Here is a 121,896-nt window from a genome sequence, read left to right as displayed (position 1 = left end):
TATGTACTCCTGAGTCCTGCTCTCAGACTCTAACTGCTCCCCACTGTCAGTGTCTCCCCCACAAGTCAGATAATACAGTCACACTATCTATCACTTCAGCAAGTAACTACTAGTACTCCTCCTAATGCTCCCCAAAATTACTACTGTGTCTCTCTCTACCGTCTCACTCTCTTCTCTATAAACGGAGAGGACGCCAGCCACGTCCTCTCCCTATGAATCTCAATGCACGTGTGAAAATGGCGGCGACGCGCGGCTCCTTATATAGAATCCGAGTCTCGCGATAGAATCCGAGCCTCGCGAGAATCCGACAGCGGGATGATGACGTTCGGGCGCGCTCGGGTTAACCGAGCAAGGCGGGAAGATCCGAGTCGCTCGGCCCCGTGTAAAAAAAACTGAAGTTCGGGCGGGTTCGGATTCCGAGGAACCGAACCCGCTCATCCCTAGTGCACAGTCCTATCATGTCCGGTGCACAGTCCTCACGTGTCCGGTATACAGTCCTCAAGAGCCTGGTGCACAGTCCTCACGTGTCCGGTGCACAGTCCTCAAGTGCCCGTGCACAGTCCTCACGTGTCCAGTGCACAGTCCTCGTGTGCCCGGTGCACATTCCTCACGTGTCCGGTGCACAGTCCTATCATGTCCGGTGCACAGTCCTCACGTGTCCGGTATACAGTCCTCAAGAGCCTGGTGCACAGTCCTCACGTGTCCGGTGCACAGTCCTCAAGTGCCCGGTGCACAGTCCTCACATGTCCGATGCACAGTCCTCACGTGTTCGGTGCACAGTCCTCACGTGCCCGGTGCACAGTCCTCACGTGTCTGGTGCACAATCCTCACATGTCCGGTGCACAGTCCTCACGTGCCCGGTGCACAGTCCTCACGTGCCCGGTGCACAGTCCTCACATGCCCGGTGCACAGTCCTAACGTGTCCGGTGCACAGTCCTCACGTGCCATGTACACAGTGCTCACAGACCCGATGAACAGTCCTCATGTGCCTGGTGCACAGTCCTCACGTGTCTGGTGCACAATCCTCACATGTCCAATGCACAGTCCTCACGTGCCCGGTGCACAGTCCTCACGTGCCCGGTGCACAGTCCTCACATGCCCGGTGCACAGTCCTAACGTGTCCGGTGCACAGTCCTCACGTGCCATGTACACAGTGCTCACAGACCCGATGAACAGTCCTCACGTGCCTGGTGCACAATCCTCACATGTCCGGTGCACAGTCCTCACGTGCTCGGTGCACAGTCCTAACGTGTCCGGTGCACAGTCCTCACGTGCCATGTACACAGTGCTCACAGACCCGATGGACAGTCCTCATGTGCCTGGTGCACAGTCCTCACGTGTCCGGTGCACAGTCCTCACGTGTCCAATGCACAGTCCTCACGTGCCCGGTGCACAGACCTCACGTGCCCGGTGCACAGTCCTCACATGCCCGGTGCACAGACCTAACGTGTCCGGTGATCAGTCCTCACGTGCCATGTACACAGTGCTCACAGACCCGATGAACAGTCCTCATGTGCCTGGTGCACAGTCCTCACGTGTCCGGTGCACAGTCCTCACGTGTCCGGTGCACAGTCCTCACGTGTCTAATGCACAGTCCTCACGTGCCCGGTGCACAGTCCTCACTTGCCTGGTGCACAGTCCTCACGTGTCCGGTCCACAGTCCTCACGTGTCCGGTGCACAGTCCTCACGTGTCCGGTGCACAGTCCTCACGTGCCTGGTGCACAGTCCTCATGTGCCCGATGCACAGTCCTAACATGTCCGGTGCACAGTCCTCACGTGCCTGGTGCACAGTCCTCACAGACACGATGAACAGTCCTCATGTGCCTGGTGCACAGTCCTCACGTGCCCGATGCACAGTCCTAACGTGTCCGGTGCACAGTCCTCACGTGCCCGGTGCACAGTCCTCACATGTCCGGTGCACAGTCCTCACGTGCCCGGTGCACAGTACTCAAGTGCCCGGTATACAGTCCTCAAGAGCCTGGTGCACAGTCCTCACGTGCCCGGTGCACAGTCCTCACGTGTCCGGTCCACAGTCCTCACGTGTCCGGTGCACAGTCCTCACGTGTCCGGTGCACAGTCCTCACGTGCCTGGTGCACAGTCCTCACGTGCCCGATGCACAGTCCTAACGTGTCCGGTGCACAGTCCTCACGTGCCTGGTGCACAGTCCTCACAGACACGATGAACAGTCCTCATGTGCCTGGTGCACAGTCCTCACGTGCCCGATGCACAGTCCTAACGTGTCCGGTGCACAGTCCTCACGTGCCCGGTGCACAGTCCTCACGTGTCCGGTGCACAGTCCTCACGTGTCCGGTGCACAGTCCTCACGTGCCCGGTGCACAGTACTCAAGTGCCCGGTATACAGTCCTCAAGAGCCTGGTGCACAGTTCTCACGTGTCCAGTGCACAGTCCTCGTGTGCCCGGTGCACATTCCTCACGTGTCCGGTGCACAGTCCTATCATGTCCGGTGCACAGTCCTCACGTGTCCGGTATACAGTCCTCAAGAGCCTGGTGCACAGTCCTCACGTGTCCGGTGCACAGTCCTCAAGTGCCCGGTGCACAGTCCTCAAGTGCCCGGTGCACAGTCCTCACATGTCCGATGCACAGTCCTCACGTGTTCGGTGCACAGTCCTCACGTGCCCGGTGCACAGTCCTCACGTGTCTGGTGCACAATCCTCACATGTCCGGTGCACAGTCCTCACGTGCTCGGTGCACAGTCCTAACGTGTCCGGAGCACAGTCCTCACATGCCATGTACACAGTGCTCACAGACCCGATGGACAGTCCTCATGTGCCTGGTGCACAGTCCTCACGTGTCCGGTGCACAGTCCTCACGTGTCCGGTGCACAGTCCTCACGTGTCCAATGCACAGTCCTCACGTGCCCGGTGCACAGTCCTCACGTGCCCGATGAACAGTCCTCATGTGCCTGGTGCACAGTCCTCACGTGTCTGGTGCACAATCCTCACATGTCCAATGCACAGTCCTCACGTGCCCGGTGCACAGTCCTCACGTGCCCGGTGCACAGTCCTCACATGCCCGGTGTACAGTCCTAACGTGTCCGGTGCACAGTCCTCACGTGCCATGTACACAGTGCTCACAGACCCGATGAACAGTCCTCACGTGTCCGGTGCACAGTCCTCACGTGCTCGGTGCACAGTCCTAACGTGTCCGGTGCACAGTCCTCACGTGCCATGTACACAGTGCTCACAGACCCGATGGACAGTCCTCATGTGCCTGGTGCACAGTCCTCACGTGTCCGGTGCACAGTCCTCACGTGTCCGGTGCACAGTCCTCACGTGTCCAATGCACAGTCCTCACGTGCCCGGTGCACAGTCCTCACGTGCCCGGTGCACAGTCCTCACATACCCGGTGCACAGTCCTAACGTGTCCGGTGCACAGTCCTCACGTGCCATGTACACAGTGCTCACAGACCCGATGAACAGTCCTCATGTGCCTGGTGTACAGTCCTCACGTGTCCGGTGCACAGTCCTCACGTGTCCGGTGCACAGTCCTCACGTGTCTAATGCACAGTCCTCACGTGCCCGGTGCACAGTCCTCACTTGCCTGGTGCACAGTCCTCACGTGTCCGGTGCACAGTCCTTACGTGTCCGGTGCACAGTCCTCACATGTTCGGTGCCCAGTCCTCACGTGTCCGGTGCATTGTCCTCAAGTGTCCGGTGCACAGTCCTCACGTGCCTGGTGCACAGTCCTCACGTGTCCGGTCCATAGTCCTCACGTGTCCGGTGCACAGTCCTCACGTGTCCGGTGCACAGTCCTCACGTGCCCGGTGCACAGTCCTCACGTGTCCGGTGCACAGTCCACACGTGTCCGGTGCACAGTCCTCACGTGCCTGGTGCACAGTCCTCACGTGCCCGGTGCACAGTCCTAACGTGTCCGGTGCACCGTCCTCACGTGTCCGGTGAACAGTCCTATCGTGTCCGGTGCACAGTCCTCACGTGTCCGTTATACAGTCCTCAAGAGCCTGGTGCACAGTCCTCACGTGTCCGGTGCACAGTCCTCATGTGCCCGGTGTACAGTCCTCACATGTCCGTTGCACAGTCCTCATGTGTCCGGTGCACTGTTCTCACGTGTCCGGTGCACAGTCCTCACGTGTTCGGTGCACAGTCCTCACGTGCCCGGTGCACAGTCCTCACGTGTCCGGTGCACTGTCCTCACGTGCCCGGTGCACAGTCTTCACGTGCCCGATGCACAGTCTTCACGTGTCCGATGCACAGTCCTCACGTGCCCGGTGCACAGTCCTCACGTGCCCGGTGCACAGTCCTCACGTGTCCGGTCCACAGTCCTCACGTGTCCGGTGCACAGTCCTCACGTGTCCGGTGCACAGTCCTCACGTGCCTGGTGCACAGTCCTCACGTGCCCGATGCACAGTCCTAACGTGTCCGGTGCACAGTCCTCACGTGCCTGGTGCACAGTCCTCACAGACATGATGAACAGTCCTCATGTGCCTGGTGCACAGTCCTCACGTGCCCGATGCACAGTCCTAACGTGTCCGGTGCACAGTCCTCACGTGCCCGGTGCACAGTCCTCACGTGTCCGGTGCACAGTCCTCATGTGTCCGGTGCACAGTCCTCACGTGTCCGGTGCACAGTCCTCACGTGCCCGGTGCACAGTACATAAGTGCCCGGTATACAGTCCTCAAGAGCCTGGTGCACAGTTCTCACGTGTCCGGTGCACAGTCCTCACATGCCCTGTGCACAGTCCTCACGTGTCCAGTGCACAGTCCTCGTGTGCCCGGTGCACATTCCTCACGTGTCCGGTGCACAGTCCTATCATGTCCGGTGCACAGTCCTCACGTGTCCGGTATACAGTCCTCAAGAGCCTGGTGCACAGTCCTCACGTGCCTGGTGCACAGTCCTCACAGACATGATGAACAATCCTCATGTGCCTGGTGCACAGTCCTAACGTGCCCGATGCACAGTCCTAACGTGTCCGGTGCACAGTCCTCACGTGCCCGGTGCACAGTCCTCACGTGTCCGGTGCACAGTCCTCACGTGTCCTGTGCACAGTCCTCACGTGCCCGGTGCACAGTACTCAAGTGCCCGGTATACAGTCCTCAAGAGCCTGGTGCACAGTTCTCACGTGTCCGGTGCACAGTCCTCACATGCCGTGTGCACAGTCCTCACGTGTCCAGTGCACAGTCCTCGTGTGCCCGGTGCACATTCCTCACGTGTCCGGTGCACAGTCCTATCATGTCCGGTGCACAGTCCTCACGTGTCCGGTATACAGTCCTCAAGAGCCTGGTGCACAGTCCTCACGTGTCCGGTGCACAGTCCTCAAGTGCCCGGTGCACAGTCCTCACATGTCCGATGCACAGTCCTCACGTGTTCGGTGCACAGTCCTCACGTGCCCAGTCCTCACGTGTCTGGTGCACAATCCTCACATGTCCGGTGCACAATCCTCACGTGCTCGGTGCACAGTCCTCACGTGTCCGATGCACAGTCCTCACATGCCATGTACACAGTGCTCACAGACCCGATGGACAGTCCTCATGTGCCTGGTGCACAGTCCTCACGTGTCCGGTGCACAGTCCTCACGTGTCCGGTGCACAGTCCTCACGTGTCTAATGCACAGTCCTCACGTGCCCGGTGCACAGTCCTCACTTGCCTGGTGCACAGTCCTCACGTGTCCGGTGCACAGTCCTTACGTGTCCGGTGCACAGTCCTCACATGTTCGGTGCCCAGTCCTCACGTGTCCGGTGCATTGTCCTCAAGTGTCCGGTGCACAGTCCTCACGTGCCTGGTGCACAGTCCTCACGTGTCCGGTCCATAGTCCTCACGTGTCCGGTGCACAGTCCTAACGTGTCCGGTGCACAGTCCTCACGTGCCCGGTGCACAGTCCTCACGTGTCCGGTGCACAGTCCTCACGTGTCCGGTGCACAGTCCTCACGTGCCCGGTGCACAGTACTCAAGTGCCCGGTATACAGTCCTCAAGAGCCTGGTGCACAGTTCTCACGTGTCCGGTGCACAGTCCTCACATGCCCTGTGCACAGTCCTCACGTGTCCAGTGCACAGTCCTCGTGTGCCCGGTGCACATTCCTCACGTGTCCGGTGCACAGTCCTATCATGTCCGGTGCACAGTCCTCACGTGTCCGGTATACAGTCCTCAAGAGCCTGGTGCACAGTCCTCACGTGTCCGGTGCACAGTCCTCAAGTGCCCGGTGCACAGTCCTCACATGTCCGATGCACAGTCCTCACGTGTTCGGTGCACAGTCCTCACGTGCCCAGTCCTCACGTGTCTGGTGCACAATCCTCACATGTCCGGTGCACAATCCTCACGTGCTCGGTGCACAGTCCTCACGTGTCCGATGCACAGTCCTCACATGCCATGTACACAGTGCTCACAGACCCGATGGACAGTCCTCATGTGCCTGGTGCACAGTCCTCACGTGTCCGGTGCACAGTCCTCACGTGTCCGGTGCACAGTCCTCACGTGTCCAATGCACAGTCCTCACGTGCCCGGTGCACAGTCCTCACGTGCCCGGTGCACAGTCCTCACATGCCCGGTGCACAGTCCTAACGTGTCCGGTGCACAGTCCTCACGTGCCATGTACACAGTGCTCACAGACCCGATGAACAGTCCTCATGTGCCTGGTGCACAGTCCTCACGTGTCCGGTGCACAGTCCTCACGTGTCCAATGCACAGTCCTCACGTGTCCAATGCACAGTCCTCACGTGCCCGGTGCACAGTCCTCACTTGCCTGGTGCACAGTCCTCACGTGACCGGTGCACAGTCCTTACGTGTCCGGTGCACAGTCCTCACATGTGCGGTGCCCAGTCCTCATGTGCCCGGTGCACAGTCCTCACGTGTCCGCTGCAGTCTTCCTGTGCTCCGGGTGATTCTGAAACCCCCAAGGACTATCAGAACATGAATTTGAAATTACCGTCTTGTCAGTGAGCTGCACGCGTGTCTGATATGTGTGCGAGTTGCATGATCGGCCAGTGTGTTCTTGCATTAGAGCACATATGTTATAAATAGATTTTATTATAATATTCAGGGCTGTGTGTGTTCTGCTACATGGTATATGGGAACAGATGGCGGCACCTTCTCCGTATGGCAAATTCTCCAGGTACCACGCCTCACACGAAACGCAGCATATTGCGTGACTGCATTATATACAAGTCAGTGACCGGAAAACACAATGAAACAGTGAGAGGGCACCATCTGTACAATGGGGGTCATTCCGAGTTGTTCGCTCGCAAGCTGCTTTTAGCAGCTTTGCACACGCTAAGCCGCCGCCTACTGGGAGTGAATCTTAGCTTCTTAAAATTGCGAACGAAAGATTCGCAATGTTGCGATAAGACATCTCTGTGCAGTTTCTGAGTAACTCGAGGCTTACTCGGCATCTGCGATCAGTTCAGTGCTTGTCGTTCCTGGTTTGACGTCACAAACACACCCAGCGTTCGCCCAGACACTCCTCCGTTTCTCCAGCCACTCCCGCGTTTTTCCCGGAAACGGTAGCGTTTTTTCACACACACCCATAAAACGGCCTGTTTCCGCCCAGAAACACCCACTTCCTGTCAATCACAGTACGATCACCAGAACGAAGAAAAAGCCGTGAGTAAAATTCCTAACTGCATAGCAAATTGACTTGGCGCAGTCGCAGTGCGAACATTGCGCATGCGCACTAAGCGGAAAATCGCTGCGATGCGAAGAAATTTACCGAGCGAACAACTCGGAATGACCCCCAATAGGTGATCGCTGTGACCTATCTTATGGCGCATATGGAACGTACGGACGCTGCATTTCTCTATGTGTATTCAGTGTTCCTTGCGCACGCTTACGTGACAAATGCCCTGATCTGCCAAACACTTGTCATACACTGATAGAGCACAGCCCTCTTACAGTCCCAACGTCTGGCAGGCATAAGAAGTCATGTATATTACAGGGCTCGGTCATATCTTCAAACAGAGGGATTCCTTTTGAAATGTCACCTTAGAAATAATCTATGTTAAGACCTGATTCAGAGGCGGACCCAGCGTCACTGTCTGCGCTTGCACCTAAGTCACACCGAGCCCACACCTGAAATAAATGGTCTATTTACACTAAATAAACCTGTCCGATTTGCTGCAACTCGGAGGACAGTGTCTTGCGTTATGTTGGGGTGGGTCACACACCCTGGAGACTTCTGTCATTTGCTTGCAGTCTCCTATGTAACAGCTCTGTATAGGCTACAAAGGGGTGTGGAATCCTACAGAGAAGTGTGTTGATCACTGCTAAACCCAAGGACAGTTCTCACGTCTAATCCTCCTGGGTCTCTGCGCTGCATGTGACGCTGAGGGGCAGAGATGGAGGCCGTAACACATCCCATGTGTCTTTGGGGGTCATTCCGAGTTGATCGCTAGCTAAATATTTTCGATGTTCTGCGATTAAGGAAAAATCTGTCACTTCTGCGCATGCGTATGCGGCGCACGCGCGACGTACTTTCACAACGGCGATGTAGTTTTGCACAGTGTCTAGCGAAGCATTTCAGTCGCACTGCTGGTCGCAGAGTGATTGACAGGAAGTGGGCGTTTCTGGGTGTCAACTGACCGTTTTCAGGGAGTGTTCGAAAAAACGCAGGCATGCCAGGAAAAACGTAGGCGTGGCTGGCCGAACGCAGGGCGTATTCGTGACGTCAAAACAGGAACTGAACAGTCTGAAGTGATCGCAAGCGCTGAGTAGGTCTGGAGCTACTCTGAGACTGCACAATTTTTTTTTGTAGCCGTTCTGCGATCCTTTCGTTCGCACTTCTGCTAAGCTAAAATACACTCCCAGGGGGCGGCGGCTTAGTGTTTGCACGGCTGCTAAAAACAGCCGGCGAGCGATCAACTTGGAATGACCCCCCTTGTACGCAGCAGCTGTGCTAAAATATGTACTGATCCGCTGCTGTGTCCGCAGACTAAGCACCACGTCCCTCTGCGTGAACATCGCTCATCTGAGTAACCTTCAGGATGTTCGGGATGGCCCCGCCGTTCGCACTTTCGGAGCCAGTAAATCTGCGCCACTGGCCGCTGTATGCCTCAACAACTGTTCCGCCATTTTTGAGTACGCTACCTGTCACCGCCACATGCTGCGAGCTCGGGGGCACTGTATGCAATCCCGCAGGATGAGATCTGCGCAGGGCGGCATTTACGCGTGCACAGATTTTACACCATCAGAGGTGTACGTAAACCATTTAGCTGATTGGCTGGTAGTTTATCTCTCCCCACATTATCACTCTCCAAGGCTTAGTACATATCTCCCTATATTCCCTATACACTGGACACATACACTCTATGGTTATTTTCTTGTCAGAGGCCAATTAACCTGCCTGTATGTATTTGTAGGGTGAGAGGAAACCGAAGCAAAACATCCCAAGCCACGCCCCCCATTTGGATGACGCCATCCCTGTTTCCCCGCCTCCACCACACAACGCTCCGTCTCCACTTTACATGGGCACAGGGTGCTAGTCACCAGTGACCCACGGCCCCCAGGAGGGAGGTACAGACTGGACACTGACAATAGCCATGTGCTGGGGGCACGTACACTTGTGTAGGGGGCATCAGTGTCTGCTGTTGCTATTTTACACATGGGCCCTCATTCCGAGTTGTTCGCTCGCAAGGCGAATTTAGCAGAGTTACACACGCTAAGCCGCCGCCTACTGGGAGTGAATCTTAGCTTCTTAAAATTGCGAACGATGTATTCGCAATATTGCGATAACAAACTTCTTAGCAGTTTCAGAGTAGCTTCAGACTTACTCGGCATCTGCGATCAGTTCAGTGCTTGTCGTTCCTGGTTTGACGTCACAAACACACCCAGCGTTCGCCCAACCACTCCCCCGTTTCTCCGGCCACTCCTGCGTTTTTTCCGGAAACGGTAGCGTTTTCAGCCACACGCCCATAAAACGCCATGTTTCCGCCCAGTAACACCCATTTCCTGTCAATCACATTACGATCGCCGGAGCGTTGAAAAAGCCGTGAGTAAAAATACTATCTTCATAGCAAAGATACTTGGCGCAGTCGCAGTGCGAATATTGCGCATGCGCACTAAGCGGAATTTCACTGCGATGCGATGAAAAATACCGAGCGAACGACTCGGAATGAGGGCCATGGTTTTGGGTTTTGTTCCTTTGCTGTTTGGTAACTACTTTAGAGCAATGATATTGTACAAACGATTCTCAGGAGATGTCTGTGTTGGATTGTTTTCTATTGATAGTACTTGCGAGTTAGTCTGATTTGTTTTTGCTAATACATTACTAATGTGTAAATGACTGCAGTGTGGCCCTCATTCCGAGTCGTTCGCTCGGTATTTTTCATCGCATCGCAGTGAAATTCCGCTTAGTGCGCATGCGCAATATTCGCACTGCGACTGCGCCAAGTATCTTTGCTATGAAGATAGTATTTTTACTCACGGCTTTTTCATCGCTCCGGCGATCGTAATGTGATTGACAGGAAATGGGTGTTACTGGGCGGAAACAGGCCGTTTATGGGAGTGTGGCTGAAAACGCTACCGTTTCCGGAAAAAACGCAGGAGTGGCCGGAGAAACGGGGGAGTGGTTGGGCGATCGCTGGGTGTGTTTGTGACGTCAAACCAGGAACGACAAGCACTGAACTGATCGCACAGGCAGAGTAAGTCTGGAGCTACTCTAAAACTGCTAAGTAGTTTGTGAGCGCAATATTGCGAATACATCGGTCGCAATTTTAAGATGCTAAGATACACTCCCAGTAGGCGGCGGCTTAGCGTGTGTAACTCTGCTAAATTCGCCTTGCGACCGATCAACTCGGAATGAGGGCCTGTGTTTGTGCCGCTGCTCTGCTGCTTAGTTTGGCCAGCCAGGCTTTGGCCTATGGCCCTCATTCCGAGTTGTTCGCTCGCTAGCTGCTTTTAGCAGCATTGCACACGCTAGACCGCCGCCCTCTGGGAGTGTATCTTCGCTTAGCAGAATTGCGAACGAAAGATTAGCAGAATTGCGAATAGAAATTTCTTAGCAGTTTCTGAGTAGCTCAAGACTTACTCCTACACTGCGATCAGTTCAGTCAGTTTCGTTCCTGGTTTGACGTCACAAACACACCCAGCGTCCGGTCAGCCACTCCCCCGTTTCTCCAGACACTCCCACGTTTTTCCCTGACACGCCTGCGTTTTTTTAGCACACTCCCGGAAAACGTTCAGTTACCACCCAGAAACGCCCCTTTCCTGTCAATCATTCACCGATCAGCAGTGCGACTGAAAAGCGTTGCACGAACACCAGCAAAACTGCTGTTTTTAGTTAAATAACTTAGCGCATGCACGCTGCGTACCATGCGCATGTGCATGTGACAGGACGGTCCCATACGAAAGCACTCGCCGCTTTCGCGTCCCGTTGGCTGCGCACAGAATGGAAGGTCAAGTCACACGAGGCCTGACCACATAGGGGATTCCCGCTTACCGTCAGTAACCGCCTGTTACTGACTCCACCCACTGCGCTGTGGGCGGGTTTATGCTGCCACCACCAAACTCCTAACCTGCCGTGGCGTTTGGAACCACGGTTCTGCTCTGTATGTGCCGACGGACTGCCTTACCATACCTGTGTGGTGCCGACGAATCCCCACTAGCCACTTGCTAGGCCTCTACCGGTAGCTGGCGGAAGGCGGAACTTGGAGACGTTAGGTGCTTCCCTGGACAGCCGGAGGACGGGGCTATGGTTGGCATAACCCTGTAGGTCACAAGATGAAGCAATCTTCTTGAGGCAATGATGTTTATTTGCTCAAATATAGTTCTAAAGAGAACTCTTCCCTATTGCTAGGGGCAACAGCATACAGCAAGATGTTCCAGCAGAATAAGATGGTACAACTACCAATCTGGAGGCACGCAGGTCTCCTTTTTATGTCAATTTTCAACACAGTATCACAGGGGGGTAAGCCCTCCCTGTCTTCTCCAACCAATCAGGTTATTTTACAAAATACCAATAAATCACATTTTACAAGGATATAAGTGCAATAAAACAATATCCTCCTTCCTGTCACCCAGACAACGTTTGGTATCAGATTAACATTCACTATTGATAAATTTATCACATAGCTTCAAAATACAAATGTTTCTGTCCCATTCACATCTCCAGGCAAGCCCAGATCCCCCGTGATTAGCACCTCTCTCTAAGGAACTTACACATCAAAAGGTTTTGTCATTCACACCTCTCTGCTAGGACAGGGCCATTAGCATGCCACTTCCTACTGACAGGAGATGATTATTCAGACATCTATAGTAAGTGCATTTTTCCCCCTTAAGATACAGCTGACCATATCTTGAATATAAAATAGATACAGTTAAACATGCATTCCTGCAATTGTGCATAGAGCACTACATATGACATGTTAAAACACATCATTAAACAAACTTTTAAACAGTCCGCGCCCAGCGCCGTAAGTACGTTTAACAGTGACGCCAAGCGCCTATTGTCCGCAACATGGCGTCGGGCACTAGGGGTTAACCCCTTCAGTGCCACGGCGGCCATTTTCCACGTGGCTGAGGCCTCTCCGGCCACAGTGCATTTAGCAGTAAATCGCAGCATAGGGAAAATAGGCAATGAGCGAACAACTCGGAATGACCACCAATGTCTCCCCAAGGCTTTAGTACATCTGCCTTATTTTATTTCGGTTTGTTCCTGATAATAAATCTCAATATGTAAAAATATATATTATTAATAATGGAAATCGGAGGATATACTCAATTACATTGTACTTTGTAAGTGAGCTGCATTGTACGTGAAGGTTTAGTTGCCCTGTTAGAGTACTGGTTTGGAAATATCTTGAAAATTCAGCATTTTTAGAAATAATTACGTACATTTTTTTCCAGGGGAGCTTTTTACATAACAGCACATTGTGTTCTCCGACCGATTTCCCTGTCACTTTCACTGTACGGCTTATTTCTGCCACAATGTTCAACACTTCATAAACTTCAAAGACTTCAGAGTCCTGTGCGCTTTCCCTCTCCATTATCGTCCAGGGGAAGCAGTTCCACTAATGGGAACATTTCCTCCCTGTCCGCAGACGTACTGTATCATTTACATATGTATGGCTGTAATAAAACGGAGCGCCAAACTGTTCATACATCTAAATAGAGATTGTCCAGAGAATCTAATTAAGAACAAGCAGATCTTCCACAGTAACAATATACAGAGTAATTAAGTGATTGCTATTGATTGTACAAATGTGCGCAGAGCTGTTATCATCACTAAGCGATTAATTAATCTAATAAGAGGTGATATGAAAATCACCGGCCTGGGGAGCGCAGTCATGTGGTGTCGGCCGGTGACGAGTAAAACATCATCCAATTAACCGCCAAGCGATCGCTTCCGATGCCGTCAGGACCTTGCAGTCATTGGAAAATGCTTTTATATTTTATGCATTTATGCCGGTATTCCGCTGTATTTATCTGCAGAGTTATGGGCCCTACAAACTGGGCGATAATACTCAAAGATATGAACGATCTTGTTCATTAATGAATGAGATACTGTTCATATCTTTCAGTGTGGAGGCAGCAACGATGAACGATGCGCGGCCCCGCGCTCGTTCATCGCTGGTGCCCCGTCGCTTGTGCAGGCAGGCCAATATGGCCGAGCCAATATGGCCGATCTCGTTCATATTTGCATGCACTGCTATGGAGCCGGGTGACGGGGGAAGTGAAGAAACTTCCCTCCCCCCATCACTGCCCCCACGCCGCCGGGTCGCCCGTCTGCCGTATCGGTGGTCGGCCAGCTCGGCGGCGGGTCGCGCAGTGTGTAGGGCCCACTATACTCATCTTACAAGCAGATGGTCGCTATCTGTTCCGTACGCTTGGTCTGAAGCCCGTCATCATCATTATTATCCAGGCTTGCTTGCACCAGCCCTATAGTTGGCGCAAGAGATTTATCTGACATCACGCTTCCACACGCCCTCGCCTATATGAGAACGCTCCATTACAGCTCAGTTATCCCCCAGCAGCCGCAAACACAGGTGTGAGAGAAAAGCGTATGACGTAGAATTGCCTGCAGTTGCGTATACTTGGCTTGGTCCCCGAGGGTACCGTATCCGTATATACTAAGGATCCCCTGAATATATGTACAGTTGACTGCAGCAGATATTAGAGATCAGCAGCGAATCCCGTGACACTTCTCTCCTGCCCGCTACCTCTGGCCACTGTGCAGCAGCGCAGCGGCCTATCAGGCAGGGATTGCTGGCAGCTGCCACCCCGGTCCCTCCACAGCCCAGCACCGCCAGCTACACAGCGGTCAGCAGTAGTGGGCATGGGAGAAGTGATAGCCAGAGTTACCTTACGTTAACTGAAATATCCAGGCCCGCCGCTGGCCGCTCAGCAAAGGGACGCAGTGCAGGGATTAGCCAGGCTGGAGAGGCGCTCTCCCTGCTCTGCATCCCCGTGCTGAGCTGCTGTCCCTGCCGACTGCTGCGCCTGTCACACTCTATGGGCTATTTCACACGCTGCGGTTTTGCCCAGAAGGCACTGACGGATGCCAAAAAGCCAGACAAAGTTTGTCCGGCTTTTTGGCATCCGTCAGTGCCTTACACACACAACGGTTTTCTGCCGTGTTTAATGCTGTGCGCATGCGCCGCAGCAGCACGGCACATAAAACCCGTTGTGTGTGAAAGCGCACATTCAAACACTCTGCTCACTGCCCTTAAGGACGGCACGGCCCCGGCACAGCAGCCGGATTTTCCGGGGATATTTACGGCTGCAACCAGGCAGTCGGGCCGGGGCCGTGCTGTGTGAAAGGACCCCACACCTTACATTATTCATTAGAATACCGGCTTTTTCCTGTCCGGTGGAAACCGCAGCGTGTAAAATAGCCCTATGACCGGCAGCGGCGCCAGCGGCATGAAGCCTCCTCTCACCTCCCCGCCCCTGTGACAGTGCAGTGGTCGTGCAGGACCCAAAAGGGGGAGGGGCTACACTGGAATAAGGGGCAGAGCTACACGGAAGCAGGCTGCAGCCCCCTGCTACACAGGAGGATGAGCTGCCACAGACTTTTTTAGGTAAGTGTGTGTGTGTGTGTGTGTGTGTGTGTGTGTGTATGTGTGTATGTGTGACTGTGCGGCATAATGTGTGTAAGCGTCACTGATACAGGGGGTATTATGTGCGCTGTCCCTTTGTAAAGTATGGGAGGGCGCAAATTTATAATTTGCAGGGGGGCGCCGATTTCGAACACCCTAGCACCGACCCTGCATGTATCCCTTCCTCATGGCCGTAACTGGGTGGGGGCTAAGGGGTCACATGCCCCGGGCGCCAGGACCTCTACCCGTCTCCGTCAGTCAGCTGCTTCTCCAAGCGTCCGCCAATATTAGTGTGTATTTATACTTATATACACTTTTTTTCTTTCCTTTTTTTTAGATGGTTTGTTATCCTTGTAATAAGTTATTTGCTCTGTATCACTACCAGGTGAGATTCTCCGTGACGCCGCGGCCGGCGTCCCGTATTGACGTCATTTCACTGAACGGGTGCGGTGGACGCTGGGTACCACGGACGGTCTGGCGGGTATAAAGGTATGTTTTTTGCTCACATTGTATTGTCCTGATGAAAATGTTATAATATAACAATGAAACGTTGACTATTAGACACAGTCTTGTCTCCTTCTTTGGTGCTCTGAGTGCCGCCGACAGTTTATATATATATATATATATATATATATATATGGGGACCCTGTGTGTTTCTCATGAAAGGCACCGGCTATCATGCTGTTTTGTATTTAGGTGTCAGGTCCGGGTGTTTTTGTGAATCCGTTAACCCGGGACCAACCACAGGTGTAGGTGCTGGGGTATGAAGAAAGCAGGGAGGACGAAGAAAGTTCCATTCCATATATTTATTGAAATTAACAATTCCAGTAAAGAGTTAAATGACAAGTTGTTAATCATCATATCATACTGAAGTATTGCAGGAATGGCAGAAATAATATGCAGGATAAATCTCAAAGACAAATAAAAGAAATGTTCATGGTACTGTATATAAAACAAGCTGATGAATAAATGTTGAATTGTCCAAATATAAACAAGCTTTGATGCTGAACTGCAGAATGTGATTAACTGGATAATGCAGACATGAAGAAATAACTGTAAAGATTTGCAATGGAGTTTTGAGAGTTAACTGAGAGACTGTGAAGAATTATCCTTGTTATGACAACATAGCAAATATAAAGTACTGAATAGGGTTACTTGCGGGTTCCGGAGATCACTGTGAAACTGTAGTAGATGACAAGGTGATGAATGGGTTAAATGCAGAGTTGAACAAACGAACAGCTGAGGGAAATGGAATCCTCCAAACTTTGTATGGTAGACAGACAAGGTAACCTCATGCAAGACTCTGGGAATTCAACTGTTTCCAGTAGGTGTGCAATTAACTGACAGCACAGCAGAGAGCCGGTGGATCTTTCAGCAGTGAAGGCTGCAGACGGACCTCTGGGAACGGAGGCGATATCTGGACCACGGGAATCACACAGGAATGCACGGAGAGAGCTCAGAGCTAGAGCACAGCGTTGATACAACAAAGCACTGGCCCAGAACCCGCAGAGGTGAGAAACTGGTTCGTGACAGTACCCCCTCTTCTAAGGGTGGTCTCCGAACACCTTTGAACCTTATCAGGATTTTTGGAGAAGTATTTCTGTACCAGTCTTGGAGCATGAACATCTTCAGAGAAAACCCAGGATCTCTCCTCCGGACCGTAACCCTTCCAGTCGACCAGAAACTGTAAACGTCCATATCGGGAACATGAGTCCACAATCTCTTTAACCTCAAATTCCTCATTCTGCAAAGAGTGAACTTTAGGAGATTTGGACTGGGTAGTACGGAACTTATTGAGAATCAAAGGCTTCAGTAAAGATGTATGAAAGGCGTTAGGAATTCTCAAAGACGGTGGCAACTTGACTTTGTATGACACATGGTTGAGTACTTTTACAATGGGAAATGGACCAATAAACTTGGGAGCAAATTTCTTAGAAGGAACTTTGAACCTGAGATTGCGCGTAGAAATCCAAACTTGGTCTCCCACCTTGTAATTCGGTACAGCTTTACGTTTTCTATCTGCAAAAGATTTATAACGAGCGGAAGTTTTGACCAACGACTTACGCACACAACTCCAGATTCTGGATAGACGTTGAAGCTCTTGATCTGCTGCTGGAACCTCTAGGGCTGGCAATGGATGGAACTCCGGCACACGAGGATGAAAGCCGAAGTTAACATAAAAGGGCGTAGATTCTGAAGACAAATGGAAGAGATTATTATGAGCAAATTCTGCCAATGGAAGGTAGTCAACCCAGTCATCCTGTGAGGACGATATATATAGCCGGAGAAATGTTTCAAGGTCTTGGTTTACTCTCTCAGTTTGTCCATCTGTCTGAGGATGATATGCAGAAGAAAAGTTCAACTTGACATTTAAAGACGAACAAAGCGACCTCCAAAACTTGGCCACAAACTGTGTTCCCCGATCAGAGATGATCTCTCGAGGAAGGCCATGCAACTTGAAGATTTCAGAGATGAACAATCTGGCTAATAAAGGGGCTGATGGTAACCCAGTTAATGGAATGAAATGTGCCATTTTCGAAAATCGATCCACTATCACCCAAATGGTATTTCGCCCTTTTGATGGAGGTAGATCGGTCACGAAATCCATTGAGATATGAGTCCATGGTTGTTTGGGTATGGATAATGGATGTAATAAACCTGGTGGAGAACTTCTTGGACTCTTATGTTGGGCACATTTAGGACATGCTGCTATAAAGTCTTGGACATCGGCTTTGAGACGTGGCCACCAATAAGACTGTTGAATAAATTTGAGAGTCTTTAGAACCCCAGGGTGACCCATGAAGGGGGAGGAGTGAGCCCAGGTAAGCAGCTGTTTTCGAAGATTTGTGGCGACAAAGGTCTTGCCAGGCGGAGGAACTGGAGAGGTTCGAGTCATTAAAAAGGACGTATGATTCACAATGGCTTGATTCGTGGTAGCATCATTTGATTCAGAAGAAGCAAAGGACCGAGAAAGGGCATCTGCCTTTTTGTTCTGAGATCCTGGACGATAGGTGAGCTTGAAATTAAATCGTGTGAAGAATAGCGCCCATCGAGCTTGTCGTGGATTTAAGCACTGAGCTGACTGCAGATATAGAAGATTCTTATGATCAGTATAAACTGTAATGCGATGTTGTGCTCCTTCTAGAAGGTATCTCCACTCCTCAAATGCCAACTTGATGGCAAGTAATTCTTGCTCACCGATTGCATAATTACGCTCGGCCGGGAGGAACTTACGGGAGAAATATCCGCAGGGATGGACTTTTTTATCTTCAAAGACTTGGGATAACACAGCTCCTACTGCTTCTGTAGATGCATCCACCTCTAGTAGAAAGGGACGATTCAAATCAGGCTGTCGAAGAATGGGGGCTGACACAAAGGCTTGCTTTAAATCAGAGAAGGCTTTGATTGCTTCAGAAGACCAGTTCGTAGGATTTGCTCCCTTGCGAGTTAGGGCTGTGATGGGAGCAGCTAACGTAGAATAATTCTTAATGAATCTCCTATAGAAATTAGCAAAGCCAAGAAATCGCTGAATCCCCTTGAGAGTTGTAGGAGTGGACCAATCTCGGATAGCTTGCGTCTCTGGGATGGATAGCGGATAAATTTGTCCCCTAGGAGGGGTTTTGCCCGGAACCAGGACGACTGGGCAGTCCCATTCGCGATGAGGAGGTAGAGAGTCTGCTGCTTGTTTACTGGAAACATCCGCAAAGGATTGATACACCGGAGGTAGATCGAGAAGGCTAATTGACCGGAGAGGTACAATTGAAGCTACACAGTCCTTGGTACAAGATTTACCCCACGAAAGGACTTCCATGGTTTGCCAATTAAGTTGAGGATTATGTTTCTGCAGCCAAGGTAAACCAAGTATCACATCTTGAGAGGCTTTGGGAATCACGTAGAAGGAGAGGTATTCGGAATGGAGCACACCAACTTTCATCTTGAGACATACGGTTCGATGAGTAATTATACCATCTGGAATTCGACTTCCATCCACTGCTGTAACAGCAACTGCTGCTTCCAGAGACATGGTTTGAACTTTAGACCGTATGACAAAGGCTGAGGAGATGAAGTTCTCGGCTGCCCCGGAATCTAGGAGAGCTGAAACTTTCACTGTAGAACTTGGAACTTCTAATTTAATGGACAAGGTTGGCTCTTTCCCAGAACGTGATTCTAAAGTAACTCCTAGCTTAACCTCTCTTGAATAAGCTAGGAGGCGAGAGTTTCCCGGTCGGAGTTTGCAGAATTTAACTAAATGTTCGGAGGACCCACAGTACATGCAGAGGTTACCCTGTCGACGACGAAGTCGTTCCTCCTCTGTGAGGCGAGAGCGCCCAATCAGCATAGGTTCTTCTGTCGTTACCGGAGACTGTGATGAAGAATCTTGTTGAGGCCAAGGATGATAACGTGGACTGGATCGCTCTGCCCTGGATTTCTCTAAACTTCGCTCCCTGTAACGTAGGTCAAGTTTGTTACAGAGAGAAATCAATTCATCCAGTTTAGTTGGCACATCCCGGATAGTTAAATCATCCTTGATTCTCTCTGAAAGTCCATTCCAAAATGCGGCGATCAGGGCCTCCTCATTCCAGTTTAACTCTGAAGACAACGTGCGAAACTGAATAATATATTGACTGACAGGACGTAAACTTTGACGTAGACGGAGAATCTCCAAAGATGCTGAGGTGGTCCTGCCTGGTTCGTCAAAGATTCTCCGGAAGGATGATACGAACTCCTTGTAATTAGAGAGGATAGGATCACCTCTTTCCCATAATGGTGATGCCCACTCCAGAGCCTGACCGGAGAGGAGGGCAATAATATATGCAACCTTAGAACGAGCTGATGGGAAACTAGCGGATAACAGTTCGAACTGGATCTCGCATTGATTCAGGAATCCTCTGCAAAGTTTTGGAGTTCCGTCAAACTTACTCGGAGAGGGTAACTGCAAGCGGGACGTAGGCAGCGTCACAGGAGAAGCTGTAGTGGTTACTGGGACAACCGGAGTTGGAATCTGGACTTGAGACGTTTTAATAGCCGTATGAAGAGTCTCTAAACGGTCTGCCAAAGTTTGCATAAACTGCACTATTTGTGTCTGTATAGACTCCTGGTTTTCCAGACGGGAAAGGATATCTGACGTAGCACCGCCTCCTGTGAATTGGTCACTTGACGGATCCATGTGGCCAGTGCTTACTGTCAGGTCCGGGTGTTTTTGTGAATCCGTTAACCCGGGACCAACCACAGGTGTAGGTGCTGGGGTATGAAGAAAGCATGGAGAACGAAGAAAGTTCCATTCCATATATTTATTGAAAAATTAACAATTCCAGTAAAGAGTTAAATGACAAGTTGTTAATCATCATATCATACTGAAGTATTGCAGGAATGGCAGAAATAATATGCAGGATAAATCTCAAAGACAAATAAAAGAAATGTTCATGGTACTGTATATAAAACAAGCTGATGAATAAATGTTGAATTGTCCAAATATAAACAAGCTTTGATGCTGAACTGCAGAATGTGATTAACTGGATAATGCAGACATGAAGAAATAACTGTAAAGATTTGCAATGGAGTTTTGAGAGTTAACTGAGAGACTGTGAAGAATTATCCTTGTTATGGTAACATAGAAAATATAAAGTACTGAATAGGGTTACTTGCGGGTTCCGGAGATCACTGTGAAACTGTAGTAGATGACAAGGTGATGAATGGGTTAAATGCAGAGTTGAACAAACGAACAGCTGAGGGAAATGGAATCCTCCAAACTTTGTATGGTAGACAGACAAGGTAACCTCATGCAAGACTCTGGGAATTCAACTGTTTCCAGTAGGTGAGCAATTAACTGACAGCACAGCGGAGAGCCGGTGGATCTTTCAGCAGTGAAGGCTGCAGACGGACCTCTGGGAACGGAGGCGATATCTGGACCACGGGAATCACACAGGAATGCACGGAGAGAGCTCAGAGCTAGAGCAGAGCGTTGATACAACAAAGCACTGGCCCAGAACCCGCAGAGGTGAGAAACCGGTTCGTGACATTAGGAGAGTAGTGCCGCTGACTGCAGGTGTGTGTGTGTGTGTGTGTGTGTGTGTGTGTATATATATATATATATATATATATATATGTAGAGAGAGAGAGAGAGAGAGGATATATATACTGTATATATAGATCATCGATAGACAAAACAATTCAGATAGTCCCATTAAACTCACCTCAAACCACAGTAGTACCGAGATTTGCTACTTGGATGTATGTATACAGCTGAGAGAGGGACAGTTGGGGACCACCCTTTACAAAAAACCCACGGACAGGAACACCTTACTCCGGGCTGAAAGTTCACATCCTAAAGCCATGATACGCAGTTTGCCTTACTCCCAGTTACTTAGGGTATGTAGGAACAACACCAATGCAGATACACGGATGAGGCAACTAGACAAGATGATTTTGAAATTCTCTGAGAGAGGATATTCCCTTGTGGAACTTAGGAAAGCACGAGAGAGAGCTCTGTGCAATTTTCAGAAGCAATCTAAACGTCAGTCCAAAGTCCTACCCAAGGATACTATACCTTGGGTGACTGAATATAATTCGAACAGTCCTGCCCTAGTGAAGCAAGTCAAAGGGTTATGGCAGATGGTCACTTCAGACCCTGACTTGAAGTGTTTCCATAACAGTAAACTCATGCCGAGTTACTCCAAGGGTAGGAATTTGAAAGACTTGGTAGTCAAAACTGACATCACAAAATTTGATGCCAAGAATGCATCCAGGCATTTTTTAAGCAAAAGGAATGGCTGCTTTAAATGCCTTGGATGTACCACCTGCTCCTTTTTCTTAGTGGGGGAGACTTTTCCACACCCTCACACAGGCCAACGGCTAAAAATTAGATGGCCACTCACTTGTACATCTCGGTACGTAGTCTACGTGATAGTATGCCCATGCGGGCTCTACTACGTGGGCAAAACCGAATGCCAATTAAAAATCAGACTAACTCAACACAGGTCGGCCATTCGGGCGGCCCTCATCTCAGGGACTAGCGAACAGCCAGTGGCACGACATTTCGCCACACATCAACATAGCTTGGCCAGTTTAAGATACAGGGCCATCGACCATGTACCGGCATCTACACGGGGGGGTGACAGGGGGAAGAAATTACTCCAACTGGAATCCAGGTGGATTTTTCGCCTTGACTGTTTGACCCCCAGGGGGCTAAATGAGTCCCTTGGCCTCATTAGCTTTTTATAAAAAGATCATAAAAAGACAGAAAAGCATATAATAAACACCACACTGGCGAATAAAGTGCCTTGGCAGCGTCCATAACTATCAGCTTAGTCTAGGGGTTTAGGGATTAGGAACCATGAGTTTAGCACCACTAATATTATAATCATCGGTCCTTGTGAGGTCATCACTACAATTTATCCACATTGCAGATTAGTACTTAAAGAGATAGGTGACTGTTTATTGATTAAGCAGTCCCCCGGTTGAATTGCCTTCTAAAATTAGATCTTGGGGGTCTTTATGCACTTTAAAATACAAAATGCATCCTATTTACACTTGAAAGGGCTCAAACGCCATGGTTATTATATTGACGCAGCCTCCAGGGTAAGGGATAACACACTGGTTTTTTAATTCTCAAAAAAAACTTTGACTGTATGTTATTATTGCACATGTGTTTTTATTAGTTTTAGTAGGCACACTCCAGCTCTTGTGGAGCGCGATACTGATTTGTGTGCCGGCATGTCATTTTATGGAGTCACTAAAGATATACCTTTTCTGTGTTTTGTTACAGGGCTCCCAGCGCGTTGCCAGGGGAACCAGTCAGCGTGATTACGTCACTTCCGGCCGGGCTGTGAGCCGCGACCGGAAGTGCGGGATGTGCGACGCCTGGGCACTCCGTGGTCCACGCAGCTGGGAGTCGTGATTATGGGGTAAGTGGGCTTTTATGTATGGTATATATACAATTGATTTTGCACTTGCACTTTGTCTGAGGAAGGGGATGCGTCCCCGAAACGTCACCTGTCATTTTCAATAAATACTTCACGGAGTGAAGCTCGTTTCACATCTTTTCAAGTCTGTGAGTGCCACCTGTTTTTCTTCGCTACATGTGGGTGGACTAGCATGTCCACAAGGAAGGGCACCTCAGCCGGCTAATAGGAGGAGTGCCGGGGCAGATTCTGGATATATATATATATATATATTTTATTATTATTACTTTTTTTGTGTGTGTGCGGTGGTGGTGGTGGTGGTGGTGGGGGAAGGTGTGTGTGTGTGTGTGGGGGGGGGGGGCGCTAAATTACTGCCTTGCCCCGGGTGCCGAAAATCCTAGTTTCGTCCCTGCCTTCCTCCTCCAGATGCGTGCACCTTTGGACTTGCGTCAGACTCAAAAAAAGGCGCTTTGTGTTTTAAAGACCATTGTAGGATTTTAAAGGCACTAAAATTCAACAAATGCATAAACATGAACTTGCACATTCAAAAAAGCATTGTCTATCTGCACTATTCTCTGGCGGAGTTCAGGACCTTCCAGCTGGTGCACCCATCCCTAGCGCTGTCTACGGAAACATTCGCTAGTACTGGGCGCGGCGGTTTGAGCAAAACCATTTTTTAAAATCCACTTTATAATGTGATATTTGTCAGGTTCCAGGGACTCGATTTGCAGACAATTTATGCCTCATCCTTGCATCAAAAATGCTAAATGCAACAGGCCATAAACACTTTGAGTTTTCAGTTTTATATTTTTTGCGATTAGTGTATCTCGTAAATTGGGGCGAACGTGTGAAAATTAGATTAAGGAGAACTCACAGCTGCCTTTTTTCATGCCTGGAACAATAATTATGATCCGCTGCTACAATTTCCAGCTCTGATCGCCCAACGCTCCTGGGAAATGATTGGGGTCTTAACACCCCCCCCCCCCCCCCTTTCCCTGTTCCCCGCCTAACGCTTGCTGATGGAGTATTGGAGATGCTGGTGCAGACCTGTATTATTACAGTACGATTGTGTTTGTGATAGGATTGACCTGTGGCAGAGAAGAGGCAAGGTGGCAGATCCCTGGGGAGTTATGGGAATCTTCTGTGTTGATAAAAGGGAAATTATATTTTGAGTGACGAGTGCTGCGGATAATTATCATACCTCCAGCGTCAGCCGGGAACATGGCTCCCCTTACACTGATGTGGGATTGGTGAGGAATGCAAACACAGGCCGCAATTGGGACATGGAAAATACATAGAGGTCCTATAACGTACTTTGGCCCTCATTCCGAGTTGTTCGCTTGTTATTTTTCATCGCATCGCAGCGATGTTCGCACTGCGGCTGCGCCAAGTAAATTTGCTAAGAAGTTAGGTATTTTACTCACGGCATTACGAGGTTTTTTCTTCGTTCTGGTGATCGTAATGTGATTGACAGGAAGTGGGTGTTTCTGGGCGGAAACTGGCCATTTTATGGGAGTGTGTGAAAAAACGCTGCCGTTTCTGGGAAAAACGCGGGAGTGGCTGGAGAAACGGTGGAGTGTCTGGGCGAACGCTGGGTGTGTTTGTGACGTCAAACCAGGAACGACAAGCACTGAACTGATCGCAGTGTAGGAGTAAGTCTCAAGCTACTCAGAAACTGCTAAGGAAAATCATTTCGCAATATTGCGAATACATCGTTCGCAATTCAGCTAAGCTAAGATTCACTCCCAGAGGGCGGCGGCTTAGCGTGTGCATTGCTGCGAAAAGCGGCTAGCGGGCGAACAACTCGGAATGAGGGCCTTTAGACAGAGATCTCCAGATAGCGATCCTCTGTCACCTATTGTTTTTATCGATAGAACAAATATGCTGAGCGGAACAATTTGCAAATTGCAGCTTCCCCTGTCCCATCTTATCCGCATGGTGTCTCTAAGGGGTGCATGTGCTAAGCAGTGATAAAAGTGGAGAAGTGAGCCAGTGGAGAAATTTACCATGGCAACCAATCAGCTGCTCTGTACAATTGTAGAGTATGCAAATTAGAAATGTTACGTCAATGCTGATTGGTTGCCATGGGCAACTTCTCCACTGGCTCACTTCTCCACTTTTATCACTGCTTAGTACATGTCCCCCTTAATGTCTTAATGTCTTTGTAACCCTAAACAGACCTCTTGTCAATGAACCACACTGAGATCCATTTAGGAAGGTGGTAGTTCTACTGGCACGCCATAGAGACGACATATGTTGTACCTATCCGGCCCACATTCCACAGGACAGACGGCCAGGGAAGCCCCTGACTCTCCCAAAGGTATTGGACAGGAAAAATCGGCATTCACCTGGCTATAGATAAAGAAAGGTTACATATATGTATAAAAATGACAGCTTCCAACATTTATCACCTACGGGGGAGACACTTCTAGTAATAACTAGTGCAGAGTATATCTTCCCACCTGTCTCGCTGTGGTAATGTGGGGATATTGTCTATTTCTTCATGTGCTGCACAGATGTGAGGCCCATTACCACAGATACCTTCATGTTAGGGCTTAATGAAGCATACCTTGCCGTCACCAGCCAAATGCACAGAACTCTCTGATTGCATTAAAACAAACACAGAAAGGCATGTGGCTGAGGAGGGGGCTGGTAGGCCATGTTGCTGAGGAGGGGGCTGGTAGGCCATGTTGCTGAGGAGGGGGCTGGTAGGCCATGTTGCTGAGGAGGGGGCTGGTAGGCTATGTTGCTGAGGAGGAGGGCGGTATGCCATGTTGCTGAGGAGGGGGGCTGGTAGGCTATGTTGCTGAGGAGGACCAGTAGGCCATGTTATTGAGGAGAGGGTCAGTAGGCCATGTTGCTGAGGAGGAGGCCGGTAGTCCATTTTGTTGAGGAGGGGGCCGAGGGATTGGCTGGCCAGATCTGCCACACTTGCCGCCAGATTTGATGCTGATCCTATGCCATCAGTTACCCAGTTTCATGTGGCTGGGTTCCCCAATTCACCCGCCCCTCCCTGCTGGAAATGCACCAGATTGCTTCATGTAGCTGGTTCACCCATCACCCACCCCTCCCTGCTGGAAATGCACCAGATTGCGTCATGTGGCTGGTTCCCCCATCACCCACCCTCCCTGCTGGAAATGCACCAGATTGCTTCATGTAGCTGGTTCACCCATCACCCACCCCTCCCTGCTGGAAATGCACCAGATTGCGTCATGTGGCTGGTTCCCCCATCACCCACCCTCCCTGCTGGAAATGCACCAGATTGCTTCATGTAGCTGGTTCACCCATCACCCACCCCTCCCTGCTGGAAATGCACCAGATTGCGTCATGTGGCTGGTTCCCGTTCACCCACCCTCCCTGCTGGAAATGCACCAGATTGCTTCATGTAGCTGGTTCACCCATCACCCACCCCTCCCTGCTGGAAATGCACCAGATTGCGTCAAGTGGCTGGGTTCCCGTTCACCCACCCTCCCTGCTGGAAATGCACCAGATTGCTTCATGTGCCTGGGTTCCCCCATCACCCACCCTCCCTGCTGGAAATGTACCAGATTGCGTCATGTGGCTGGGTCCCCGTTCACCCACCCCTCCCTGCTGGAAATGCTCCAGATTGCGTCATGTGGCTGGGTCCCCGTTCACCCACCCCTCCTTGCTGGAAATGCACCAGATTGCTCCATGTGGCTGGGTCCCCCATCACCCGCCCTCCCTGCTGGAAATGCTCCAGATTGCATCATGTGGCTGGTTCCCCCCATCACCCACCCCTCCTTGCTGGAAATACACCAGATTGCTTCATGTAGCTGGTCCGCCCATCACCTGCCCCTCCCTGCAGGAAATACACCAGATTGCTTCATGTGGATGGTCCCCCCCAATACCCGCCCTCCCTGCTGGAAATGCACCAGATTGCTTCATGTGGCTGGTTCCCCCCATCACCCACCCCTCCCTGCTGGAAATGCTCCAGATTGCGTCATGTGGCTGGTTCCCCCATCACCCGCCCTCCCTCCTGGAAATGCTCCAGATTGCGTCATGTGGCTGGTTCCCCCATCACCCGCCCTCCCTGCTGGAAATGTACCAGATTGCTTCATATGGCTGGTTCCCCCATCACCCGCCCTCCCTACTGGTAATGTACCAGATTGCTTCATGTGGCTGGTTCCCCGTTCACCCGCCCTCCCTGCTGGAAATGCACCAGATTGTGTCATGTGGCTGGTTCCCTCATCACCCGCCCCTCCCTGCTGGAAATGCACCAGATTGCGTCTTGTGGCTGGTTCCCCCATCACCCGCCCTCCCTGCTGGAAATGCACCAGATTGCGTCATGTGGCTGGTTCCCTCATCACCCGCCCTCCCTGCTGGAAATGCACCAGATTGCTTCATGTGGCTGGTTCCCTCATCACCCACCCTCCTTGCTGCAAATGCACCAGATTGCTTCATGTGGCTGGTCCCCCATCACCCGCCCTCCCTGCTGGAAATGCACCAGATTGCTCCATGTGGCTGGGTCCCCCTATCACCCGCCCTCCCTGCTGGAAAAGCACCAGATTGCGTCATGTGGCTGGTTCCCCCATCACCCGCCCTCCCTGCTGGAAAAGCACCAGATTGTGTCATGTGGCTGGTTCCCCCATCACCCGCCCTCCCTACTGGTAATGTACCAGATTGCTTCATGTGGCTGGTTCCCCGTTCACCCGCCCTCCCTGCTGGAAATGCACCAGATTGTGTCATGTGGCTGGTTCCCTCATCACCCGCCCCTCCCTGCTGGAAATGCACCAGATTGCGTCTTGTGGCTGGTTCCCCCATCACCCGCCCTCCCTGCTGGAAATGCACCAGATTGCGTCATGTGGCTGGTTCCCTCATCACCCGCCCTCCCTGCTGGAAATGCACCAGATTGCTTCATGTGGCTGGTTCCCTCATCACCCACCCTCCTTGCTGCAAATGCACCAGATTGCTTCATGTGGCTGGTCCCCCATCACCCGCCCTCCCTGCTGGAAATGCACCAGATTGCGTCATGTGGCTGGTTCCCTCAACACCCGCCCTCCCTGCTGGAAATGCACCAGATTGCGTCTTGTGGCTGGTTCCCCCATCACCCGCCCTCCCTGCTGGAAATGCACCAGATTGCGTCATGTGGCTGGTTCCCTCAACACCCGCCCTCCCTGCTGGAAATGCTCCAGATTGCTTCATGTGGCTGGTTCCCCCCATCACCCGCCCTCCCTGCTGGAAATGTACCAGATTGCGTCATGTGGCTGGTTCCCCATCACCCGCCCTCCATGCTAGAAATGCTCCAGATTGCTTCATGTGGCTGGTTCCCCCAACACCCGCCCTCCCTGCTGGAAATGCACCAGATTGCTTCATGTGGCTGGTTCCCTCATCACCCACCTCTCCCTGCTGGAAATGCTCCAGATTGCGTCATGTGGCTTGGTCCCCGTTCACCCGCCCTCCCTGCTGGAAATGCACCAGATTGCTCCATGTGGCTGGGTCCCCCTATCACCCGCCCTCCCTGCTGGAAAAGCACCAGATTGCGTCATGTGGCTGGTTCCCCCCATCACCCGCCCTCCCTGCTGGAAAAGCACCAGATTACGTCATGTGGCTGGGTCCCCCATCACCATACCCTCTGATAAAGCTAAATATTTATCGTATATACAACCCTTTATGAGGTCTAAGAACACTGTACGCTGTTTACTTAAGAAGTACCGTAAGGGTACGCAAGTTGCGTAACGATCGCTCAGCCGTAGGCGAGACGCTCAAGCGTCACGTTCGCTCACGGCCCAGAGATCACAGACAAGCACTCTGTTGGCTATGACTAACGTAATGATTCGCTATGGCGTAGCGGACGCTCGAGACCACGAGGAGATCACCAGCGGCGCAGACGCTCACAACGCTATACCTTTATGTCTAAACCTATTATTAATGAAATACACAGAATACCTTAATGTGAATACAGGGTGTAAGTGCAACCTTGTGTAACCTGACTAACTACAAAGCTGCTTGAGCGTCACCGACGCTCAAGTGAACACTTAAAACTATGAGAAAATACACAGATACTGGTTTAGGGTCCAAAGCCTATTATCTGTATTATAACTATTATACTTGCAAAAAGAATCACAGTACAAATGATACACTACAATATAACAGAGACTTCCTAACCAAATAACTATACAGGAAATACAATACAATACTATGCTGATCTAATACAATACAATACTAGTCAATGGGAGATACGAGAGAAGGAGAAGAGAGAGTGAGAGAGAGAGATATATATATGAGAGAAATGGCTCACAGAAAGACAATGATTACGGAGAGAAACTTACGCACAAGGGTAAACGATCGCATGCGCCTGGACATCCAGCACCCGATTTTCAGCAATGAGAACCGTTGAAGAGTGAGAGCTGGATGTGGTCGGCCTGCCTATTTATGCCCCACACACAATGCAATCTTACAGTCCCTACAATCCCATTGTCCATTGGACGTCGGAATTCGGCCCTGCATCATAACAAAAGGTCATAGGTTGATTCATACAGGTGGGCTGTGACGATTTCAAACAGCTCAGGTGGGTGGGGAACTAGGTTTCCCGCCGCATACCTGAGTATGAGTAAATAGTAGAAATGGACATAAACTTCTTATGTCCATAACTATTCGCACGAGCGATTAATACGCTCCAAACCAACACCGGAATATTGCTATTTAAATACTCTTCCGATGGGTACCAAACACTACTGCATGACTCCTGTTAGACCCTTCCTACGATACAAAGAGGGATTCCTCAGCTCAGGGACATTCTATATTAACCAAACTTTCAGAATCTATCAAAGGGACCATGATCTACAAACTACATTAATTGTGAAAATATGTAATGAATGAGTCGCACGCTACGACTACATAAACTCTACCGTAAATACGCATACCGTGCGCCCGCGGGTGCACGCTATTGCGGGTATGCGCCTTCACGGGAGAGCGTACGCATGCGCAGCGCGGACCAGTGTGCGGTGCAAATATGGCAGTGTGTATGGGGATATTTTTCTGACTTTGACAGTCCACCCTTTGGCAGTCAATAATAACTGCCACCTCCTGAAAACATTTCAAAAGGAGAAAAATATATGTCAGGGGTTAATTCATTTCCATGGTTGGGTGAGGGAGGAGAGAGGAGTAGGTGTGAAGAGGGTATGACCTAGTGTGATAGCAGAAGCATGTGTGTATGAGTCCATGTTTGGGGGGGTCATGTATCATCGTGCCGTACGTGTTGTAAATCAAGCTTCGAGGTATTGCGAAGTATACATTTGAATTCCTTCTTATCCTGTGGTACAGGTCTGTGGATGGGCTGTCAAACTTTACCGAGCTCTTTTCGGATTTTGAACAAAATGGGGAGCACATTTTAGTTGATGATACATGAATGGGGGGATATGTGATTGCTGATATCTGTGCCTGCATTCCCTTTACTATATGTGTTATTACCTGAGGGTTGTAGAGATGAAGATAAAGAACACTTATGGGGAATGCAATGATATTCTATGTCAGGTAAATGTACATCTGTCGTTGAAGTTTTGTTCGGCATCTGTTGAGAGTCGTCTTCTTTGCGCTGTATTGCTCCTTGGGCATGAGCAAATAGCTTTGTCAGTGCCATCAGATTTACAAAAAAAATGTTGGGCTAGCGTGAGTTTAAAAATACTAGGGAAACTGGGGATCCATGGCAAAGTTCATCAAATGTCCATTTCTCAAGTGGTCAAAACTTCATCTTTGGTGCTTGTCTGTTGTCTGTATAGCGTCTCGTCAACTTCCTCGTCCAAGGGGGTCTTTGTATCTTGGAGAAAAGCAGAAAAACAGGTGAAAGAAACGGACCGTATAATCGCATTTTTCATCACATCCTGGTTTCTATCATTGGGTCATAAATCAAATCCAGGTTAATTACAGTTTCCTCACTCCTCAAGCTCATCACTTTTGTACTTTGTTTGCACCTCATTAAAGCCTGCCCGCATCTAAATATCAATCCAATAGATATAACAACACCTAAGATACATAGGAGGAACTTTCCAACATCCATTATGACTCCTTGAGCCCAGTCTCCTAAACCGGAGAACCAATTTCGCGGGTTCAACCATGACACCCAACCAGTCAGCTCATTACCTACAGCAGCAAGGGTGAGATTGTGTTTTCGACGAAATTCCCACTTCAATTGGAGAATATCGTCCATCTTTTGGTCTATGACCTCTACCGGATCCTCGGTGCTATTGGTGATATACGTGCAACACTTTATGCCGTACTGTGTTGCCAATGTAACACAATATCCGCCTGTTACTGCTGTAAGATAATTAAGAACCATCCTATGCTGAACTAGTTCTGTTTTATAAGCTTGAAGTTCTCTTCCAGTGTATCTGAATGTGTCATCATACATTTCAGTGATATTATCTAACAAATTGGCGAGTGCGGAAATGTATCTATAATTCATCACTCCTCGAGCGGTGCGAGTGAAATCTAACGCTACCAGAACCTGAATCCCGGTGGATTCATGGATAAGATCAGAGGCCGGGTGCTCTAACCTTTCTGACAGTTGTCTTTTAACTCGGTGCTCGTAATGAGTGTGAGTATAAGGAGCTTGGGCACCACGGTGTATGTCCTTCATTTTGTCATGTGTAACAGTCATCACTTCAGGCAATACTTTTCCAATATAACACAATCCTTCAGAGTTTGGGGCAAGCCACTTGTACGCCTTTCTCCCGCATATGAAATATGCATCATCGGGGAGAACATATGGGACAGAGAAGGACATTACCATATTACACACCTTCCAGGTGAATTCTCCTGACCCTAATTCTTCCATCTGCTTAATGCACGTATCGGTTTGTACGATATGTGCACAGTATCCTGGTGATACTTCTCCAACTCTAGTAATCCTATTTCCTAAGGTATATCGATACCGGAAAGATTTTCCTCTACTGGCTATGTGGCGTACAAGCTCTGTATCTGTAGGCATTCTATCTGCTCTGTGTGAAAAGGTCATGGTAAGGTTGCTCCATGACACTTCCCAATTTCCCGGCTTACGGGGATTGGAGATATTAAAACATAAGAGGGACCTATCCACATGGTATTGGTGGAGCTTCAAACTAGGAGGGCTGGAGATGTTAAACCTCCGGTCCACCGGTCTCCCACCACTTAGCTCAAGTACCTCCCCTAACGTTAAAGGAAATGGCACTAGCCCTGATTTGCTATGACCCTGAGGTACTTGAGAGCATACCCAACAATCTGTTTGGTTTAATACGTTACCCACTAAGGAGTGATAGTCACTCAATGGATGCCGGTCCATATGGATATTAAAACTGGATTGGCATTTCTTTATGCACCCATCCTCAATCAAATTGTCACAGAGCCTACAGATACAGTTTTCTTCAGCTAACAATCCATCACAATTTCTTCTATCGGATCGTTTTCTGATACTCGCCTTTGCTTGTTGGCTTGGTTGATCTTGGAAAACTGCGCCTCCATCATCATAATCGGAACCCATTCCAGAACCTCTCTCGACCTCTATGGTACTCTCGCCGGAACAGACTGCTCTGGTCAACATCATGGTTAACATCAAAATCCGGATCACAGTCTCTTGGGGCAAGTCCATCTTTGAGGAGGAAATAGAGAAGAATGAGAAGGGGGAAAAATAAATTTTTAAGGGAGAGGGGGATGGGAAGTGGAGAAAACAATAAAAGGGAGAAGGGGGTCAACAACTGCTTTCGGTCTTCAAGGCTCAGGTGCCGCCTCAGTCCTCCTGGAACAGACACTCCAGTGATACAACCTCTACCGTCTGTTCCTTATCACGGGACTTCTCTGGATCAGCAACCTTTTTGCAGTGGGATGAATGGACCCAAGTCTCTCTCTCAGCAACCTTCAATGCTGTGGTGCTAGTCAATAAGACCTGGTATGGTCCTTCCCATCTATCAATAAGACAACCTGAGCGTAGAAAATTTCGTATCATTACATAATCCCCAGGTTCAATGTCATGACAATTACTATCTGGTAAATCAGGAATCACCAACTTCAGATTATCATTTTGATTCCTCAACTGTTTACTCATGTTAATCAAGTACTTTACAGTTACTTCATTGTTACATTTCAAATCATCCTGAGGGTTAATCATGACATGCGGTTGTCGACCAAACAAGATTTCAAAAGGGGACAGATTAAGAGGGGACCTGGGAGTGGTTCTGATACTGTACAATACAATGGGTAAAGCTTCTGGCCATGTCAATCCTGTCTCTGCCATCACTTTACTCAATTTATTTTTAATAGTGCTGTTCACTCTTTCGACCTTCGCACTCGCCTGTGGACGGTACGGAGTGTGTAGCTTGCTATCAATACCCATTAATTTACACATTCCTTGAAAGACATCACCGGTAAAATGGGTACCCCTATCACTTTCAATGATTCTAGGGATACCATATCTACATACAAATTCCTGCACAATTTTCTTAGCTGTAAACATAGCGGTATTTGTAGCTGCTGGAAATGCTTCGACCCAATTCGAGAAAACATCTATACAAACAAGTACATATTTCAAATTTCGACATGGGGGTAATTGAATGAAGTCAATTTGTATTACCTGGAAAGGGCCGCCGGCAGGTGGGATATGGGATGGTTCTGTAGGTATTGCTTTTCCAATATTCTTTCTCAGACAGGTAAGGCATGACATTGCTCTTTTACCCGCATGAGAGGAGAATCCTGGGGCGCACCAGTATGCTCTTACCAATTTGCACATCCCCTCCTTGCCTAGATGAGTCAGCCCGTGAGCTGCTTCAGCCAGACATGGAAGGTATGCCCTGGGGGCCACTGGTTTACCATGTCCATCCGTCCAGAGCCCTGAGGACTCCTGGCCATATCCCTTTGCCTTCCAGACTGCCCTTTCCTGTGTGGAACACAAATTCTGCATCTCACACAACTTCTGTGTGTTGATGGTATTAAATACCATCAGTTGTGTGGTGTCTGTCTGTATGGGGGTAGCAGCTGCTAACTTAGCAGCTTCGTCTGCTCGGCTGTTACCAAGTGATACCGGGTCTTGGCTATATGTATGTGCTTTACATTTGATAACAGCCACTCTGTCGGGTTCCTGTATCGCTGTTAGAAGCCTTTTTATGTGAGTTGCATGCGCTACCGGTGTACCAGCGGCCGTCATGAAGTTTCTGAGACGCCATAGGGCTCCGAAATCATGGACTACCCCGAATGCGTATCTAGAATCGGTGTAGATATTGGCTGACTTACCCTTAGCCAATTCACATGCTCTGGTTAGGGCGACCAGTTCAGCAACCTGGGCTGAGTGAGGTGGGCCTAGCGGTTCCGCTTCTATGGTGTCTTGGTCATCTACGACTGCGTATCCAGTACACAAGTCTCCCGAGTCTGACTGTCTGTGACAACTACCGTCCGTGTAGAACGTGAGTTCTGCATCTTCCAGTGGGTTGTCACTGATGTCAGGCCTTGCGGTAAAATTTTGGGTCAAATATTCCATACAATCATGTGTATCTTCCTTTGTATTGAATCCTCCTTCCCCAGCACTCTCACCTTCCACCCTTTGTGCCTGACCAGGCACACCTGGGAGATATGTTGCAGGATTTAATGCACTGCATCTCCTTATGGTGATGTTTACGGGGGCCATTAGTGCCAATTCCCATCTTGTAAACCTCGCTGATGAGACGTGTCTGGTTTGGGCAGAATTCAATAAGGCTGATACTGCATGTGGCGTATGGATTGTGAGGTTGTGGCCTAGCACGACGTCTTCGCTTTTTGTCACTAGCAATGCTATCGCAGCAACGCTTCGCAAGCATGTGGGGAGGGATCGCGCTACCGTGTCTAGCTGAGCGCTGTAGTATGCAACTGGCCTGCTGGCATCACCGTGTTTTTGGGTTAGTACACCTGCTGCGCAACCAGCACTTTCTGTTCCGTATAGTTCAAAGGGTTTCCCATAGTCTGGCATACCTAGTGCTGGCGCCTGCGTTAGGCACTGTTTGAGTCTCTCAAATGCTGTTTCGGATTCATCTGTATGCGAGATCCTATCAGGTTTGTTTGAGGAGACCATTTCCTGCAAAGGTAACGCCAATATGGAATACCCTGGGATCCAATTACGGCAATACCCACACATTCCTAAAAACGTCCTGATCTGTTGCTGGGTTTGTGGCAGTGTCATGTCTCTAATTGCTTGGATTCTATCAGCGGTCAGGTGTCTCAGTCCTTGTGTTAGACAGTGTCCCAAATATTTTACCTTAGTTTGGCATAATTGCAACTTGTCTTTGGACACCTTGTGTCCGGTGTCTGAAAGATGAAACAGGAGCTGTTTCGTATCCTTCAGAGATGCTTCCAGTGAATCTGAACACAGTAATAAATCGTCCACATACTGTATCAATACTGATCCACTGTCTGGTTGGAAAGACTGTAAACAATCATGCAAAGCCTGAGAAAATATACTTGGACTATCTATGAAACCTTGGGGCAACCGAGTCCATGTGTATTGGACTCCTCTGTATGTGAATGCAAACAAATATTGGCTGTCAGGGTGCAGAGGTACCGAAAAGAAAGCGGAGCAGAGGTCAATAACAGTGAAAAATTTGGCAGTGGGAGGGATTTGCATTAGGATGACAGCTGGATTTGGCACTACGGGGAACTGACTCTCAACTATTTTGTTAATCCCCCTTAGATCCTGCACTAGCCTGTAACCCCTCCCCCCACTCTTCTTAACAGGGAAGATGGGACTATTGGCAGTGCTGGACGTTCTTACTAGAATGCCCTGTTGTAGCAAGCGCTCTATTACTGGGTAAACTCCTAACTCCACCTCTGGCTTCAGAGGATATTGTGGGATTTTTGGAGCTATCCTACCATCTTTTACTTGTACCACTACTGGAGCTACGTTTGCCATTAATCCAGTGTCCTGTCCGTCTTTTGTCCAAAGTGACTCTGGTATCTGAGATGTCATCTCTTCTATTTGGGATGGATTCCTATTTGTCATAATGGTATGTGACATTAATTTTGATGGGGAGTCTAACATGTCTCGCACTTCCTGAGCGTGTTTCTCAGGTATGTCCAAGAATACACCTTCAGGAGTACAATAAATGACGCACCCCATTTTACACAGTAAGTCTCTTCCCAGGAGATTGGTTGGTGCCGATGCAGCCAGCAAAAAGGAATGCTTGGTATGCAAAGGCCCTATTGTAATCTCGGCTGGTTTGCTAACAGGGTAGTGCTGGACTACTCCTGTTACTCCCATGGCTGGAATTGTCCTACCAGTGGTTCTCATGCCCACTGTCGAATTTATCACTGACTTGGCCGCCCCTGTGTCTACAAGAAAGTTTAAAGTTTTACCAGCTACATTGATTGCGACCTCGGGTTCACTTTCAAGGTTGGCAATTAATTTTACTGGCTGCAGATTACAGGTATGGCCACACCCCTATTGGGTATGGTGACCTCCCTGAATCCCGCTGGCAGCAACTACTTGTGAGGGAGATAGTTGGGAACTACCAGAGGCATGCCAGTCTCTGTTTGGGGGATATCTTTTTGTTTCCCCTGTATGTGGCTCATAACTCCGTTTCTGCGGACCTTGCTCCCAATGTCGTGTGTCGTGTCGTTGTCTAGGGGTTTGGTATGAGTTTCGTGGATTCTTTACTCTACAATCTCGTGCCATGTGTCCCTGTTTGTGACAAGAATAACAAGTAACCATACTTGACTTACCCACAGGATTTGGTGATATAAACAAAGGCTGCCTTGTGGTCAGAGCCTGTATACTTACTGACATTAATTTGTCACCTTGTTGTTCCCTGTGTCTAGTGATGTTTCTGTCGTGATCAATAGCAACCTCTCTCAAAGTAGCCACAGACAGACCTCGCCAACAAGGTTGCGTGGTCTGTACCCTAGTCTTCAATGACTCTTTTAAACCATCCATCAGTACCGATACTGCTACTTCCCGATGGTTTGTGTCTGTTTTAATGTCCTCTATACCTGTGTATTTTGCCATTTCTAATAATGCTCTGTGAAAATACTCTGCAGCTGTCTCTGACTCCTTCTGTTTAATGGAGAATATCTTATTCCATTTAGCTACTGCTGGGAAATACTCTTTTAGCTGCAAGTTTATTCTTTTCACATTATCTTGGTTGTACACATCTGTAAGAGGTACATCATGATCTAGTCCGCAATCAGCTAAAAATTGAGTTGCGTCGACATTTGAGGGTAAACACGCTCTCAGCAATATCTGCCAGTCTTTGTTGTTGGGCTCTACAGTGTTACCTAAGTCTCTGATGTATTTTTGACTGGCAACTAAGTCTTTTCTAGGGTCAGGAAATTCAGACACTATGGTCCTTAATTCCATTCGGGAAAATGGAGTGTACATGGCGATGTTCCTAATGGGAGTGGCTCCTGATGCGTCTGTTTTCCCCATTTGGCACTGCTATTACTCTAACAGGTGTAATTCTAACAACCTCATTCTGTGTAGATTCTACAGGCTGTGGTGAAATAGTTTCAGCATAATGCATGGTGCCGTACTTACCAGTTGATACGACCTCACCTATCCCTCCGCTAGGGACCTTTACTAATCTCGTGGGTGGAGCTGTGCCTACTGTGGTCTCTGCTATGGTGGCTGCTAGAGAGAGCGCTGAAATCGTTGCCGATTCGTCCTCTTGATCACACTCCTGAGGAAAGTTCAAAACAGGGTACAACTTGCACGGGTTAATACTTGCATGGGTTAATGAGTTAACATTATCATTAACATTTACACAGTTACTAAGTGATTTTGTGTTACACCTTAGTGCGTCTTTCTCCGTAATCAACTTCTCTCCTGATATATATGGTGGCGGCGGGGCCGTGGCAATTAGTTTTCTGTTAGAGCCAGATCCCGCCGCCTGAGCCAAACCTCTCTGTATCTCACCTTCCTGTTGCCACAACTGTAAATAATCATAATGCTGAATTCGTCTCTTTGTTGATTTTATGAGACATATCCTCCTCCTTAAATTTTGTAACACTTCTGAGCTGAAGCTCCCTATTCTTGGGAATTTCTCCCCGTCATGCACAGTCATTCTCTCCCATTCATCACATAAAGTTTCTGTGTGACTTCCATATTTCTCACACATGATATACCTGGCCGACCCAATTGGCCGGACCACTGAATCAACCCGAACCGAGGTTGATCGCCCCCTACCTGAACAAGTGGCCCCCATAGTTCAAAAGTGTTGCTTTATTTAGCCAACCCTTTACGAAAAAACCAAATGCCAACAATAGGCTGACGGTGGCGGTTTACCGAGTACCCCACTCACTCGCCCACGCCGGCCTATACGACCTGATCACACCGATATGGTGCTGGCGTACTCGACCTAGGGCCCCTGCGACCTGAACCTCTATTTACTGGAACCTGTGAGGGTTATCCGAAGAACACTTACTCTTTCCAGTAACTATTGGTTGCTGGATAGTTCCTGAGTGAGCAGCGAACTTCCCTTAAAATAAAAAAATTACACAAATCACGTTAGAGTGTACAGATAGCGTTTGTGACCCCTTTACTCTAATGGTATTAGGTCAGATTACTAACTACTGCACACACTTACGTGCGGTCCAGTCGTTCAGTACACAAACAACTAAGCTTATGTACGGAAAGACCAATGGAATCGAAACTTACGACTGCGAATTCCTTCAGCCAGAGCTTATGGCCTATATGGGTGTTGCACCAACCCTTTTCGGTGTTGTGCCTGTGAACTGTATAGCGGACTTCCTTGTCGGCTGTACCTGGACCTCCTGGTCTGTTATGACCTCCTGGTCTTGTTACAGTATGACCTCCTGGTCTGCTATACTCTAATGCTCAAAATTGTATTTAACCAGAGATGCCTCCCTAGCCACCGTGCACGTCACTTACACGCATGTACCTCACGAGTACTCGACTTTTCTTGTGGTTCAACCTTTAAAATTGTAAAAACACTCACTCATCATATGTACACTTTTGTTTCTATTTCTATTTCTGCGCAGAAAATTTTCTTCAGCCCAGCTGTGTTACCAATTAGGAGCAGGATCTGTTAATTTAAATTTTTGGATTTCCAAAAATAGACTTGCGTTATTTACCGCCTGTTGCGCTATTTACCGCTGTGCGTTACTTATCACGTTGCGTTAAAAATCAACTTATCGTGACTTGAGCTACGTGGGCGTAACCGGACGCTACGTTGCGTAATGAACGCTGCGTGCGTCGGCCTTTGGATTGCGTACGCTAGTCTTTGTTAGAGACACGTGTACGCAAAACAAAGATCCACCGTAACACAATATACTTTTATCAATGCAAACGATCCCTGATCATCTACCGCGTACCCCACTGGCTTTGCCTTATCTCCCAGGCAAACCTGTGTGTTTGTCTACACTTTTAACTATTACCTCTATTCTTAAACTATGAAATAACAGCAAGTCTCTTTTAGCACTTTTCTATCAACTATAAAAACTGGCAGACAGGATGGTGATATACGACAAATGAAATACACAGATGGAAAAGAAGTGCAGATATATATATGTATGCGTGCGTATATACGCAAGACAGAAGAAAAATAAACAGTTTTAAAAAAAAAACACAAGCGTTTTGTTCTTACCTCCGGTTCCCGGATTCCTTCAGCACTCGTTATCTAAGCAAAGCAGACGCTTATCCCGTCAGCACTACGAGACAACCTCCCGCCCTTTGCTGAGGGATAATGTCTGCTGATCTACCTAGTGCAGATATGTGAAGGACAGGACGAGCCGCCAATTGATAAAGCTAAATATTTATCGTATATACAACCCTTTATGAGGTCTAAGAACACTGTACGCTGTTTACTTAAGAAGTACCGTAAGGGTACGCAAGTTGCGTAACGATCGCTCAGCCGTAGGCGAGACGCTCAAGCGTCACGTTCGCTCACGGCCCAGAGATCACAGACAAGCACTCTGTTGGCTATGACTAACGTAATGATTCGCTATGGCGTAGCGGACGCTCGAGACCACGAGGAGATCACCAGCGGCGCAGACGCTCACAACGCTATACCTTTATGTCTAAACCTATTATTAATGAAATACACAGAATACCTTAATGTGAATACAGGGTGTAAGTGCAACCTTGTGTAACCTGACTAACTACAAAGCTGCTTGAGCGTCACCGACGCTCAAGTGAACACTTAAAACTATGAGAAAATACACAGATACTGGTTTAGGGTCCAAAGCCTATTATCTGTATTATAACTATTATACTTGCAAAAAGAATCACAGTACAAATGATACACTACAATATAACAGAGACTTCCTAACCAAATAACTATACAGGAAATACAATACAATACTATGCTGATCTAATACAATACAATACTAGTCAATGGGAGATACGAGAGAAGGAGAAGAGAGAGTGAGAGAGAGAGATATATATATGAGAGAAATGGCTCACAGAAAGACAATGATTACGGAGAGAAACTTACGCACAAGGGTAAACGATCGCATGCGCCTGGACATCCAGCACCCGATTTTCAGCAATGAGAACCGTTGAAGAGTGAGAGCTGGATGTGGTCGGCCTGCCTATTTATGCCCCACACACAATGCAATCTTACAGTCCCTACAATCCCATTGTCCATTGGACGTCGGAATTCGGCCCTGCATCATAACAAAAGGTCATAGGTTGATTCATACAGGTGGGCTGTGACGATTTCAAACAGCTCAGGTGGGTGGGGAACTAGGTTTCCCGCCGCATACCTGAGTATGAGTAAATAGTAGAAATGGACATAAACTTCTTATGTCCATAACTATTCGCACGAGCGATTAATACGCTCCAAACCAACACCGGAATATTGCTATTTAAATACTCTTCCGATGGGTACCAAACACTACTGCATGACTCCTGTTAGACCCTTCCTACGATACAAAGAGGGATTCCTCAGCTCAGGGACATTCTATATTAACCAAACTTTCAGAATCTATCAAAGGGACCATGATCTACAAACTACATTAATTGTGAAAATATGTAACGAATGAGTCGCACGCTACGACTACATAAACTCTACCGTAAATACGCATACCGTGCGCCCGCGGGTGCACGCTATTGCGGGTATGCGCCTTCACGGGAGAGCGTACGCATGCGCAGCGCGGACCAGTGTGCGGTGCAAATATGGCAGTGTGTATGGGGATATTTTTCTGACTTTGACACCTCCCTGCTGGAAATGCACCAGATTGTTTCATGCGGCTGGTTCCCTCATCACCACACCATCCCTGCTGGAAATGCACCAGATTGCTTCATGTGGCTGGTTCCCCCATCACCCGCCCTCCCTGCTGGAAATGTACCAGATAGCGTCATGTGGCTGGTTCCCTCAACACCCATCACTCCCTGCTGGAAATGCTCCAGATTGCTTCATGTGGCTGGTTCCCCCATCACCCGCCCTCCCTGCTGGAAATGCTCCAGATTGCATCATGTGGCTGGTTCTCCCATCACCCACCCCTCCCTGCTGGAAATGCTCCAGATTGCGTCATGTGGCTGGGTCCCCGTTCACCCGCCCTCCCTGTTGGAAATGCTCCAGATTGCATCATGTGGCTGGTTCCCCCCATCACCCACCCCTCCTTGCTGGAAATACACCAGATTGCTTCATGTAGATGGTCCGCCCATCACCTGCCCTTCCCTGCTGGATATACACAAGATTGCTTCATGTGGATGGTTCCCCCCAACACCCGCCCTCCCTGCTGGAAATGCACCAGATTGCTTCATGTGGCTGGTTCCCCCCATCACCCACCCCTCCCTGCTGGAAATGCTCCAGATTGCGTCATGTGGCTGGTTCCCCCATCACCCTCCCTCCCTCCTGGAAATGCTCCAGATTGCGTCATGTGGCTGGTTCCCCCATCACCCGCCCCTTCCTGCTGGAAATGTACCAGATTGCTTCATGTGGCTGGTTCCCCGTTCACCCGCCCTCCCTGCTGGAAATGCACCAGATTGTGTCATGTGGCTGGTTCCCTCATCACCCGCCCCTCCCTGCTGGAAATGCACCAGATTGCGTCTTGTGGCTGGTTCCCCCATCACCCGTCCTCCCTGCTGGAAATGCACCAGATTGCGTCATGTGGCTGGTTCCCCCATCACCCGCCCTCCCTACTGGTAATGTACCAGATTGCTTCATGTGGCTGGTTCCCTCATCACCCACCCTCCTTGCTGGAAATGCACCAGATTGCTTCATGTGGCTGGTCTCCCATCACCCACCCTCCCTGCTGGAAATGCTCCAGATTGCTTCATGTGGCTGGTTCCCCCCATCACCCGCCCTCCCTGCTGGAAATGCTCCAGATTGCATCATGTGGCTGGTTCTCCCATCACCCACCCCTCCCTGCTGGAAATGCTCCAGATTGCGTCATGTGGCTGGGTCCCCGTTCACCCGCCCTCCCTGCTGGAAATGCACCAGATTGCTCCATGTGGCAGGGTCCCCCATCACCCGCCCTCCCTGCTGGAAATGCTCCAGATTTGCATCATGTGGCTGGTTCTCCCATCACCCACCCCTCCCTGCTGGAAATACACCAGATTGCTTCATGTGGATGGTTCCCCCCAACACCCGCCCTCCCTGCTGGAAATGCACCAGATTGCTTCATGTGGCTGGTTCCCCCCATCACCCACCCCTCCCTGCTGGAAATGCTCCAGATTGCGTCATGTGTCTGGTTCCCCCATCACCCGCCCTCCCTCCTGGAAATGCTCCAGATTGTGTCATGTGTCTGGTTCCCCCATCACCCGCCCTCCCTGCTGGAAATGTACCAGATTGCTTCATGTGGCTGGTTCCCCCATCACCCGCCCTCCCTACTGGTAATGTACCAGATTGCTTCATGTGGCTGGTTCCCCGTTCTCCCGCCCTCCCTGCTGGAAATGCACCAGATTGTGTCATGTGGCTGGTTCCCTCATCACCCGCCCCTCCCTGCTGGAAATGCACCAGATTGCGTCTTGTGGCTGGTTCCCCCATCACCCGCCCTCCCTGCTGGAAATGCACCAGATTGCGTCATGTGGCTGGTTCCCTCATCACCCGCCCTCCCTGCTGGAAATGCACCAGATTGCTTCATGTGGCTGGTTCCCTCATCACCCACCCTCCTTGCTGGAAATGCACCAGATTGCTTCATGTGGCTGGTCCCCCATCACCCACCCTCCCTGCTGGAAATGCTCCAGATTGCTTCATGTGGCTGGTTCCCCCCATCACCCGCCCTCCCTGCTGGAAATGTACCAGATTGCGTCATGTGGCTGGTTCCCTCATCACCCACTCCTACCTGCTGGAAATGCACCAGATTGCTTCATGTGGCTGGGTCCCCCCATCACCCACCCCTACCTGCTGGAAATGCACCAGATTGCGTCATGTGGCTGGGACCCTGTTCACCCACCCTCCCTGCTGGAAATGCACCAGATTGCTTCATGTGGCTGGTTCCCCCATCACCCACCCCTCCCTGCTGGAAATGCACCAGATTGCGTCATGTGGCTGGGTCCCCGTTCACCCGCCCTACCCAACACCCGCCCTCCCTGCTGGAAATTCACCAGATTGCGTCATGTGGCTGGTTCCCTCATCACCCACCACTCCCTGCTGGAAATGCTCCAGATTGCTTCATGTGGCTGGTTCCCCCATCACCCGCCCTCCCTGCTGGAAATGCTCCAGATTGCATCATGTGGCTGTTTCTCCCATCACCCACCCCTCCCTGCTGGAAATGCTCCAGATTGCATCATGTGGCTGGTTCTCCCATCACCCACCCCTCCCTGCTGGAAATGCTCCAGATTGCTTCATGTGGCTGGTTCCCCCAACACCCACCCTCCCTGCTGGAAATGCACCAGATTGCTTCATGTGGCTGGTTCCCTCATCACCCACCTCTCCCTGCTGGAAATGCTCCAGATTGCGTCATGTGGCTTGGTCCCCGTTCACCCGCCCTCCCTGCTGGAAATGCACCAGAGTGCTCCATGTGGCTGGGTCCCCCTATCACCCGCCCTCCCTCCTGGAAAAGCACCAGATTGCGTCACGTGGCTGGTTCCCCCCATCACCCGCCTTCCCTGCTGGAAAAGCACCAGATTACGTAATGTGGCTGGGTCCCCCATCACCATACCCTCCCTGCTGGAAATGCACCAGATTGTTTCATGCGGCTGGTTCCCTCATCACCATACCCTCCCTGCTAGAAATGCACCAGATTGCTTCATGTGGCTGGTTCCCCCATCACCCGCCCTCCCTGCTGGAAATGCTCCAGATTGCATCATGTGGCTGGTTCCCCCATCACCCACTGCTCTCTGCTGGAAATGCACCAGATTGTGTCATGTGGCTGGGTCCCCCATCACCCGCCCTCCCTGCTGGAAATGTACCAGATTGCTTCATATGGCTGGTTCCCCCATCACCCACCCCTCCCTACTGGAAATCACCAGATTGCGTCATGTGGCTGGGTCCCCCCATCACCCACCCCTACCTGCTGGAAATGCACCAGATTGCGTCATGTGGCTGGGACCCTGTTCACCCACCCTCCCTGCTGGAAATGCACCAGATTGCTTCATGTGGCTGGTTCCCCCATCACCCACCCCTCCCTGCTGGAAATGCACCAGATTGCGTCATGTGGCTGGGTCCCCGTTCACCCGCCCTACCCAACACCCGCCCTCCCTGCTGGAAATTCACCAGATTGCGTCATGTGGCTGGTTCCCTCATCACCCACCACTCCCTGCTGGAAATGCTCCAGATTGCTTCATGTGGCTGGTTCCCCCATCACCCGCCCTCCCTGCTGGAAATGCTCCAGATTGCATCATGTGGCTGTTTGTCCCATCACCCACCCCTCCCTGCTGGAAATGCTCCAGATTGCATCATGTGGCTGGTTCTCCCATCACCCACCCCTCCCTGCTGGAAATGCTCCAGATTGCTTCATGTGGCTGGTTCCCCCAACACCCGCCCTCCCTGCTGGAAATGCACCAGATTGCTTCATGTGGCTGGTTCCCTCATCACCCACCTCTCCCTGCTGGAAATGCTCCAGATTGCGTCATGTGGCTTGGTCCCCGTTCACCCGCCCTCCCTGCTGGAAATGCACCAGAGTGCTCCATGTGGCTGGGTCCCCCTATCACCCGCCCTCCCTCCTGGAAAAGCACCAGATTGCGTCATGTGGCTGGTTCCCCCCATCACCCGCCCTCCCTGCTGGAAAAGCACCAGATTACGTCATGTGGCTGGGTCCCCCATCACCATACCCTCCCTGCTGGAAATGCACCAGATTGTTTCATGCGGCTGGTTCCCTCATCACCATACCCTCCCTGCTGGAAATGCACCAGATTGCTTCATGTGGCTGGTTTCCCCATCACCCGCCCTCCCTGCTGGAAATGCTCCAGATTGCATCATGTGGCTGGTTCCCCCATCACCCACTGCTCCCTGCTGGAAATGCACCAGATTGTGTCATGTGGCTGGGTCCCCCATCACCCGCCCTCCCTGCTGGAAATGTACCAGATTGCTTCATATGGCTGGTTCCCCCATCACCCACCCCTACCTGCTGGAAATGCACCAGATTGCGTCATGTGGCTGGGACCCTGTTCACCCACCCTCCCTGCTGGAAATGCACCAGATTGCTTCATGTGGCTGGTTCCCCCATCACCCACCCCTCCCTGCTGGAAATGCACCAGATTGCGTCATGTGGCTGGGTCCCGTTCACCCGCCCTACCCAACACCCGCCCTCCCTGCTGGAAATTCACCAGATTGCGTCATGTGGCTGGTTCCCTCATCACCCACCACTCCCTGCTGGAAATGCTCCAGATTGCTTCATGTGGCTGGTTCCCCCATCACCCGCCCTCCCTGCTGGAAATGCTCCAGATTGCATCATGTGGCTGTTTCTCCCATCACCCACCCCTCCCTGCTGGAAATGCTCCAGATTGCATCATGTGGCTGGTTCTCCCATCACCCACCCCTCCCTGCTGGAAATGCTCCAGATTGCTTCATGTGGCTGGTTCCCCCAACACCCGCCCTCCCTGCTGGAAATGCACCAGATTGCTTCATGTGGCTGGTTCCCTCATCACCCACCTCTCCCTGCTAGAAATGCTCCAGATTGAGTCATGTGGCTTGGTCCCCGTTCACCCGCCCTCCCTGCTGGAAATGCAACAGATTGCTCCATGTGGCTGGGTCCCCCTATCACCCGCCCTCCCTCCTGGAAAAGCACCAGATTGCGTCATGTGGCTGGTTCCCCCCATCACCCGCCCTCCCTGCTGGAAAAGCACCAGATTACGTCATGTGGCTGGGTCCCCCATCACCATACCCTCCCTGCTGGAAATGCACCAGATTGTTTCATGCGGCTGGTTCCCTCATCACCATACCATCCCTGCTGGAAATGCACCAGATTGCTTCATGTGGCTGGTTCCCCCATCACCCGCCCTCCGTGCTGGAAATGCTCCAGATTGCATCATGTGGCTGGTTCCCCCATCACCCACTGCTCCCTGCTGGAAATGCACCAGATTGTGTCATGTGGCTGGGTCCCCCATCACCCGCCCTCCCTGCTGGCAATGTACCAGATTGCTTCATATGGCTGGTTCCCCCATCACCCACCCCTCCCTACTGGAAATGCACCAGATTGCGTCATGTGGCTGGGACCCTGTTCACCCACCCTCCCTGCTGGAAATGCACCAGATTGCTTCATGTGGCTGGTTCCCCCATCACCCACCCCTCCCTGCTGGAAATGCACCAGATTGCGTCATGTGGCTGGGTCCCCGTTCACCCGCCCTACCCAACACCCGCCCTCCCTGCTGGAAATTCACCAGATTGCGTCATGTGGCTGGTTCCCTCATCACCCACCACTCCCTGCTGGAAATGCTCCAGATTGCTTCATGTGGCTGGTCCCCCATCACCCACCCCTCCCTGCTGGAAATGCTCCAGATTGCATCATGTGGCTGGTTCTCCCATCACCCACCCCTCCCTGCTGGAAATGCTCCAGATTGCTTCATGTGGCTGGTTTCCCCAACACCCGCCCTCCCTGCTGGAAATGCACCAGATTGCATCATGTGGCTGTTTCTCCCATCACCCACCCCTCCCTGCTGGAAATGCTCCAGATTGCATCATGTGGCTGGTTCTCCCATCACCCACCCCTCCCTGCTGGAAATGCTCCAGATTGCTTCATGTGGCTGGTTTCCCCAACACCCGCCCTCCCTGCTGGAAATGCACCAGATTGCTTCATGTGGCTGGTTCTCCCATCACCCACCCCTCCCTGCTGGAAATGCTCCAGATTGCTTCATGTGGCTGGTTTCCCCAACACCCGCCCTCCCTGCTGGAAATGCTCCAGATTGCTTCATGTGGCTGTTTCTCCCATCACCCACCCCTCCCTGCTGGAAATGCTCCAGATTGCATCATGTGGCTGGTTCTCCCATCACCCACCCCTCCCTGCTGGAAATGCTCCAGATTGCATCATGTGGCTGGTTTCCCCAACACCCGCCCTCCCTGCTGGAAATGCTCCAGATTGCTTCATGTGGCTGGTTCCCCCAACACCCGCCCTCCCTGCTGGAAATGCACCAGATTGCTTCATGTGGCTGGTTCCCTCATCACCCACCTCTCCCTGCTGGAAATGCTCCAGATTGCGTCATGTGGCTTGGTCCCCATTCACCCGCCCTCCCTGCTGGAAATGCACCAGAGTGCTCCATGTGGCTGGGTCCCCCTATCACCCGCCCTCCCTCCTGGAAAAGCACCAGATTGCGTCATGTGGCTGGTTCCCCCCATCACCCGCCCTCCCTGCTGGAAAAGCACCAGATTACGTCATGTGGCTGGGTCCCCCATCACCATACCCTCCCTGCTGGAAATGCACCAGATTGTTTCATGCGGCTGGTTCCCTCATCACCATACCCTCCCTGCTGGAAATGCACCAGATTGCTTCATGTGGCTGGTTTCCCCATCACCCGCCCTCCCTGCTGGAAATGCTCCAGATTGCATCATGTGGCTGGTTCCCCCATCACCCACTGCTCCCTGCTGGAAATGCACCAGATTGTGTCATGTGGCTGGGTCCCCCATCACCCGCCCTCCCTGCTGGAAATGTACCAGATTGCTTCATATGGCTGGTTCCCCCATCACCCACCCCTACCTGCTGGAAATGCACCAGATTGCGTCATGTGGCTGGGACCCTGTTCACCCACCCTCCCTGCTGGAAATGCACCAGATTGCTTCATGTGGCTGGTTCCCCCATCACCCACCCCTCCCTGCTGGAAATGCACCAGATTGCGTCATGTGGCTGGGTCCCGTTCACCCGCCCTACCCAACACCCGCCCTCCCTGCTGGAAATTCACCAGATTGCTTCATGTGGCTGGTTCCCTCATCACCCACCACTCCCTGCTGGAAATGCTCCAGATTGCTTCATGTGGCTGGTTCCCCCATCACCCGCCCTCCCTGCTGGAAATGCTCCAGATTGCATCATGTGGCTGTTTCTCCCATCACCCACCCCTCCCTGCTGGAAATGCTCCAGATTGCATCATGTGGCTGGTTCTCCCATCACCCACCCCTCCCTGCTGGAAATGCTCCAGATTGCTTCATGTGGCTGGTTCCCCCAACACCCACCCTCCCTGCTGGAAATGCACCAGATTGCTTCATGTGGCTGGTTCCCTCATCACCCACCTCTCCCTGCTAGAAATGCTCCAGATTGAGTCATGTGGCTTGGTCCCCGTTCACCCGCCCTCCCTGCTGGAAATGCAACAGATTGCTCCATGTGGCTGGGTCCCCCTATCACCCACCCTCCCTCCTGGAAAAGCACCAGATTGCGTCATGTGGCTGGTTCCCCCCATCACCCGCCCTCCCTGCTGGAAAAGCACCAGATTACGTCATGTGGCTGGGTCCCCCATCACCATACCCTCCCTGCTGGAAATGCACCAGATTGTTTCATGCGGCTGGTTCCCTCATCACCATACCATCCCTGCTGGAAATGCACCAGATTGCTTCATGTGGCTGGTTCCCCCATCACCCGCCCTCCGTGCTGGAAATGCTCCAGATTGCATCATGTGGCTGGTTCCCCCATCACCCACTGCTCCCTGCTGGAAATGCACCAGATTGTGTCATGTGGCTGGGTCCCCCATCACCTGCCCTCCCTGCTGGCAATGTACCAGATTGCTTCATATGGCTGGTTCCCCCATCACCCACCCCTCCCTACTGGAAATGCACCAGATTGCGTCATGTGGCTGGGACCCTGTTCACCCACCCTCCCTGCTGGAAATGCTCCAGATTGCATCATGTGGCTGGTTCTCCCATCACCCACCCCTCCCTGCTGGAAATGCTCCAGATTGCTTCATGTGGCTGGTTTCCCCAACACCCGCCCTCCCTGCTGGAAATGCACCAGATTGCTTCATGTGGCTGGTTCTCCCATCACCCACCCCTCCCTGCTGGAAATGCTCCAGATTGCTTCATGTGGCTGGTTTCCCCAACACCCGCCCTCCCTGCTGGAAATGCTCCAGATTGCTTCATGTGGCTGTTTCTCCCATCACCCACCCCTCCCTGCTGGAAATGCTCCAGATTGCATCATGTGGCTGGTTCTCCCATCACCCACCCCTCCCTGCTGGAAATGCTCCAGATTGCTTCATGTGGCTGGTTTCCCCAACACCCGCCCTCCCTGCTGGAAATGCTCCAGATTGCTTCATGTGGCTGGTTCCCCCAACACCCGCCCTCCCTGCTGGAAATGCACCAGATTGCTTCATGTGGCTGGTTCCCTCATCACCCACCTCTCCCTGCTGGAAATGCTCCAGATTGCGTCATGTGGCTTGGTCCCCATTCACCCGCCCTCCCTGCTGGAAATGCACCAGAGTGCTCCATGTGGCTGGGTCCCCCTATCACCCGCCCTCCCTCCTGGAAAAGCACCAGATTGCGTCATGTGGCTGGTTCCCCCCATCACCCGCCCTCCCTGCTGGAAAAGCACCAGATTACGTCATGTGGCTGGGTCCCCCATCACCATACCCTCCCTGCTGGAAATGCACCAGATTGTTTCATGCGGCTGGTTCCCTCATCACCATACCCTCCCTGCTGGAAATGCACCAGATTGCTTCATGTGGCTGGTTTCCCCATCACCCGCCCTCCCTGCTGGAAATGCTCCAGATTGCATCATGTGGCTGGTTCCCCCATCACCCACTGCTCCCTGCTGGAAATGCACCAGATTGTGTCATGTGGCTGGGTCCCCCATCACCCGCCCTCCCTGCTGGAAATGTACCAGATTGCTTCATATGGCTGGTTCCCCCATCACCCACCCCTACCTGCTGGAAATGCACCAGATTGCGTCATGTGGCTGGGACCCTGTTCACCCACCCTCCCTGCTGGAAATGCACCAGATTGCTTCATGTGGCTGGTTCCCCCATCACCCACCCCTCCCTGCTGGAAATGCACCAGATTGCGTCATGTGGCTGGGTCCCGTTCACCCGCCCTACCCAACACCCGCCCTCCCTGCTGGAAATTCACCAGATTGCGTCATGTGGCTGGTTCCCTCATCACCCACCACTCCCTGCTGGAAATGCTCCAGATTGCTTCATGTGGCTGGTTCCCCCATCACCCGCCCTCCCTGCTGGAAATGCTCCAGATTGCATCATGTGGCTGTTTCTCCCATCACCCACCCCTCCCTGCTGGAAATGCTCCAGATTGCATCATGTGGCTGGTTCTCCCATCACCCACCCCTCCCTGCTGGAAATGCTCCAGATTGCTTCATGTGGCTGGTTCCCCCAACACCCGCCCTCCCTGCTGGAAATGCACCAGATTGCTTCATGTGGCTGGTTCCCTCATCACCCACCTCTCCCTGCTAGAAATGCTCCAGATTGAGTCATGTGGCTTGGTCCCCGTTCACCCGCCCTCCCTGCTGGAAATGCAACAGATTGCTCCATGTGGCTGGGTCCCCCTATCACCCGCCCTCCCTCCTGGAAAAGCACCAGATTGCGTCATGTGGCTGGTTCCCCCCATCACCCGCCCTCCCTGCTGGAAAAGCACCAGATTACGTCATGTGGCTGGGTCCCCCATCACCATACCCTCCCTGCTGGAAATGCACCAGATTGTTTCATGCGGCTGGTTCCCTCATCACCATACCATCCCTGCTGGAAATGCACCAGATTGCTTCATGTGGCTGGTTCCCCCATCACCCGCCCTCCGTGCTGGAAATGCTCCAGATTGCATCATGTGGCTGGTTCCCCCATCACCCACTGCTCCCTGCTGGAAATGCACCAGATTGTGTCATGTGGCTGGGTCCCCCATCACCTGCCCTCCCTGCTGGCAATGTACCAGATTGCTTCATATGGCTGGTTCCCCCATCACCCACCCCTCCCTACTGGAAATGCACCAGATTGCGTCATGTGGCTGGGACCCTGTTCACCCACCCTCCCTGCTGGAAATGCACCAGATTGCTTCATGTGGCTGGTTCCCCCATCACCCACCCCTCCCTGCTGGAAATGCACCAGATTGCGTCATGTGGCTGGGTCCCCGTTCACCCGCCCTACCCAACACCCGCCCTCCCTGCTGGAAATTCACCAGATTGCGTCATGTGGCTGGTTCCCTCATCACCCACCACTCCCTGCTGGAAATGCTCCAGATTGCTTCATGTGGCTGGTCCCCCATCACCCACCCCTCCCTGCTGGAAATGCTCCAGATTGCATCATGTGGCTGGTTCTCCCATCACCCACCCCTCCCTGCTGGAAATGCTCCAGATTGCTTCATGTGGCTGGTTTCCCCAACACCCGCCCTCCCTGCTGGAAATGCACCAGATTGCATCATGTGGCTGTTTCTCCCATCACCCACCCCTCCCTGCTGGAAATGCTCCAGATTGCATCATGTGGCTGGTTCTCCCATCACCCACCCCTCCCTGCTGGAAATGCTCCAGATTGCTTCATGTGGCTGGTTTCCCCAACACCCGCCCTCCCTGCTGGAAATGCACCAGATTGCTTCATGTGGCTGGTTCTCCCATCACCCACCCCTCCCTGCTGGAAATGCTCCAGATTGCTTCATGTGGCTGGTTTCCCCAACACCCGCCCTCCCTGCTGGAAATGCTCCAGATTGCTTCATGTGGCTGTTTCTCCCATCACCCACCCCTCCCTGCTGGAAATGCTCCAGATTGCATCATGTGGCTGGTTCTCCCATCACCCACCCCTCCCTGCTGGAAATGCTCCAGATTGCTTCATGTTGCTGGTTTCCCCAACACCCGCCCTCCCTGCTGGAAATGCTCCAGATTGCTTCATGTGGCTGGTTCCCCCAACACCCGCCCTCCCTGCTGGAAATGCACCAGATTGCTTCATGTGGCTGGTTCCCTCATCACCCACCTCTCCCTGCTGGAAATGCTCCAGATTGCGTCATGTGGCTTGGTCCCCGTTCACCCGCCCTCCCTGCTGGAAATGCACCAGATTGCTCCATGTGGCTGGGTCCCCCTATCACCCGCCCTCCCTGCTGGAAAAGCACCAGATAGCGTCATGTGGCTGGTTCCCCCCATCACCCGCCCTCCCTGCTGGAAAAGCACCAGATTACGTCATGTGGCTGGTTCCCTCATCACCATACCCTCCCTGCTGGAAATGCACCAGATTGCTTCATGTGGCTGGTTCCCCCATCACCTGCCCTCCCTGCTGGAAATGCTCCAGATTGCATCATGTGGCTGGTTCCCCCATCACCCACTGCTCCCTGCTGGAAATGCACCAGATTATGTCATGTGGCTGGGTCCCCCATCACCCGCCCTCCCTGCTGGAAATGTACCAGATTGCTTCATATGGCTGGTTCCCGCATCACCCACCCCTCCCTACTGGAAATGCACCAGATTCCTTCATGTGGCTGGGTCCCCCCATCACCCACCCCTCCCTGCTGGAAATGCACCAGATTGCGTCATGTGGCTGGGACCCTGTTCACCCACCCTCCTTGCCGGAAATGCACCAGATTGCTTCATGTGGCTGGTTCCCCCATCACCCACCCCTCCCTGCTGGAAATGCACCAGATTGCGTCATGTGGCTGGGTCCCCCATCACCCGCCCTCCCTGCTGGAAATGCACCAGATTGCGTCATGTGGCTGGGTCCCCGTTCACCCGCCCTCCCCAACACCCGCCCTCCCTGCTGGAAATTCACCAGATTGCGTCATGTGGCTGGTTCCCTCATCACCCACCACTGCCTGCTGGAAATGCTCCAGATTGCTTCATGTGGCTGGTTCCCCCATCACCCGCCCTCCCTGCTGGAAATGCTCCAGATTGCATCATGTGGCTGTTTCTCCCATCACCCACCCCTCCCTGCAGGGGCGGATTTAGCGGCGGGCGATCAGGGCGAACGCCCCCCCTAGATTTACCGGCAGCGGGATGGAGGCCGGGTCCCGCGGTATTGGGAAGGGGTTGTAGAGCGGTGCAGCGCGGCGGCGGAGGAGGAGAGAGAGGAGCGTCCTGACGTGCATACAGTGGCCTCTGTTGTGAGCACGCCCCCTCCTCCCTGTACGCACGTCAGGACGCTCTCTCTGTCTCCGTTCCTTGGCGCGCTGCACAGCTCTCCAACCGTTCCGAATACCGCGGCGGGACCCGGCCAGGTCTGTACGGAGGAGGTGTGTGCTATGCTAAAAGGTGGATTTAGGATCATTTACTGTGCTGCACTGTTTTTTTTTTTTTGCCTTATTCAGTGTGTGCTACAATGTGAGTTTTGGATCATTCCGTGTGCTATCATGTTAATTTAGGATCATTCTGTGTGCTATCATGTTAATTTCGGCTCATTCAGCGTGCTACAATGTGAATTTCGCCTCATTCTGTGTGCTATAATGGGAATTTCGGCTCATTCAGTGTGCTATAATGTGATTTTCAGCTCATTCAGTGTGCTGTATAATGTGATTTTCAGCTCATTCAGTGTGCTATAATGTGATTTTCAGCTCATTCAGTGTGCTATAATGTGATTTTCAGCTCATTCAGTGTGCTATAATGTGATTTTCAGCTCATTCGGTGTGCTATAATGTGATTTTCAGCTCATTCAGTGTGCTATAATGTGATTTTCAGCTCATTCGGTCTGCATTATTTTGTCTCATACAGCGTGCTATAATGTGCATTTTGCAGCATTCACTGTGCTAAAAGGTGAATTTCGGATCATTTAGTGTGCTACAATTTTATTTTGTGAAGAGATGGGTGTACACCACAGTAGAGCGCAGTGAATCAATCAAAGCAGCCTTGCTACTGCACACATGGGAATAAACACATAAATTCCATATACATGTAAATCAAAATGGTATGGTGCAGCTTGCACTGGCGCTCAGTTTGAAAGATGTATCCCTTTTGTTTACAGGGAATATACAAACCAATAGATCAATTGCCTGATAAGTGTTGCAGTAAAAAGTTTTATTTATACACAAAACAGACTAACATCTAACATACATAAAGTGCATCTGGGGGCTGGACCAGTTTAAAGTGACTGTGCAAATGGAAACAATGTCTCTCACCATGAATCTGGATTGCGGTGGACTAGCTTTAAAAAAGCAACAGGGTCCAAGGCTGAAAACTAGCCTAGGCACCACCGCAATAGATTTTTTCAGCATGTGAGTCCTTTTGGATCCTCCACTTGGTCCTCTCCCCTCGTTACCTCCGTCTGAACAACGCGTTTCGGTCACGTGGCATGCGACCTTTCTCAAGTTCCTGGATGGAGGCTGTCTCTTCCTGGAGGTATATTTATACCCCTGTCAAGTAGTTCAACTACTATCACCTGTGAACAATCAGTACCGCAATCCCCGGACAATCGATCCCGGAAGTGCCGCGGTTTGCGTTCCAGCGGGTCCCGGAAATGACGTCCCGTGCGTTCCAGCAATCACCGGAAGTCGCACGGTCTCCGATGCCGTACAATAAAACATTAGTTCTCTTGATTTTCATTATTGTGCATACCAGTAATTCTTTTATCCATTCTATATCAAGTTGGTATCCCACATTTTAGAGTAGAAAGGCTGGCATTTCTCCTGGAGTCATCATTTGTGGAGGATAAATAAGATTCTTTTTATAGAAGACCGTTCCGCCATCTTTCTCCAGGGCAAGCCGCCATTAGCAACAAATTTGACATGTCAAAAAGGATTTTTCAATAGGGATTCTTCAATATGTTGCTGGGTCTGTAGCTCTTCATGTATTCAGGGACCCCCTCTGACCAAACTTTGTGGTACTTTTTGTTCCCACCAGTCCATCCCTATTACCCGAGTAGGGTCCCTGCTTTCTTTATATGGAGTACCGCCCCAATGTTATCATCATTTTCAATTCATTATGGATGCATAAAAGAGAGGAGAACATCATGATTATAAATAATGGTATAATAGTGACATAGAAGTACCAGATGTAAAATTACTAAAAATATTAAAATATTATAAAATGAAAAGAGTATAAAAAAAATGAGCATAACAAGATATTTCATTAGATTTAATCTAAAAACCACTTCAATTCGAAGTCAGCATTATGTCCGTTGGGTTTCAGGGAATTAAGGTCAAAGATCCAACGCATCTCGGCCTGTGCGAGGCGTCTATCCAGATCTCTATTCTTCCAATTTGTTTTAATTTGTTGGATTCCCAAATACCTCACAATATGCCCTTCACATTTATTATGTATCTTACTGAAATGATCCGAAAAGGGATGACTATCCAGACCCTTGCGGATATTGTACACATGTTCCGCCATTCGTGTTTTCAAGGGTCTGGAAGTTTTACCCACATAGATCTGTCCACACTTGCATTCAAGTAAATATACAACATTTTTTGAATGACAGGTTATGAAATCTCTAATTTTATACTTTTTTCCTTTCACTGTAAACTCCGTGGTTTTCCTGGAAATATCTCTTTTAGTAGTAGTCTTGCACATCAGGCAGGTCCCACATCTGTGGAATCCCTGATTGCATGTTCTAGTTAGCGAGTTCTCAGGAAGGCTACTTTTCACTAGCCTATCTTTTATAGACTTTGCTTTTTTATAAATAAAAGTGGGTTTCTTAGGGATGATATGTCCAATAATCGGATCATCCTGCAATATTCTCCAGTTTTGTTTAAAGATCTTTTCAATACACTTATGATGTGCTCCATACTGGGTAATGAATGCCCATTCATACGGGTTCTCACTGGGTTCTGTGTGTATTTTCTCTTTAAGTAACAGGCTCCTCTCTGTACTCCTCACTCGTTCCTCTGCCTCTGCCAGAGTTGAATTGGGATAACCTTTCTCTTTAAAATGGTCTCCCATCTCTCGTATTTGTACATCAAGGATATTTGGATCCGTACAGTTTCTCTTTAATCGCTTGTATTGCCCCACCGGAATATTCTCCAGCCATTTTTGGTGATGCTCACTGTCTATATTGATATAGGCATTCGAATCTGTGGGTTTCCGGTGAGTCCGTGTACAGATACAATTGTTTTCAATATATATTAATAAATCTAAGAAAACCAACTCTTTTTTACTCTGAGTAAAGGACAGGCTGATATTAAAAGTATTGAGATTAAGAATTTCTAAAAATGAAGATAAACTCTCATCTGGTCCTTTCCAAATAAAAAATATATCATCTATAAACCTCCACCATGACACCAGGTTCGCACCCAGTGACCTGATAGGGTCCACTGTTTGCATTTCCCAGTATGCCATATATAGATTGGCATAACTGGGTGCGAACCTGGTGCCCATGGCTGTGCCCCTTATTTGGAGGTAATAGGAACCATCAAAGTAAAAATAGTTATTACTAAGAATAAAATCTATTGATTCCAAAATGAATAATCTCACCTCATCTTTGTACGTGCTCTGTTGCAAAAAATACTCAATTGCTTTTTTCCCTTCATTCCAATTGATTATGGTATAGAGTGTACTTACATCCGCACTCACTAAGGTGCACCCCTCTTCCCAGGTTATTGATTCGAGTTTTCTTAACACATCACCTGTGTCTTTTAAGAAGGCTGGGGTGTTGGCAACTAAAGGTTGAAGGAATGAATCTATCATGGCAGATAGATTGGATGACAGGCTATTTGTGCCTGTGATAATCGGACATCCAGGGGGATTCTCCAAGTCCTTGTGGATCTTCGGGAGGACGTAGATGGTTGGGGTTGAAGGATCATCAATATGGATAAAGTCACGCTCTTCTGCTGATATTGCTCCATTCTCCACAGCTTTCCTCGTGAGTTCATCCAACTTCTTAGCCATGTTGGTCAGGGGATCTGCCTTCAGCTTCCTGTAGGTCTCAGGATCTCTCAATTGTCTCTCAACTTCCTTGATATACTTCATTTTGCTCATGAGCAAAATGAAGTATATCAAGGAAGTTGAGAGACAATTGAGAGATCCTGAGACCTACAGGAAGCTGAAGGCAGATCCCCTGACCAACATGGCTAAGAAGTTGGATGAACTCACGAGGAAAGCTGTGGAGAATGGAGCAATATCAGCAGAAGAGCGTGACTTTATCCATATTGATGATCCTTCAACCCCAACCATCTACGTCCTCCCGAAGATCCACAAGGACTTGGAGAATCCCCCTGGACGTCCAATTATCACAGGCACAAATAGCCTGTCATCCAATCTATCTGCCATGATAGATTCATTCCTTCAACCTTTAGTTGCCAACACCCCAGCCTTCTTAAAAGACACAGGTGATGTGTTAAGAAAACTCGAATCAATAACCTGGGAAGAGGGGTGCACCTTAGTGAGTGCGGATGTAAGTACACTCTATACCATAATCAATTGGAATGAAGGGAAAAAAGCAATTGAGTATTTTTTGCAACAGAGCACGTACAAAGATGAGGTGAGATTATTCATTTTGGAATCAATAGATTTTATTCTTAGTAATAACTATTTTTACTTTGATGGTTCCTATTACCTCCAAATAAGGGGCACAGCCATGGGCACCAGGTTCGCACCCAGTTATGCCAATCTATATATGGCATACTGGGAAATGCAAACAGTGGACCCTATCAGGTCACTGGGTGCGAACCTGGTGTCATGGTGGAGGTTTATAGATGATATATTTTTTATTTGGAAAGGACCAGATGAGAGTTTATCTTCATTTTTAGAAATTCTTAATCTCAATACTTTTAATATCAGCCTGTCCTTTACTCAGAGTAAAAAAGAGTTGGTTTTCTTAGATTTATTAATATATATTGAAAACAATTGTATCTGTACACGGACTCACCGGAAACCCACAGATTCGAATGCCTATATCAATATAGACAGTGAGCATCACCAAAAATGGCTGGAGAATATTCCGGTGGGGCAATACAAGCGATTAAAGAGAAACTGTACGGATCCAAATATCCTTGATGTACAAATACGAGAGATGGGAGACCGTTTTAAAGAGAAAGGTTATCCCAATTCAACTCTGGCAGAGGCAGAGGAACGAGTGAGGAGTACAGAGAGGAGCCTGTTACTTAAAGAGAAAATACACACAGAACCCAGTGAGAACCCGTATGAATGGGCATTCATTACCCAGTATGGAGCACATCATAAGTGTATTGAAAAGATCTTTAAACAAAACTGGAGAATATTGCAGGATGATCCGATTATTGGACATATCATCCCTAAGAAACCCACTTTTATTTATAAAAAAGCAAAGTCTATAAAAGATAGGCTAGTGAAAAGTAGCCTTCCTGAGAACTCGCTAACTAGAACATGCAATCAGGGATTCCACAGATGTGGGACCTGCCTGATGTGCAAGACTACTACTAAAAGAGATATTTCCAGGAAAACCACGGAGTTTACAGTGAAAGGAAAAAAGTATAAAATTAGAGATTTCATAACCTGTCATTCAAAAAATGTTGTATATTTACTTGAATGCAAGTGTGGACAGATCTATGTGGGTAAAACTTCCAGACCCTTGAAAACACGAATGGCGGAACATGTGTACAATATCCGCAAGGGTCTGGATAGTCATCCCTTTTCGGATCATTTCAGTAAGATACATAATAAATGTGAAGGGCATATTGTGAGGTATTTGGGTATCCAACAAATTAAAACAAATTGGAAGAATAGAGATCTGGATAGACGCCTCGCACAGGCCGAGATGCGTTGGATCTTTGACCTTAATTCCCTGAAACCCAACGGACATAATGCTGACTTCGAATTGAAGTGGTTTTTAGATTAAATCTAATGAAATATCTTGTTATGCTCATTTTTTTTATACTCTTTTCATTTTATAATATTTTAATATTTTTAGTAATTTTACATCTGGTACTTCTATGTCACTATTATACCATTATTTATAATCATGATGTTCTCCTCTCTTTTATGCATCCATAATGAATTGAAAATGATGATAACATTGGGGCGGTACTCCATATAAAGAAAGCAGGGACCCTACTCGGGTAATAGGGATGGACTGGTGGGAACAAAAAGTACCACAAAGTTTGGTCAGAGGGGGTCCCTGAATACATGAAGAGCTACAGACCCAGCAACATATTGAAGAATCCCTATTGAAAAATCCTTTTTGACATGTCAAATTTGTTGCTAATGGCGGCTTGCCCTGGAGAAAGATGGCGGAACGGTCTTCTATAAAAAGAATCTTATTTATCCTCCACAAATGATGACTCCAGGAGAAATGCCAGCCTTTCTACTCTAAAATGTGGGATACCAACTTGATATAGAATGGATAAAAGAATTACTGGTATGCACAATAATGAAAATCAAGAGAACTAATGTTTTATTGTACGGCATCGGAGACCGTGCGACTTCCGGTGATTGCTGGAACGCACGGGACGTCATTTCCGGGACCCGCTGGAACGCAAACCGCGGCACTTCCGGGATCGATTGTCCGGGGATTGCGGTACTGATTGTTCACAGGTGATAGTAGTTGAACTACTTGACAGGGGTATAAATATACCTCCAGGAAGAGACAGCCTCCATCCAGGAACTTGAGAAAGGTCGCATGCCACGTGACCGAAACGCGTTGTTCAGACGGAGTTAACGAGGGGAGAGGACCAAGTGGAGGATCCAAAAGGACTCACATGCTGAAAAAATCTATTGCGGTGGTGCCTAGGCTAGTTTTCAGCCTTGGACCCTGTTGCTTTTTTAAAGCTAGTCCACCGCAATCCAGATTCATGGTGAGAGACATTGTTTCCATTTGCACAGTCACTTTAAACTGGTCCAGCCCCCAGATGCACTTTATGTATGTTAGATGTTAGTCTGTTTTGTGTATAAATAAAACTTTTTACTGCAACACTTATCAGGCAATTGATCTATTGGTTTGTATATTCCCTGTAAACAAAAGGGATACATCTTTCAAACTGAGCGCCAGTGCAAGCTGCACCATACCATTTTGATTTACAATTTTATTTTGGCCTTATTCAGTGTGTGCTACAATGTGAGTTTTGGATCATTCCGTGTGCTATCATGTTAATTTAGGATCATTCTGTGTGCTATCATGTTAATTTCGGCTCATTCGGTGTGCTACAATGTGAATTTCGCCTCATTCTGTGTGCTATAATGGGAATGTCGGCTCATTCGGTGTGCTATAATGTGATTTTCAGCTCATTCAGTGTGCTATAATGTGATTTTCAGCTCATTCAGTGTGCTATAATGTGATTTTCAGCTCATTCGGTCTGCATTATTTTGTCTCATACAGCGTGCTATAATGTGCATTTTGCAGCATTCACTGTGCTAAAAGGTGAATTTTGGATCATTTAGTGTGCTACAATTTTATTTTGGCCTTATTCAGTGTGTGCTACAATGTGAGTTTTGGATCATTCCGTGTGCTATCATGTTAATTTCGGATCATTCAGTGTGCTACAATGTGAATTTCAGCTCATTCAGCGTGCTACAATGTGAATTTCGCCTCATTCAGCGTGCTACAATGTGAATTTCGGCTCATTCTGTGTGCTATAATGTGAATTCCGGCTCATTCAGCGTGCTATAATGTGAATTTCGGCTCATACAGTGTGCTATAATGTGAATTTCGGCTCATTCAGTGTCCTATAATGTGAATTTCGGATCATTCACTGTGCTACAATGTGAATTTCGGCTCATTCAGTGTGCTACAATGTGAATGTCGGCTCATTCAGTGTGCTACAATGTGAATTTCAGCTCATTCAGTGTGCTACAATGTGAATTTCGCCTCATTCAGCGTGCTACAATGTGAATTTCGCCTCATTCAGTGTGCTATAATGGGAATTTCGGCTCATACAGTGTGCTATAATGGGAATTTCGGCTCATTCTGTGTGCTGTAGAAACAGAATTTGTCGGCAGATAAGAACCACTTGGCCCAGCTAGTCTGCCCCTTTTTTTTCTTTCTTTTTTTTTTTACATTATTTTTTATCTCTAACCTTATCTGATCCTTATTTCTTTGTAAGAATATCCTTAAGTCTATCCCATGCATGTTTAAAATGCCCTACTGTCTTATCCTCTACCACCCCTGATGGAAGGAATGGTGATTCGCCAGTCTGTATCACCAGTGCGCAGGGTTCTCTCCACTAACTGGCAACATTTTATTAGTAATGGCAACAATAGGAAATTTTAGAAGCGAACGGGAAGGGCATTACTAAGTGGGAGGGGCTATGATTAGGGGGAGGAGTCATAATTCTTAAACCGCCCCCCCTAAAAGTTAAGTCTAGATCCGCCACTGCCTCCCTGCTGGAAATGCTCCAGATTGCATCATGTGGCTGGTTCTCCCATCACTCACCCCTCCCTGCTGGAAATGCTCCAGATTGCGTCATGTGGCTGGGTCCCCGTTCACCCGCCCTCCTTGCTGGAAATGCACCAGATTGCTCCATGTGGCTGGGTCCCCCATCACCCGCCCTCCCTGCTGGAAATGCACCAGATTGCATCATGTGGCTGGTTCCCCCCATCACCCAACCCGCCTTGCTGGAAATGCACCAGATTGCTTCATGTGGCTGGTTCCCCCATCACCCACCCCTCCTTGCTGGAAATGCACCAGATTGCTTCATGTGGCTGGTTCCCCATCACCCGTCCCTCCTTGCTGGAAATGCACCAGATTGCTTCATGTGGCTGGTTCCCCCCATCACCCACCCCTTCCTGCTGGAAATGCTCCAGATTGCTTCATATGGCTTGGTTCCCCCATCACCCGCCCTCCCTGCTGGAAATGCACCAGATTGCTTCATGTGGCTGGTTCCCCCCATCACCCACCCCTCCTTGCTGGAAATGCACCAGATTGCTTTATGTGGCTGGGTTCCCCCATCACCCGCCCTTCCTGCTGGAAATGCTCCAGATTGCGTCATGTGGCTGGTCCTCCCATCACCCGCCCTCCCTATTGGAAATGCACCAGATTGCTTAATGTGGCTTGGTACCCCATCACCTGCCCCTCCCTGCTGGAAATGCACCATATTGCTTCATGTGGATTGTTCCCCCATTACCCGCCCTCCCTGCTGGAAATGCACCAGATTGCTTCATGTGGCTGGTTCCCCCATCACCTGCCCCTCCCTGCTGGAAATGTTACAGATTGCTTCATGTGGCTGGGTTCCCCCATCACCCGCCCTCTCTGCTGGAAATGCTCCAGATTGCGTCATGTGGTTGGTCCCCCCATCACCCGCCCTCCCTACTGGAAATGCACCAGATTGCTTCATGTGGCTGGTACCACCATCACCCGCCCTCCCTGCTGGAAGTGTACCAGATTGCTTCATGTGGCTGGTTCCCCCATCACCCAACCTCCCTGCTGGAAATGCACCAGATTGCATCATGTGGCTGGTTCCCCCATCACCCGCCCTCCCTGCTGGAAATGCACCAGATTGCGTCATGTGGCTGGTTCCCCCATCACCCGCCCTCCCTGCTGGAAATGCACCAGATTGCATCATGTGGCTGGTTCCCCCATCACCCGCCCTCCCTGCTGGAAATGCACCAGATTGCGTCATGTGGCTGGTTCCCCCATCACCCGCCCTCCCTGCTGGAAATGCACCAGATTGCTTCATGTGGCTGGTCCCCCATCACCCACCCTCCCTGCTGGAAATGCACCAGATTGCTTCATGTGGCTGGTTCCCCCATCACCCACCCTCCCTACTGGAAATGCACCAGATTGCTTCATGTGGCTGGTTCCCCCATCACCCGCCCTCCCTGCTGGAAATGCTCCAGATTGCGTCATGTGGCTGGTACCCTCCATCACCCGCCCTCCCTGCTGGAAATGCACCAGATTGCTTCATGTAGCTGGTCCCCCCATCACCCGCCCTCCCTACTGGAAATGTACCAGATTGCTTCATGTGGCTGGTTCCCCCCGTCACCCGCCCCTCCCTGCTGGAAATGCTCCAGATTGCGTCATGTGGCTGGTCCCCCCATCACCCGCCCTCCCTGCTGGAAATGCACCAGTTTGTGTCATGTGGCTGGGTTATCCCATCACCCGCACTCCCTGCAGGAATGCTCCAGATTGCATCATGTGGCTGGTTCCCCATCACCCACCCCTCCCTGCTGGAAATGCACCAGATTGCTTCATGTGGCTGGTTCCCCCATCACCCACCCTCCCTGCTGGAAATGCACCAGATTGCTTCAAGTGGCTGGGTCCCCGTTCACCCGCCCTCCCTGCTGTAAATGCTCCAGATTGCATCATGTGGCTGGTTCCCCATCACCCGCCCTCCCTGCTGGGAATGCTGCAGATTGCGTCATGTGGCTGGTCCCCCCATCACCCGCCCTCCCTGCTGGAAATGCACCAGATTGCATCATTATTATTGTTATTATTATTATTATTATTATCCTTTATTTATATGGCGCCACAAGGGTTCTGCAGCGCCCAATTACAGAGTACATAAACAAATAATCAAACAGGAAAACAGCAACTTACAGTTGATGACAGTATAGGACAAGTACAGGGTAAATAAACATAGTTACATCAACAGATGACACTGGAGTAAGTATCAGGTGGCAGAAGACTGCTGGATTTGGTGCAGTTGAAGATTATTAAAATAAGAAAGGATAAGCACATGAGGGAAGAGGGCCCTGCTCGTGAGAGCTTACATTCTAAAGGGGAGGGGTAGACAGACAGGGGTGACACAGATTGGGTACATAGAGAGCGTGGAACAGAGGGTTAGGATGAGATTTGGCTGGGTTTGGTGAAGAAGTGGGTCTTGAGAGATCGTTTGAAGTTTTGTAGAGAGGTGGAGAGTCTGAGGGAGAGAGGTAGGGAATTCCATAGAAGTGGTGCAGCACGTGAAAAATCTTAGAGGTAGGAGTGGGAGGAAGTAATCCGTAGGCAGGAGAGTCGGCGTGCATTAGCAGAGCGAAGAGGACGGCTGGGAGTGTAAAGGGAGATAAGGTCAGAGATGTAGATGGGAGAGGAGTGGGTGAGGGCTTTGTAAGCAAGTGTGAGAAGCTTGAAATGGATTCTGAAAGGGAAGGGGAGCCAGTGAAGGTCTAGTAAGAGAGGAGAGGTGGACGTAGTGTGTTTGGTGAGGAAGATGAGCCGGGCAGCAGCATTGAGGATAGATTGGAGTGGAGAGAGGTATTTGTCAGGAATGCCAGTCAGGAGGAGATTACAGTAATCCAGTCTGGAGATGACCAGTGAGTGGATAAGAGTCTCAGTAGCATCCTGGATCAGAAAGGGTCTGATCCTGGAAATATTCTTTAGATGAAAATGGCAGGTTTGTGAGAGGTGCTGAACGTGTGGTTTGAAGGAGAGGGAGGATTCAAGGATTACTCCAAGACAGCGCACTTGGGGGCTAGAGGAGATAGTAGTGCCATCAATAGATAATGAGATTGTAGGAGGTGAGGTTATGCGGGAGGGAGGGAAGATGATCAGCTCGGTCTTAGACATGTTAAGTTTAAGAAAGCGCTGAGACATCCAGGAAGAGGTAGCAGAGAGACAGTTGGAGATACGAGTGAGGAGAGCAGGGGAGAGGTCTGGAGAGGAAAGATAGATTTGGGTGTCATCAGCATAGAGATGATATTGGAAACCAAAAGAACTAATGAGCTTACCTAGTGAGGACGTATAGAGAGAGAAGAGAAGAGGACCAAGGACAGAACCTTGGGGTACCCCTACAGTTAGTGGAAGTGAGGGGGAGGTGGAGTCATGAGAGGAGACAGAGAAAGAACGGTCAGAAAGGTAGGAGGACAGCCAAGAGAGGGCAGTGTCATGCAGACCAATGGAGTGAAGAATTTGCAGTAGGAGAGGATGGTCCACAGTGTCAAAAGCAGCAGAGAGATCAAGTAGAATAAGTAGAGAGTAGTGTCCCTTAGATTTAGCAGCATGGAGGTCATTGCATACTTTTGTAAGGGCAGTATCAGTGGAGTGCAGAGGACGGAAGCCAGACTGGAATGGGTCAAGCAGTGAAAGTGAGGAAAGAAAGGAAGTAAGGCAGTTGTAGACAATACGCTCAAGGAGTTTGGAGGCAAAAGGGAGGAGAGAGATGGGTCGGCAGTTGGAGAGAGTGTTTGGATCAAGGGTAGGTTTTTTTAAGAATAGGAGAGATGAGTGCATGCTTGAAGGCAGAGGGGACAGTGCCTGATGAGAGGGATAGATTGAGAGGGTAGGAAAGATGGGAACAAGCAGAAGGAGAGAGGTAGCTGAGGAGGCGGGAGGGGATAGGGTCAAGTGGGGAGGTGGTGAGGGGACAGGAACGAATGAGGGCCATGACTTCCTCTCCAGATGCATGGGAGAAAGATGTCAGAGTAGGTGCGAGGGATGGGGAGGGTTGGTAAGGGATGGGAGAAAGCTGGTTACTGATGGTCTGGTGTGATGTGATGTCCTGACGTATGGAGTCAATTTTGGATGTGAAGTAAGTGGCAAAGTCAAGAGCAGAGAGTGAGGAAGGGAGACGAGGTGGAGGTGGGCAGAGGAGTGAGTTGAGAGTGGCAAAGAGGCGCCGGGGGTTGGAAGACTGGGAGGAGATGAGGTTCTTGAAGTATGGCTGTTTAGCAAGAGAAAGGGCAGCACTGAAGGATGAGAGCATAAGTTTGAAATGGAGGAAGTCTGCCTTAGAGCGTGATTTCCTCCAGTGTCGCTCAGCAGTACGTGAGCATTTTTGCAGATATCTGGTGCATTTGGTGTGCCAGGGTTGAGGTGTTAATTTGCGAGGGTGAATATAGTGGTTGGTGGAGCAACAGAGTCAAGAGCAGAAGTAAGGGATGCATTGTATGTGGAAGTGGCTTGTTTAGGGCATGAGAGAGAGAGAATAGGAGAGAGAAGTGAATCAAACAGGGAGGAAAGGAAAGTGGTGTCAATAGCTTCAATGTTACGCTTAGTGATGGTAGCCTTAGGAGGTAGAGATGGGGAAGTCGAGAGAGATAGGTTAAAGGAGAGCAGGTGGTGGTCAGAGAGGGGAATTGGGGAGTTGGAAAAATCAGAAATATCACAGCGGTGAGTGAAGACCAGATCCAGTGAGCTTCCATTAACATGGGAGGGTGAGGAGGTCCACTGGGAGAGACCAAGTGAAGAGGTGAGGTTAAGGAGTTTAGAGGCAGGGGATTGTGTGGGGATGTCAATAGGGATGTTGAAATCGCCTAGGATAATGGAGGGAATGTCAGAAGAGAGGAAGTGAGGAAGCCAGGAAGCAAAGTTGTCGATGAATTTGGAAGCAGTGCCAGGGGGGCGGTAGATGACAGCTACTCTAAGATGGACTGATTGGAAGAGGCGTATGGCATGGACCTCAAATGTAGAGAATGTAAGGGATGGTTCTGGTGGTATGAGTTGGTAGGAGTAACTAGAAGGTAAAAGGACCCCAACACCACCCCCATGGCGACCCCCAGGTCGGGGTGTGTGTGTGAATGTGAGGCCCCCAGCAGAGAGAGCAGCAGGAGAAGTAGTCTTAGAGGGCGTAATCCAGGTGTCAGTAATGGCTAGTAGGTGGAGGGAGTTGGAAATGAAAAGGTCATGAGTGGGGACCAGTTTGTTACAAACAGATCTGGCATTCCAGAGGGCACAGAATAGGGGGTATGAGTTTGTGGGAGAGATGTGAATGAGATTATCAGGGTTGTGTTATGCACACCAGTGCCTGCAGGAATGTACTGGTGTTTGAATTGTTATGCACACCAGTGCCTGCAGGAATGTACTGGTGTTTGAACTGTTATGCACACCAGTGCCTGCAGGAATGTGCTGGTGTCTGAACGGATAGGTATGCAAAACAAATGAACTCACAGACAGACTGGGGAATATGACATTACGTACACAGAAGGTGATAGGGTAACAAAATAACACAAAGTGAACAGAGAAGCCCAGAGGCTAAGAAACTGGGTGTCTCCCTAGTATTAGTAATGCTCAGATGGGAAAAGCAAGATGTTGTGTTTTAATACGTAGAGAACCCGAAATGCTGTTGCTAAGGGCAACAGCAAAACCCTAAAGGGTTACCAACAGGTGTGGCAGTAAACTCCTTGGTCAGAGATGGAATGATAGACACAATGAGAGTCTCCACAATCCTAATCCTCACTTGCAGTGCACAGGTTCAGCTTACTGCCACTAAACTGACACCTGACACCTTGCACAGTGAGACAGGATTTAGGCAGGCAAGTCTTAGAATACAGCCGCAAACTTGCTAAGTTCACAGAGTAGTAAAAGAACCCCAGCAAGCTAAACGACTGACTCCAGTCTTACTGCTAGGTCTGGATTGGCAGAGTGTAGTACCAAATCCCCAGGCCTATTTGCAGTAAGCAACAACAAATACAAAGCTACACAGTACTGGCTAACTTTCAGGAACTGACTAACCAACAAAGATTCAGCAGCATCTGCTTAACCTGAGAAGAGGCCTTATAAAGCAGGTGCTGTCCACGCCCCACTCAGACCTCACAGACTGTGAGCACAAAAACCAGCACCGGATCCCCTGCCGTGCACAGAGCCTGTAACCACTGCACAGCAAAAGACCCGAACCGGAGTATCAGCTGCGCTCAGGTTACTCCGCTAGCACTTGTCTCCCGGTTGCCATGACGACGTGGCAGCACAGGGCAGGAGACCCTAACAGGTTGCTGTAGCGATGAGGTGAGATTAACTTTGAGGGCAGGGATGATGAGAGAGTAGTGATGGTGTGGGTGCCAGAGCTAGGAGGTGAAACTGCAGGAGGTGGGCAGGGAGGGAGGTCAGTGTGATGTGGATGGGGGTGTGGGGAGGTGACAGGGAAGGGAGAGAGGGAGCAGGGCTGAGTTGTGTGGTAGCAGGACCATGGGGCAGAGGTGAATGAAAGTGGGGTAACAGGAAAGGAGGGGGAAGGAAACAGAGGGATGGAGGGGAGACAGAGGAGGGGAGAGAGGAGGAGGTGTAGGAGACTAGGGTGGAAGGATAAAGATATATTATTAGGTAGACACTCAGTGATGTGGGGAATATAAGAAATCATGTGGCTGGCTCCCTCCATCACCCACCCCTCCCTGCTGAAAATGCACCAGATTGCGTCATGTGCCTGGTTCCCCCATCACCCACCCTCCCTGCTGGAAATGTACCAGATTGCGTCATGTGGCTGGTTCCCCCATCACCCACCCTCTCTGCTGGAAATGCACCAGATTGTGTCATGTGGCTGGTTCCCCCATCACCCGCCCTCCCTGCTGGAAATGCTCCAGATTGCTTCATGTGGCTGGTCCCCCCATCACCCGCCCTCCCTGCTGGAAATGCACCAGATTGTGTCATGTGGCTGGTTCCCCCATCACCTGCCCTCCCTGCTGGAAATGCACCAGATTGTGTCATGTGGCTGGTTCCCCCATCACCCACCCTCCCTGCTGGAAATGCACCAGATTGCGTCATGTGGCTGGTTCCCCCATCACCCGCCCTCCCTGCTGGAAATGTACCAGATTGTGTCATGTGGCCGGGTTCCCCCATCACCCACCCCTCCCTGCTGGAAATGTTCCAGATTGCTTCATGTGGCTGGTTCCCCCATCACCCTCCCTCCCTGCTGGAAATGCACCAGATTGTGTCATGTGGCTGGTTCCCCCATCACCCGCCCTCCCTGATGGAAATGCTCCAGATTGCTTCTTGTGGCTGGTTCCCCCATCACCCACCCCTCCCTGCTGGAAATGCTCCAGATTGCTTCATGTGGCTGGTTCCCCCATCACCCGCCCTCCCTGCTGGAAATGCACCAGATTGTGTCATGTGGCTGGTTCCCCCATCACCTGCCCTCCCTGCTGGAAATGCACCAGATTGTGTCATGTGGCTGGTTCCCTCATCACCCACCCTCCCTGCTGGAAATGCACCAGATTGTGTCATGTGGCTGGTTCCCTCATCACCCACCCTCCCTGCTGGAAATGCACCAGATTGTGTCATGTGGCTGGTTCCCTCATCACCCACCCTCCCTGCTGGAAATGCACCAGATTGCTTCATGTGGCTGGTTCCCTCATCACCCACCCTCCCTGCTGGAAATGCACCAGATTGCTTCATGTGGCTGGTTCCCTCATCACCCACCCTCCCTGCTGGAAATGCACCAGATTGTGTCATGTGGCTGGTTCCCCCCATCACCCACCCTCCCTGCTGGAAATGCTCCAGATTGCTCCATGTGGCTGGGTTCCCCCATCACCCGCCCTCCCTACTGGAAATGCTCCAGATTGCTTCCTGTTGCTGGTTCCCCCATCACCCGCCCTCCCTGCTGGAAATGCACCAGATTGCTTCATGTGGCTGGTTCCCTCATCACCCACCCTCCCTGCTGGAAATGCACCAGATTGTGTCATGTGGCTGGTTCCCTCATCACCCACCCTCCCTGCTGGAAATGCACCATATTGTGTCATGTGGCTGGTTTCCTCATCACCCACCCTCCCTGTTGGAAATGCACCAGATTGCGTCATGTGGCTGGTCCCCCCATCACCCACCCCTCCCTGCTGGAAATGCACCAGATTGCGTCATGTGGCTGGTTCCCTCATCACCCACCCTCCCTGCTGGAAATGCACCAGATTGTGTCATGTGGCTGGTTCCCTCATCACCCACCCTCCCTGCTGGAAATACACCATATTGTGTCATGTGGCTGGTTTCCTCATCACCCACCTTCCCTGCTGGAAATGCACCAGATTGCGTCATGTGGCTGGTCCCCCCATCACCCACCCCTCCCTGCTGGAAATGCACCAGATTGCGTCATGTGGCTGGTCCCCCCATCACCCACCCCTCCCTGCTGGAAATGGACCAGATTGTGTCATGTGGCTGGTTCACCCATCACCCACCCCTCCCTGCTGGAAATGCACCAGATTGTGTCATGTGGCTGGTTCCCTCATCACCCACCCTCCCTGCTGGAAATGCACCATATTGTGTCATGTGGCTGGTTTCCTCATCACCCACCCTCCCTGCTGGAAATGCACCAGATTGCGTCATGTGGCTGGTCCCCCCATCACCCACCCCTCCCTGCTGGAAATGCACCAGATTGCGTCATGTGGCTGGTCCCCCCATCACCCGCCCCTTCCTGCTGGAAATGCACCAGATTGTGTCATGTGGCTGGGTTATCCCATCACCCGCACTCCCTGCTGGTAATGCACCAGATTGTGTCAAGTGGCTGGTTCCCTCATCACCCACCCTCCCTGCTGGAAATGCACCAGATTGCGTCATGTGGCTGGTTCCCTCATCACCCACCCTCCCTGCTGGAAATGCACCAGATTGCTTCATGTGGCTGGTTCCCTCATCACCCACCCTCCCTGCTGGAAATGCACCAGATTGCTTCATGTGGCTGGTTCCCTCATCACCCACCCTCCCTGCTGGAAATGCACCAGATTGTGTCATGTGGCTGGTTCCCTCATCACCCACCCTCCCTGCTGGAAATGCACCAGATTGTGTCATGTGGCTGGTCCCCCCATCACCCGCCCTCCCTGCTGGAAATGCACCAGATTGTGTCATGTGGCTGGTTCCCCCATCACCTGCCCCTCCCTGCTGGAAATGCACCAGATTGCGTCATGTGGCTAGGTCCCCCCATCACCCACCCTCCCTGCTGGAAATGCACCAGATTGCTTCATGTGGATGGTTCCCCCATCATTTGCCCTTCCTGCTGGAAATGCACCAGATTGCGTCATGTGGCTGGTCCCCCCATCACCCGCCCTCCCTGCTGGAAATGCTCCAGATTGCTCCATGTGGCTGGTTCCCCCATAACCTACCCCTCCCTGCTGGAAATGCACCAGATTGTGTCATGTGGCTGGTCCCCCATCACCCGCCCTCCCTGCTGGAAATGCACCAGATTGCGTCATGTGGCTGGTCCCCCATCACCCGCCCTCCCTGCTGGAAATGCACCAGATTGTGTCATGTGGCTGGTTCCCCCATCACCCACCCTCCCTGCTGGAAATGCACAAGATTGCTTCATGTGGCTGGTTCCCCCATCACCCACCCTCCCTGCTGGAAATGCACCAGATTGCGTCATGTGGCTGGTTCCCCCATCACCCACCCTACCTGCTGGAAATGCACCAGATTGGGTCATGTGGCTGGTTCCCCCATCACCCGCCCTCCCTGCTGGAAATGCTCCAGATTGCTTCATGTGGCTGGTCCCCCATCACCTGCCCTCCCTGCTGGAAATGCTCCATATTGCTTCCACTAGGGAAAACAGCCCCTGTGCTAACTGGCCTAGGTCTAGAGAAATCATGGGGGACGACCATCCTTGTACGGTTCCCCTAACTCCCGCTGGTCAAGCCTAGTGCTGGTAATGGAAAAATTGATGGGACCCCACGCTCTTAGCGCTAACGCTGGTTCTGTTTAAAAGGGTAAGGGGGTTTGGACCATCACTTTTTTTTACGGTGAAAGCGTCATGTCACGAGAAACAGGTTTAGGTTTGGTGCCTTTAATAACGGCAGGACAGACGTTTAAGATGAGTAGCGATCCGGCGGGCCAAGCCTGCCCCCCACAGGCAGTGCACCAAACCTGTTCCCGTGACATGGCGCTATCACCGTACACCGCAACAAGTTAGCGATGAGTCTCAGCTGCTGATGTGCCCTATAGATGCAGAAATCTGATCACATTATGCACCAAAATGTGTTACCATGTGTCCGCCAGCCCCGCCATTTTCCACCTGATTCTGGGACAGTATGGCTGATAGGAGGGGCAGTCCAATGGCTGTGAGGGGAAGCAGTGCTTGTCTGTGAGAGGACGGCGGTCTGCCTCAGTCGCTGACTGACACTGCAGTGTGCATCTATCCAGAATAATGTCCTGGCCTGATGTGTTTGGAAGGCAGCTCTGCGTGGGTGACAGGCAGCGAAGACTGAAAAGTGACTCCTTCTATCACAAATGCGCAACACGTCACCGAGAACGTCTCCTGATTAAAGCGTCTTCACCTTGGCGCTGACAAGCATGGCAAAGCTAAACAGATGTGACAGCGATGTAAAAATAATAAAATAAAAAAAACAGCTGATGCCTCAGGATACATAAAAAGCTTTCACAGCAGTAAAAAGATGAATTCATAACACACGCTACAGTGATAGTCGCCAGAATAATCCAGCGGTTACCCCTAATGACACTTAGGGCGGGATGGATCAAAGCGGAAATTGATTAAAAATCTCCAAAAACTGAATTTTTCAGAGGTTTGCAGAAATACATATGCAGGTGTCAGCCGGGAACCCCCATAGGATATTAGAGGGATGTGATGTGCCTATGGGGGTCATTCCGAGTTGTTCGCTCGCAAGCTGCTTTTAGCAGCTTTGCACACGCTAAGCCGCCGCCTACTGGGAGTGAATCTTAGCTTATCAAAATTGCGAACGAAAGATTAGCAGAATTGCGAATAGACACTTCTTAGCAGTTTCTGAGTAGCTCCAGACTTACTCGGCATCTGCGATCAGTTCAGTGCTTGTCGTTCCTGGTTTGACGTCACAAACACACCCAGCGTTCGCCCAGACACTCCCCCGTTTCTCCAGCCACTCCCGCGTTTTTCCCAGAAACGGTAGCGGTTTTTCGCGCACACCCATAAAACGGCCAGTTTCCGCCCAGAAACACCCACTTCCTGTCAATCACATTACGATCACCAGAACGAAGAAAAAACCTCGTAATGCCGTGAGTAAAATTCCTAACTGCATAGCAAATTTACTTGGCGCAGTCGCACTGCGGACATTGCGCATGCGCATTAGCGACTATTCGCTCCGTTGCGACAAAAAAATAACGAGCGAACAACTCGGAATGACCCCCTATATGCAGCTATCTTGTGCCCAAGAGATGCCATTGCCTACAGAAGCCTATGAACTTCATTTCACAACAAGTCATCATAGAGGGATCCAAAGGAAAAGTCCTTGTACCCCGCGGTTTGGTTTGCACATGCATGGACTGAGGGCCGGGTCGTATACTCAAAATTCAGGAGGGAGTAGAATGGCAGAGTTAAGCGAGAGCGAGACAGGAGTGAGACGAGGGACAGAGGTGATAGACGGAGGGATGGAGAAGGAGGGGGGAAGAAATGATAAAGAGACAGGTGGGACAGAGATGAGAGACCGGTGGGGAGAGGTGGTAAAGCAATGAGGGAGGGAAGCAAGGGAGGGGAGACAGAGATGACAGAGCAGTGGCAAACGCAGGATTTGCATGGGGGGGTTTCCAGAACTGGGCGGAGCCAATCACGGGGTGCGGACTGAGGTGACCCAGTATATGCTGGGTCCGTAAAACTAGTGTGTCTGTGTGTGTGTGTGTGTGTATATATATATATATATATATATATATATATATATATACACACATATATCTACACATATATATATATATATATATATATATATATACATACACACACACACACATACATATACACATATACATAGTATATTAAACATGTATACATATATATATATATATATATATATATATGTACACACACATACAGTACACATATATATACACATGTATATATATATCATGTGTGTGTGTGTGTGTGTGTGTTTATATGTATGTATATACATGTGTATATATGTATGCACATGGATATATATGTACTATAATTAAAATAAAGTAAACATTTATTGCACTTACAAGTGCCACCAGGAAGACAGCAGGCTGCAGAGGACGCTAGACAGCCATTAATAATACTTATGCAATAATACTTAGTGGAGGGGGGTTTCTGGGTGCTCGGAAACCCCCCTGGGTGCGCCACTGCAGAGACACAAATAGGGGAGAGAGACAGAGATGAGAGAGAGAAATTGGGGAGAGAACAGACATGAGAGAAACAGAGGGAGGTGGAAAAATACGAGAAAGAGAGACAGACAGACAAATGGACTGAGATGAGAAAAAAGGCAAAGGGGTGCAAAGATAAGATAGAGAGATGGGTTGTGTGGGAACAGAGTTAAGAGAGAGCGAGACAGGAGTGAGGAGGATGGAGCAAAGATGAGAAAGAGAGGTGGGACAGAGATGAGAGACCAGTGGGGGGAGGTGGTAACGCAATGAAGGCGACAGACAAGAAACACAATGACAGAGATAATAGAGATGCAAATAGGGGAAGGAGACGGCGAAGAGAGCGAAATTGGGGAGAGGCACAGACATGAGAGAAACAGGTGGAGGTGGAAAGATATGAGAGAGACACAGAGGGACTGACTGAGATGAGAAAAGGACCAAGGGGTACAAAGATAAGAGAGAGAAATGGGTTGTTTGGGAACAGAGATGAGGGAGATGGGGAGAGAGAAAGAGAGAGAGGGACAGATGTGGGGACAGAGATGAGAGAAAGACGGGCAGAGAGGAAGGAGGAAGATGATAGATACAGATGGGAGTTGGGGGACAGAGATGAGAGACAGAGAGAGCTAGTGGGAAAGATAAGAGAGGGAGAGACAGACATGGAGAACAGAGATGAGAGAGACAGGGGAGAATGGGGGGGGGGACAGAGATGGCAATGTAGGGGAAGACAGGAAAAAACCCTGCAATTCTCCACACGACAGCTAGAGACCAGCGAATGATGGTCCAAAGCTCTAACGTACATAGTGATAGAAAACTACCTATCTAGACCTGCGTCTGTGTGACCTTTAGAGAGATCCAGAGCTGGGTGCAACCCTCCATGTCCTATGTACAACATATATTTGTGTATGGCTGTGCCTATCACCAGGTATTCAGAGGCGGCAGAGTTATCAGGTGATGCAGGAGGATGGCAATTCATTAGAATAATTCCTGGTTTTAATTATCTTCATTGTCTAATAATGATGGAAAAGAAACTATTTGTCTTCTAAAGTGTAGACTATACTGATATAAATAATTATGAGGCCTGTGAGCCTTAGAAATCCGCTTCCCCATAAATGTGTAGCTGCAAGATACAAGCAACATCCCATTACTGATATAGCGGCACCTGCCTGTAAGATTCAGTTCCGTGTCGGTGGCATAGGAAAACGTTGTGTATCCCCCTTCCCCCCAAACAAGGGAGTGCACCCCCTTAAATGGTCTTTCCCCACAATTGGACAAGTAGCTGCAGTTAGGGGGTAATTCAGAGTTGATCGCAGCAGCAAATTTGTTAGCAGTTGGTCAAAACCATGGCCCTCATTCCGAGTTGTTCACTCGTTATTTTTCTTCGCATCGGAGCGATTAGTCGCAAACTGCGCATGCGCAATGTTCGCAGTGCGCCTGCGCCAAGTAAATTTGCACAAAAGTTTGGTATTTTACTCACGGCCTAACAAAGTTTTTTCATCGTTCTGCTGATCGTAGTGTGATTGACAGGAAGTGGGTGTTTCTGGGCGGAAACTGGCCGTTTTATGGGAGTGTGCGGAAAAACGCAGGCGTTGCAGGGAAAAATGCGGGAGTGGCTGGAGAAACGGGGGAGTGTCTGGACGAACGCTGGGTGTGTTTGTGACGTCAAACCAGGAACGAAAAGGACTGAACTGATCGCAGTGGCAGAGTAAGTCTCGAGCTACTCAGAAACTGCAAAGAAATTTCTATTCGCAATTCTGCTAATCTTTCGTACGCAATTCTGCAAAGCTAAGATTCACTCCCAGTAGGCGGCGACTTAGCGTGTGCATTTCTGCAAATAGCAGCTAACGAGCGAACAACTCGGAATGAGGGCCCATGTGCAGTGCAGGTGTGGCAGATGTAACATGTGCAGAGAGAGTTAGATTTGGGTGGGTTATTTCGTTTCTGTGCAGGGTAAATACTGGCTTTATTTTTACACGGTAATTTAGATTTCAGTTTGAACACACTCCACCCAAATCTAACTCTCTCTGCACATGTTACATCTGCCCCCACCTGCAGTGCACATGGTTTTGCCCAACTGGTAACAAATTTGCTGCTGCGATCAGATCTGAATTAGGCCTTTAATCCACGCTCAGCAAAGAACGCACTCATCTCCGCACTTTTGTAAATGACCTGCCTTCAGTCCCAACATTTCATTGGCCAATCCCTGGTTACTGTGACTAGGGGGGTCTATTTACTAAGCCTTGGGTGGAGATAAATTAGACGGGGTTAAAGTACCAGCCAACCAGCTCTTAACTGTCATTTTTCAAACCAAGTCTGTGACATGACAGTTAGGAGCTGATTGGTTGGCACTTTATCTCCTTCCAAGGCTTAGTAAATACACCCCTAGATCTATGCTTTATTAGGGGGGTAGGAATTAGCCTACTTACCTTCTAGGTGTCGGGGTCCTGCGCATCGGGATGTCATTGTCGGTATTCTGACCGCCAACATACCAAGCGCCGGGATCCCGATACCGTCCCATCTAGGTTTATTCTCTTATAATTAATGTGACAAAACTTCTATAATGTCACTGTGCTGTAATGTTATGTTACCAAACTAATATACCAACAGTTGCTGTCATGCAGTGATGTCATGTAGTGATGTCATGTAGTGACAGGCGGGGGCAGGGGGGGGCAATAATTATAATTCCCTTTTGCCGCTTATCCCCGCAGTTAGAAATTACGTTTCTCCCAACTGTAACAATATTCACGCGCAGGGAAAGGAGCCCGTCCCAGCGATGTATTAAGGGAAGATATTTCGGGGGTCATTCCGAGTTGATCGCTCGCTAGCAGTTTTTAGCAGCCGTGCAAACGCATTGCCGCCGCCCATTGGGGTGTATTTTCGCTTTGCGGAAGTGCGAATGCCTGTGCAGCAGAGCGCCTGCAAAAAATTTTTGTGCAAAACAAGACCAGCCCTGTAGTTACTTATCCTGTGCATTGATTCTAACGACGGAGGGACGGCTTTTGATGTCACACACCTGCCCAGCGAACGCCCAGCCACACCTGCGTTTTCCCCGACACGCCTGCGTTTTTCTAAGCTCTCCCTGAAAATGGTCAGTTGACACCCAGAAACGCCCGCTTTCTGTCAATCACCTTGCGCCCGTCTGTGCGATTGGAATCTTCGCTAGAACAAGTGCAAAACCACAATGAACTTTGTACCCGTACGACGCGCGTGCGCATTGCGGCACATACGCATGGGCAGATTAGCCGTTTTTTTCACTGATCGCTATGCAGCGAACAACGGCAGCTAGCGCTCAACTCGGAATGAGCTTCTTCAAGCAGTGTAAAGAGTGGCCTATAGTAACCAATCAGCTTTGAGGCAGGATGTAGGGAGCACATACTGTAAAATAAGTGGTAGCCGCTGATTGGATGCTGTGGGAAACTTTTCAACACCAGCCTTTACATACATTAGAAGTAGAGTGATAGATAATGTAGCCACAGGCACCGCACCCGCGCTAGCCAAATGCAGGGGCCACGGGGCAGTGGCTGTACCACCCCTAGGTCCCTATGCCCTGGGAGAAGACGCCGCTCACACACCCCTACCTACCACCCTGGCAGTCACATCCATGGGATACTTAATAGTTGCGGGCACCCCCCTTTGTGCATTTTTGGGGGATATCCTGTAAATATTTGCTGATAAAAGACCCCTACAAATCAACAAGCAAAGCAATAGATTTTGTTAGACTGGGGCTCTAGCGGTATCGCAGTAATGTGATGGGTCCACGGGGGTCATTCAGACCTGATCTCTAGGCTGCGTTTTCGCACAGCGTGCGGTCAGATCTGAACTGCGCATGCGTCTGAGCCGCAATGTGCAGGCGTGATGGACTGCAGCATCGGGGATCGCGGTCAGCGACGGGTTTGTGCGAAGGATCCATTTGCACGGGCGTTCGCAAGGAGATTGACAGGAAGAGGGCGTTTGTGGGTAGCAACTAACCGTTTTCAGGAAGTGTTAAGAAAAACACAGGCGTGTCCAAGCGTTTGCAGGGCGGGTGTCTGACGTCCATTCCGGTCCCGGACAGGCTGAAGTGATCGCAGCGGCTGAGTAAGTCCGGGGCTGCGCAGAGACTGCAGAAGATTAGTTTTTACAGATCTGCTACACATGCGTTCACACACTTGCACAGCGAAAATACACTCCCCTGTAGGCGCAGACTATCTGATCGCAGCGCTGCAGACAGATAAAGTGGAGAGAGATCTTTGGCGGGATGCATGACGCATTGAATTTTGCATGCGATGCATCCCGCCAGTCTCCGCAAGTATAACAGCGTTTCTACCAAAAATCACAAAGGACAGCTGTCCCGGTAAGATACGTCCTCTGCGATAGTAGGGAAGCCTGGAGAGAAGTCCATAGTCTTCTATAGGGTAAAGCCATATCGGGTCCAAGCCTCAGAATGTATCGCATACCGGAGCTTGGTGCATATGCGGTAAGTGGACAAACCTCCAAAAACGGCATTTTCGGAGGTTTGATGGCAAAACATCCCGCCCATAGGGGGTCATTCCGAGTTGATCGCTCGATAGCAGTTTTTAGCAGCTGTGCAAACGCTATGCCGCCGCCCACTGGGACTGTATTTTAGCTTAGCAGAAGTACGAACGCTTGTATCGCAGAGCGGCTACAAATATTTTTAGTGCAGTTTCAGAGTAGCTCCAGACCTACTCAGCGCTTGCGATCACTTCGGACCATTCAGTTCCGGATTTGACTTCACAAACCCGCCCTGCGTTCGCTCAGCCACGCCTGTGTTTTTCCGCACACTCCCTGAAAATGGTCAGTTGACACCCAGAAACGCCCCCTTCCTGTCAATCACTCTGCGGCCAGCACTGCGACTAAAATGCATCGCTAGACCCTGTGCGAAACTACATCGTTCGTTGTGCCCGTACGTCTCATGTGCGCATTGCGCCGCATATGCATGCGCAGAACTGCCGTTTTTTAGCCTGATCGTTACGCTGTGAACAAATGCAGCTAGCGATCAACTCGGAATGACCCACATAGTCTCCTTCCCTGGACTGACAGCTGGTTGCAGTAACACTGCATTGCTGGAGATCTGAGGATGCACCTCATTCTCATGTGCAGCCAGGCGAGCGAGAGGTGTGAGGCTGTACTCGTCGTCAGATAGACGTAGGCGCCATGCAGAACCTCCGGCATATTGATAGCTCTTGATAGCCGCCTATGTGACGCTCAGTCTCCAGGCGGGGAAGGGGGTTGTGTGTGCCCTGTTGTGTCAGACTCATTCATTATCTGAATGTGAAAGAAATAACACTGCAGCCGAAGGAGTCCAGAGCCGCGCGGTGGCTCCCCGCACGCTGCCAGAACTAATTGTATATTGATTCACAAAGTGTATCTCTTTCCAAACTAAATCTTCATGTTGATGAACCCACTAATGTTCTGTTTTCTCTCCTCACTGCCACGTTCTCTTCCCTCCCATCTCTCTCACCAGGATGTCTCCGGCTGCCGCAGAGGGATCATTTATGAAGGCAATAGACAATAAGCCAGGTAATATCCTGCAACAGAGAATGTATAGGAGGACGCCCGCTGTGTTATACACCGGGCACCTGTACATCACTGCTGCAAACTCAAACATTATCTCTCTCTACTGATAGATCTATCTGCATAGACTCTATCTATCTATCTATCTATCTATCTATCTATCTATCTATCTATCTATCTATCTATCTATCTATCTATCTTTCTGTCTGTCTGTCTGTCTGTCTGTCTGTCTGTCTTTCTGTCTGTCTGTCTGTCTGTCTGTCTGTCTGTCTATCTATCTATCTATCTATCTATCTATCTATCTATCTGTCTATCTACAGTATCTATCTATCTATCTATCTATCTATCTATCTATCTATCTATCTATCTACCTATCTATCTATCTATCTATCTATCTATCTATCTATCTATCTATCTATCTGTCTGTCTGTCTGTCTGTCTGTCTGTCTGTCTGTCTGTCTGTCTGTCTGTCTATCTATGTATCTATCTATCTATCTATCTATCTATCTATCTATCTATCTATCTATCTATCTATCTATCTATCTGTCTGTCTGTCTGTCTGTCTGTCTGTCTGTCTGTCTGTCTGTCTGTCTGTCTATCTATGTATCTATCTACAGTATCTATCTATCTATCTATCTATCTATTTATCTATCTATCTATCTATCTATCTATCTATCTATCTACAGTGTATCTATCTATCTACAGTATCTATCTATCTATCTATCTATCTATCTATCTATCTATCTATCTATCTATCTATCTATCTATCTATCTATCTATCTATCTATCTACAGTATCTATCTATCTATCTATCTATCTATCTATCTATCTATCTATCTATCTATCTATCTATCTATCTATCTATCTATCTATCTATCTATCGTATCAATCTATCTATCTATCTATCTATCTATCTATCTATCTATCTATCTATCTATCTATCTATCTATCTATCTATCTATCTATCTATCTACAGTATCTATCTGTCTGTCTGTCTGTCTGTCTGTCTGTCTGTCTGTCTGTCTGTCTGTCTGTCTGTCTGTCAGACAGACAGACAGACAGACAGACAGACAGACAGACAGATACTGTAGATAGATAGATAGATAGATAGATAGATAGATAGATAGATAGATAGATAGATAGATAGATACTGTAGATAGATAGATGGATAGATTAGATAGATAGATAGATAGATAGATAGATAGATAGATAGATAGATAGATAGATAGATAGATAGATAGATAGATACTGTAGATAGATAGATGGATAGATTAGATAGATAGATGGATAGATTAGATAGATAGATAGATAGACAGACAGACAGACAATCTATCTATCTATCTATCTATCTATCTATCTATCTGTCTGAATGTCTGTCTGTCTGTCTGTCTGTCTGTCTGTCTATCTATCCATCTATCTACAGTATCTATCTATCTATCTATCTATCTATCTATCTATCTATCTATCTATCTATCTATCTATCTATCTATCTATCTACAGTATCTATCGCATTTTGTCTCCTTTTAATGTTTGGACTACGAATAAGAACCTAGAGGACAAAAGGGTTAGGGGCGTATTTATCATAATTCGCATCTCAGGTACGGATGGGATGTGATAAAATTGCCCAAACTCGCAATGCAATAGAAATACAATTTTAATACTTACAATTTATGGCTGACGGTGTGGCTGACTGGTGGCTGGCCAATTTCAGGCTGTCTGGATGATGGGCCTATTTTTTTGGGAGGCCTGGAGCTGTAATCCCATCCTTCCCATTGTTAATCTGGAGGTCTGGAGCTATAGTTCCATCTGTCCCATTGTTAATCTAGCTATGTTTCCCAAATGGGGAAAAAAAGAGAAAATGCAGGTGCACACTCTGAGTACTAAACACTGCTAATCAGAATGATTATAATGAACTCTGCAATATAACACAGAGTAAAATTGAGGTACTTAGCATCATTTTGCCCAAAACTGAACCCACCATCCGCGACCAGGTGACCTTATCTGGCGGGTCTCTACAGTCCTAAGGTTGAAGTCCAAAGCACAGGATCCCCAGGCCAGCACAAGCCAACCGTCCCAAGGCATCACTCTAGTAAGAGTTCAAAGAGTTAAAAAGTGTTACATTAGTAGGAAGCAGCACCTATGTGTTGAGAGTGTTACATGGGTGAGAGGTAATAATTAGGATGTTAAAGTGTTACACTGGCAAAGAAAAAGTGTGTGCACTTGCATTTTCTCTCTTTTATTCTGTGTGGAACTACAAGGTACCACCTCTCATTATGTTTAGAATTAGGGTGTGCAGTCCGAGCCCCCCCCCCCATATATATGTTCTGTCAGACCAGAAAAAGCTCAGAATTACTAACGCTACCCGTCACTGATTATAGTAGGGGAACCCCAGCCAATCATAAGTACCCAGTCTCAGAAACAGTTTGTGATTGGCTGGCAGGGAAGGGGTCCCAGGGGTACCTGTTTTGATGACTGAAATGAATGGAATAAAGCTCTGTAGATAATCTTGGTTCCAGCTCTCGCATCTCACCGGTTTTACAGCAATTTCAAGCATCTCAATAAAAAAAAATTTGTTACTTTCCACAACGATTTACTAAATTGGTCCTTCCCGGCTGCACGCGTCACGCTGAGAAATTGGTGATTGCGGTGACTTTGTCATGTCTGGGATTTTTCTATCTTTGGAAAAACTGGTGAATGTTTTTTTATAGGTCGATTTACCATTAGTAGATTTTGTGGTTAGCAAGTAGACCTGTATACAGTAGCGCAGTACTCTGTAGACTGGTTATGGCCGGCAGACACTATGTAATGCAGATTGCGCTTCGCTTTAGAAATGTAAAGACAATTACTGTATATGTGCATACCCTACATAGCACTCTTTGGCGATACAACGCTGATGGCGACTACTAATGAATAATTAAATATTTATTTCAGATTAATAGGGGCCAAGAGTTAGCCTGGTGGGATGGGCCTTGCTTAATATAAAATAACATTTCACCACACCACAAGCACCCCCCACCCCCACCCCACCCAAAGTGCATTCCAGCCATGACACATAGGGGGGGTCATTCCGAGTTGATCGCATGCTAGCAGTTTTTAGCAGCCGTGCAAACGCTATGCCGCCGCCCACTGGGAGTGTATTTTAGCTTAGCAGAAGTGCGAACGGTTGTATCGCAGAGCGCCTGCAAAAAATGTTTGTGTAGTTTCAGAGTAGCCCAAAACCTACTCAGCGCTTGCAATCACTTTTCAGTTCCGGATTTGACGTCACACACCCGCCCTGCGTTCGTCCAGCCACGCCTGCGTTTTTCCTGGCACGCCTGCATTTTTTCTGAACACTCCCTGAAAACGGTCAGTTGCCACCCAGAAACGCCCACTTCATGTCAATCACTCTGCGGCAACCAGTGCGACTGAAATGCATTGCTAGACCCTGTACAAAACTACATCGTTAGTTGTGCCCGTATGTCGTGCGTGTGCATTGCGCCGCATACGCAGAACTGCTGTTTTTAATCCTGATCGCTGCGCTGCAAACAAATGCAGCTAGCGATCAACTCGGAATGACCCCCATAGTCAAAAAGCACATAAAAAATGCAATGTATATAATAGAAAGCATGTGGCGACGTGGAGCTCTTCTAGTCAAACCATATACTTATTGTATAACATATTGAAAGGATCTGCCCTTATATTCTTTAACCCTCGATGTGATGGCCTCTCAGACGTCTGGGAGTGTAAACCTTTACGCTATCAGTTACATGCACAACACAAGCAGTAAAAATTCACACTGTTTATTTAATAAATTACAGAGTACTATATAGAAAAGAAACATGGGTGTATACAATATGTGCAAGCATATGATTGGATAAATAGAAGTAGCATACGACATTACATGCAGGATATTTTAGTAACACACAGAAGTAACAGTTTTGATCTGGTATGTAATTGTCCTTGAAGATAAGACACACACAAGCCTTATATTATATGAACAGACAAAGGCATCTTGTAGAGAGTGCGTACGTGTCTATTCAAACACATAACAATTCATATAGCATGTTTAACCCTTCATTAGGGAGGTAGAAATATTCACTTTTACACTGTAACTATTATAAGGAAATTGATCATATAAAAAGTAATATTTACAAAGCACAGAAGAGTTAACCCTTCAATCCCCTCTTAGAATCATGATTATTATATGACATGATTCTTGAGTGAGGCTCCTTTCTTGTTCCTCCAGTTCTTGAGATATTGGACATAATCGTCGGGTCCCTCACTATCAGAGGAGGTGACAGGACTGGTGGTTATATCATAGTACATCAGGGCCTTATCAATGCCTTTGGAGGTAAGTTTCTTTCCACAGGGGATTACACAATAAACTATAATGCCTACAAGAATTAAAGTTACAAGTATGAATATGCTTATTTGCACAATACCCTGGTGGGAAGGTTTTTTAGATTTCTCCCTGTGGTGGTGTTAGATGTATAACAGGTATAGTTTCCAGGATATATGGTTATGGTGCTTCCTGGGTTGGGATTTTTTGACAATATGGGATATTCCCTTTTCCACATTTCGCACTGACTGTCATTTGTTTTGGTGTCATTAAAAAGGCTGAAAAAAACAATTTTCCTGTTCTAGGGGTATATTAAGGGGCACTGTACCTAGGTGGGGCCTAGATTTGCCACAGACATAACAGTTGCTTTTATTGTGTTTGTTAGCACTATACTTCATCCATTCCAACCAAAAATTAATGTCAGGGAAACCAGTTTCAATAGCTAGGGTGTCTTCAAAGGTAGGGTTAGTAATAGCCACCATATACCAAGTACATAAGTCTCATTGTCGCTTCTGCTAGGGTTCACTATGTTTAGTCTAAACCTGTATGAATTTGGGCCTTCATCCATCTTATGAATGGATAGTCTAGAAAGTAGGGGTACTCCATATTTGCTCCATCTATTTTTTTTGCAAATGATGGGCCATATTTCCAATCTACTCCTGTATTCCACCCCACATATTCCCAGGAATTACAATTAGATCCATAATATCTAATGTCATAGTACCATTCGTCAGTAACACAAATATATACTGTCTCAGACATTCCTGATTTCCTTCTTTGTTGTATATAACATAAAATAGTCAAGGATATATGTGGCTACGTGTGTGTTAGAGGAATTATACCACAAGGTGGGGATCCCATTAGTGTGTGTAATATCAACCTCACATATTGTGTGGTGAGTGAGGGCCAGTAGGGCTATCAAGGTAGTCCCCAGGATAAAGATAGGGGACAGGTTCCTCATCTTCTTCTGTTCTTCTTTCTTCGCTAGGTGGGAGGTCAGGGCTGTCTGCCCCGGTTCGTACCTCACTGGAATCACTTGCTTCCCTCTCTAGGTCTGGTCTAGGAACCTTTTTTACTCGGGATGCATGGATCCAGGCAGGACTTTCCTCTGTCAGGACTGCTGTTCGGGTAACTGCTACGACCTCTGTCTCTGGACCATAGGTGAAGTCTCCTGGGCTCTTGTTCCTGGGGAGCACCTTCACCACGACTCTGTCTCTGACTTTAAAGGGGTGTGTAGGTTCCTGTGGATTCAAAGGGTTTTTACAAACAACCTCATGTTCAATTTCATTCAGTTTTGTTATCAGGGACCTGACATACTCTTCTCTGATGAGTTCTAGATCTCCTTCCTGTATTACTAGTGGTTTCTTAGCCCAGGGTGTAGGAAAAGGGTCTGCCCATTAGTATTTCAAATGGGGAGTAACCTAGAGTCTTTTGTGGGGTATTCAAGATGCTGGTGTTTAGCTTTATTAGGGTTGTTCCTGAGGCAAGTGATGCATCTGCTAACATACTGGTCCACAAGTGACCTGGCACTAGCAACACAAAAATCATTGGTTAGTAGGAGGAGTGTTGTGGCTTCACCACGGTGACCAACACCACGGCACTGGGCAACGAGCAAAGGGGCACTGGACTGGGGCACACAGGGTTTCCCCTCTTTGCAGATTAATCCTGATTTAGGATTTTTTCTGCAGAATTGGGTAAGTTCAGTCGGAGAGATCAGCATTAGTCGCAGCAGCTTGAAGTTGAGTGAGCAGATGGACGTTGTCAAGGGAGGGACATGCTCTAGTGAGTGCAACGAGTTCTGCAGCTTGCGCGGACTGATAAGGTATTGGTAGGGTTTCCAACACAGTATCAGGGAGGGTGACAATGGCATAGCCAGCCTGGTATGTATTGTCATTGGGCCTACTACATGAGCCGTCAACAAAAACTACGTCTGCGCCTGGTATGGGAACGGGAGACATGTCAAGTCTGGGAGAAGTTTCAGCTTCAATGGAAGCAGCACAGTCATGTAGGTCGGGTGGTTCATCCTCGGGACCTTTCAAGCCTAAAAGGGCATTGAGAATGGGTGCAGGGCCAGAAGAACTAGCAGTGTACTTAATGGTAAGGGTAGGGTTACTCAAAAGGAGTACTTCATATCCACTAAGGCGTTGTGCTGACATGTACTGTGTGTGTAAGCCTTTAAGTATTGCCAGGACATCATGTGTGGTGTGGAGTACTGTGATGTGGCCTAAAGTGAGGGTAGTGGCCATTTCTGCAACCATTGCACAGGCTGCCAAAGCCCTGAGGCAGGCAGGCATACCTTGCACAGACACTGGCATGACTTTGGAAAAAAATGCACGGGGCGCAACTTCCCTCCATGAAACTGTGTGAGCACCCCCGCCATGGTTTTACAATTGTCCCTTGCATATAGATGGAAAGGTAGCACATAACTGGGGAGGCCAAGTGCCGGACTTTTTATCAACATACATTTTAAACTTTCATATGCAGTTAACATTTCTTGTGACCATTGTACAGTTTTAGGCTTGTCCTTCAGTGTGGCTTGTCTCAAAATGTTATCATAATAAGAGCAATCAGATATCCACTGTCTGCAGTAATTTACCATACCCAGGAAGGACAGTAGTTCCTTCTGGGTAGTTGGGGTGACCAGGCCCAATACAGACTGTATGCGTTGTGGACTGACTTTCCTCTCTCCCTGAGTGAGCACAAAACCTAAGTAATCAACATGCTTTTTACACCATTGCATTTTTATTTTGGACACCTTGTGTCCACATTCACAAAGCCAGTTTAGTAATGAAACACCATCCACTCGGCAGGCCTCCTCAGTTTTACTACAGAGCAGCAGATCATCTGCATACTGTAGCAGGACTGAACCATGGTGAGGTTGCCAGGGCCTCAATGTGGCCTGGAGACAACAGGTGCGTCAATAATCTGCACCAGGTAAGTTGTTTACCCTCAAAAGAAAAGGCAAAAAGTAATTGTGTCTGTGAATCTACAGGTATGCTGAAAAAAGGCATTCTTCAAATCAATTACAGAGAAGAACGCAGCATCTGCAGGGATTGCAGAAATGAGTGAGTTTACATCTGGAACAATTGGTGCAATTGGGACAATTAACTGATTGATCGCTCTGAGATTCTGTACAAATCTTATACTGCCATCAGCTTTGGCAACAGGGTTCACAGGAGTACAGTATGGTGATACAATATGTCTGAGAATACCCTGTTGTAAGAATTGCTGTATCATGGGGCGGAGACCTTCTATCTTTTCTGGTGAGAGGGGATACTGCATAGGTCAGAACACAAAACACTGGTTGTTGCACCGCTGTCCACTAAAAAGGGAATTTTACTTCCATTTATAATAAGTGGCAGCAGAGGTGAATCTTTACTATGACGGGAGAGTTGAATAAAGGCTGGGATGCCCTCCTCCGGGCCCCGTCAGTGCGCGGGGTCTTTGGAATCTTCCCTGACTGCGGGGTTGGCTCTGTCTGTCAAAGCGTCCGGAGCTCTGATAGGCATGAGTGGGTGGGGAAATGAGTAAGCTTTCTGAGTTAAGCAAAGGTAAGCCAGCGTCATCTGTCCAGCAGTCCTTAAACCTTTTCCAAAACGCAGTAACAGACTATGAAGGTTTCTGTTTACAAGCTACAGCGACAGGCAAAAAAGCACAGGCAAAGGAGCACGGGTTTTAAAGACCTCCTTCATATGTGTATAGCTGCGTCCTTTGCAAGCTTTGCGCAAATAAGATATACAGCCATCGAGGGTAATAGTGGGCTTGGGACAGTGTTTTACTATTATCTAAACTCTGGGTTATTGGTGCTAGGGATAGAGCTAGTGGACGCATCCTCCAGCAGTGAAGTTGGAGGCGATCCCATCTAGTGTGAAAGGGTTACTGCTGCCAAGAGATTTGTGTCTCTGAGCGCAGGATATATTGGAATGCAAGGGGGGGAGGCGAGAGGGATTTTAAAAGATTTACAGTTCTCTGCAGTTTCGCTTCTGTGCTAAACTGACATTTTTTCTTAAATCTCCATATAGAAAGGGTAATTACTGCCTTCCCGTAGGAATGGGTCCTGTCCTGCTTTCTCTATCCATCCCGCTAAATTATCCACCCATGGGTTAACTAAGTAATACTCTGAGGTAGAGTTGCGGGCGACATACATCTTGCATGTCTCACCAGGGAGGGGCGGGGAATATGCAGGTTTTTTTTACTCTGACTAGAGCCCATTGTCAGACAGTAATATAAATCAACAGTACAACTTTAAAGGAAAATATCTAAAATTTACAACTCTACTATACATGCATCAGCTAACCAGTTAATTAGTCATTGACAATATCACAATATTATCTGTATAGTGAGAACATGAAATCTTTTGACGGGTACGCTTACCATTCGTACAAGATGTCAGAAAAATACAGCGTTTTAAACAGGAAGCAAGAAAAGTGTTTGAGTAAAGATATCTGGCAGACGAAAACTTACCAGCCGTCTGAACCAAATATAAGAACTTATCTCACTACAACATACAAGAATATATATATAGACGATCAGATCGAGGTATAATCTACGTTATGTATAGACCCCAGGTCTATTTTTTTTTTTTTAAGTATCCCAGATACTAACGTCTTTGGAGAATTGCGCTTGGACGCCTGGTCCTTTCTCAGACGTATCTTTAAGTCCCAGACATTAAAGATTCTATGGTATCCCTGATACCTGTTTTATGCTTTTACATAAAACTTCGTAATATTAAGTCCCGGACTTAAATATTACCTTGTCACGTGTTCCCGGAACACTGACACGGATTCAGCTTCAGTGTATGACCGCAATCCTGTATGGCAAAGACAGACAATAAATTCTCTATTTTTACCATTCAGGGACGATCACTGAATTCCGGACATAGCCCCCAGCTGAAAGGATCTGCCCTTATATTCTTTAACCCTCGATGTGATGGCCTCTCAGACGTCTGGGAGTGTAAACCTTTACGCTATCAGTTACATGCACAACACAAGCAGTAAAAATTCACACTGTTTATTTAATAAATTACAGAGTACTATATAGAAAAGAAACATGGGTGTATACAATATGTGCAAGCATATGATTGGATAAATAGAAGTAGCATACGACATTACATGCAGGATATTTTAGTAACACACAGAAGTAACAGTTTTGATCTGGTATGTAATTGTCCTTGAAGATAAGACACACACAAGCCTTATATTATATGAACAGACAAAGGCATCTTGTAGAGAGTGCGTACGTGTCTATTCAAACACATAACAATTCATATAGCATGTTTAACCCTTCATTAGGGAGGTAGAAATATTCACTTTTACACTGTAACTATTATAAGGAAATTGATCATATAAAAAGTAATATTTACAAAGCACAGAAGAGTTAACCCTTCACATATATAACATATATATAACAAAACAATGGTTTGCTCTTAAGAGAATAGGATATTCCAAGCCAATAAAGAATCTGTGGTTTTAGTAAAAAGTCTGAGATATTGACTCAACTTTAATGGATAATCTGACTTGTTTTTCTGAGATGGTCTCCTGGCAGTAATTCATGAAGTGTATTAGGGAAGGGTATTGTGAGCACAATGGTTTATTGAAGAAATAACAATACTCAAACTAAAGTTTATGTTCCATATATATATGTAAGTGGCATAACGTGGCACATCCTGGACTGGTATTTGGAAGTGTGTGTATTCAAAACCCTGAGGTACCAACGCGTTTTGATACAACATTCTCTGAGAGGTTTCGCACTGTAACGAGACTTCCGTAATCGGATTTTCATTGTTATTTGCCCTTTTTCATAGTTGTACGTATCTGGGTGCCTGTGCCGCCCCTACCCGTACGCTAGATGTCTTAGCCTCCATCATTATCAGTGCAGACTTACACCTTCCTTATCCTTTGTCACGTCTAGCAAGGTTTGAGGATCCGACAGCTGAGACTTGCCCAAGGAGGTAGTTGTCTGTGGATGAACAAGACAAGGGGGTTGGATATAGTTCCTTCTCATGGGACAAGGGGCAATGAAGAACATAGGCGGGGCTAAGAGTCAGTGGGTTGTAGTTCTTGTGGACAGGACTGAGGTAGAGAACTGTGGCTGGTGAAGGATGATTTAAAGACGTAGTTTTAGACAAAGAACTGCGGGTTGTGGCTTGAAAGACGAGGTTGTAGATAATGAACTGCGTAACTGTGAATGGTAGTTAAAGACGTGGCTGGAGACAAAGAACTGTGGACTGTGGATGAAAGACGAGGCTGGAGACAAAGATCTGCGGACTGTGGCTTGAAAGACGAGACAGGAGACCCGGGGCCGACCGTGCCCAAAGGGTCTTACTGGACCGGGTTTTCCAGGAGCACTTCCACAGGCAGCAGCAGGTTAGGAACGGCAGGGCTGCAGCAGCAACTGAGAACCGGCCAAGCAGGGTCAGGAGTTACCAGAATACGGCAAGAATCCTGGAAGCACAGGCTGAAGCACCTACAACAGGGTTGTAACTGGTATCCCTGTCCTAAACCAACCCCCTTATATAGGGAGAACTTCCCCTGGATTGGCTGGAAAAAACAGGAAACAGGAACTATGCCTCAAACTTGGTCTCCAACATGGCGGCGCCCAGTAATGCAGACCTTTCTGCGTAGCCACGCAGCTCACTGTCCCTGGTCTCCTAGCAACGGCTCAGCACGAGCGACCCGCTGCAGCGGCATCCCGCCGCCATGAGCGGACCCCCTCACCGCCGCTACTGCTGCCCTCGGACCCGGCGCAGCAGCCCACCTCCGCCGCTGCCTGCACGCCGCCTGAGAAGCCAGCCCCGCGGCCCCAGCGTACCGGTAAGACTCCGGACGCTGACATCCTTGGTGTAAACGATGTGTCTGAAAACAGATGTAACATGATGTATAAACAACCGATCTTACCCCGCAGCTGCTGCATAAGTTACCACATTACCAGCCAGTCATGTCCTTTCAGAAGTAAGGCGAAACGCGCTTCAGCATCCGAAGCGTGCGCAGTGCGAAACACGCAATATCCATCCACAAAACTGACTTGCCATCAACTGCTCTCACCCCATACGTTTTTTTAGCAGGATTCATACATATTATAATGTTGCGTATATCATGATAAAATAACAAAATGGGATATGCTATTTTTCCAAACGGGATTAATGCCAGGGAAAATCCTGTCTTTTGCCCTCTTATGGTTCTCATTTTACCATCCTTTTCTTTTTGCGAAAACCCCGCCTCTAGATCTAGATCACGCTTTGGGCCGTGTATATAAACCAACTGATCTACACAATGCTTTGTTTTGCAGAGTAATTCTGCACCCACATCTGTCTCAGATAGAGCACCCCCTTCTATCAGAGCAGCGTGCGGAGTAGTGACAGGCAGCGTGATGATCATAGTTACGTCGAAACACTCCAGTTGTTTCACGTTTATTATTCAGCTGAGCAATACACTGCTTCTTGTATACAGCAATGTCCAGCAATGGCTTTACACTGAGACAACGTCCGGAGAGAAGGTGGTAGAGTGACTGCAGCACCAACAGAAGCACCCCCTTCTATTATAGCAGCGTGCGGAGTAGTGACAGGCAGCGTGATGATCATAGTTACGTCGAAACACTCCAGTTATTTCACGTTTATTATTCAGCTGAGGAATGTGTAGCAATGGCTTTACACTGAGACACCATCATGAGAGAAGGTGGTAGAGTGACTGCAACACCTACCACCTCACTCTCTCCTAATTCCATGGTTCGGGGGTCACAGCGCTCAGGAATGAGCCCCAGGGCTCTTTGGTACGCCTCCTCGCAGACCGTTACCTAGACCTAGTCTGAGGGAGATGGTTTCCAGAGCCCCGGAGATAAGCAGGCACGGCTAGGCCTCACATTGTGAAAATTATAGTTTGTTGGATTTTACGTGCAGGGTAAACACAGGGCCCAACATATAATTCAGCATCTCCCGCGCTGCCTTGTATTAGTTGCCAGGAGACCTAGACAGGTCTTATCACACAGAAGAGAGCCCCCCACCCCCGTCCCCCCTCATTCCTCCAGCTCCCTGTTATTTAGTCTCTTCCCGGACGGCTACATCTTCAGCAATTTGTCGTGTTTTGCCGCGTCCCCGCTGCCGATTCAGAACGAAATGAATTGTAACTTGGCAGGCTCATTCATCAGCTGTAGGCAAGTGCGTAGTGACAGACGAGGTGGGGTAGTCGCTGACAATCGTGAAGAGGGGTTCTCCGCCTGAACAATACGGAGCGTCAGGAGATGGGTCATGTTCTTGTATCTCGTTCCCTGGACGACAAGGTAAAAGAGGTGTAACCAACACCCTGGGGCGCCCCCCATCTGATTCCGGGGAGGGCCATGCAGTCTGTTTATACCATCCTCACCGCCAGGCACGCCACGAAGCCATTTTCCCTCTGTCACACATATAATAGGGAGCTGCGTCTGCAGCCGCCGCCATTGCTGAGCACAGATCTGGGTTGCATTGGTGCATAGAATCCAGAACCCAGTGCATGTATACAAAGCAGGGAGACCTGACGAGAAGTGACCGGGAGCAGATAATGAGCACACAGCATACAGGAGCACAGGAACGGAGTGATAGGAACATAATGGCCCGTTATCATGATAATGCTTTTATTTCCAGAATTATTATTACAGCACTATTAATTACTTATTTGAAATGCGCCAAACGCATTACGCAGCGCAGTACCATGGGGGGGAGGGGGGGGGCACCAGGACACAGAGAGATGCCCTGCAGTGACATGGGGGGTAATTCAGACCTGTTCGCTCACTAGGTGTTTTTTGCAGTCCTGCGTCTGCATAGTCGCCGCCCATAGGGGGAGTGTATGTTCGCTTTGCAAGTGTGCGATCGCATGTGTAGCCGAGCTGTACAACAGTTCTTGTCCAGTCTCTGTGCAGCCCAGGACTTACTCAGCTATTCGGGGCCGGAATTGAGGTCAGACACCCTCCCTGCAAACGCTTGGACACGCCTGCGTTTTTCCAACCACTCCCAGAACACGATCAGTTGACACCCACAAACGCCTTCTTCCTGTCAATCTCCTTGCGAACGCCCGAGTGAACGGATCCTTCGCACAAACCCATCGCTGAGCGGCAATCCGCTTTGTACCCGTGCGACGCGCCTGCGCATTGCGGTGCATACGCAGTTTAGACCTGATCGCTAGGCTGCGTTTTCATACAGCGGGTAATCAGGTCTAAACTGCGCATGCGTATGCACCACAACGCACAGGTGCATCACACGGGTACAAAGTGGAATTAGCCCATGAAGCAGAAGGTAACCTGGCACTTTGCTGATCTAAGAGGTGCTGGGAACAGGTGTGGTTCATTGTGTCGACCCTAACTAGGTCGACAGTCATTGACAGACCAGATGGGCCAAGTGGTTCTTATCTGCCGTCACATTCCAGGTGTATAAAGCTTTTTCTCTATTTTGTATCACGTGTCACTAGAGTTTGTGCTTTGTGGTGTCTGTGAAGAAAAAGACGATGGGGGGTCATTCTGAGTTGATCGCTTGCTGCCGTTCGCTGCGCAGCGATCATTTTTTAAAAACGGCAAAACTACGCATGCGTATGGGCCGCAATGCGCATGCGCAGCGTACAGCGTACGGGTGCCAATTCTCTGCAGTCAGGGGAGGGGACCTCAGTGAAGTGGGTGCAAGTAAGGATTCTCTGCAGTCAGGGGAGGAGTCCTCAGTGAAGTGAGTGAAAGTGAGGATTCTCTGCAGTCAGGGGAGGAGTCCTCAGTGAAGTGAGTGAAAGTGAGGATTCTCTGCAGTCAGGGGAGGAGTCCTCAGTGAAGTGAGTGAAAGTGAGGATTCTCTGTAGTCAGGGGAGGGGGTGAAAGTGAGGATTCTCTGCAGTCAGGGGAGGAGTCCTCAGTGAAGTGAGTGAAAGTGAGGATTCCCTACAGTCAGGAGAGGAGTCCTCAGTGAAGTGGGTGAAAGTGAGGATTCTCTGTAGTCAGGGGAGGAGTCCTCAGTGAAGTGAGGATTCTCTGTAGTCAGGGGAGGAGTCCTCAGTGAAGTGGATGAAAGTGCGGATTCTCTGCGGTCAGGGGAGGATTCCTCAGTGAAGTGGGTGAAAGTGAGGATTCTCTGTAGTCAGGGGAGGAGTTCTCAGTGAAGAGACTGGCAGTGCCAATTCTCTGCAGTCAGGGGAGGGGACCTCAGTGAAGTGGGTGCAAGTAAGGATTCTCTGCAGTCAGGGGAGGAGTCCTCAGTGAAGTGGGTGAAAGTGAGGATTCTCTGCAGTCAGGGAAGGGGTCCTCAGTGAAGAGATTGGCAGTGAGGATTCTCTATAATCAAGTGTCTGTGCATGGGAGCTGGCAATTGGGTGAATTTTAAAAGTATCTTGCATTGTAATCTGTGGAACTGGTATACACACAAGGTGATAGCACGCAGCTGGTATAACCCTATGTAGGAGCACTAATGTGATTGGGGGTGAAGATCCCAAACCTTAATTCCGCCTCTTATCCTGATGTTTCCCAAATGTGCCAAATTAATTCATTAACCTCTGCCGGATAAACATAATCCCTACACACGACTTGTTCGGGGTAACTGAGATTTGGTTTCAGCAATATTTCATTTTCCCTCAGAGTATCCGTGGCTGAGCTGATGTTCCAGAGGATATGTCAGTCTGCGCAGCTGCTTATAACCTATCTCTGGTCTCTCTCACGTTTACAAGCCTCTTGTCCGTGGATTCGGAAAGAGCTTTTATATCCACCAAGTGCTCTCCTGAGAACCCATTAAAGGAATAGGTTTTCTAAACTTTGCCTGTGTTATTGTATTTTACCAGTTTAGAAGCGTTATGATGATAAATCATATTTTAGATATATATACTGTATATATTTAAAAATGATTGCACGCTCACTGGGCTACTGTGCAGCTGTATGTGCTGTGCGCAGACCCCCACCCCCCTTGTGGACATAAAAACCCGACGCCACCCAAAATGACAACAAGATTTACGGTGACGAAATCAGACTGTATTTGAAATATATATATTTTACTTACATTTTACACATAAATTAGACTTAAATGTTAAATTGCTGTTATGCAAGGCTACATAATTATATCCCGGCTAGAGTGGGGTCTATGGGGGTCATTCTGAGTTGTTCGCTCGCTAGCAGTTTTTAGCAGCCGTGCAAACGCTATGCCGCCTCCCATATTTTAGCTTAGCAGAAGTGCGAACGAAAGGATCGCAGAGCAGCGGCATAATTTTTTTGTGCAGTATTAGAGTAGCTCAAAACCTTAGGGCTTGCGATGACTTCAGACTGTTCAGTTCCTGTTTTGACGTCACAAACACGCCCTGCGTTCGCCCAGTCACGCCTGCGTTTTTCCTGGCACGCCTGCGTTTTTCCGAACATTCCCTGAAAACGGTCAGTTGACACCCAGAAACGCCCTCTTCCTGTCAATCACTCTGCGGCCAGCAGTGCGACTGAAAAGCTTCGCTAGACCCCGTGTGAAATTACATCGTTCTTTGTAATAGTACGTCGCGCGTGTGCATTCCGCAACATACACATGCGCAGAAGTGCAGTTTTTTTGCCTGATCGCTGCACAGCAAACGAATGCAGCTAGCGAACAACTCGGAATGACCCCCTATGTAGTAAGCGTTGGAGAGAGATAAAGTGGAAGGAGGATTTGTTCTCAAAGTGATTGACTATAAGGGACTGTATATATGGAGGTAATAGGGCAGTGACTACACAAACGTAGGTGCGCCACAACTGTTTTTTTTTTAGGGGGGGGGGAATCACAGCTTGCGACAGCGATCCCATGCTCAGTTACAATGGGTCCAGTTTATTGCATCCAGCGGCCATACTGCGCAACTAAAATAAATTGAAGGCGGAGATTCAGAGATGCTTCCAATGGGCGATACCCTATAGAAGCCTATGAGCTTAATTGCATCTCGTCACACCCGCCGTCCAGCACCGCTGACGCCGCCCCGCCCCCCCCCATACCTATATGCAGGCAGCTCCCGACGCAATCCCGGATCCCAGTCTCCTCCTCCCCCAGGAACACAGCCATCTGTACTTCTGGCTGCAGGGAGTAGGAGGGGGAGCCTGGGCCTGACTGCAGATATGACCCCCCGGTGCTGGGAGGTGACGGAGACCCCCGGAGGCCCCAAACACCCTCTCCTCCGGATCACAAAGCTTTGCAGGGAGCACATGTACGTGGGAAATGCGATCTGGCCGAATTTACTAATAAAATAAAAAAATAAAAATAATAATACTGCAGTGAGCCCTGTGATAATAACGCTGTCCTGAGACAGCGTTATCAGAGTACGCACTACGGATCCTGTACTTTTGCACAGCTGCCTGCCTCTAGGCAGAGGAAGCTGTGCGGGGAGCTGTCAGTGTGATCAGCTCTGTGTGTTCATTGGACACACAAGCTGATCAATGAGTAAAAAAAAAAGGAGATTTATGGTAAGACTTACCATTGTTAAATCTCTTTCTGCGAGGTACACTGGTTTCCACAGGGAATAACATCGGGGGTGTAGAGTTGGTTCTTGATCCGAGGCACCAACAGGCTAAAGCTTTGACTGTTCCCAGGATGCACTGCACCGCCTCCTCTATAACCCCGCCTCCAGGCACTGGAGCTCCGTTTTATTAACCAGTCCAATGCAGTAGCAGGTAAGAGAGACGGTAGATGTTAGTCACATAGACCCACATTCTCACAACAGGAGAAGGGACTAGCGGCTAATGCCATTCAAACCCAAAGAAGCTAAGTGCGTCAGGGTGGGCACCCTGTGGAATCCAGTGTACCTCGCAGAAAGAGATTTAACAATGGTAAGTCTTACCATAAATCTCCTTTTCTGCAGTGGGGTACAGTGTATTCCACAGGGAATAACATCAGGGATGTCCTAAAGCAGTTCTTCATGGGAGGGGACGCACTGTAGCAGGCACAAGAACCCGGCGTCCAAAGGAGGCATCCTGCGAGGCGGATTTATCAAAGGCATAGACCATTATGAACGTGTTCACTGAGGACCACGTAGCCGCCTTGCACAATTGTTCAGCGGACGCACCACGGTGGGCCGCCCAAAAATGTCCAACAGACCGAGTAGAATGGGCCTTAATAACAGCAGGAGCTGGGAGTCCAGCCTGCGCATAAGCTTGTGCAATCACCATTCTAATCCATCTGCTTATTCGCAGGCCAGCCATGTTTGTGAAAACCAAAAAGTACAAAAAGAGAATCTGATCTGATAGAGGCAGTCCTTTCTACATATATACGGAGAGCCCATACCACATCCAAAGACCGTTCTTTGGAGGACAAACCAGGAGAGATAAAGACCGGAGCCACAATCTCTTGGTTAAGGTGGAAAGATGACACCACCTTAGGTAGATAACCAGGGCAAGTTCTAAGAAATGCCTGGTCATGGTGAAAAATCAGAAAGGGTGCATAAGGCATTTAAGGTCCACAGACTCAAGAGGTTCAAACGGAGACTCTTGAAGGGCATTAAGAACAACAGACAAATCCCATGGAGCCACAGGAGGGACATAGGGAGGCTGAATCCTTAGTACACCCTGAGTGAATGTATGAACGTTAGGAATAGATAAAAATTTTCGCTGAAACCGCACCGACAAGGCAGAAATGTGATCCTTGAGGGAGGCCAGGCGAAGTCCTAAATCCAGGCCTTGTTGCAAAAAAGCCAGAAGTCTGTAAGTACTAAACTTGTATGCATCGTAATCCTTAGCAGCACACCAGGTGAAGTAAGAATTTCAGACCTTATAATAAATCCGTGCAAAAGCCGGTTTGCGGGCCTTCAACATAGTTTGAATAACCGCATCAGAAAATCCTTGGCCATCAGTAGTGAAGCTTCAAGAGCCACGCCGTCAATGTCAGTCTTGCCAGGTTCTGGCAAACACAAGGGCCCTGAACAAGGAGGTCTGGGCATTGAGGAAGTAGTAGAGAACGCTCGATTGAGAGACCCTGCAGGTCTGAGAACCAATGCCGTCTGGGCAACGCTGGAGCGACTAGTAGCAGTATTCCTCCTTCTTGTTTGAACTTCCGTAGTACCCTGGGCAGGAGTGACACTGGAGGGAACAGGTATGGCAGCCGAAAGTTCCTTGGAATTGCCAGTGCGCCCACGAATGCTGCTTGCTCCGAAGACTGGAACCTTGTGATTGTGTCGAGATGCCATCAGGTCTATATCTGGTAGACCCCATTTGTCCACAAGGAGTTGGAAGACCTCCGGATGAAGACTCCACTCCCCGGTGTGTACATCCAGATGACTGAGGTAGTCCGCTTCCCAGTTGAGGACCCCCAGAATGAACACTGCCGATATTGCTGGCAGATGGCGTTCCGCCCATCGAAGAATTTTTGACACTTCCATCATTGCCATGCGGCTTTGAGTGCCGCCTTGATAATTTATGTACGCCACCGTGGTGGCGTTGTCTGATTGTACTTGAACAGGCCTGTTCTGTACGAAAGGCAGGGCCAGTGTCAACGCATTGAACACTGCCCGCAATTCCAGAATGTTTATTGGGAGGAGAGATTCCTCCCTGGTCCACCGACCCTGGAGAGAGTGTTGCTCCAACACCACGCCACAACCCCACAGACTGGCATCCGTCGTTAGGAGGACCCAGTTGAAGATTCAGAAGGGACGACACCGCTCAATTGTTGGTCCTGTAGCCACCAACTCAGTGACAGACGAATCTCTGGAGTCAAGGAGATCATTTGAGACCTGATCCGGTGAGGCAGGCCGTCCCACTTGTAAAGGATTAACCTCTGCAGAGGGCGGGAATGAAATTGAGGGTACTCTCCCATGTCGAAAGCCGACACCATGAGGCCTAGTACTTGTATCGCCTAGTGAGGAAGCATCTGATTCTGTCCTAAAGTTTCAGGAAGCATCTGATTCTGTCCTAATGTTTCAGGACCTTCTCTGGAGACAAGAATAAATGTTGGTTGTGTGTGTCCAGTAATGACCCCAGGTGCACCATGCTCTGAGCAGGGACCAGTGAGGATTTCTTCCAGTTGATGAGCTACCTGTGGGCTTGTAGGAATTGGACTGTCAGTTCCAGATGACGGAGGAGTACCTCTGGGTAGTTCGCCAGGATCAACAAGTCGTCCAGATATGGCAGGATCCTGATACCCTGACGGCGGAGAAGGGCCGTCATGACCGCCATGACCTTGGTGAAGATCCAAGGAGCTGTGGTCAATCCAAAAGGCAAGGCTTGGAACTGATAATGAAGGTTGCCAATAGCAAACCGTAGATATTACTGATGCAACATGGCAATAGGTATGCGTAGGTAAGCATCCTGTATATCCAGGGATACCATATAGTCCTTGGGTTCCATAGCCAGTACAATAGAGAACAGAGTTTCCATGTGGAATTTGGACACCCTCACAAATTTGTTCAAAGATTTGAGGTTGAGTATAGGCCGGGAGGATCCATTCGGCTTCGGAACTAGAAACAGCGTCAAATAGTATCCCCTGCCTCTCTGAGACAGAGGCACCGGCACTATCACTCCTGTATCCAGGAAGGATTGGACAACCAAATGTAGAGTTTGTGCTTTTAACGGATCTCTTGAAATAGATTGCGTACCCGTGATAGACCACTTCCTGCATCCAGGCGTCCGAAGTGGTCTTTAACCATACCGGGGTGAACTGCAGAAGTCGGCCTCCCACCTTGGGTTCCCCAAGGGGTAGGCCCGTCCCATTATACAGCAGGCTTGTCTGGTTTGGTAGCAGGCTGACGGGTGGCCCAACAACGTTTAGGTTTGGGCTTAGAGGACCTGGAAGTGCGAGCCTGTCTCGGGTACGCATGACCCTTTGCTTTACCTGGAGGTCGAAAGGAACGGAAAGTAGTACTCTTAGCCTTCGGAACCGAAGGATTAGTACCTGGGAGAAACGCAGTCTTGGCCGAAGCCAAGTCGGTCACAATCTTGTTCAGATCATCTCCAAACAGTATATCTCCCTTAAAAGGGAGCACCTCCAAGGTCTTCTTAGAGTCCAGGTCCACTGACCCGGACTGTAACCACAGAATCTGGCGAGCCAGGATAGACATAGTAGATGCCTTGGCCGCCATAACGCCTGCATCAGAGGCCGCCTCCTGAATATAGTGGGAGGCTGTGGTAATATATGACAGATATTGTCTGGCAGTGTCAGAAAAATTCAGAGTTAGCTCTTAATCAATTGCTTGAACCCAGGCTTCAATACCTTTTGCAGCCCAAGAGGCTGCCATAGTGGGTCTATGTACAGCACCGGTAAGAGTGTAAATAGACTTCAAGCAACCCTCCACACGCTTATCCGTCGGTTCCTTCAAAGAGGTGACTGTGGTGACAGGCAGTAGAGGAGAGTAGATGACACCACAAGACGGGCTACATGTGAGTCCACTGGTGGTGGGGTTTCCCACTTGTTACTTAACTCCGCAGAGATAGGATAACGAGCTAGCATCTTTTTAGACAGGGAAAATTTATTTCCTGGAGAAGACCAGGATTCCTGACGTATGTCAATTAAATGGTCAGAATGTGGTAAGACTAATTTAGCAACCTTCTGACGTTTGAACTTATCAGGTTTCTTAGACATCTCAGGAGGGTCAATCTCATCATCAATCTGAAGAATCAGCTTGATAGCCCCCACTAGGTCAGGAATGTTTTGTTCATATCAACCTGTGTTGTAGAATCTTCATCAGAAGCAGCGGTATCAGCATCTGATGGATAAGTATATTCCCCATCCGAATTGGAAGAATCATCCGAAATATTAGTAGATTGTGAGGAAGAAATGGCCCACTTAGATGACCCTTTGGTCCCAGTAGGGCGAGGGTTAGGTTTTTGTTTAACCAAGGACTGATTTAATTGCTGTAACTGGGTTGACAGAGTATCCGCCCATGGTGGATTAACTACAGGGACAATATGTGGCTATAATGGCACTGGAGGTCCCACAGGGGGTGTAAGTCTTGTTACAAGCGTAGTCAGTATATTTGAAAATGCAGCCCAAGGTGGATCTGCCACAGGTGCTGGGGGGTTGACTAGGGGGTGCAGAACACCCAGTACCTGAACCCTCAGCTGAAACCTTTTCCTCAGGTAAATCCATGGTGCCAGCACTGCATGATGCAAGAGTGTCTGTGGATTTCCCGCCCTGTGTAGCAGACATTATTGGGAATGTAGCCTTAGGGATTATCAGTACAATATAGCCAGACAAACACAATACCTGACAAAAAACCCTAAAATATGTGACCACAATTGCAGAGCACAAACAAAGGATTTAAGTGGTAACAGGTGACTGAAACACACAGTGAAAAATACAAAACAGTATATCCTGTGGAACACTATCTCCTATATAATAGCCCAGATCTGTGATTTTGTGCCTCATTTGCTAATGCTGGGCAGAGTCACAACACTGGGCGGAGTTAGTCAAATGAGTCACAGATCTGGGCAAATCTATAGGAGACTCGGAGCAGAAGCAGATGGTATGGGCATGGCACAGGCAGGGGTGCATACCTCCCAGCTTTCTTCAGGGAGACAGGGGTGCATACCTCCCAGCTTTCTTCAGGGAGACAGGGGTGCATACCTCCCAGCTTTCTTCAGGCAGACAGGGGTGCATACCTCCCAGCTTTCTTTAGGCAGAATGAGGGACACACGCACGGCGAAAAGGGGGCGTGGTCAACGAAAAGGACCCGCGATCGCGAGCCACGCCCCGTTTTCGTCAGTGAGGGGACATGCCCAGCGCTCTGTGAGCTGCTGGCATGCCCCCAGGGGCAGATTATGAGTCTGGGGTGACCAGGGCACATGAGTCATCTCATTGCTGTGCCTGCTGTGGGTTTGGGGGCGTGGCCAAATCGTTGGACGCGTGACCACACCATCTTATGCAAATTCCGGGATTTTTATTTTTTTTTAAATGGGATTTTGGCCCCTCAGCCAGGGGTAAATCCAGACACCCCCCCCCCCCCCCACACACACCCGCACAGGCAGAAGAAAGCAGGGAGGCTTCTGCCTCCTGCAACACCACAGACCTGCCAACACGCAGCAGCGTGTGCTGACTGTAGCACAATGCTGCTGCTATCACTGGCAGGACGGGGGAGCTTCAGAGCTGGGACAGAGCTACTCCAGCCGGGGGGCCTCCTAAAACTGTGGGGCCCGCGGTACATACCCCCTGCCCCCCCCCCCCCTTAATACGGCTCTGCTGCCGGAACCCCCTCTTAATCCGTACCCCCTGATGTCCCCTCTCCCTCTGTCTCCACTAAATAGACATCTATTCACCGCTGATCTGCTAAGCAGAACAGCGAGTACAGGAGCTTCCCAACTGCCCCCCTACCGTGGGACACTGCGGCCCGCGGGTGGGACAGCGGGACAGACCCCCAAAAATTGGACTATCCCACGAAAATCGGGACAGTTGGGAGGTATGGGGGTGTGTGAGGGGGTATGCCGTACAGACAGACGGGCACCGGCTCACTGTGTGCTTGACCCCCCCACATCAGCATACTCAGCAGGGTCTCTCTGGCGCGGAGGAGCGTCACTTTCTGGCACACTCCACGCTTCTTAGCTGCAGTTTTGTGGGGCACCTGCCGCTGTGCAGGTTCGTACTGCCTCTATCTCCAGCCCCTGCAACCCCACCACTAACTGCAGTGCTGCCGCCTGCAGTGAGGTGCACCCAGCTCCTCACACTTTAGCCGGCGGGCAGCGCTGCAGAAGTCCGCGCTGCTTGCAGGCTCCGACCCCCTCCTCCCTCCAGCCGCAGCGTCTCCTGGGGGCTAACCAGTCACTCCCAGTCTCCCCTTACCACAGTGCCCAGCAGCCGCGAGGTCCGCGCCGCGTGCATGCTATGACCCCCTCCTCCCTCCAGCCGCAGCGTCTCCTGGGGGCTAACCAGTCACTCCCAGTCTCCCCTTACCACAGTGCCCGGCAGCCGCGCGGTGTGTGACTGAGGAGGGGGGGAGGGATGCGGACGAGCAGAGGAAGCAGGACTCCAGCATGAGAGAGTCAGCCATGCCAAGTCTCCACCAGCAGCAGATCCCAACAGGTTGGAGTGGAACAGCAGCAGCCAGCAGCAGTGACTCCGGTAACACACATCTGTCTGTCACCACTGTCCTGTCCCTAATACCAATCTCTCCCGTGTTCTGTCATGTCCCTGTCACCCCTGGCCTTGCCCTGTCACCCCTGGCCTTGCCCTGTCACCCCTGGCCTTGCCCTGTCACCCTTATTCTGGTCCTTTCACCCTTATCCTGGCCCTGTCACCCTTATCCTGGCCCTGTTACCCCTATCCTGGCCCTGTGTGTCACCCCTGTGCTTGCCCTGTCAACCCTATCCTGGCCCTGTCAACCCTGTCCTGGTCCTGCCGCCCCTACCCTAGCCCTGTCACCCCTATCCTGTCCCTGTCATTTCTGTCCTTGCCCCGTCGCCCCTGTCCTGGCCCCATCACCCCTGTCCTTGCCCCGTCACCCCTGTCATTGCCCGTCACCCCTGTCCTTGCCCCGTCACCCCTGTCCTGGCCCCATCACCCCTGTTCTGACCCTGTCACCCCTGTCCTGGCCCCGTCACCCCTGTTCTGACCCTGTCACTCCTGTCCAGGCCCTGTTACTGCATACCCTCCAACTACCTTTTTGCCAGGTACAGTACCCGCAGCGCCTCCAGACCCCTCCCCAATGCACCACACCTCCGCACCTTCCCCACGATCACATGCGGCACTCCACCCCTCCCCCACACGCTGTGTCTCCAGACCCCCTACATCACCGGTGGCTCCCACTCCACTGCCCCTCCACCACCCACAGCACCTCCAGACCCCCTCCACCATCCACCCCCATATATGTCTCCCCCCACACCTGCCCCCCCTCCACCCGCAGACACCCTCCTCCATCCGCGCCCCCCCTCACCCACCCCTCCCCCACCCACGGCACCCCTGCACCTGCCTCTCCACCACCTGCAGCGCCTCCGGACCCCCTTCCCCATCCGCCGCACCACCTGCACCTGTCCCTCTCCCACCCATGGCGCCTCCGGACCCCCTACCCCACCCCCGCCCCTTCCCATCCCACAGCACCTCCGGAACCCTTCACCCATCCGCAGCATCCCTGCACCTGCCCCTCCCCCACCCGTGGCACCCCTGCCCCTCCCCCACCTGCAGTTCCTCTGGACCCCTCCCCCATCTGCAGCCCCAACTCCTCTGCCCCTCCCCCACCCTCAGCACCTCCCGACCCTTCCCCATCCAGCCTCCCCCCCCCCTCTTCCGCCCCCCCTCCACCCGCAGCATCTACAGACACCCTCCCCCATCTGCAGTCCCCCCCGCACCCACTACATTCTGTACATCGTGCCCTGCAGGTGCTGTTCACGCCGTCGCAAGGGGCTGCGCCTCCTTCACCATCGCACGCCCTTTCATTGTGCAATATTTACCCACTAACAAAGGAATGCAGGTAATACTCCATATAATACAAATATTGAACCCCAGAAAGGCATGCAGGGGTTAAGGGGGTGGAGCCACTTGCGACGGTGTGAAGTGCGCCCGTAGGGCGTGATGAAGCACCTAGTATGGTATATGAGACCCTGATGCACTTAGACCCCCAGGGCACAGAATATAGTGGTAGCAATATGTGTGATACACAGAATAGAATCCAGACAGCAGCTATAGGCACACACAGTCACAGGTATAATGCAGACTTTATTACATATAAAAATAAAACACTGAACTAGTAATACTACATATAGATATGTGTGTATACAGATATAACAATGCACAGTAAACACTGGATGTATATCACAGAATACTTGTACTAAATATTCCTATAGAAGTACACTTGTTCTTAACTAACACTGTCTAAAATGACATGTAGAATACTTAAGTGTCCTGTAAATGCACAGCGCTGATAAGACAGGCGGCTTTACAGAGGAGACAGTGCCCAGAAGTCCCAGCTCTGTAAAATGGCGCCCAAACGCTGACAGGGAGTGAGGGAGAGAGAGAGATGCAGCTCCTGGGTGGGAACACCTGCTGTAGATGGCGCCTGGAGCTGGGGGAGGGGCTACAGGTCAGCGCCTTATCCCCTCTGATGGACTTCACCACCGGGTACTATGGAGCCTATAATAAACGGATTCTAGTAAATCCGACCTGTGCTCCCTGCCCTGGTGGATATAGTGGGGTCCCTGCACGGCCACAGCGTTCACGCCAGTGGCGCGGTCCGTCTCCTGGGACCGCGACCGTATCGCGATTTCGGCTGTCCCACCTGGGGGACCCTCTTACTTCCTCCTTGAAGTGCGGCCACGCGGACCAGGAGAGCAGCAGTGGTGATGTGTGCCTGATGAACGGAGCGCCTCCGCTGCAAGTACCCGGCAACCAGGGCGCGGGAGCATACAGCGCCACTGGAGGAGGTGATGGAGCCACAGCACAGAATGTCAGCATGACATACACAGCATCTAGTGCCTGTGCCGCGGCCCTTAAAGTCTTCTTTCTTCTTAAAAGCTCTTATTAGGGCTGCCTAGCGCAGCCCATCCTGTTGGTGACCTGCACTGCAGGCACCAACTTACAAACTGAGCTCCAGTGCCTGGAGGCGGGAATATAGAGGAGGCGGTGCAGTGCATCCTGGGAACAGTCAAAGCTTTAGCCTGTTGGTGCCTCGGCTCAAGATCCAACTCTACACCCCGATGTTATTCCCTGTGGAATACCAGTGTACCCCGCTGCAGAAAGCATACTTACCCAGGGATTGGTGATCCAGTGCAGGCTGCCAGTCATCAGAGCTCCCTGCCGCTCCTGTGACCTCCGGGGCAGTATAAGTGATGCATAAAGCCTTGTAGACAGATAACACGGGGACTTTGTCCTACGCATACAATAAGCCTCTGTCATTTATCTATCACTGTCTTGGAAATGACAGAAGATTTGATCCATCTCCCCCCTCAGTCGCCCACTCTCTCTTTCTCTATTGTGTGCTACTGGGAATTCTGTCACCAATTTGCAGGTTAAAATGTTTCTTGCAGCCGTTTACTTCTGAAGCAATTTCCTGCAATTTCCAGCAAATGGAGGCAGGTGGCCGCCGGCCGGTAGCTGGTCAGAGTTATATTTCAATATAAAACTTCATTTTGAACGTTACTAAGGCTGGATGAGCCATGTAATAGTCCCGGTCCTGCTTATTTCCCAACCAGGATGCGACAACTGCAGCCAATGCAACACGTTGTTATTATTAGCGGCCTCTCCCCCAACACAACACGCCGCGCCATAAACATGTCATATCTTAAAAGGTGTCCGGGATTTATGCCCAGGCTTCTTGGGGCTATATTTTCCTGTCAACGACCCAAGGCAGTCTATCTATTATCTCTTATTTTCCCGTGAAGGCCGCCTGACTGAAAGTCACTTGTGACAGGCCCTGCGCTATTAACGACGATGATTTACCTCAAATTAATTTTAAAAGGCTTTTTTTTCTTTCTCCTCCCTCAAACGTATTACTGAAATTGGCGGCGGATTGCAGGTAGCGTATACAGCCTGTATGTCACAGGCTCCCTCACCATGATTTAGAAAGTTCTGGTGTTTTATTTAATTACGACCGTCATTTTTTTATCTTTCGTCTTTTTTTTTTTATGGACGATGACTATCTCTGGGAATAGCAATTATGCCGTTAAACTGAAAGTTCTTTAAAGAATTCATGCCAGAATGGTAAGTGGTTACCGGAGGACAGGATCTCACATGAATATTCTCTCAATTGTTGGAAGTTAAATGTATTTTATGTTACACATTTATTAATGTCATTCCCTTGGAAATTCATATAGATTTCTCTGCTTGGATGCTGGGTTAATTAGAATCTCCATAGACTGAAAGCAACAGGAAAAAAAAAAAGGAATCCCTGTCGTTAAAGTTTGAGAGGAGGTTCTGTTCCAAATGACTCCTATAATCTTAGGCCCAGATTTATCAAGCCTTGGAGAGTGATAAATTGCATGTACAAACCAATCAGCTCCTACCTGTCATTTTTCAAACACAGCCTGTAACATGGCAGTTAGGAGCTGGTTGGTTGGTACTTTGGGGGACATTTACTAAGCAGTGATAAGAGCGGAGAAGTGAGCCAGTGGGGAAGTTGCCCCATCAACCAATCAGCAGCTCTGTATCATATTATAGTATGCAAATAATAGATGTTACTTTAGTGCTGATTGGTTGCCATGGGCAACTTCTCCACTGGCTCACTTCTCTGCTCTTATCACTGCTTAGTAAATGTCCCCCTTTATCACTGTGCAATTTGCCATTCTCCAAGGCTTGATAAAACTGAGCCTAGGGGCGGGATGTACTAACATATGTGATCAATATCGCAATGCGGTGACGGAGGCCCCCCTGCGATGTGGTCTGTGGGGGGTCTCCGTCACCTCTCAGGGGTCTCCACACTGCCCGCATGCCGGGAAGCCGCAGCAGGCAGCCCCCAGTGCCTCCTCCTCCCCCCTGCACCCGGAAGGACCCCCAGCTGCGTTGCTAGGGTGAGGAGGAGTTTACCTTCCTGGACCAGGGCTGCCTGGAGGAAGGTATGCCGGGGGGAAGGGGAGTCGGCGTCTGCGGCGGGTTGCGGCGGCCAACGATAAGAAGCCCGTAGGCTTCTATAGGGTATCGCCATCCAGAGATGGCGATACCCGAGGCGGCGAAAAACCGGCGATGGGGTCTTAGTACATTTGAAAATGCGGTAAAACCCCCGAAAGCGGGGGTTTTACCGCATTTTCCCTTTAGTACATCCCGCCCTAGGTGCTATAACGTAGTGATCTTGTTACCTCAGCCCAGCCAGCGCCCCTGCCAGTTTCCGGTCATTTATTCAGGGGATTTAGCGAATTTCACGTGGAAGGCACACATTTGCACGTATCACTAAAATGTACTTTTAGCATATACAGTACTAGGAGTATCCATCGGTAACCACAGGTTCGGTTGCAGGAGTCCAATGGCTGCCAGCAACACTTGTATTCTTCCGATGTGCGTTTTTCTAACGTTTGATGATGTAACGCAACACAGGAAGAAATGCGCTTACGCAGCCGCAGTGCTCCATTGCTCATGTGCAAACTTGCTCCGCATTTGAGCAGGCGCACTAGTGTACCGGTGATGGCTGCAACCATTGAACGGTTTATAAACAATAGTTATATGCCATCATTAGACATGTAACGAGGGTAGCAAATGTGGAACTATTCTGTGTCGCCCATCCCATGGTATATATAGTAGCATCCCACTGATTTGGCGTTACTTTCAGATTGACTGGATCGGCAACAGATGAGCGGGGCTGGGGAGGAGGGGGGGGGGGATTTGGGAGGTCTATAGTTGGGGGAAAGTTAAGAAAAAGGGGCTAGAATAATTGGGTTTGATAATGAGGGTAAAGGTGATGCTTTTAATAGGATTACTGGGGGGAGGTAATTAGGGGGTTAATGAATATACATATAATTGATGTTAAGTAACAATGGGGAAGGATGGAGTTAATGGGGTTAATATTGGCGAATGGGGTTGTTTTATGATGGAGTCGAAAATGTTCATTTGTTTTGATGAGGGGATGAAATTTGCGTGGCATTCACCAAAATGCTCTATCATGGCAGTCAGTGGGATGCTGTGTGTACTGTATGGTGTTCACTGTGATGCTCTGTGTACTGTATGGTGGTCATTATGATGCTCTGTGTACTGTATTGTGATCATTGATATGCTCTGTGTACTGTATGGTGGTCATTGTGATGCTCTGTGTACTGTATGGTGGTCATTGTGATGCTCTGTGTACTGTATGGTGGTCACTGGGATGCTCAGTGTACTGTATGGTGGTCATTGTGATGCTCTGTGTACTGTATGGTGGTCATTGTGATGCTCTGTGTACTGTATGGTGGTCACTGGGATGCTCAGTGTACTGTATGGTGGTCATTGTGATGCTCTGTGTACTGTATTGTGATTACTGAGATGATCTGTGTATTGTATGGTGCAAATTGGAGTGCTATGTGTACTGTTTAGCAGTCACTGGGATGCTGTGTATAGTACTCTGTGATGCTCACTGAAATGCACTGTGTACTGTATGGCAGTCAATGAGATGCTCTGTGTACTGTATGGTGCTTACTGGGATGCTCTGTCTACTGTAAGGAATAACTAAGCAATTCAGAGTGTCCAATTAGCTTACTTAGTCAGTAATTACTCACCTTCCGAAGCGCTGTCATCTCCTCCAATATCAGGATTTGGACTCTGCAGCAGCGGTGAGAGTAACGTGTGAGTGTGTGCATTAGTGTGTGACACCCTTCCCCGGAAGCAGCGCCTGGGAGAACTACATCTCCCAGCACCCACCTTTCCTCCCAGCAGCCCGCTCGCCTCCCTCCCTCCCCAGTGCAAAGATAGAGGGGAGACCACCGGGAGTTGAGAAGACCACTCGACCGGAGAGTATCTCTTTTTTTGTTTTGTTTCACGCAACGTGGGGTATTCAGAACTGAAAACCCTGCATGTATTTTTTAATTGGATACCACGGGTATTGGGAGCACGTGCGGTAATCCAAAATTGGAGTTAGGTCTACGAGTTTTTTTTGCAGGCTAAACCTCACGCTCAATTTAATTTCTCCCATAGACTCACAACCTCCAAGCAGCTTCTCATAGTCTGGCACAGTGATTAATGCTATAAATATAAACTCACCTCACAGCTGTATGGAATTGCTGCTTTACATTCAACATGTATAGGACATGAAATGATTGCGCCCATTATACAGCACTAGCTGTTCTACCCGTTCTTCGCACGGGAGTGTCTGATTTTCACGGTTGTAAATACAAATAAGTTTTACAAATTTGGTAAATCTATAGAGATGTAAATTTGAGACGTCTTATTAATGTAAGTAAATGTTAATCCATGGTTCTTGGCGTTACCTGAGGAGCCCCCGTAGCAGATATGGTAAAAAGTGACCGGACCATTTTTGTAGTTTATTCAATTCTACACACTGGAGGTGCAATCCAGAGTTTGATCCGATTGTCTGTTTGGGCGTTATCGTTCACGCAACGCAAGCCACGCATCGGTAATGACGTCATGGCAACCCCCTTTTCATTCCCTTAGGGGAGGTTTATTACAATTCTAATTACGTAGTTTTCCTATTTCCCACCTGAAGAAAACCTATGTTACATTTCATCTTCCTAACGAGAATTAGTGATGTGTCAGTGAGTAAGTCAGTGAGTGAGTGAGTCAGTGAGTGAGTGAGTGAGTGAGTTAGTGAGTGAGTGAGTCATTGAGCGAGTCAGTCAGTGAGTCTGTGAGTGAGTCAGTGAGTGACTCAGTGAGTGAGTGAGTCAGTGAGCGAGTCAGTCAGTCAGTCAGTGAGTCAGACAGTCAGTGATTGATTGAGTGAGTGAGTGAGTGAGTCAGTCAGTCAGTGATTGATTGATTGATTGATTGATTGAGTTAGTGAGTGAGTCAGTGATTGATTGAGTGAGTCAGTCAGTCAGTCAGTGAGGCTGTGAGTGAGTGAGTGAGTGAGTGAGTGAGTCAGTCAGTCAGTGAGTCTGTGAGTGAGTGAGTGAGTCAGTCAGTCAGTCAGTCAGTCAGTGATTGATTGAGTGAGTGAGTCAGTCAGTGGGTGAGTGAGTGAGTGAGTGAGTGAGTGAGTGAGTGAGTGAGGGCTTTCGCATTTATATTTATAGATTATCGGTATACACCCTTTGCGGTAAAATTTTTGGCAATGGGGGTCATACCGAGTTGATCGCTAGCTGCCGTTGTTTGCAGCGCAGCAATCAGTCTAAAAATCGGCATTTCTGCGCATGCGTATGGGCCGCAATGCACACGCGCGTCATGCGGGTACAAAGCCCGTTGTGGTTGTGCACAAGTTGTAGCGAAGTTTTCAGTCGCACTGACAGCCGCAAGAAGATTGACAGGAAGGGGGCGTTTCTGGGTGTCAACTGACCGTTATCAGGGAGTATGTGAAAAAACGCAGGCGTGGCTGGGTGTTCGCTGGGCGGGTGTATGACGTCAAATCCGGACAGGAATAGGCTGAAGTGATCGCAAGCGCTGAGTAGGGTCAGAGCTACTCAGAAACTGCACAAACTGTTTTTGCAGAACTCGGCTGCACAGGCGTTCACACTTCTGCTAAGCTAAAATACACTCCCCAGTGGGCGGCGGCATAGCGTTTGCACGGCTGCTAAAACTAACTAGCGAGCGATCAACTCGGAATGACCCTCAATATCCACAGCATAAAATTGCCCTGGTTGTTGTTACTTTTCTTGGCTGTTCTGTCTTCTAATATTTGTTTTATCAAGGTGCCAGGACTGCGCACATCTGTCCCCCATGAGGCTGGCACTCTGCGCCAGAGAACGCAGAACAAAGGACAGGAGAGAGACCTCACATGTTGTACTCACTTTGGCAGATGGTCGGGAGTAATAACCTTATGTTGTATTTGCTTTAAATGTTTAATGAAACATACAGTCCTATTTGTACATACTGTACCAACACATATTGTAGAATTAAGGGCTTGATGCCAATTTGTACGCAAAAGCCTATGCAGCTCGGTGTGTGCGCAGTGTGGGCGCAATTAATTCGATAATCAATACCGACATTGCGGACAAATCAGAATCAGGCCTAAGAGCTGTCATACGGTTATATCAGGTACGGTAGCTAATATACAGCATCACCCCCAGATTTCAATGGAACATATGCTGATCACATATGTTGGCCTTGTATTACCTATTAGAGTCATTCCTGACGGGTACAACACACAACCACACAAAGCCTTTATTCCGCTCTTACACAATTCTAATTACAATTGAAACAAAGTGACATTTTCATAAAATACAGTAAGAATTGTTAATTTTTTTTAGCTCTGCAATATGAATATCTTATTGCTGCAATTTCTTTACTAACGCTTACTCAGGCAGCTGAGCGATTATAATGGCCTGAAGCTGACGGGGTTAACTTACCACTGTGTCGGGCCAGTCTCAGCCGACAGGCAGAAGCGCAAACCGGCTTTGCATTTACTCATAAGTGGGATTTCACTTAGACTTGGAGGGAAAAATAAATGAAACAGTTAATATATGAAAATGAAACAGATAAAAAAAATAATAATAATTTTTACAGCAAACCTTTAACATAAAAAAATGCTATTTAAATAATAAATCATCTTAAATTCATATCGCCATCCTGTGTCTACTGTATGTGATCGTTACATAATGGGATCCCACATACGAAGGCATTGTTACCGCTGCGTGGGTTGCGGTAACCCCTTACTGCACAGATTGAAACCCTATCACTGGCTAGTCTTATCGCTGGTGTGGGTTGCTCTATCCCCTTGCTGCACAGAGTGAAGCCCTATCACCGACTAGTCTTACCGCTGGTGTGGGTTGCTCTATCCCCTTGCTGCACAGAGTGAAGCCCTATCACCGGCTTCTTTTACCACTGGCGAGGGTTACGGTAACCACTTGTTACATAGTGTGAAACCCTATCACCGGCTAGTCTTACCGCTGGCTTGGATTATGGTAACCCCTTGTTACATAGTGTGAAACCCTATAACTGGCTAGTCTTACCGCTGGCGTGGGTTGCTCTATCCCCTTGCTGCACAGAGTGAAGCCCTATCACCGGCTACTCTTACCGCTGGCTTGGATTACGGTAACCACTTGTTACATAGTATGAAACCCTATCACCGGCTAGTCTTACCGCTGGCTTGGATTACGGTAACCACTTGTTACATAGTGTGAAACCCTATCACCGGCGGCGGCTAGTCTTACCGCTGGCTTGGATTATGGTAACCACTTGTTACATAGTGTGAAACCCTATCACCGGCTAGTCTTACAGCTGGCTTGGATTATGGTAACCCCTTGTTACATAGAGTGAAGCCCTATCACCGGCTAGTCTTACAGATGGCTTGGATTATGGTAACCCCTTGTTACATAGAGTGAAGCCCTATCACCGGCTAGTCTTACAGATGGCGTGGGTTGCTCTATCCCCTTGCTGCACAGAGTGAAGCCCTATCACCGGAGAAAAACATATATGTATCCCAGCAATAGGGCTTATTGCCCTTTAATATTAAACCCTTATTTCCCATCTGATGAGAAGTATAAGTACATTATCAAATTTTATGGTTCCTCCTTGGGAAAATATGCTGTAGGAATTGGTGACGGTTGTAGAACAGGACACATTACCGCAGAGATGTCATATCAGGGATGAGCAGCGAGGATGATACGATGACTTCTGCCCCTGGACGGTCTTGATTTTTGCAAATGAGGACGAGAATTAGATGGACTAATTTGCGCAATTAGTGCACACTGGCTGTTACGGTGTGTCTGGATGAGCCGGCGTTCTGACAGGGAATATACTGCAGATATACTGTGAGTATCCTCTTTGCTGTTTATATCAGGCCGTTGTGTTGTACAGGGAAATGCTAGAGGTCATGGACTATAGACTACAGCTCTACAACGTACAGTATTGAGGTTCAGCTTATTAATGAGCCATCTCCTATTGCTTAGATAATTTGTGCCTTGCAGGAAATTATGTGACATTGTTGTCCGTTGCTCCTATGAGACGATGTGAGTCCTTAATGTAAGAAGCACCACCCTAGAATTGGCACTGCCGAGGTCCTCAGGCACCAGCTTACCACCAGTGCTGAAAGTAGGGTGGTACGGGGTGGTACGGCGTACCATTAAGAAATATGGTGGTGGTACACAGTACCACCAGCCCACCACCGGGGCATAATTTATAAGGGGCGTTTTTGTGTGTGGGACATAAAATGGTGTCAGTGGCATAACTGTGTGTGGCATAATATGTAATAGGCATGATGGTGTGTGGTATAATATGTAAGGCATTACAGTGTGTGGCATAATGTGTATTATGGAGTGTGGCATTATGTGTAATGGGCATTGCGGTACATGCACAATGTGTTATGGGTGTTATGGTGTCTGGCATAATGTGTAATGGGCATTACGGTGTGTGGCATAATGTGTAATGGACATTACGGTGTATGGCATAATGTGTAATGGGCATTACGGTGTGTGGCATAATGTGTAATGGGCATTACGGTGTATGGCATAATGTGTAATGGGCATTACGGTGTGTGGTATAATGTGTAATAACTTAAGCATTATGATGTGTGGCATAATGTGGCCATGCCCTACTGTCATGTAGCCACCCCCCTAGTTTTGTGTGACCACGCCCTCTCATGACACGTGACCATGCCCATTTTTTACTATCAGTACCACTAAGAAAAAAATTCTACTTGCACCACTGCTTACCACCGGAACCTCCTCCCTCCCTTAGTGCTCTGCTCACGGTGCAATGCTCCGCAATGACTGGTTTTAAAAACAGTTCAGAAAGGGATATGGTCTCTCTTGTAGGATTTTATGACTCGTGCAAATACCAGGTGTCCAAATGTTTCATCTCAAACACCTGGGGGCTCTAAAATGGCAGTTCTTGCCCTCCCTGAGCTCGCTGTAGGCATTGCGGTTTGGTGGGTGACTTTTTCCAAAAACACTTTGCAGAGCCTTTGATTCAACAACACCATCTAGTTTCACTACCGGGGATTCCTGGCCAAATTGCTTCACTGTTAAGTTCAGTGATTTACTGTAAGAGAAGGGGGTGTAACAGGCAACCAACAGCGATCCCATCGCTCATATTAAAATTCCAAAGGTCATGCATGCCGTGCGCAACTAACTGCCCACAAGAAACTGTCGTGGTGACATATGTAATAACATGCCTTGGCTATACACCCTTTAGGGAAAGTTTTGCAGGCCCTCCTTCAGAAGAAGTGAAACCTCCCCGGGTCATAGAGTGCCACTGGGTCCGTAACAGACTCCAGGGGGTAAATTTACTAAGATGGGAGTTCTATTTAAGATGGGAAGTTGCCCATAGCAACCAATCAGATTCCAGGTATTATCTTCTAGAAGGGTCTAGATAAATGAGAAGTAGAATCTGATTGGTTGCTATGGGCAACATCCCATCTTAAATAGAACTCCCATCTTAGTAAATGTACCCCCAGGTGTTTGAAGCACACACAGACTTCTTCACTGTGGTTTTATTTTTTCAGGATGACCACAGACCAGTAGCCATTACAGAGTAAAGGTTCACAGTAGAGATGAGCGGGTTCGGTTCCTCGGAATCCGAACCCGCCCGAACTTCAGGTTTTTTTACACGGGTCCGAGCGACTCGGATCTTCCCGCCTTGCTCGGTTAACCCGAGCGCGCCCGAACGTCATCATCCCGCTGTCGGATTCTCGCGAGACTCGGATTCTATATAAGGAGCCGCGCGTCGCCGCCATTTTCACACGTGCATTGAGATTGATAGGGAGAGGATGTGGCTGGCGTCCTCTCCGTTTATAGAGAAGAGAGTGAGACTAGAGTAGAGAGAGACACAGTATTTACTTTAGTAATTTTGGGGAGCATTAGGAGGAGTACTACTACTTGCTGAAGTGATAGTGTGACTGTATATCTGACTTGTGGGGGAGACAGTGGGGAGCAGTTGGAGTCTGAGAGCAGGAGTACATATTTTAACGTACAGTGCACACTTTTGCTGCCAGAGTGCCACACTGCCATTGTGACCACACTGACCACCAGTATATATTGTGATTGTCTGCTTAGGAGTACTACTTGCAAGTTGCTGATAGTGTGACCAGTGACCTGACCACCAGTTTAATTAATCACCACCAGTTTAATATATATATATATATATATATATATAATTGTATATAATATATATATAATTGTATACCACCTACCCGTGTTTTTTTTTTTTCTTTCTTCTTGATACATACTACTATAGTAGCTTACCGTAGCAGTCTGCGGTGCTGCTGAGCTGACAGTGTCCAGCAGGTCCGTCATCAGTCATTACATAATAAATATATATACCTGTCCGGCTGCAGTACTAGTGATATTATATATATATATATATTAATTTCATCTCATTATCATCCAGTCTATATTAGCAGCAGACACAGTACGGTAGTCCACGGCTGTAGCTACCTCTGTGTCGGCAGTTGCTGGTCCATCCATAATTGTATACCACCTACCCGTGTTTTTTTTTTTCTTTCTTCTTGATACATACTACTATAGTAGCTTACTGTAGCAGTCTGCGGTGCTGCTGAGCTGACAGTGTCAAGCAGGTCCGTCATCAGTCATTACATAATAAATATATATACCTGTCCGGCTGCAGTACTAGTGATATTATATATATATATATATATATTAATTTCATCTCATTATCATCCAGTCTATATTAGCAGCAGACACAGTACGGTAGTCCACGGCTGTAGCTACCTCTGTGTCGGCAGTCGCTGGTCCATCCATAATTGTATACCACCTACCCGTGGTTTTTTTTTTTCTTTCTTCTTGATACATACTACTATAGTAGCTTACTGTAGCAGTCTGCGGTGCTGCTGAGCTGACAGTGTCCAGCAGGTCCGTCATCAGTCATTACATAATAAATATATATACCTGTCCGGCTGCAGTACTAGTGATATTATATATATATATATATTAATTTCATCTCATTATCATCCAGTCTATATTAGCAGCAGACACAGTACGGTAGTCCACGGCTGTAGCTACCTCTGTGTCGGCAGTCGCTGGTCCATCCATAATTGTATACCACCTACCCGTGTTTTTTTTTTTTCTTTCTTCTTGATACATACTACTATAGTAGCTTACTGTAGCAGTCTGCGGTGCTGCTGAGCTGACAGTGTCCAGCAGGTCCGTCATCAGTCATTACATAATAAATATATATACCTGTCCGGCTGCAGTACTAGTGATATTATATATATATATATTAATTTCATCTCATTATCATCCAGTCTATATTAGCAGCAGACACAGTACGGTAGTCCACGGCTGTAGCTACCTCTGTGTCGGCAGTTGCTGGTCCATCCATAATTGTATACCACCTACCCGTGTTTTTTTTTTTTCTTTCTTCTTGATACATACTACTATAGTAGCTTACTGTAGCAGTCTGCGGTGCTGCTGAGCTGACAGTGTCCAGCAGGTCCGTCATCAGTCATTACATAATAAATATATATACCTGTCCGGCTGCAGTACTAGTGATATTATATATATATATATTAATTTCATCTCATCATCCAGTCTATATTAGCAGCAGACACAGTACGGTAGTCCACGGCTGTAGCTACCTCTGTGTCGGCAGTCGCTGGTCCATCCATAAGTATACTAGTATCCATCCATCTCCATTGTTTACCTGAGGTGCCTTTTAGTTGTGCCTATTAAAATATGGAGAACAAAAATGTTGAGGTTCCAAAATTAGGGAAAGATCAAGATCCACTTCTACCTCGTGCTGAAGCTGCTGCCACTAGTCATGGCCGAGACGATGAAATGCCAGCAACGTCGTCTGCCAAGGCCGATGCCCAATGTCATAGTACAGAGCATGTAAAATCCAAAACACCAAATATCAGTAAAAAAAGGACTCCAAAATCTAAAATAAAATTGTCGGAGGAGAAGCGTAAACTTGCCAATATGCCATTTACCACACGGAGTGGCAAGGAACGGCTGAGGCCCTGGCCTATGTTCATGGCTAGTGGTTCAGCTTCACATGAGGATGGAAGCACTCAGCCTCTCGCTAGAAAAATGAAAAGACTCAAGCTGGCAAAAGCACCGCAAAGAACTGTGCGTTCTTCGAAATCCCAAATCCACAAGGAGAGTCCAATTGTGTCGGTTGCGATGCCTGACCTTCCCAACACTGGACGTGAAGAGCATGCGCCTTCCACCATTTGCACGCCCCCTGCAAGTGCTGGAAGGAGCACCCGCAGTCCAGTTCCTGATTGTCAGATTGAAGATGTCAGTGTTGAAGTACACCAGGATGAGGAGGATATGGGTGTTGCTGGCGCTGGGGAGGAAATTGACCAGGAGGATTCTGATGGTGAGGTGGTTTGTTTAAGTCAGGCACCCGGGGAGACACCTGTTGTCCGTGGGAGGAATAGGGCCGTTGACATGCCTGGTGAAAATACCAAAAAAATCAGCTCTTCGGTGTGGAAGTATTTCAACAGAAATGCGGACAAAATTTGTCAAGCCGTGTGTTGCCTTTGTCAAGCTGTAATAAGTAGGGGTAAGGACGTTAACCACCTCGGAACATCCTCCCTTATACGTCACCTGCAGCGCATTCATAATAAGTCAGTGACAAGTTCAAAAACTTTGGGCGACAGCGGAAGCAGTCCACTGACCAGTAAATCCCTTCCTCTTGTAACCAAGCTCACGCAAACCACCCCACCAACTCCTTCAGTGTCAATTTCCTCCTTCCCCAGGAATGCCAATAGTCCTGCAGGCCATGTCACTGGCAATTCTGACGAGTCCTCTCCTGCCTGGGATTCCTCCGATGCATCCTTGCGTGTAACGCCTACTGCTGCTGGCGCTGCTGTTGTTGCTGCTGGGAGTCGATGGTCATCCCAGAGGGGAAGTCGTAAGCCCACTTTTACTACTTCCACCAAGCAATTGACTGTCCAACAGTCCTTTGCGAGGAAGATGAAATATCACAGCAGTCATCCTGTTGCAAAGCGGATAACTGAGGCCTTGACACCTATGTTGGTGTTAGACGTGCGTCCGGTATCCGCCGTTAGTTCACAGGGAACTAGACAATTTCTTGAGGTAGTGTGCCCCCGTTACCAAATACCATCTAGGTTCCACTTCTCTAGGCATGCGATACCGAGAATGTACACGGACGTCAGAAAAAGACTCACCAGTGTCCTAAAAAATAAGAATTTACTTACCGATAATTCTATTTCTCGTAGTCCGTAGTGGATGCTGGGGACTCCGTCAGGACCATGGGGAATAGCGGCTCCGCAGGAGACAGGGCACAAAAATAAAGCTTTAGGATTAGGTGGTGTGTACTGGCTCCTCCCCCTATGACCCTCCTCCAAGCCTCAGTTAGGATACTGTGCCCGGACGAGCGTACACAATAAGGAAGGATATTGAATCCCGGGTAAGACTCATACCAGCCACACCAATCACACCGTATAACTTGTGATCTGAACCCAGTTAACAGTATGACAAACGTAGGAGCCTCTGAACAGACGGCTCACAACAATAACAACCCGAATTTGTTTGTAACAATAACTATGTACAAGTATTGCAGACAATCCGCACTTGGGATGGGCGCCCAGCATCCACTACGGACTACGAGAAATAGAATTATCGGTAAGTAAATTCTTATTTTCTCTAACGTCCTAAGTGGATGCTGGGGACTCCGTCAGGACCATGGGGATTATACCAAAGCTCCCAAACGGGCGGGAGAGTGCGGATGACTCTGCAGCACCGAATGAGAGAACTCAAGGTCCTCCTCAGCCAGGGTATCAAGTTTGTAGAATTTTGCAAACGTGTTTGCCCCTGACCAAGTAGCAGCTCGGCAGAGTTGTAATGCCGAGACCCCCCGGGCAGCCGCCCAGGATGAGCCCACTTTCCTTGTGGAATGGGCCTTGACAGATTTAGGTTGTGGCAAGCCTGCCACAGAATGTGCAAGTTGAATTGTGCTACAAATCCAACGAGCAATCGTCTGCTTAGAAGCAGGAGCACCCATCTTGTTGGGTGCATACAATATAAACAGTGAGTCAGACTTTCTGACTCCCGCCGTTCTTGAAATATATATTTTCAATGCCCGGACCACGTCCAACAACTTGGAATCCTCCAAATCGTTAGTAGCCGCAGGCACCACAATGGGCTGGTTCAGGTGAAACGCTGACACCACCTTAGGCAGAAAATGAGGACGCGTCCGCAGTTCTGCCCTATCCGTATGGAAAATCAGATATGGGCTCTTATATGATAAAGCCGCCAATTCTGATACTCTCCTGGCTGAAGCCAGGGCCAGTAGCATGGTTACTTTCCATGTAAGATACTTCAACTCCACCGATTTGAGCGGCTCAAACCAATGGGATTTGAGAAAATCCAAGACTACATTAAGATCCCACGGTGCCACTGGGGGCACAACCGGGGGCTGTATATGTAGTACTCCTTTTACAAAAGTCTGGACTTCAGGAACTGAAGCCAATTCTTTCTGGAAGAAAATCGACAGGGCCGAAATTTGAACCTTAATGGACCCCAATTTGAGGCCCATAGACAATCCTGTTTGCAGGAAATGTAGGAATCGACCCAGTTGAAATTCCTCCGTGGGGGCCTTCCTGGCCTCACACCACGCAACATATTTCCTCCAAATGCGGTGATAATGTTGTGCAGTCACCTCCTTCCTGGCTTTTACCAGTGTAGGAATGACCTCTTCCGGAATGCCTTTTTCCCTTAGAATTCGGCGTTCAACCGCCATGCCGTCAAACGCAGCCGCGGTAAGTCTTGGAATAGACACGGTCCCTGCTGAAGCAGGTCCCGTCTTAGAGGTAGAGGCCACGGATCCTCCGTGAGCATCTCTTGAAGTTCCGGGTACCAAGTTCTTCTTGGCCAATCCGGAGCCACTAGTATCGTTCTTACTCCCTTTTGCCGTATAATTCTCAGTACTTTTGGTATGAGAGGCAGAGGAGGGAACACATACACTGACTGGAACACCCACGGTGTTACCAGAGCGTCCACAGCTATTGCCTGAGGGTCTCTTGACCTGGCGCAATACCTGTCCAGTTTTTTGTTGAGGCGGGACGCCATCATATCCACCATTGGTTTTTCCCAACGGTTCACAATCATGTGGAAGACTTCTGGATGAAGTCCCCACTCTCCCGGGTGTAGATCGTGTCTGCTGAGGAAGTCTGCTTCCCAGTTGTCCACTCCCGGAATGAATACTGCTGACAGTGCTATCACATGAGCTTCTGCCATTGCTGTCCTGCTTCTTGTGCCGCCCTGTCTGTTTACGTGGGCGACTGCCGTGATGTTGTCCGACTGGATCAACACCGGCTGACCCTGAAGCAGGGGTTTTGCCAGACTTAGAGCATTGTAAATCGCTCTTAGCTCCAGTATATTTATGTGAAGAGACATCTCCAGGCTTGACCATACTCCCTGGAAGTTTCTTCCCTGTGTGACCGCTCCCCAGCCTCTCAGACTGGCATCCGTGGTCACCAGGACCCAGTCCTGTATGCCGAATCTGCGGCCCTCTAACAGATGAGTACTCTGCAACCACCACAGAAGAGACACCCTTGTCCGTGGCGATAAGGTTATCCGCTGATGCATCTGCAGATGTGATCCGGACCATTTGTCCAGCAGATCCCACTGAAAAGTTCGTGCGTGGAATCTGCCGAATGAAATCGCTTCGTAAGAAGCCACCATCTTTCCCAGGACTCTTGTGCATTGATGCACAGACACTTTCCCTGGTTTTAGGAGGTTCCTGACAAGTTCGGATAACTCCCTGGCTTTCTCCTCCGGAAGAAACACCTTTTTCTGAACCGTGTCCAGAATCATTCCCAGGAACAGCAGACGTGTCGTCGGGGTCAACTGAGATTTTGGAAAATTCAGAATCCACCCGTGTTGTTGCAGCACTAGTCGGGTTAGTGCTACTCCATCCTCCAGCTGTTCTCTGGACCTTGCCCTTATCAGGAGATCGTCCAAGTAAGGGATAATTAATACGCCTCTTCTTCGCAGAAGAATCATCATTTCGGCCATTACCTTGGTAAAGACCCGAGGTGCCGTGGACAATCCAAACGGCAGCGTCTGAAACTGATAATGACAGTTTTGCACCACGAACCTGAGGTACCCTTGATGTGAAGGGCAAATTGGGACATGCAGGTAAGCATCCTTTATGTCCAGGGACACCATAAAGTCCCCTTCTTCCAGATTCGCTATCACTGCTCTGAGTGACTCCATCTTGAACTTGAATTTTTGTATGTACAGGTTCAAAGATTTCAGATTTAGAATAGGTCTTACCGAGCCGTCCGGCTTCGGTACCACAAATAGCGTGGAGTAATACCCCTTTCCCTGTTGTAGGAGGGGTACCTTGACTATCACCTGCTGAGAAAACAGCTTGTGAATGGCTTCCAATACCGTCGCCCTGTCTGAGGGAGACGTTGGCAGAGCAGACTTTAGGAACCGGCGAGGGGGAGACTTCTCGAATTCCAACCTGTAACCCTGAGATACTACCTGCAGGATCCAGGGGTCCACCTGTGAGCAAGCCCACTGTGCGCTGAAATTCTTGAGTCGACCCCCCACCGCTCCTGAGTCCGCTTGTAAGGCCCCAGCGTCATGCTGAGGGCTTTGCAGAACCCTGAGAGGGCTTCTGTTCCTGGGCAGGGGCTGCTTGCTGCCCTCTCTTACCCCTTCCTCTGCCCCGAGGCAGATATGACTGTCCTTTTGTCCGCTTGTTCTTATAGGACCGAAAGTACTGCGGCTGAAAAGACGGTGTCTTTTTCTGTTGGGAGGGGGTCTGAAGTTAAAAGGTGGATTTTCCGGCAGTTGCCGTGGCCACCAGATCCGATAGACCGACGCCAAATAATTCCTCCCCTTTATACGGCAATACTTCCATATGTCGTTTGGAATCCGCATCACCTGACCACTGTCGCGTCCATAAACTCCTTCTGGCAGATATGGACATCGCATTTACTCTCGATGCCAGAGTGCAAATATCTCTCTGAGCATCTCGCATATAAAGGAAAGCATCCTTTAATTGCTCTATAGTCAATAAAATACTGTCCCTATCCAGGGTATCAATATTTTCAGTCAGGGAATCCAACCAGACGACCCCAGCACTGCA

At 49.1% G+C, this 121,896-nt stretch overlaps 1 long non-coding RNA gene across 1 annotated transcript; it reads left to right on the top strand.

Moving 5' to 3' along the window:
• Nucleotides 1-15,387: 15,387 nt before the first annotated feature.
• On the top strand, nucleotides 15,388-111,365 carry LOC134947414 (uncharacterized). Its single transcript, XR_010182547.1, has 4 exons — nucleotides 15,388-15,490; nucleotides 22,767-22,905; nucleotides 79,086-79,141; nucleotides 110,562-111,365. It is a non-coding gene; the product is annotated as an uncharacterized LOC134947414 (long non-coding RNA).
• Nucleotides 111,366-121,896: the final 10,531 nt, after the last annotated feature.

The sequence above is a fragment of the Pseudophryne corroboree genome, chromosome 8, assembly GCF_028390025.1.
Source record: "Pseudophryne corroboree isolate aPseCor3 chromosome 8, aPseCor3.hap2, whole genome shotgun sequence".
NCBI classification, from domain to species: domain Eukaryota; kingdom Metazoa; phylum Chordata; class Amphibia; order Anura; family Myobatrachidae; genus Pseudophryne; species Pseudophryne corroboree.
Note: the sequence above shows the minus strand (reverse complement) of the source record. Positions and strands in the feature narration are given on the sequence as shown.